This window comes from Carassius auratus, unplaced genomic scaffold (genome assembly GCF_003368295.1).
Source record: "Carassius auratus strain Wakin unplaced genomic scaffold, ASM336829v1 scaf_tig00214546, whole genome shotgun sequence".
NCBI classification, from domain to species: domain Eukaryota; kingdom Metazoa; phylum Chordata; class Actinopteri; order Cypriniformes; family Cyprinidae; genus Carassius; species Carassius auratus.
Window position 1 is genome coordinate 1 of NW_020527701.1, and position 105390 is coordinate 105390.

The 105390-nt window shown below is 37.5% G+C and overlaps 3 protein-coding genes across 10 annotated transcripts; 1 reads left to right on the plus strand and 2 right to left on the minus strand.

Annotated features, from left to right (window-relative positions):
- Positions 1-37049: 37049 nt before the first annotated feature.
- On the minus strand, positions 37050-40022 carry LOC113092286 (lathosterol oxidase-like). 2 transcript variants are annotated; one of them, XM_026257860.1, is made up of 5 exons: positions 39958-40022; positions 39469-39686; positions 39232-39364; positions 38893-38993; positions 37050-38029 (listed from the first exon to the last, which is right to left on the minus strand). In XM_026257860.1, exons 2-5 carry the CDS (start codon positions 39676-39678, stop codon positions 37577-37579), a joined length of 897 nt encoding a protein of 298 aa, XP_026113645.1. In that variant the 5' UTR covers positions 39679-39686; positions 39958-40022; the 3' UTR covers positions 37050-37576. The 2 variants fall into 2 exon arrangements, with proteins under 2 accessions (XP_026113645.1, XP_026113646.1); XM_026257861.1 differs by having other exon boundaries at positions 39984-40006.
- A 595-nt stretch (positions 40023-40617) lies between these two features.
- LOC113092285 (anaphase-promoting complex subunit 13-like) lies at positions 40618-41505 on the plus strand. The gene is made up of 3 exons (XM_026257858.1): positions 40618-40766; positions 40895-41005; positions 41222-41505. Exons 1-3 carry the CDS (start codon positions 40707-40709, stop codon positions 41345-41347), a joined length of 297 nt encoding a protein of 98 aa, XP_026113643.1. The 5' UTR covers positions 40618-40706; the 3' UTR covers positions 41348-41505.
- Positions 41506-42816: 1311 nt separating this feature from the next.
- On the minus strand, positions 42817-103154 carry LOC113092287 (rho GTPase-activating protein 32-like). Of its 7 annotated transcripts, XM_026257864.1 has the most exons (23): positions 103041-103154; positions 100415-100506; positions 100184-100268; positions 77735-77821; positions 74479-74616; positions 71776-71868; positions 71521-71643; positions 71337-71414; positions 69645-69726; positions 67136-67186; positions 66492-66566; positions 54380-54529; positions 51849-51951; positions 51184-51328; positions 50547-50629; positions 50157-50264; positions 49883-50028; positions 49592-49793; positions 49341-49486; positions 48887-48961; positions 48033-48803; positions 46893-47494; positions 42817-46593 (listed from the first exon to the last, which is right to left on the minus strand). In XM_026257864.1, exons 1-23 carry the CDS (start codon positions 103041-103043, stop codon positions 44368-44370), a joined length of 5664 nt encoding a protein of 1887 aa, XP_026113649.1. In that variant the 5' UTR covers positions 103044-103154; the 3' UTR covers positions 42817-44367. The 7 variants fall into 7 exon arrangements, with proteins under 7 accessions (XP_026113649.1, XP_026113647.1, XP_026113648.1 ...); XM_026257862.1 differs by lacking the exon at positions 67136-67186 and having other exon boundaries at positions 103041-103146; XM_026257863.1 differs by lacking the exons at positions 66492-66566; positions 67136-67186 and having other exon boundaries at positions 103041-103146.
- Between the last annotated feature and the right edge of the window lie 2236 nt (positions 103155-105390).

Below are 105390 nucleotides of genomic sequence, written 5' to 3' on the forward strand. Positions count from 1 at the left end.
GAACGTGCACACTGTTAGCAAAGTACAGCAGACTTGTGTTAAAGTCTAAAGCAGAGTTTGTGTGCGGTGTCCATTATTTCTATTTCATAAAAACAAACAAATCCCAGCTGGTGTCTAAACTAAAACATCTCGCTAGATGTGTGTCACAATGAGTAATAAGGCTGCTAACAGCATGTAAGTCACTGTGAGCCTTATTTATGTCTTTGAAGTCTTTTTGGCTCGACTTTCTTCTCATCTCTCGTTAGCGGATGCAGAGATTTCTGCCATGGCGACAGTCTCTCGGGGGGTCGGAGGAACAACAGCTCTTTTCTACGACATTCATAATGATCTAGGATCTGTGAAACAAACCCCATATTCCTCTTATTAGTTCTGTTGTGCTGTGCTCTAACTGCACCAACCTGCTCACAAACTGCACTTTCCCAGATGGCAAGCATTTGCTTTGATTTTAGACGAAGCGAGAGAACGTTAATTAGACTTTGATGAAGGTAACGGTGTTTGTTATATAATACACCTATAGTACACCTACAGCAGAATAGCAGCAGGTGTAATACTGTTCACTAAACATCCATTCAAGCTGAAATATGATAAAGCATTTGCACTGCAGACAATAAAGTCAGCTCCACCTACTTTCCTTGTGCATACTTATCTGGGTTCAATATTTGTATGAAACTGTGTAACTACATTTTCTCCCCAAATAGCATTCCGTAATATCCAACTTTTGAACTCTTTCTATAACAAGACATGTTTTTTTTTTTTTTTTTTTTTTTTTTAGTGCATTCGAAAAAGCTCATTAAACCCATAAACAAACATGTTTCTATAATTAATGGGATATTTGTCTTCATCATTGTACATTTGCTAGCTGCTATCGGATGACAGCTTGAGTTTGACTCGATTTGCATTGAAATGGATATTTTCTAAACACCTTTCATTGACCATTTAGTGTAAAAAGAAAAAGAAAGCACAACTGCAGTTTCAGAGCCTATTTCCATTCATGGCCTGTGCTTGTCACTGACTGTTTATTTTCAAAAAGATTCATTTTAGGTTTTGCTAAATCAGAAATTTCTAATTGGAAAGGTCTCACTGGAAAAAGAGACTGCGTATTGTATATATCTATTTAAAATGGGCACAATATTGATGCTTAAAAATGCTGTGGTGATTCAGTTTATTTTGTCCTAGTAAACAGGTCAGCTATGAGGCCAGTACTGTACATTTATGTGAAAATGGAAGAGCTCTACCTCTTATCCAGTCATCCTGCAAGGGTTTATGTTATGCAACTCTGCATTTTGCGCAAATATAGCTTTTAAGTTTGCAAATAATTCAGCTCGTGCTGAGTTTTCGTTTGCCCTGCCAGTTTCAATAGAGCAGCATTATTAGGAGATTCCACTATACAGCATCTCAGTGATGATTGGAATTGGCGTTCTCCAATGCCGCGGGGACGGAGGAAGCTATCTGGCTGGATCCTGTTATAAACAACTCAAATTGCATGAACCGCAATGAGTTGACTGGAGCAGAATTGATTATTTGTCGAGGTGCTTTGAAGAATTACGCTCTCACTTTGTTATACAGCGTTTTATTAAGTAGCATGCTGAGTAAATATTGTTGTCTTTTATTTGTCAGTATTACACAGGATGATGGTGTCGTTGATGTGTTTTCATGCTGGTTACTGGCCAGAAAGTAACTGCATATGACTGGCCATTGATAGCAGACCTAAGCCATTGAGAGCTCATAATTGGCTGAGCCTCAGCACTGGAGCATTTGCAATCATACAGGTCCCTCTCTGTGTCTTTGTCCACACATACACACACAGTCCATTTATGGATCTTCTCATTGGAGCTTTGGGATTTCAGTAATTGTGGTGTATAATAGCAGATGCCCCTCTGTCAACCCTGAGTACATATCGCTTTCACAACAACCACAACTAATTTTTTTGCCTTTTCTCCCAGGGTTTTATAAGGTCAGATTGCACTCATGTATTCTGTTGCTTGTATAAATGTCACCCAGTGAAAAGGTTTTGGTGAAGGGAAATGGTACGGAATCAATTAATCTGTTCACCTGGTGGTGGAACATTAATCTCTGCTTGTGAGAGAAAATCTGATGCAAATGGACTGCCATGATTTATACTGTTGGAGTTCTTTAAGGCCGCATTGCTTTTATTATGTTTTGTCAGGAAATCTAGTTTAATTTACATCAGTTGTGCTCAAAATAGCCTCACCCGGGATTGTGTGTGCACGTTTATATCTTTAATTGCCTGTCTTCACAGCGGTCACAACTCACAGTGGTCAAGTCACACTGCCACAAATAGCAGAAATTATATTTTATGGTCAAATTAGATAAAAAAAAAAAAACCTTCCACTTTATCTCTTAAGTTATCCACTGAATGTTTTATTATACTTTTTTTCAAGAATAGTTTAATTTGAAAAAAAACATTTGATTTGTTCTCCATGGAGACACAACTTTCCCAATTATTCTGCGAGTGAAAAGTTTGTTTCTCTGTGGGTGAGCAGGGATTGATTCGGCTCAATCTGATGCACTGCATTTTATTCCAAGAGCAGCATCGAACAGCAGTATCTAAAAAATAAATAATTGTCTTCATTTTATTCAGACTTTGTACTCTACTAATGGTTATATGCAAAAAGTAGGGGAGACTGGGGGTAAGATGTGTCACCTCCTTTATAGCAAGCAAACTGTGCACGACTGACCATGAGAGATTCACACACACATATACATATATATAGACTTTTATTGCAGTGTTCATGTGCATAATGAGCAATCAGTCTGTTAAATGCTATTAGCTATGGCTTTGGTCGAAACCATTTTCTGCTCAAAAGGGTGAAATATTGATTTTCTATTTTATATATTTCTAATTTGACAGACACAGGGGGCATGTAACAAAACAGGTGTCAAATATTTGACAAATTTCCTGCACGTATTTCATTTGAGCTCACTTTAAGAAAGAACTGACGTGCATCTCTGTTTTGTCACTTTTGATTTCATTCTGATGAAAATTCCCTTTAAATACAACTAAATTCGATTTTAGTTATCTTGGAACTGAGTTTCCTCTTCATTCCCTTGGAATATTTCAGCTCTACATATTACAGATTCAATTTCAATATGCCAGTTTTTGCTGGTTAATATTCAAGCCGTGCTTCATGTAAGCAGTTCATTCAGAGATAGACTCTTCTCCCTACAGCAAGACACTGTGTGCTTTCTAAAACATAATTATAAAGCAGAGGGCATTCTCAAACCATTCTGATGCCTCATCCATGCAGTCTGTAATACATTCAGCTGCTAATTTACTCAAAGCAGACTCCATAAACCACATGGAGGATCTGGTGTAAACTGCATTCTCCTTATACAGAAGTCCACAGACCACCTGTGGTTGTCCTTTGCCCATCATTGAAACTACTTTCAAACAGAAGCTTGTTTTTAAAATGTAGTTTAAGATTATATGTTAATGGCTTGCACATATACATTGTATAAAATGATAAATCATGATAAAATGATAAATCAGTCTTTTAAGTCAATAATATAATTTAAGTTGAAATGGGATATGCAGCCAATTTGATTATACTTCAAATTTAAGGCAGCAACATAGATTAAGTTGTAAGTTGTAGTAGGTGAAATTATTTTTAGTGTAACTGACACCATAATTTATACAATGTGAGTTGAAAACACTATGATGAACAGCAGCATAACGAAACATTTTTACAAACAAGAGCTCACATACAACTTCATTGTAGTGGTAAATCTCATAAATATCATAATTATTATTATTTATTTTTTAAACCACTTGATTTGCATGAACAGTCCTAACGAATCAATTCTCTAACATGAATCGGAGCACAGTTAAGGAGAGAGAGCATGTTCAGTCCTTTTTTTCAGCTTGTTTGGCTTCAAAGTCAAAATAAGTACTTAAAAAACATACTTTTGTCACTGCTGTACTTAGAAAAAAGTTTCTAGTTACTGTGACACAGCTGAAAACTCTAGTCACGTTAGTAGCTTTCTACTTTTAGTTGGTTACTACCCAGCATTACCATTATTACCGAGTCAAAGCACATCCAAGGTCACCCAGCACGTCTTCTTATCTAATCAGAATGGCAAATCGGCATTTCTCAATCTTCTGGCCGTGGATGATAAGTGGAAAACGCCGGAGGAATTAGCAGCCCAGGCATTTAATGCCTCCATGAATCCTGCGCTGCTCACCGCCACAGGAGCTGAGAGAAGGATTTTTCTGAGCACTCAGAGGCCTGATAAAGGTAATGAGCTGAAATGCAGGAATGACGAGTGCGGCGGGGAAGAATGCATGTGTGCCACTGGCTTGAAACTTATCTTTGGTGCCTCACAAAGCAGAGTGTCTCCACGCACCGCCCCATGGCCTAGCAGCAGATGCCTGTGAAGTGTCAGGAGAATGCTGAGCACAGCCAGACCGTATGCAGTTGCTCCGTGCAGCCATGAGAGACAGACTCATTGTGGATGGTGCTGCTTCATTTCATATGCTGCACTTTACTGCACTAAAGCTGCTGCAGAAGTAGTTTGCCCATCCAATCTGCATGTGCAGCCTCAGATTAGTGAGGCAAGAAGATTTTTTATGAAACATTGAAAAATGCATATATAAACACACAGGGGTGAAACTATAAAGCTACAATAAATATGTTGTGTTCTTTATCTTTGAGTGAAAATGCTCATTCCTGGATTGCATGACCTCAGTGCAGACTGTACAATATAAAAACACATTTTGCCATGATTAGGGCTTAAATGTCCTTCTGTGCAGTAACCTTTTAGAACAGCAAACGGTTGATCATGCAAACATTCATGTCCTTATAATGGCATTACTAGGTCGGTGGCATTAACAGTTAGTTGCAAAGCATTCAGATAGATTTGTGACGTCTAGTGTATTCATACTTTTGCTCTATTGTCACCTTTATTGGTCATATTGTCAGAATGTCAGCATGCAACAGAGTGTAATTAGCAATCAAACAATATGCAGGAAAGAGATCTGTGCAGGAACAGCAGACACAAACAAATAGAGTTGTGCTCTTCTCCTAATCTCTGAGGGACTGACTCATTCATTTAGCGCAGATGTATTTGAAGGTTTGTTATGTGGTTGTCACTCAGTGCGTCTTTTCTCCCTCCTCCCTGCAAGATGGCTTGTGTGCTACAGGAACTGAAAATCACACAAGCGTTGGAGCAGCTCCTAGTGGAGGCCCTGAATACAAACACATTTTACCCTCAGTATCTGCAGTACTTGAATTACACACGCTGCCTTAATGCCTACGCTATCTTAATTACCCATGCTGAACAAACTAAAGCATAGAGAATGGCTTGACACTATAAAATTCCAAATAAGGGTTTCAGTGGTGCTTTTCTTCATGCTAAATACTAGGAAGAGGGGTTTAGGAAAAGGTACATAAATGAGTAGATGATGAAAAATCAATAAAAGTACATTTCTTTTTCCTTCTTTTCTCTCTTACTTTCCTTCTCTGACTCTTTTTCTCAAACTTCAAAAGACACAACACCTAGCTTTGATCCCGAGATGAAAGAGCATTCATTTTCGTAAAAGACCAGACCAGATATGGCGTTGCATGATGTTTTGCTATATGCATTACTGTAAATTGAATAAATAGATCTATAACTAGTTTACTTCAAACCATTTGTCCTGCTCAAAGATGTTTGGATCATTAGTTTTCAGACATACTGTATGATGGTTCAGCTACAGTAAACGTGCAGTTATTACTTTCAGTCTGTGGTTTTGGTGGCGTCTGTATGTTGACAGTCAGCCCAACTTGGACCTATAGAGCAACTTGACAGATATCGCAATTAAGCACGTCCTCAGGAATGAAATTCATTTGAGTTGACTGGCTTCTCTCTTTCGCTTCAGCCCGCATGAGGCTGCTGACACTCTTTTTTGTGCTTTGATTAATGTCGAGCCCGGCACCCAGCACAACAACACTGGACTAAGAAAAATAGTCCCATAGATAAAGAAGGGCATGATTCATCCATCCCAATTTAGCTCCTTCTCTTTAAAGCCCCACAGTGGTGCAATTAGCATGTGGTATTTATCATTTCTTTATTGAATATGCCAGCAGTGTCCCTTCACAAAGCAGAGGATGATGGGATTTACAAGACTTTTTCTAACCTTTCACTGATCTAGTTGGGAGACTGAAAAGTACTGATGGATTCTGAAATAAAAGCACCTTTTTCCAGCTCTGCTGGGGTTAGGGGCGTGTCTGCATTGCGGAGAGAGGTGTTGATTCTCGGTGTAACCGCTCCACTTCATCTATCACCTCCCGGTCCCTCTGGCTCCTGCAGTGTTCATATACTCACAGGGAACAAACCGCTAAGCGAGATGAGCTCAATTTTTCAATTATTCCAGCAGGCATGGGCAAGCTCCACAAAGGCATCAGGCAAAAGGCAGCATGTTGTTGGACATCTGGTTAAGTGGCTTTCATCGAGATGAAAAAGAGGAAGTGTTGAATTGCATCCAGGTTCTGACTTAACTCTCCAAATTCTCTGCATCTTTTGCATTCAAAATGACTTAAAATGGGTAATTTGGGCCCTCCTTTGTTTTGACAATGACCCCATCGCCCAGGCCATGGCAGCCTGGTTAGCTTCAAACCCCTTGATCCACATGGCCTTCATATCCACGCAGACAGCCCTGGCACCTGAAGAGCATCTGAGAGCCGTTATTCATCTGGAATTCAAGCAATGTGATAATATGACAATGTTATAACCTTGAACTCTTTAAACCACATCTTGACATTTTCTAAGCGTAAGAGACGATGCAGAGTTCTGATGGTCAGTGCACTGAAATGCTAAATCTGCACTTAACATTTCCAACTTAAATTAATAGAGTCCTTGCCTGGGCTCCTGCAGATTGCTGAAATCTGAATGATCCTGTATTGCACCCATGTTTCTTATGTTAGGTATTAGTTGTCTGCAACTAATTTAATTTGTTCTCTGGTTTTCTTTTCAGATTTGTTGAAATTGTAAACATTAATTAGTATTTCAAACACGGCTTGTCTGTTTTCCCTCTGCCAGTAAAATAGTCCCAAACAATGTTACTATTACTAATATTATTTAAATACTATTATAGTTTTGGTTACACTTTATTTTACAGTGTCCTTGTTACATTGTAATTATACATTTAAGCACTGAGTAATATTAATTAACTAGCCTACTTGTACTTGCTTTATGTTTGGGGTTAATATAGGGGTTTGTGGTTGCACTTTAATTTAAGGTGTCCTTGTTACATGTGTTACGTGTACTTACTATTATAATAACAATTTATTATGCTTAATTACATGCAAGTAACCCTAAGCCCAAATCCTAACCCGAACCATATAGTAAGTACATGTAAATAATGAATATTACTCAGTACTTCTATGTATAATTTCACTGTAACAAGGACACCTTAAAATAAAGTGCAACCCCAAACCATAAATGAAAGTGTTCCCAGTTGTTCCCACAACTGTCCATCACCCCTCTTGGGGCAACACATACACTCTAGTGGTGTTTCAGTCCTTGAAGAATCTGTGTTTTGAACAAATCAGTTCATTAAATGATTCAGTGACTAACTCATGAAGATGGCCACTAGTTTCCTTCCTGAATGAATCAGTGTTTTTAACAAATTAGCTGGATTAATTATAGACTCATTAGAACAGTCCCTGGTCGCCACCTACTGCTGTGTCCATCTAACCTTTTAAAAGAATCTCCCCATTAATCCACACACTGACAGACTGTCTGGAAAGCACAAACAGAGACAAGCAGAGTTTTTCAACAGTGAAAGGTCCCAGAGCTGGTGGACTGTTACATCAGCCCTCATTTGTTTCAGAACTTGATCATTTGAAGACTGAAACTCTTTTTCAAATGTGTAATAATGAAGAAGTTGTGCTCAACCAGTCAAGAGACATTTCTGAGTATGGATAATTGAGTCAGAGCTCTTCAGATGCTCAGACTTTGAGAGCATGAATAACAGCATTTACTTGCTTCCTTAATGCACCGAAATGACCAAGCAGGGGATGTTTTAATAAACTACAAGATAGATTTACTCTTGAAATGTACTTAGGGTAATTAGAAGACCCATTTTGTAAAACTGTCTAGCGAGAGTCGACAGTTTTCTGGGAAGGATTCCAAAAATGTACTTTCTTTTGCAAGCGTAGAAGACATATTGTTATATTTCCTTCAGTTTAAGCTTAGCAAAGGTTTGATCCAAGACCTTGTCAGATTGAAGGCTTGACAAGTTTCAAAGCAACAGGCCTGCATACCAAGGACGTGGATACTGGGAAAGAGAGAAAGAAAGAAAGAAAGAAAGAAAGAAAGAAAGAAAGAAAGAAAGAAAGAAAGAAAGAAAGAAAGAAAGAAAGAAAGAAGGTGGGGTTTCAGCAGAAAAGATGCACTGAACACATTGGTTGTTTGAAACCACTTCCCACTGGTACCCTTAATGTCTGTATCATCAAGAAAATAGGTTTCTTAATTGCCTTCATTAGTCAAGCTGGTGCGACAGTTAAAAAAAACAACAAAAAAAAACAATAATTGTTAAGAATTACTCCAATTGCACCTGTTAAAAAGACGTGGGTATTCATATGGCAGATAAGCGAAGGCATCAATTGTGTGTACACACAGGGTGCCATCATAATTGTAGGTTGGCGTGCAGAGTTTTCTACACCCGCATGGGCAGATACAATATTTTAATTGAGTTTTGGTGAACAGTGATTCACTCTTTCCACAAGGTTACTTTATCTAAGGATTTACCTGGCCTGCCTCCTACACCCACAGATAAGCTTTGTCACTATCTGTGCTTCATTCTCCTCCTTAAATGCCAACAAGCACCAACTACTATTTATGTGTCACTGCTTCCCCACAAACCCCTTTCCCCTTTGAATGCCCAAGGAGTGGGGAGCAATTGCATGCACCAAAAACCCTGTATTTATTGGAAACCTTCAGAAGTGGCACAAGGGGAATTATTTTTACCAAGCATTAACACAGGCTGTGACAAGAGCACTTTCACAAAATGGGGAGCTGTCAGTACCCGCGTCACCAATCACCACAAACAGCAAGGTCCTCCAGACGAGCTGGACAGCCAGACAGTCACTGGACCTCAGCTGGGAAAAGGACAGGAAGGCAGAGGTGGTAATTTGTAATCTTCCTCTGAGAATACTACCTCTATCTCTTTGTCTGAAGACCCTTTTAGTCTGCCTTCAATTCCAATTTTATGATCCCAATGTCCTTGATACAAATTAATGTCACACTGTTTCCTTTCTGTGGTTTTGCTTTTCATGAAGAAAAAAAAGTCTATGCAAATACAAAATTATCATGGAAAGGTGTATTGTAATGTATTACTGTGTAGAAAAAAAAGACATATTTGTATACCATAGCATCTTAAGGCTTCACAGGCACTCTACTGATGTGAATGCTCTTCTAAAATGAAAGCAAGCAAATTGTAAGGCAATGTGAAAGTGATGCGACATAAAGGAAAGTATGGTAACCCATACTCAGAATTCGTGCTCTGCATTTAACCCATCCAAAGTGCACACACACAGAGCAGTGAACACACACACACTGTGAACACACCTGGAGCAGTGGGCAGCCATTTATGCTGCGGCGCCCGGGGAGCAGTTGGGGGTTCAGTGCCTTGCTCAAGGGCACCTAAGTTGTGGTATTGCCAGTCCGAGACTCGAACCCACAAACTTAGGGTTAGAAGTCATCCTTTCTAAACACTAGGCCACAACTTCCCCACATGTCACATGTGTATTTCACATAGAGTTAAACCCAGAATGCAATGCAGTGACCTCAGTGTAAAACAAAAGTAACAATAATAACAATAATGCAAGATGGTAGACAAGGTCATAGAAATTTCCTTTTCAATTAAAACATAAACATTTAAGATTTAAAAGTGATATTTTTTATTTTCATTTGCGTTTAATTGTTTTACTTAATAGAAAAATTGAACCCTTTCACCCAGCATATGTGCACTCAGTTTAGTCATATTAATCTTGCTATTAGCTTAGCAAAATGCAAGCTAAATGCAAAAGTATTGATTATAATTTGATTCAAAATGTTAGCTCTGCAAATGCTAACAGCAAACTGAATACAAAATGGTATTGATTAACAATTGGTAAAATATAAGCTATTTCATCCAGTATTTGTGTACTGTGAATTTTAGGCATGCTAATGCTGCTAGCATCTAAAGAAAGAAAGAAAGAAAGAAAAGAATAGAGAAAAACTGCCATTCTAATAAAAGTGATAGTTCACCCCAAAAAGAAAATTCTGTTATCAATCACTCACGATGATCCTCATGTTGTTTCCAACTTGTATGAGTTTTTTTTTTTTTTCTGTGAGCTCAAAAGATGATATTTTGAATATTGGTAACCAAACAGTTGACGGTAGCCATTGACTTCCATAGCATGGAGAGAAAAATACTATGGAAGTTAAACTGTTTGGTTAAAAACATTCTTTACAGTATCTTAATTAGTTTTCAACAGATTCCTGCAGGTTAGGAACCAGTGGAGGGGGAGTGAATGGTGACAGAATTTTCATTTTGGGGTGATATATACCTTTAAGGGTTTATGTAGTGAGATAATACAACAGTCAAGGTTCTTTTTGCTGCTCATATTTGAGATGGTAATTCAGTCTTTAGAGAACAGAAAGTCTTGGACAGTTCCAGAGCAGAGTATGTCTTTCCAATATAATATTATACATGTTTCCCTGCCAACAGAATACACTGCAACCAGCATGCAGTTTAACTTCTGCAGTTAATTACATGCAAGCACTTTCATCTGATGGATATTGTTTAATTTATGTCTTTTTAATTAATCATGTCACTTCTAATAACCAGCTCTTTTCCTTTAACAACCAAGACTGGTGCAGGTTTATTTGTGGTGAATGTAGTATTGTACCTCAATCGCAACAAAACACTTCCACAATCACTAAACACTCAATGAACTGCTCTTAATATGTTAGTTATCAAATTAACGTGGATGCTTGCTATTATTCCTGTGTTCAGAAACCAAGAAAAAGCAGAAATGTCGCTGTATTTCAACGTTGCCTTTCCAGACTGAAAAGACATTACCGTTTCTTGTGATTCAACAGCTTTTTTTGTAGCAAGCAAGGTGAAATCAGAGGAAAATAACAGCCCTGGCCACGCAGGTGAAGTATTTGCTCCGCTGTCCACTCTGAAGTGCCTATTTCATATGCATGCTCAACAACAATACCTCAGCACCTTGGCTACAATGCCCAACTTATCAGCTAAGACTTCAGACCTCTTGCTTTGAATTACCTAGTAACAGGAGGGTGTTTGAGGATCCTCAAACTAATGATCCCTGGCATCTTGGGAAGTTCAAAGTAAATTGGCAAGGGTTATAAAGCACACCGTCTCTTGATTCCCACTGATCAAAATAGAGAAATCAGCCAACTATGTTAAATAGAATTTTCATCACTGCTCAACCAGTGCCACATATAGGTTATCTTGGATAATTACAGTGAGGCTTCATTACCTCCTTATCAAATTAGATTTCGTATTCTCTTCAAGCTAGATTTGAGGCTGATTACGAATTTCACCATAAGCTCCTCAAAACTCACTAAAATGGAAAGCTCTTTTTTAAGCACAGTGGTTATTACCTTTATTTCTTGCTTCATTTGGCTTCAACTTTGCATGAGACTCAGGCCTGCTCGAGATGAAGAACACAAAGCCGAATCAATCCTCAGCTTAAGGCGAGGCAGGCTTGTTTCCCTCCAATTTCAGAAAATTTCCATAACCTTATAAGGCTGTTTTTCTTTGCTCCACCGAGCAGAGAGTGTCTAAAATTGTTGAATTTTAACAGGGCACGACTTTCTCCAATGGTTCCCTGTTGTGCATTCATTCAATTGTGTTTCAAAGATGCCAATTTTCAGCATTCTATACACCTCGACAGTGACAGACAGTGCCAGAGTTTGCCGTCCCATATCATATTTAGGTTTATTTATTTATTGCATGGTTGTCTTGGTGACAGCACATTGCGGCTAAATGATCAGCGGCTGCCTCTGGTTGGCTGGTGTCTCGCACTGATTCGAGGTTAGACTGACAGGCATGTCACAGATGGAGCCACTGAGGGTTGCCCAGGTCCACTGCAGCAGAGCTGGCTGATGAAACAAGAGGTAAGAAGGGACCACTGATGCTCAGAGAGGGAAATGGCCTAAACTAGCTCTGCGTCGTGTTATCTTCTTTGTGAGATAGTCACAAGTTGGTAACCTCAGAGCATGGAAAGCACTCATCCAATTATGTTGTGAGAGCAGGTTGTGAGAGCCGTGCTCTCTTTATTGAATTAAATCTGGCGAGTGATAAACACTTCACTGCCAACCAGTTGCTTAAGCTTCGGCTGCTAATACTCACTGTGGCGTAGTGAGTTTAATCTCTATGCACCCTAGATGCTCAGTCAATGAAGATTTACAGCAACAACAGAGAAAGAAAAGAAAAAACCTGTGCTGGGAGCTTTTGCTAATCACAAAGTTTTTGTTCTGCCTGAGCTAACCATGTTTTATCATATTGCCCCAAGCTGGAAAATTTGTGTTTCTTTTTATTTAAGAGTATTTAGCTTGACATACAAAGTTGCAATGACTCTTACGCCATCAACATGTTTCCATCGCAAACACTTATTTTTGTATTGCTAGGCTTGTGTGTCTAATAAACTCTTTTGTATCCATACAGTGTCTTTCACTTTAGTTAAGGTAAAAATCTATGGTTAATGTGTGAGCACCCTTAAAAATCTGTCATTACGTGATCTCTTTTTACATTTTGTTGAAAACTGGAGATGATGTAAGCTATCTGAAATTAATTCCCTTTGAATCCTCTGTTTACTAGTTGCTAAAAATGTTAATGATTTATATTATCTTTCCCTCTAATCTGTACAGATACAGGTATTCTTAAAAAAATATTGATATTTGTAGTGTATGGTCCCTATTTAACTCCCTATTTAACCTTAAAAACTCAGCAGCTGCCGGCATACAGCCTAGCAACACAACATGAACGCAGCAAGTGTTTGATAATTAGCTGTTAAGCTAAAGAGTACATGCACAAATATTAAACATAATTGGACCATAGTCAGCATGATCACAGCCAATTAAAATTAATACAGCCTGCTTTAAGTGCTTTGTTTAACTTTGAACCAAATATATAATGTCAAATCTATCGCACTTACTATCAGTTCAAACTTTTGATAAGTGATTGCTCCACAAAGCCACATACTGTTCCACCATTAGAAAAGAAAATGTGTAATTGGCTTTACAAACTCCTACTGCTTTTGACAGAGATCTTTAAACACTCACTATTCTGCCTGTGCACATTGTGAAGCCAGTGAAATGTGAGCACAAACACATACACACACACACACACACACACACACATGTTCGTTTTTGTGAAAAGTGGGGACATCCCATAGGCGTAATGGTTTTTATACTGTAGAAATTTTATACTGTGATACATTCTATCACCCTTCACCAACCCTACACCTAACCCTAACCCTAACCCTCAGGAAACTTTGTGCATTTTTACTTTCTCAAAGAAACTCATTCTGTATGATTTATAAGCTTTTTGAAAAATGGGGACATGGGTTATGTCCTCATAAGTCACCCTCTCCTTGTAATACCTGTGTCATACCCATGTCATTATACAGAGTTGAGTCCTGATATGTCACAAAAACAAGAACACACACACACACACACAAATTGGGCACAGACCTTGTTTCTCTTTTCTGAGGCTGAAGATGAACAACAGATGAATGTCTTTATTATACTTTCCTAAAGCCCTTTAACATATGCATATTTGTTTTTCTAGCCAATGTGGACAAAATCTATCTCAGACACACTTATGGACATTGCTTTGAAAATCATTTTAAGTAAGTCTATAAACTTATTTCAATTGTTATTAATATTTTTTTTGTTATTTAATCAACCAACTGGAGTTTTTTCCCATAAATAGTCTCCCCCACCGATTATCATTTCAAGTTCATTTTGATTCAGACATGAAGACTGAAAGTGATAATGTCTGAGCGGGTGAGTTGCTTGTAAGTAGCTCTTCTATTTCAGTCTGACTCATTCAGGCCTGTTTGCAGAGAGGCTTCAAACATGACAGGCGGGCATTTTCACATCTGTTTCTTGGAGTATTTCACTATTCCCCACTAATACTTTTATTATCAATATGCCTAAAACACACAGTGCACAAATACTAGGTGAAATAGCTCTTTTTTTTTTTACATTTAATTTAGATCAGTATACTTTCTTGGCTTTTTCACTTTTTTCACTTTTTCACTTTTAAAGTCTACCTGTGCATGGCATTTTCACAGTAATACATTGCTAAACACCTTTTCATTATTATTTTCATTATATTTAGTGCAATATCATGATAGTGACGGTGTGTGTAAAAACAACAAAAAAAGAAAAGTCTGTAAAAAAAAATAGGGCATGACTGCATTTATATAAAGGATTTTTCCCCCCGTAGTGTTTTATTCATATTTTGAATTACACATTGCATTGTGTTGTGTTTTAGTATTAAAGGACATTTCTGTAAACTAAATGAATAATGTGCTGATAGAAAATTACAAGCACTTTTCAGTTTTTTGTAAGGATTTTTTTTCTTACAGTGTCAATATTCCATTCATGTTCTTCAAGTGCAGTTTAGTGGAGTGCTTTTATTTTCGTTCCTCACTATTGACATTCAAGTCACATTCAACACTTCCGTGGTGGACATGTCATCAAACGAAACGGCTTTGACCCAAAAACGAGTTCCACAATGCTTCCTGACCTTGCGCTGAACCACCCCATCAGGAGGAACGCCCCCTGTTCACCCGTCTCATCAGAAACGGTCGCCATCATTTGCAGGGGAAACAAAGCAATTGACAGTTGTATTACGCATCTCAATCTAGAGATTAAACTTTGGCCTGTGAAAGGGAATCACTCTGTCCAGATACCTCAGTCGCAGTTTGAGTATGATGCAGTGTCCATTTGGCTGAGAAGCTAAAAGATTGAAGTCATTGTGTGGGCTAAATACTGTCCCCCCGTAGACACAACGCAATTTCTCCTCGCTCCCCTCACTGTTTCATGTGTTCCCTCATACATCAAAGTAATAACTTCTTCAAAAGGCAAGCCTGGGCAAATCTCTCTGCAGGACTGCATTATGGATCAGCTTTGGGAGCCTCTGTCAAGACATATTATGAAGGTGAATTAATAAGGGGAAAATACTTTGCCTTGCACAAGCAACCATTGCACTGGTCTGTCCTTAATCATCAGCCCTCTCCTCACTCAGACCAGTGTGACATCACATGGCGCCACAGGACGCAACATCATTTAAAGTTCTTTGTATTTATAATAGATGTGTAATGGATACATATTTAAGCAACAAAATGTCAACTACAGAAACATCGTTAAAAAATGCAAATGATTTGAGTATCACTGCCTGTGCATCTTAACCATCATGGAATAGTTTGCAGTCAGCATGTTGCTGAGTATAAAAATACACAACACACATATTTTAGGTTAAATATGTAAGTAATTTATATCAAATACTTTTGGTTTACAGTTAGGAGGCTAGAATATAAAATTGTTTGAATTATTAATCCTCATCATTGGAGAATTAGTTTAGTTGTAAAGTAAAGAGCTTCTTTACCACTAAACTGGAATTCATTGTTCAACAGTTTCGGAATGTTCTGAATGGCTTTTAGTTTAAAACCTTGCATTCGGTTTCAACAGATTCCTTCTCGTTTACCTGCCCAAGTTGTTTTTATTTCATCCCCAGAACAAATGTATTCACTACTGAGGCCATTTAAATTCTATAAAGCACCAAATATCCTTCAGTTTTCTCAGACATGCCAGGCTGGGGAAGATATTTTGCAGAGCTACATGCCAGTCATTATTTAATGTACTCTATAAAAAAAAAAGTAGCTAATGAAAATATGTAAATACATTGATTCAAGTGGGCATTACCTCTTAAATATATGTCAGTCAGATTGAATACACACATATACACCGCTGTTCAAAAGTTTGAGGTCAGAAAGTGTATGAAAGAAAGAAATCATTTTGCCCATCAATGACAAATTAATCAAAAAGTGATAGGAAAGACTTTTACATTTTTAATATATGCTGCTCTTTTGAACTTCTATTTGTCAAGGAATACTTTAAAATAAAAAAAAAAAGAATCATGGTTACCACAAAAATACATTTTCATTTAAAATGTAAACACTCATAGTAGTTAGAATTTTTTCTTGGAACATGTGATTCTGAAGACTGGGGAAATGGCTTTGACAACACAGTAATAAATTACATATGAAATGTATATTAAAATAGAAAAGTGTTATTTTAAATTGCAATAATATTTTACTGTTTTTACTGTATTTTTAATCAAATAAATCGGCCCTCGATGAGGCTTTCAGAAACATCAAGAAAATTTGACCAGCCACATATTTTTATTATTATCATTTCTTTAGCCCACATTTGCAATATAATATTTAAATAAGGAAAATAATGTTGTTGACAAAAGTAGTTACTGTACAGCCAACACTATTTTTAAAGCATCTGAGATACTGTCAGCACTATTAACAACTAGTTTAGTTGCATTGCTACTTTTTGATATTTATTCTCCAACACTGAAGATACCCTTATCTACTTTCCACCATATGAAACACATAATTAAACCCAAATAACTCATATTTTACTTTCTAGGTGTTCAAATGTAAAAGCATGTCCTGTTTCAACAGAGTATATTAGAGAATGTCCATAAAGGAAGCAGCTTTACCCCCAACCGCCTCCCAAAGGATTTTCATTTGAATCCATTTCTCTTTTGTAAATGGACTGATGAAGTGGAGTCCCTCCACCTGCCAGTGTGTCATGACTGACTGGTCATGTGTCACAGTTAGAGCCAGCTCAAACACACTCACCCAGCAGCATATCTCTAATAGCAACCAGCTGTCTGCTCTGTGCAAAGAGAAATATTGACAGAAGTGTCTGCTGGAAAAGTATGCCCCGTCTTATTATCTGCCCGTTGGCAGGAGCTGAAGAGTCTTGTGGCTTGAGGAAAGCTTCATTGCCCATATTTGTTGAGCTAACAAATCTGGAAGCTCAGTTAGTGCAGGATTCAGTGGAGCCACTATTGTCTGTCATATTTCTGTGGCTAGCCCTGATAGCATACAGCTAGGCTGGCGAGGGAGCAGAGAAGAGATTGGATCACAACAGAAAGCCAAGTCGCTTCACAAACCTGGATCCCCCTGGCATAAAACGCCAGACGAATAGTCCAGTTTGTGTTTATTTGTTTGCATTTAATCATTTGAATGAAAGCTCCATAGGCAACGTGAAGGAAATACCAAGAATGACTTTCAAAGTAGACACGCTTTAGCTTTGCCGAATGCCTTCATACCTTTCGATTTGGATTTGAGGCTGTTAGCGCTTGCCAAATTTAGCCCGGCCGGGTTGTTTGGTTGCTAAATGAATGCACAAACATGTGCCGCCTTCGCCGCGGTAGGAGCGTGATGTGGTGTGTGCTGTTCTGACACCGAGCAGGAGTCTACCTGTTATTTTCACTATATTAATATGCAGCGCAGCTTGTTGCTGTAGTGCAGGCAGCCAGTCAGAATGACAATGTAATTGGGGAAATAGGGGGATTTTGGAAAGCGGCTGGAACAAAATAATTCCAAACTGACAACTTTGAGGAAGATCAAGGTGTGTTTCCCTGTTTTGGTGGGGTTCAAAAAACAATTGCGCATTTAGAGTTTCCATTTTATATCAGTTTAGTGAGAATTACAGAGCTTGCCTGACTAAACATCTTAGACAAGGGGTTGTTTTGTCACAGCTGTTTGAGAAACTGATCTGAACCTCTTGACAAGACAAACACATATCAAAACAGGGTTTTGTGCCATGCATAAAAGACACGTTTGCGCGAGACAACAAATGACAAGCGCACTCGTTCTAGGCATCTCAAAGCGAGACTGTGATTGTGCATAACAATGTGCGAAAAAGGAATCGTGATAAAGAGGTGAGTTAATGCTGGAGAAGGTGAAAGAGAGAGACTGTTCGTTTAATGTCAGCTGAAGGAGAGGCAGACGTATGGATGATTGAATTCTGCCATTACTGCATCTGGTCATGCTTGATTTCAAATAATGACAGCAGGGGCTTGGATATCAGCAGGATATATCTGCTGTATGCAGTCTGTCAGTAGACGGAGGTGGAAGACAGTGACGAGAGCCAAACCTGGACGACAGGCTGCTGTCTATGGTCAAGCCATTTACATGTGACTGTCAGGGCAATGACATGTGGGAGAATACGTTCAAATGGCCAATAGACCAAAAAAAAAAAAAAAAAAACTTTCTTTTCATACATGGAAACTGTGTAGGAATCTATCGGATTATATGCATGCATATAATATAAAATGCAATGATCCCCTTCCTTGAATTTAATAATTTGCTATTTTGTGTACACACACACACACACACACACACACACACACACACACACACACATATATATATATATATATATATATATATAGCTGCTGTACACTATATTCTATAAAGACCTATTATAAAGTCAACATGTTTCCAAAATATTTTAATTTTAATTTGATAATAATATCATGTGTTTTAAACTATTAAAACTTATTTATTAAATATGAACTGTAAAAAAATGTACCTCTAGTGAGCTTTATAATGCAGTTATCTTGTTAAAGCAGTGCAAATCTGTAAAAAGTGTGGCTCTTTATAGTTGTATATGTCACTTTCAGAAACTTTTCAGAAAGAGGTTTACCCTAAAAACTGACATATTTCCTATATGTCAAATGTAGTCGATATAAATCATTTCATAAAAAGATAGATCTAATTGGGTTTGCTGGTAATACAAGCGGAAAGTCGATGATATTGGATTGTTTCCCCTCTTTGTGATTTGAGTCGCTCAGGGGACTGTTTATCTGGGAAGCATTTGAGACAGCTGACAGTGTCCTGTTCATAACACACTAATCACATTCCCTCAAATCACAACTTCATTGTCAACAAACACCAAAACAACCCACAGAACCGCTCACAGATGTAAGACACTAGAAGTACGAAAAGTGCTTCTAATACTAAACGTATACCAAGTTTCTTGTGCATACTTACTGTATGCTCATAATTACAAAGAATATATTTAGGACTCTACAACTGTGGTATCTTTGTTTACTAATATAGATGGTGTTTTATACAGCTTTGATTGTCATTCCAAGTGTTCTTACTTACAAAACGTAATTATCAGAGACGCCTGCTAGTTCATTCAACTATTGAAACTATTTTCGTTTAGCAAAAATGATGGATTACTTGTGGATGATGTTTTTATCAGCTGTTTATACTCATTCTGACGGCACCCATTCACTGCAGGTGATACATTAGTGATGTAAAGCTACATTTCTCCAAATCTGCTATGATGAAGAAACAAATTCATCTGCATCTTGTATGGCCTGAGGGTGAGTACATTTTCAGCAAATATATATATATTTTTTGATGAAATATTCCTTTAACTAGTTAACGCAATATCAACAGTCACCCAATGACACTCTTGCTTGTGTGGTATTGCTTAAATATGATGTACAAACCTGTTAATTTAGTACATTTATGCGCTATTCACGTATTCCTCAACCTTGAAGATATTTTAAGAATTCGGTCTCAATCCAGGTCCACTTAGGTTATCATTTTTTGTGCACTTCACTGACAGCACTCAGGTATATAACCACTGACACTCTGGTCAGTTTAGATAAACCAAAATGAAGTCCATTGAGAAATATTATCAAACTTCAGCAGCTGCGCTCTCTAAAAGAGATACCCACACATATCACTCCATTTAATTGTCGGTGTAAGAGAGACCATGCCACCCTCCATCATTTCCAATGTGGCAGTGCCAGTGTAATCTGATAACCCCCAAACCAGATATTGCGTAATGTATAGTAATCTGTAGAGTGATTCTTGAGGTGTGATTGACAACATTTGAGCTCCGGCATTCATTCAAAGCTGCTGTGACTTGTAAAGGCACTCAATGCAAGTTTCTCACTGCTAATGATTTACAGAGGACAGCATGTATTCATTCGGCTATGAAAGAGGCATTAGGATATATGACATAACAGAGACTTAAGTATTCCTGCTTAATGAACACACTCCTTCTTCTTTCTGTCACGGTTTATCTTTTCATGAATAGTTCCATGTGAAGTCATGAAAATAATAACAGGGACTATATTTCCCCCCCATTGCGTCATCCCAAAATATCTGGGAGAATTTCCATTTGAAAGATATTTTTCTCAGGAAAGGTGCCACTGAGTGTTTTTTAAGTGACAAATAGATGAGACAAAACATGTAGACGATCTCATCCCATCACAAATCTAGATATCTCTGTCAGGGTTGAGAGAGGAGAACTACAGTATCAAGAAAACCAGACTTAAACCACTATAAAGTAAAGCTTTGCAATGATGACAAAAACAATTGTCAGTTATTTCCCTTGATGTTATAATCTGGATTGTTGATTTAAATTAAAACATTTACATTTTATTAATAGTTTCGCTTAATATTATTAAGAATTTGTTTTGTGCAGAAACTGCATTCTTATCATTGGCCACATAATCAAAAGCAAACAAAAACTTTTACAGAACGAATGTATTTCTGTTTTATACATTAAAAATAAATAAATAAATGAATGAATAAATAAATAAAAATCACCATGGTCCTCTGAGCATCATTAAAAACAAAACAGTTCATCAAAATGGTTCTCTTAGTTTTTTTGGTGTTGAGTGATATTTCTTCAGCACTCATTTTTATGTGCCACCAAACAAAAGTAAAACATAAAACGCAAATCTGTGGATTTGTTAAAACTCATTTCATCAGCTGTAGTTACAATTAAGCCTACTGACTAATTTGAATATGATGCTCCCATTCCGATGGAAAAAAGTGTAAATGTAATGCTGTAATCCATACTTTCTTTGATTAGTTAATTGCAGCACCAATATTTCAATTAATTGTGTATATCTATACCACAGAGGTTATGTTTTGTAATGCTTTGATTTAAAAGGATAAATGCATTTCACAGCATCATCAGTTTTCAGCTGGTCAGGTCTGACTCTGGCCAGGGGCACATTATGGCCTGAACTGGGGAGGGAACTACTGGCTACAGGTAAATTACATTTTTCAAATAATTATTTGTGTATATGGGAGTTTGCAGCAGTAAAGGCTTTTTGTAAACAAACTCACACGGTCATTTTCAGTGATGCCCTGATGGTAGTATATGTAGTGAATGGTTCAGTTTAGGTTTCCTTCACACAGTTTGTATAGTTGGTATGTTCCACCGATATACTGTGAGCACAATGCGCTAGTAAAGACGCCTAGAATGAAAGCTATTCTGCGTATGGCTTAATACTGTGATTTAATTAATTAAATGCGAGCATGACATGTTTAAAAATAAAAGCATGATAACAGAACAATCAATATTCTGTGTCAATTATGGTGTTTAAATCATATCTGTAGAGTCACATTTCATCCAGGGAAGTTTTTTGCTCCCACTTTATTAAGTGTCCCTAAAACCCATGTACTTACATAGTAACTAGATGTGTACATAGTATGTAACCAAAGTGTAAGTACACATCTACAGCTCTAATGCTTGTGTAACTATATGTAACAACCCACTGAATGGTATGTGTAATTAAAGATGTGTAACAGGACATTGGTAACAACACTTTTTGGTAATGAAAGGACAAATGTGTAACGAAAATGTGTTACACTTTATATTAGTTTTATCATGTAATTACTCTAATGTTACACAGCAGCGTCCAGTAAGTTAGGCTTTACATATAACTTGTGGTTGGTGTCCAGAATGTTACACTTTTTATTAAGTGGACAGTTCCTAAAGGGGTAACCATGTAAGTACACAAAGTCCAACTCGAGATCCAACTCCTCCCACTTTAAATATCCCTAAAACCCACCCATCTCCACCCCCTGGAGCAAATGGTTCCAATTACTCTTATACAGGTTGTTACAAAATGTAGTTAAATATGTCCTGTTACACATTGGTACTAACACAAACCATTCGGAGGGTTGTTACATGTGTGTAGTTACAGAAATATTACAGCTGTAGATATTATGTACCAATGTGTACTTACACTGTGGTTACATACTACATACACATTTAGTTATTAAGTACACCGGTATTAGGGACAATATAAAGTGGGACCTTTTTTACATATTACTTCCATATAATGCCTGTTTACTTTATTATATACAGTAAAAGCTATAATTCTGTTGCTCCAAAACACCATACAATCTGGCAAAGAGTGAATTTGCATATTCACTTATATCCATATATTAAGCAGAACAGTGTTATAAATGTTAACTGGCATGACAACAAGAAACATATTTAACATAAATAATCAATAATCAACAATAAAATAATTGTCAGGAAGCTAGATGTCTAGCGTAAGGGGGCGTACTGTAATGCTATAGCCCAGGAGCCTCTGGTTATCTTAAGGTGCCCCTGAGTCTGGCACTTCATTTTCATTTCATCTTCCATCGAGAGATGTTTGAGAGTCACTCCAGACCTTTCCTTGTTTCCTTTTAAAATGGAATATCACTCCTTCATAGAGCCGTCCTGGCATGTTCAACCATTAAAAAAATAAATAAATAAATGTTTCTGAGACCTAGAGAATATTTTGTTGGAGGCTGAGAAAAAAAAAATGCAGCAATGCTCGTCTCTCTGAAATTATCAGGGGTGCTGAAGACTTCTGCTCTTTGCTGTGATCTTACTCCTTTTTATATCGTTTAGCACAAGTCTGGTTGTGGGAAGTGTTTAGCACTGGCACAGAATTCAAGGCGACTGGATGTCCTGGAGCAAGACTTGCATCCACAGAGAAGCTGAATCATTTTCCATACAGAGCATGTGAGTTTCAGATGTGCAGGATCTAATTAGAATCACCTCCTCTGCCTTGTCAAGACTGGTTTGTGTTTGGGTGTTCAAAAGAGGTCTTTTCACAGTTTGCCAGGTATGAGAAGCCAGCAGTTCAGGAGCCAGTGGACTGTACACATGCATATTCAATCATCTCAAAAAAGGCAGTTGTTCATTTGGCGCAGGACTTCCGGAAGTGAATGGATTGAAATCTGCCATTTGGATGTTTGATCTGTAGCAAGTGAACCAATCAGACACACAATTGTTTGTTATATTCAACAAATAACCCCTAACACCCCTCACCCAACCAACAAGCCAACTATGACTACGTTTACATGCTGTTAAAATTCGGGTTATGGTCGGGTTAAGGTCACTATTTGGGTTTCTGAAACATTCGGGATAACCCGTTTACATGCGTGAGCAGAGAGAGTTACTCCTGTATACATGGAATGTGTAATCAGTCGCCAATATCCCGATGTTAACAGCGACGCACGGTTAGCGTCTGGACGTAATACGCAATATGCGTCATTTCTGATTCTTCTTCCTGTATCCAAAGACTCAAAAGACCAAGATTCCTTGCGAATAGAACATGCACAGAACACACATTTTGATGGGGATATGCCGAAACGCGTTTACAAGACCAAATATTCGGGTTAGAAAAGGGGTACCCCAGGTATAATATCCCGTTTTTTAAAAACCGGGATATGACCATATCCAGGTTTTTGCCGGTGTTTACATGGCCGTGCGCGACCGGGTTATTGCTAATATCCCGGTTTTGAACGGGTTATTGGCTGCATGTAAACGTAGTCTATGAGGGCCTACAGATCCTTCCCCGAAATGCAACTAACTCCTCAAAAAGGCAGATCAGGCCTCTGATTCCAAGGCAATCAAAGACAAATCATCTGATAACACTGGTTTTATTTCTCAAAAGAATGCGGGCAAAGTAACTCTCACTCATTTCTCTCATTGGAAAGACATATGATCCCAATAGAATGGGTCTCTGCTCTAATTAATTCATTGACTAACCTTTATTTGAAAGAACACACTTATCCTCAGGCCATTGTGTACATTATTACTATTTCTGTCATCACTTTACATCTGGGAGATAACTCCCCCGACCAACACAGAGTCAGAATAACATTATTTGGAGTTCATCACTCTTTAAACCCGGAAGAACGTGATCATGACTCCAACACCACCAAACCATCAACACTTTCAACGGAGACTGCGTCCAGACGCTTGTTCAACATCCAATGCAATGCAACTATTGGACATTTAACTAAACTAAACTGGTTTTTCTCAGATGGTTAACAGAATGATTTTCCATAACTGCATCCTCTGGTTTCTCTAAGGGCTTTCATTCATCCACTTCAACTTCCCCTATTTATGAGTGATTGTATGTTTGTTTCTTTAGATTAGTTATGTGTTTGTGTTAATAAAACATGTCCCTTTTACGATCCTATCTATAGCTACATTATTAGCTACAAGTTAGGCCACGAAGAGTTGATGTGAAATTTACATTTACATTTAATCATTTAGCAAACGCTTTTATCCAAAGTGACTTATAAATGAGAACAATTGAAGCAATCAGACCAACGAGTGAACAACAACAGTATACAAGTGCCATGACAAGTCTCAGTTAGTCTAGTGCATTAGACATACTGTAGCTATGAAATTATACTGAATGTTGCTGGACGAACAGATGATTGATTTTAATATTAATTCTGCTACAGTTACTAATGGCAATTAATTAATTAATTGTAATTTGAGCTAATTTGCTACAGGTCCTACCATCAGGTTGTTTGAGAGAAAATCAGCTGAGCTGTGACTAACGACTCTGATGACTCTACAGTCACAGGAAATGACATCATGACAATGCTGACTGAACTGTAATTACAATGCAGGGTTATTATAGTTTTTAATGTATTACTATTTTCTGTTAGTCTTTTCAGTTGAGAGTTCTAGTTAGATTCTAATTTTAGTATTTTAGGAATGGCGGAGTCAGACATGTTCCTGTTTAATGCAGACAGTTGTAAAGCTTTTAAGTTTTAGCTTAAGTAGCATTTTTTCTTAACTGGGGGCTTGAACAGCATTTTTTTTTTTAGGGGAAGTCGTGGCCTAATGCTTAGAGAGTCGGACTCCAAATTGAAAGGTTGTGAGTTCGAGTCCCGGGCTGGCAGGAATTGTGGGTGGGGAGAGTGCATGTACAGTTCTCTCTCCACCTTCAATACCACGACTTAGGTGCCCTTGAGCAATTTATCGAACCCCCAACTGCTCCCCGGGCGCCGCAGCATAAATGGCTGCCCACTGCGTCCGGGTGTGTGTTCACAGTGTGTATGTGTGTTCACTGCTCTGTGTGTGTGCACTTCGGATGGGTTAAATGCAGAGCACAAATTCTGAGTATGGGTCACCATACTTGGCTGAATGTCACGTTACTTCGTCAATAATAATCATTTGCCACATTCGACCACCGTCCCAGTTGGAACTTGATGTTGAGAGGACATCAGATTGACATCAAACACTGACGTCAAAACACCAAAACAAGGTCAAATATCCAAAACTGACTTCAGAAACTTGATGTCCATTTCACATTCACACAAATGTCCTTTGTAATGCCCAATGACAAAGGTTTCTCTGCTGTTCAACACTACACATGTAGATGACGCTATGCTAGTATTGATGGGGTAGCCAAAAAAACGAACGTCAATGTTTGATGTCAATTTTGTCTTTTCAACATCAAGGTGCCAAACGTTGTCGTTATGGTATCTACTAGTGGTGCCATCATAACCTAACAAACCTTGACCTCTTGACTGCTGCTCATAATGTAACTAATGTGTCATGGATCTATGCAAAAATAAAAGAGTTATTCATTTGCTTATGTACTGGTTTATTTCTAAGGCAATCATATGAGCTACGTATCAGCAGGGATTAGATTGCAAGACATGTCTTTCTCATTCCTTGAACAGGGACTCAAGGCCCTCTGATTATTGCATGTCCTTTATTCAGCCTTGAGCTTGCAGTCATGGTTGGACTTGTACATCAGTCTTTTCTGATTTTGTAATAGAGGCACCGAAACACTAAAGAATCCGTTTGATACACCATGGACAAGGCACATATGAGTAGCAAAAGCGAACAGAGACAGGGTGCATTTTAATGAGAACTGAGCAGTGTCTGAGCTAGGAATTCAGAGAGAGACAGGGCCTGTTTGGCTCACTCTCCTCAGCAGTGCATTGCTCTGACAAGCTCCCAGTTTTACTGAAGTGTGCACTTGTAATAACAAAGCCTCATTTCTATCCAGTCACATGGTGGCATGAGATCTGCCACACTTGATGTCTCGCTGCCTTCACCTTTTTTCATTTCTTTTCCCCTTTTTCTTATAGCTCTGTGTGCATGATGCGACGCCTGCCGGCATCTCTGGCTGTGCTTCATGTTTCTCCTATGTCTGTGCTGTCAAGTCGACGCTGACAAAACAAGATTTGATAAACAAGCGATACGTGAATGCTAAAATCTGTGAAAACTACTTCATGTGCCAATGAGCAGCACTCCAACTCAAAGCAATGGGGGGAAAGATGTCATTTGCTGCATGAGGTGATTAGAAACCCATATAAAGTAACAAAAAGGACAGCAATCGAGTGACAGATTGAATACCGTAAGTCATTATTTGGCAGAATATTACAGCACAGAGAGATGCAAAAATGTCTGTAATTTCAGATATTTATTCATTGGCGGGAGATGACTTCCTAAAGAGACCAGGAAATTGGAATTCTTCATGTCCTCACTTACATTAAATATGGATTGAGGAAGCGTATGATAGGGCCGCTATTTAAGTGGCTGGGGTTAAAGTAGGCAGTGATTGACCACCTCCTGTTCAGGCCTGACAAAACCCCATTTACATGCCACATCTAAAAGACACTAATTCTCCACTTTAGCACCAGCAAATGAGAATAAGGATATAAATGTAGTGACAAGCATCACGTGGTTGCATTTTGTGCACTATTTCGACTATGGATTAAGCCATTCAGACTCTCTTAACCATTTTTAGACTTATGCAACACTTGTAGGGGAAAACTAACTATTGCAGGTTGAACTAGGATGTACTAACAGCTGGGAATAAAAGCGATGGAGCGGATGGGTGAGGAAGACAGACAGCAAGAGATCAAATGAGACATCTGAAGATCCAAGCCCAGTAATCTCTGATTTCTACGTCCGAGCAACTGATCATTTGCCAAGTCAAAGCAAGCCTTCTCATCTGCGAGCTTAGTTAGCTTCCAACCCAAAACCTCATTTGGATGTCCTCAATCCTCCAAAAGAGCCTATGTCAGCCGCCATTAATGGGGGAAAAAAGAGAGATGGTTGCTGGTTGACACATAGTTCAAGACTTAGTTTTGCTCCTGCAAAAACAAGAGAAAACCCAGAGCATTTTCTAGAAGACTCTGTTGGTATGAATGAGAAAACAAGGTGAGTTCATGCCATTACAAGCAATTACGAGATTGCAGCTTGTAAAAAGCATTCACATTCTTGTAGAACTCGAAATTACAACTTGAAACCTTGTAATTTTTGGAGAGCTCTGAAGTAGTTATCTCTATTTAACAATTCCTATTATTGACTATTGTTAATGCAGTGTATTGTAAAACAGTTTAATGTAGCAAGCACAGTTAAATAACTATCTAATAATCTCATGCTAAATAAATTATAATCTGTTTGTATAATAACTATTACCTGTTGTATTGCAGTTTTGTTTACTGATTATTCAAATGACACAATCATTTTGGTGTTAATAGTTAATATGTTAATATGGATAATTCCGAGTTAAGGGACAAGAACTATTCCAAGTAGAACATCCAGGTTGTCGTCTAGTAATTACAGTAGTTACATTGTCACATGAATGCAACAATATGCCTTACTGTTGTTTGTTTGGAATAAAAAGATTTGGAACAATTTTACAGTAAGTAAATGATGACATGATTTTCATTTTTGGGTGAACTATCTCTTTAAATGTAAAAATAATTTAAAGTGCACCAAGTTGTACATTGTACATTTTTATGTTTAAAATGAGTTGTCGTAACAATGAACTAAAAAAAAAAGAAAAAGAAAAAAAAAAAGTGGTTTTATTTTACATAGGACAGGTAGCTCCCTCATGTTGGTGATCAGATGTATTTGGCATTTTAATAAACTTTATTTCTAAATAAACTTTATTTCAAACTGACAACTTGTTACAGAGTGCACCGCTTAACCTGACAGGGCAACACCATGCCATGGATGCTCCAAAACCGCTGGGGGCAGCAGAGAGGGTAATACTGATGAATAAGAGCCAGTAAGACATAAACATAAAAAATGACTTTTAAATATGAAATCTCTAACTATATTTGAAATTATACATGGACACGTCTTTAAGCTAACCACAAAAAAAGTACTAAAGATCACTTCAGCAGACATTGTTTATCAATATAGTGAGGCAGATCATTCCTTGCACTGCTCTTTCGCATTTTGCATCATTCAGAGCGATCCTGGCCGAACTTTTGGTCAGTCTGACAGTAATTTACACAGTGAATGTGTATGATGGCACAATTGAGCACTATGGTGTCATTCTCTGATATGGTGTCAATCCTATTACATGTCATAAACTTCAGGCTGCTCCAAATGATACAAAACAAATTCTCTGTATTTTAAAGCAGATTCTGTGTTGTGCTGGAGACCGAGAGAAGGAGGTTTTCAAACAGACGCGATCATTATCCTCATCACCACATTTCATTGTGTCAGTCACAGTAAATGTGAGCTTGCAGGCAAAGCTAGAGAATATTTTAGGCATGGTGCAATGCTGGGAAACCATTTTAAAAGAAGGATGCCTTTTTATGTGCTATTAAGTGTTATTGAATTCACACACTGGGCTTCAGAAATCAGTGATACTTTGGAAATGTGTGACTAAAAATGTAACCTCAAACTGAAAAGAGATTTTAGGATAAAAATGAAATAAATATTTATTTATTTTGATATTGTGGAATAAAGTAAACCAGAAATTTTAAAGATTCTCCTCCATGGTTATGAATACTATCAGTCCTAATTTAGAAAACGCATTCAATTATAATTAATGTAAAACAGTGATCTCAGGTGAACCCCTTTGTATGTTACATACCTGGTCATGTGATTGAGAAAACATACAATGTGACATTTAAATCACAAGCAAACACTGTCTTCTTAGTGTCAGATTCATAAGGGATGTCCTTCACCACTATAAAAACAAATAGTATCTGAAAATCTCCGGCATGCATAGGTCAGAGAGTCAGTCAAAGAAGCTCTAGCTGACATTTAGTTGCACTGATAAATACCATGACATTTTACAAGATGGCCTTGCCTTAAAAGAGGACCTCCAATAAGGGAGTGTATCAGTCAATCCATCACACTATGCTCAGCATGTAACTGATTTAAGTGTTTACACTCTATCCTGTTATTTACAAGCTCAGCAGAGTGTTCCCTCCAATTACGAACCAATCAGCCAACATGCATCACCTTGAAAGTGACGTTTTAACCCTAACTCATTTCCTACGATCAGAAAACAGCCCAGCTTTTATCCATTCTGGATTCACAAACAATATGCAAACTGCATTCACACATAAAAGCAGTGTGGCATCTTTGTTCTGTCACTTCTTAATGTCTTCCAAAAAGGCTCGGCTTATTCATTAAGAAGGTTGTCTCACCAGTAGAATTCCCTCAGATTGAGTCTGCCACCCCTGCTGTGAGGAAGTGCACAATCGATGGTCTGGAAAGATAAATCTCAAGTGAATATTAGAGAATGATGTGTGCCTCACAGGTTTCAGTGTTGACTGGAGGAAATACCCAGAATTCCCAGGAAGATTAAGCACACTTCTAAGGTAATTTACTTCAGTCATATCCTGCGCTAACTCAAAAAACTGTCAGAAAAAGCTCAGACTGGACACTGAATATGAAAGTAGGTATTAATTGAATTATTTTTATTGGTTCAAATGGGGAAATTGTCATAAATCTGTAATTTTGTCTCTCTGTTTGTTTAAAGAGACATCTGCATCCAAAAAGGAGTCATTTTGAAAGAGTCTCAACTGTACTAAAAAAATATTCAGGACTAACTTGCATATAAAATTGCTGTCTATTTGATTACACCATTTAACATTAACAAAATAATAAACTTTTTGTGATGCATTTGTCATTTATACATAAATGAAACAGGAATGAATGAATGAATTTACATAAGATTTCTACACTCAAAAAATCAATACATAGTTCATTATGAACTATTTCCAGTTATTTTATTTAAAGGTGCTGTAGGGAACTTTTGTAAAAAAATATTTTTTACATATTTGTTAAACCTGTCATTATGTCCTGACAGTAGAATATGAGACAGATAATCTGTGAAAAAAAATCAAGCTCCTCTGGCTCCTCCCAGTGGTCCTATTGCCATTTGCAGAGAGTCATCCGCTCCCGGTAAGAAACAACCAATCAGAGCTGCGGTCCGTAACTTTGTTTGTGTTCAAAATGTAGAAAAATGTATATAATTAGCGAGTACACCATGAATCCATTTTCCAAACCGTGTTTTTGGCTTGTCCTGAATCACTAGGGTGTACCTATAATAAGTGTTTATATTCTGACTATTTTAGATTGCTTCGAGGATGCCGCGGCGGAGTAACCCAGTACCTTTGTGATTCTTAATAGACATAAACAGAGAGAAGTAGTTACGGCTACGATGTTCTTCCGCAAGACGCAAGCAGTTCTGTTTATTAACCGCTAGAGCGTCAAAAGTTCCCTACCGCAGCTTTAAATGATCATTTTCAAAATGTATTTAAACTGCTTAGAATAAATAGAAATCTGTCAATTGTGAAAACGATTGCATTTATTCAGTTTAAAAAAATCAATGTTCAGTTAGTAATGTATGCAATAAATTAGATTTCTTCATGATAAATATATAAACCTTTATATGATATATTGTAAACATATTCTGTTTATTAGTACTGTTACATAAATGCTACCTGTTTCATTTAATTGTGACTGATCAATATTTGAGAGAAAAGCATATTCCAGGGCTCAGGTTTATACTGGGTCAAACCTCTTTCCAGAGACCATTGCACTGTTGTACATTATCAGTTTTTTAACTGACAGTATAAGATGTCATTTAATATTAAATAATTGCACTTTATAAGTTTCAGAGAAGCTACAGTTTATCTTTCCTTAAGATAACTTAACTCTGCTGTGGGAACACCCAATTTAATCACTGTTTTATACATTATGTCTGGTTAACTAAACCAGACCAAATATCCCTGGCCCATGAACATGACAAAGATAGGGATTTAACGTTTCAGGAACTCTATAAGTAAAGAGCTAAAATATGTAGATTGTCTGACAGTCAGGAGGAGGAGAAGCTGAAAAAGCTGAAAACTGACATGGTGCACCCTGCAATTTAGTTGACCAATTCCCATAATGACATGTTAGTACAGATGGAGAGGTTAAGTGCAGTAAGTATCAATCGAAATAAGACTAAAGCTGAGTTAAGGTCAACTTTGCAGGAAATTTCTTAGGAGAAAAAGAAATTGAACAGGATTTGCTTTCCAACCCAGATGACACCTAAATCCAGTTCAGGAAACAGTTGAATCGAGTACAAACTGAAGCTGCAGCTAGAACATCAGTGTTGGTAAACAAAGATGCTGTTGCAGAACAGAGATGTGAAGGAGAAGGAACAAGAATGAGTGAATTGGAGAAAGGCAGGCACCCACCCCATAAGCAACCTGAACTACAGGAACAACAGATATGACCACGTTCTGAGCTTCCAGTCTGTGAGAAAGAGACATTGACAGATACCCTATACTCATCTTTCTTACCCTAAGAGTTTTCGTCCAGCCAGATAACATGTGCAGCACATCCTGAGCCTCAATCCTAAATAAACAAAAGTGGATTGACCAAGTTTTGAGTCTCTAGTTCAGAAAGGCAGAAGACATACAGACATTTGTTACAAGGTTAAGCTGAGCAAACCTTCACTTCAAAGTACTTTCACCTGCATGTTCCAGATTAATGAACTTCTGCAACTACTTCAGGGCCTCACCTGCGTGTTCCAGACTTTAGGAAATGTTGGTGCTCCAGGAGGTCAGCATCTCACAGCGCTTCGAGTTCAGATCTGCGGACACGGATTCGACTCTTTTCCTCATTGCACTGTCACCCAGCACAACCAGTGGAAGTAATTACCACCACGTGACTGCTCAGTCGAAGATGGGGAACAGAAATATCACTTAACCAAACCTTAGCACTGCTGTATATTATTAGTGTATCCTTTTTTAATTTACATTAGATGTTGTATATCAGTTAATAACAAATAACCTTTCATTTATTTGTTTGTTGCATAAAAAGGTTCTTTGCCTTATTAGTTTAAGAGAAGCAATGGTTTATCTTACCTTAAGATAATGTAACTCTGCCATGGCAACACCCAACCTCATCACTTGCACTTTATGCATCTTTGGCACTTTATTCCTTCATTATTCTTAGTGTTCATTTAGTAGCTGTTGGTTACTCTTGTTTATCTTCAATAAGAGGTTCTACAATACAATATTTCACTATCCTTTAGATAAATCAGTTAACAAACTCCATTGAACAGCCCATTGGCAGTGTTCTCATGCCAAGGTAAAAGTCCTTGTCTCGTGTCCCGAACTAAGAAAGAGGGGAATTGATCATCTGATGTGCTCATAACCGCACCTTTAGTGACATGCTATCCAAAAATAAAAAATAATAAGTACCAGTCACTACAATATGAATCAAATTATGTATATTAGCTTATGTTAAAACTGTATAATGCAAACGGATGGACATTTTATATGCAATTAAAATACATACAACTTACATTTGGGGCTGACCATGTTTCTGAGTGCATGCATAATATTCTATTTCAGTTTTATTCAATGAACAAGCTTTATAATCTTCATTCGTTTTTTGATATTGGTGCGAATTCATTGCAATGGTTACTATTCACCGCAACAGACAGAAAACATCTGTGGCTTATTTAAAGATGTAGTTTATTTACTTATTCTTTTATGAGAAGCTAACACATACTGATTTTAAAACAACTGCTATTTTTGTAAGAATGTGTAAATGCTGTTCTTTCCTTCTAACTCTTTTATGTAGAAATCAATTATCAGTCTAGCAGCTCTGTTCTGTCTGGGCAGCACTGCACGGGCCACAGAATTGATTTTTATAGGGAGGGCAAGAATGAACTGAACTATAAACTGAATTATGGTTTAAACTGCAATAAAATAAAATGCAAATCTGCACTTTTAATTATGAATCCACAAGCAACATGCACCCTCAGGGATATCATGATAGTGAATGTTGCCCTCTTTATCAGTTGTGCTAGCAATAAACAAGCGTGGCAGATCATTTTTAGTATTATTAGCTGCTCACCGACTGAATCAGACACAAAGTCTACTACTGCGCACACAAACAAACAAACAAGCCCCCAAAAGAGGCCATTCCATTTCAGTTTGATGCTCATAATAAATTCAAAATGACATCTCCAATTTCTCCACATTAAAAGAGCGGTGCAAAAAAAAAAAGGAAGTGGAACTGATAGACAACCTCAGGTGTTTGCTTTAGGCCTTTCATTTTTGATGAAGCATGCAGAGCTAATAGAGCTTTTTATACAGTCCACTAGGGAATGAGGCAGTCTTTTACATACAGTAATAACACAAAAATTCCTAATCAGGAAATAATCGTAAAGAAGATCATAATCCTCAGGGATGAATGCCATCAGCACAGTAATCGTTATTTTAAAAGGCATCATTGTCTTTAGATTGCCTTTGAAGTGTTAAATTATTACCAGATTGCTTTTAGTTTAGTATTTGTATAAATGTTCGCCACAAATACAATTGCTTAACTTTTTTTTTTTTTATCATTCAAGTCAAGAACTTTTTGACAACAACAAAAATATTATTTTCTCTGTGTTGATGGCATTGACCAAACAGTGTAACTCAGACTTGTTTTATTATAAACAATAACAAGGAAAGGTAAAAGAATCTGCACCATGACGATAAGGTAATTAAACATACTGTTAATGAAAACATGGCAAGAAAAAAAGAAGAATAAAAAGCAAGATACTAATACTGCAATAACAACGTTTTCCAAATGGAAAAAAAAAAAAGGAGGAGCATGATTTTTTCCAATAATCTGATCATACTCAAAATGATTCCAATACACAATTAAATATGTGCTAGTAAGAATGTGTGAAGTCTTCTTGGGACGTTTCTATTTGCAAATGAGGAAGTTTTACTTACGACGTCGATTGCGTTCAAATCACTTTGGCTGAGGAAGTTGATGTACCTTTACAAAAAAAAAAAAACAAAAAAAAAAAAACTTGTAATAAAGAGTGCTGTTTGTTTCTGCATTTTTATGTTTTAATCAGTTTATGAAGCCACCATATTCTGAATCATTGTATCATCATAATTGTCCAGTACTGTCATATATATATATACATATATATGTATATTTTTTTTACATGCAATTTAGCTACAATAAAGCTTAGCTTAATAAAAAAGTCAAAGAAACTAATTTCACTCACATTGCAAATTAATGAATCAAATCTCGCTGACTCAGAAACTCAGAGCTCAAAGGAAATATGATCTTTCCAGCATGACTTGAATGCATTATAAATCATGTTATCAGGTGAAAGCATCCTTCACAGCGCACTAAAGCACGGATAGTAAATTCACAACACTGTTATGAAAACCACAGCTTGCGAATAACGCTATAATGAGTACGCAGTTTCAGTTTGAATTAATATATAATATGTTTGAATATTTGTTTTAATTTCTCACCAATGAAATTTCATATTCTTAAACTAAGATTAATGAATATTAATTAATATTTTCATTAAAAAAATAAATAAAAAAACTACGCAGGATTAAAAACTCTACACCAAACCACAAATAAATCAGCATCAAGCAACCACTATACTACATCTAAAAGGTGATTCCATACCTTTGAAATTACTTTAAGGTGTTACTTTGTCTTATTAATTTGTGTGGAAATACATTCTGTGGAAGGGGCATTTGTAAACAGCCTGAAGATGTCATTAGAAGCCCAACAGAATGAGCATTGGTCTGCGCTGTAATTGAAAGATAGTGGCTGCGCAGCTGCAGTACAGGAATCTCCGTTCAGCACGCATGACACCAGATTATTCTGGGTAGACAGAAATGCAATGATTAATTTCATCTTTGGGTCTCTCGCAATCACAATTATGGGTAAGAAAATGTGGCATTGATTTGCTCAAAGCAGCAGTGCTCCTGGTGGTTCCCACAGTGTGAACTTTGAAATGATGTGTTTCTTGTACCTCAGTTAGCTGCCAGGAAACAAATGAGTCACCCAGCATCCCACGCCTGCATGCACATCCAACATATGATAAAGCCATTTCACCCAGCATGAAAGAAAAGACCATTCTCAAGTTCAGTGATTGGGTTCATAAACTCGCTCACTGCCTAAAGCACACAGACACACACTCACACGAGCGGGTGCGTGCAACAGTTTGCATATGCACAAGAGCACGGAAGGCAACTTGCACAATGTGACATCAAGCCATGTAATTTTTTTGACATATACGATTGGAATGAGAAAACAAAAAAACAAAAAAAACACAACACTTAAATTAAGCAAACAAAAAATATAATTCCACATTATGATATAATGCTTCACTTAATATTAAAGGAATAGTTCACCCAAAAATAAACATGTGCTGAAAATTAATCCTCAGACCATCCAAGATGTAGATGAGTTTGTTTCTTCATCAGAACAGATTTGGAGACATTTAGCACTCCTTGCTCATCAATGGATCCTAGTGAATGGGTGCCGTCAGAATGAGAGCCCAAACTGCTGATAAAAACATCACAATAATCCACAAGTTTTCCACAAGACTCCAGTCCATCCATTAATGTCTTGCCAAGCTGCATGTTTGTTATAAACAAATCCATCAAGATGATCTCAACGGCTTTTAACGGCTTTGCTTTCAGCTAAAATACGTTCCATAATATTGCTCCATAAGATCCATGACATTGTTTTCTGCAGTGAAAACGCCTGGTTTGAATCAGGAGAGAAATAGGCCCTGATCCAAAACTGTTCAAATATGTATGTGGATTTTGATTTGAGAGAACAACAGGGGATACACTTTTTCATTTCAAAGCATTACTATGGATTATGGATTTTTGGGTGAACTGTTCCTTTCTTTAAAAGAATGAGAATTAAAAGCATAATGCCGTCTGATTTTTGCAGCATTTAACCTGAAGGAACCCTGCTAGCCCACCCACTTCAATACCCAATAAAGCTGACAACTTCAACTATTACCCTGATAATAATCTTATTTTTCTACTATAAAGCATTTTTTATAAAATATGACTGCAATGTCAAGTGCATCATATGATTTACCCGAATGATCTGGGCTGCAGAACAGATTACTGTTCTCCCTCCAACGCACGTCTTGATCAAAGTTGGCCTGCAGTTTTAAGTGATTCAAAGGCCGTTACATCTTAGTTTGAATGTTAAACCCTTGACATATCATTTGTGGTGATACATCAGTCCTAAAAATCATAAACTGTTGCCATAGACACCAATTAGCTTGCCAGGATGAATTAAATTGGACTAACAATGCATTGCTTAAAGGTTTCTCTCCTCATTTAAATAATGAAGAACAAACATGGCAAATTTGAGTTTGTTGGTTTGTTCTACATGAATAAAGTTGTACGATTGATTATTCCTTCCCACACTTTATTAAACAAAAAACTAAAATCTGTGTTTTTGTGATGTAAATGTGATGCAAATAAGAATTTTGGCAAAGCTGTCCTTTTCACTGATTTGGTTTGTCAATAAAACTACCTAGTATTTCATCTGCACCTTTTCTGTACTTTACTCACAAATACCTGAAGAATGTGTGATTCAACAGCACCCTCTAGTGTGGGCCATGATGCTGCACATGAACTGTTGCTATGCTACAAAGCACAATAAATGATCAGTTTACTCAAAGCTACAGTGTCTGCTATTAACAATGATGTCACTTGAGCAATCTGGCTTGCGTCTCCACAATCAAGGTGTCTGTCAAGCTAAAACACATAACCTGACTTGACCTCCGATTTCCATGTACAATATGATCACACCAAAGATATACACCAATCTTTTTTTTTATTTGGAAAGATTGTGCATTTCATATCAAAAGCGGACCACAGAAACTCTATTAAAACAAGGTGACTGTAGTTCAGCAAACACCTTCGACAGGTCTCTGAACTGTTTATCAGTTCATACACAAACAGAGCTATGGAGAAAGAGAGTCTGCTGATGGAAAGATGAACTGAGCTCATGTGAAGGGATAGTCCTGTCAATCTTCATACATTATTTGAATGTCTATGACAGCATAATTATAGACACTTACTTGGCAGAAGCCTGTTAATTTCAGTTATTCATATTACGTTACACAAAAGCAAGAATATCAACAGGGTAGCCATAGCGAATGTTACCATTTGGCAAAAATATACACATTTTGTACTTTGATTCCTTTTGTCCTTTCTACATTTTGTGCTTCCTTTTGGCAATTTTATGCATAACTGATTATTTTACTGAGAAGTATTTATGAAGAGCCTCTTATGAATAAGGACTTATCTTGAAACTCATTCATGATGCTTAATCTGCCTACCTACTCTTTCTTGACATGAACACTATTTTTATTAATAGTGTTGCCGTTTACGCTGTTTGAGTTCAGTTTCCCTTTTGCCATCAGTTTTTTAATGTGGTCATGCGGCCCATTCCCCATCAAGGCTGAAGGGTAGCGGTAGGAGCCTCCGATGCGGTCCCACAGGGTGAAGTACTGCCCGTAGTTGTAGTCAAAGAAAAGATGATGGTCTGTGTGGTGAGCTGAACCGTTGATGATTTGTTGCATCAGGCTGGGCACACGGTAGTCCCCATCATGGATGGAGATGGTCCATATGTTGACGAACACGTACAGGACTAAGTACAGAACCTTGTGTAGGGGGAAGAGGAAGGGGTAGATGTGGTACGGCAGGCCCTGGAGAAATCCGTCCACAGGGTGGAAAGCGTGGCTGGCAAACGGACTGGGGATCTTCCACACATGATGTGGTTTGTGGAAATTCTGTATATGAGGGAAAAGATAAAAAAAAAAAAAAAAAAGCAAGTTAGATGGAGCTGAGAGTGTTACAGTTTTGTTGGTAGCTTAAAGCATACTCAAAATTAGATCAAATATGTATTTTGACCCATGCAGGTGTGTTATTCTTACTATGTACCCATCATACGGATGGTGGATAAAATAGCAAATTCACATTTTTTTATAATAATTTATAGTGCTGAATTTAAAATCATTTCACTTGGTATTAAGCTTTTATTGTTATTTTTGCACCAGATACTGAGCAACTATTAAAACAGTGCTGTAATTGTTAACTAGTAATAATAATAATAATAATAATAATAATAATAATAATAATAATAATAATGCAACTAATGAAATGTTTAAGTTGAAGCACTAGAACAACAAAATAAAAACCAAAATAAAAGCACATAAAATCAACAAAACAAACTATAATGAAAACTGAAAATATAAACGCAAAAGCTAATTAAATAAAAAATTTAGACTTTTTCTTTATATCGTTTACTTTCTCATCATTTTAAAGCAAGTTTTTTTATTTTTTTATTGGTTATTAAGTTTTTCCTATGTCCTCAAATCTTTTGTAATATTACTCTTTATTCCCATCTTATTCAATTTCTTGCCCATTATTACAACAATTGAATTTAATGAATAAAATATAAGTGCCTAAGCTTGACCTGGGCATATTTAGTAAGTTTTCTACATGCTTTAATAGAAAAACTACCTTAAATTACAAGTCAAGCATTTTAATTTAGTTAAAAAACAAACAAAACATTACATTAACGGGAATTACTCGTCTTTACTCATATTTAACCATATGTCAATGCAAGGCAGTTCATATATATCTTTAATACCTTATATATCAACTTGTGGTGAAGGAATCTGTGAATCCAGTAAATGCACATGTCAGTGAAAAACAGGAAAGAGACCATGCTGAAAATCAGCCCTGACCATCCTGAAAAACAAGCAGAAATCGTATGAGATGGTTATGCCCATAGCAAAGCGATTATCTAAAGCACATCTGACAGGCTGTATTACTGGCACTTTCCAAAATTAGGGCTGTCAGTTTGTTGCATCCAGATTAAAGCACTTTTAATGTTTCTGCTCCACCCTTGCTTAAAATTCGAAAGCTAGTGATTTCCACACATCCAGCTTTTTCCACTTCTCATTTGATAAAGCAAAGGATCTCTTACCGAGGGGCGATTCATCGACCCGGTCGTACAGTTTGCTGTACCCTCTGACCTCAGCGAAAAACAATGCTACTGTTGGTACACTGATCCAGGGCAGAGACCACAAAGCATACTTAATTTCACGTTGCACCTGGTTCTGTGGACGAAAATATAACAAATAACATACAAATATATTACATACTGTACATGTATAAATATATTCCTTTTAAAGACTGTAGTTTGCTAGCAGGATAAACAAACCTCCAAAAACTGAGGGTGTTGCTTTAATTTGTGATCAAAAATGAAGAAGTAGCTCAAAGCACCCAGGCCTAGATATAAGACTGCGGCACCCAGGTTGGTGACCACCATCAAGCCGATGATCTGCCGCAGAGCCTCGTCCTCCGGCCAAGAGGAGGGATACACATATGGAGTGAAGAAGTAATAATCTGCAACGTTCAGCACAAGGTCCATCTTTGATCCTAAGAGTTGGGACAGAAGTGTAATTAAATGTCTAAAATGTGAAAGAAGTATTCAAATTGACTTGATCGTCATTGCCATATAGTAACAAACACTAACGATACAAGAAACACTCCAGTGCACTTTGCCCAATGTTGTAAATATTTACTTTGCACTTTCCTAAGACAACATGAATTAGAAATAGATTATACTGAATGAATGCAGTCTTATAGTTAATAATAAATGCGCATCTCTTAAACCAAATGCTGTAATTGTAGGAAACAATCAGCTCACCTGTAAAAGTGCTTTTGAAGACTCACCATAAGAGAATAATACGTGAGGTTAAAGCCTCAGAGAGGCCGTCCTTCTGCTCCCATTCTAGAAACACAAACGGACGCAGCCAATAGCGGCTCACTTTCACACAGCGCGAGCCAGTTTCTTGACATCTCATTGGACAGATGCGCGATCTGGTCATGGCGTTAGTGACAGGGAGTTCAATTCCATTTAGCGAATCGGTTCTTTTGAACGGGTCATCTCAGAATCAATGACTATTTGACGACGTTATGTTATTGCATTGTCACGAGGCAAACATCTTGTTCTTTGTGACTTTATTATTAATAGCGCGTATTGTATTTTTAATCTGTCCCAGTTCAGTTTGTTTTAGCCGTAAAATCAGCTCTTAAAAAGTCAATTTAAAAATAAATGTTACATTCTAATAAACAATGCTAAATTCATTTTCCTTTTTTTGTTGAAATATTTTGTAGTTTTAGTAAAAACAACTGTGCATAGAACTAATATACAACCGTAAACATATTTCAGTTACGGTTTGTTCGTGAACCAGATTTGTGAACAGGTTGAAAAGATCCAACGAATATCTCCTTTCACAAATTTTCCATCGCAATATGGCGCTACAGATTAATCAGGGTCTATTAAAAAAACTTTGTAATTACTCAATTTCATTAATCCAGGTACATCGGGCTGGCTATGCTGTATTCTGAATATATTTAGGAGTTTTATTGCAGAAAAGATTCAAAGAGTAGGAGATGTCGTCATCAAAGAGCGACATAACAACAAATTGGATCGCTGGGCAGAAGGCTGCAAGGGTCTGTATTATTACTTTCACTGAGATTATTTAAGAACTATCATGATAAGCGTACTTTTATGAAATCCACGCGCAACATAATTTACGATAGATACAGTGTTTTTCTTTCTTTTTCTTTTGATTGTGTAGCAAATTCTGATCATGGACAGTGAAGTTCAGAGAGATGGAAGAGTTCTCGATCTCACCGATGATGCCTGGAGAGAAGACAGACTGCCATACGAGGATGTCACAATCCCACTGGTAAAACTTCACATCTACAGTTCTGATTGTGCATTCCGAATTATGTACGTCATTATATTATGTTAAGTAACCTTCGAAATGATGGCGAGTACTGTTAATACTATTTATTAATATTCGAGCATTAATTATTTATATTTGTATTATATGACATGTTTGCCACAATTGCTTATTAGCCCATTGTATGATTTAACTTTATTTCATACCTTTTTCTGCCAGAGTGAACTTCCAGAATCAGAACAAGACAACGGCGGATCGACTGAGTCAGTCAAAGAGCAAGAGATGAAGTGGTCCGATCTCGCCCTGCAGAGTTTGCATGAAAACACCCCAAACGTTGGCACTTAGATGAAAAGATGCTCTGTCCTCTCCAGCTGATCCCCAGCCATGTATTCTGATGGAAATAACTCAAGACTCGTTTCAGATTCAAATAATTATGTGCCAATGTGATTTGCATTGTGTTTCGTTGTTTTGTTATAAAAATAAACAAATGTTTAAAATGTAAAGTGCATTATTCATTTAAACTAAGTTGTATGCTAGTTGTTTGTTACAAATAATTCTTACAACTCACACAATGGTTTCAAACTGGTTATCTAAAATACACAATACTTATTGTCTGCATACTGTATATTAGCTGCAACCTCTATGGGATCAGTTTTTTTTTTTTTTTTTATTAAGAAATGTATAGTTTTATTCAGAATGGATGCATTATTTTGATCAAAAGTGACAGTAAAGAAATTTTACTGTTACAAAAGTTTTATATTCCAAATAAACTCTTTGAACTTTACATTCATCAAAATATTTTTCATGTTTCTGGCCTACCCTTCCTTAAAGTTTAAAAGCCAGTGATTTCCACATGTCCAGCTTTTCTATATGTATAACCAAAACCCATTTGATTAAGCAAAGGATCTTACGGAGGGGCGATTCATCGACACTGAAGACTGTAGAGTAATGGCTGCTGAAAGTTCAGCTTTGCCTTCACATGAATAAATTCCATTTTAAAATATATTAAAATCTAACAATAATAATAGTAATAAAGTTATTCAAAATTGTATCAAATAAATGCAACCTTAGTGAACATGAGACTGCTTTAAAATAAAAAAGTTCAAAACCCCAAATTTCTGAACAGTAGTGTACATTAGCCATGTACTAAAGTTGTGCTAGAAACAACCCTCCCCCAATAATAAAAAAAAACTACTGTATCTTTATAGTTTCTGATATTTTGATTGTACTATGACAAAATGAAATGAATTAGTAACTAGAAATATTACTTAAGCGAGTGTAAATTAGCTAATCCAATTAAATGCACAAGCAGTGAAGAATGGAATCAGTGAATCATTCCTTCTTTCAGGCTAAACTGAATTTTATTTGGGTTCAAAGGTGACACTGAGATGCTCCATTTATCATCATAAATATGTTTGAAACATGTCTAACTGTGAGCATATTATGTTTTAGTAATAGCCAACATGTATGAGTATACTCTCTTGGTAATACAGAAAGACGTGTTCAGCTAGGTGGCTCCTTAGGCATATGTGCAGAGGTTTGGGGGAATTTAACCAAATAGCTATGAATTTATAGTATATTGCATGAGATTAACATATCAAATGCTATCTTAATGGAGGTCTTTATTACAACAATCCATTTTGCAGCCAAATAAAATCAAATAGTAGCTGTATTACATAGATCTAAAATGACTAAGTATTGGTATTGTTTAGCCTACTTTTTTTGTTTGCTATACTAAAATATCTTCCTCAAAAATGGGCATTAAAGGATTAAATGTTATTTGAGGCTAAAAGAAATCAGACTGCAGGTACATACAAGCTTGATCAAATTAGGCTCTGAGGCTTTAATGCTCAAGTTTTAGATCAAATCCTCATGAGAAGAGTGCAAATATGGAGGTGTAGCATTAAAATTTCAGTTTGGTCCCATAAATAGAGGTTACATATGAGTGTTTATTTATTTTTTCTCTCGCTAGCCACCCAACCAATTTTTTCACAGTCTTAAACAAATATAAACAGAAAAACAGCATATTAAATGTCAATCATAAAAATGCTGTCAAAATGAAAATGAACTGCATAAGACTTGGCAAAACACAAAAACAGATGTTATTAGGAGATCAACCAAAAACATACAAATTATGCCATTGTGAGCTTGGGCTCATCTGAACACTTACATTTTCAAGGCATCGTAATGCAATAATAATAATAATTACTGTCTACAGAACCGTAACATGCAATGACTTGCAAAACAACAAAATGGGTCCCCTAATCATAAATCTCTACTTTTAAATACCTCAAATATTGGTTTATCCCCACCTGACAGATTTGTTCTGAAGGCAATGTACATTGTACTAATTGCAACAGCACAAATTGCTCAGTGTTATTAAATGAATGGACTTTTTCAGGCAAATGTTTTTCTTTACTTTAAGTTTATGGATCTATGTGAAATTAAGTAAGTAAGGTGCTGTTCTAAAATAAGACAGAGACATACTTTAATCACTTAATGTATCAAAAAACTCCCTGTCAATAACACATTTCTTTGAAAGTGTCTAAGTCACTTCACATTGGCACTCTCACCTTCAGTCATTCTCCAGTATCATAATGAATACTTCTGCGATCACAATCTGCATTCATTGTTCAGCCCTCTAACAACCCATCCAAGCAGAATTCAGTCAAATCATGTCAAGTTTTAAAACGAAGAAAGAAATCCAGTTGCTTGTGATTAATCCCTATCATATATAATAGTAATGGCACAGTTTTGACAAAATGAAATATGCACATTTTGGGCCCCCAACCTGAAGGCAGAAAAATTAAGAATTCCATGTACCACCTAATTGTGTACACTGAGTGTATAATGAAGGAAGGATGACTTAAAAAGGGCTTCCCTTTCACTGTTACTGTAACATCCAGAAAGTACACAATATATATTTATATATATATATCAAGGTACACAGAACTGTTCTGTAAAATGTAGATTACATGCATTTCTAAAATGCAAACCTTTACACTTCATTTATATCCAGTCCCAGACATTTCAATGTAATAAAACAGAACAAAAAGAATCCCTTATATCCAGTAGTACTTCCAAGATATACATAACTCGTCTGGTTATGTACCATTTGTCAATATATCAGAATATCTACAGTATATAACAAGTTATATCTCCTTGTCAAAATGTTTAAACAACTGATGAAATTATGGTACATTCAGTTCTGTAAAAAGTCTTAAATTTCTTTGTACATAAAAAAAAAAAAGAAAACAGTCAGAAGGCAGTCCACTGTCCCGCAGAGGCTGTTTAACTTCAAATGAATGACTATTGACACCTTCAATAATGTTCCAAATGTATCTTGTTTGTCATTAAATGTCTGTTTACTCTGCATTAATCTCTGTCTCTGGCCTCTGCACTGACAGCTCAGCTTGTATGAAGGCGCCCTGTCCCAAGGCAGTGGAGTATGCACGATTACTATGTGGAGTTGAGAAACCAGGGAGGTGATAGGAGCTGGAGCCACCTCGATTTGATAGTGATGTTTGAGACTGAGGTACTGGATGGTAGACATCCAGATTGTCGTAGTGTGACTGTAAAGTAACGGCACAATGCCCCTGTGACTGATGAGAGTAGGATCCACTATGGTCTCTATCTGAATTGTCTGGTAGATGTGCAGGAAGACTGGACTGGTTGTAATGCTGCCGCTCTCTAATACTATGGGATCTCTCTGGCTTGGGTGGAGGAGCTGGCTTCACTGGAGCTGCTTGTTCATCTTCACTGGTGCTGCTAGTGGCTTTACCCCTGCATGTGTGGTGATCCAAATCTGACCTTTCGTAACGAGGATGGGGACTCCTGCTCTCTGAGTGTTCCTGCCAATGTTTACTGCTCAGTAGCTTTTCCCCTGGCTCAAACTTCGGGTCAAGATGGCCACCTTCAGGTAAGTGCTGCAGGCTTCGTGCTGGAAGTTGCGATTGATGTGAAGGGATGGATGAGTAGTTCCTGGAGCCACCTTGTTTGGTGGTTTTGTCCCCCATCCCATTTCCTTGGCAGTGCTTCTCCGTTTCCATATACATCAGGACATCTGGATCAGAGACCAAGTGCCTAGGAGCATGCTGAGACCCAGAAACGATGTTATATCTAGCCTCCTTGCTCTCGGCAGCCATCAATACAGTTTTGCCAGGATCTGATTTGCTCCGCAAGTGTAACATGTCTATATCCACTGGCATGTAGGGTCCTATGTTGTCATACTGAGACAAAACAGAACCCTTAACTTTTTGCCTTGCTCGGCTTTCCCTGCGGATAGAGTGTATGCGAAGCCTCTCTGCTTCTTCTGGATCCAACGCAAAGTAAACACTGGCTTTTGAACCACTGTAAGGTGGCATGTCTCTGCTTATGAAGCTATGCTCCTTTAAAGGAATTAAATGCCGTGAAAGGTAGTGGTAGCCTCCAGATTTGGCTCCAGTCCGAAGGAGAGGAGCACTGTCCCGACCGCTGAAGGAATGGACATGCCGTAAGCGGATCGTACCATAATGGTCCACATCGTAGAATGGGGCATCCAGAATGTGAGAGCCAGAGTAGGGACTGTAGCGGTACTGAACTCTTCCATTCTCAAAATAAGGCTGCAGTTGTGTGACGTGGTAGTCGGCTTGAGAGGGTGGTTGGTGAGACTTGCAGTGATAGACTGGGTGCTGGTAGTAAAACAACTCATCATCTGCTGGAACCTCGGTTCTGGTGACTGGCACTGAGCGGATGGCAGAGGGGGGCACATGTAGGGAGTGGACTCTACGGATTGTTGGGTACACGGTGGGTCCATCTACTTGGCTGTAGCCATGGGAGTGGTGCAGTGAGCTTGGAGAAATATACTCATTTCTCAGTGGGCCACGAGATTTGATAGAGTGGTGGTAGGACCTGGGTCCAATCGTATTGTACCGGCCATCACCGTGGCCTCTATAGGACATCTGTGGCTCTGATTTTGAGACATAAGAAACATGTGGTGGAACACTCTCTGGTCTGTAATGGTATGCCATCGTAGCCTGACCTGAAGGGGATACTCCCCGATGGTAATACACTTCTGTGGTGGGCTCCAGTAGGGCAGCATCCCCTTTTGAGTGGTAACTGTAACCTGTCTGATGCGTGGAAGCCCTGCGATGAGTTGGATGAGACTGTTGGGGAGTCTCCTCGACTGAGCCTCTCATGGATGTTTCTAATATGGCATGAAAGTTGGCAGGGTTTGCAACCTCAGTGTTGCAGAGAGCAGCCATTGCTAGTTTACTTTCAATGGAACGAACTGGGGGTGTTGGCGGCATCACTCCCTGAGTATGGTGTTGAGAAGCACTATCTGCTTTTGGATGGACAGGCTTAATGGCTTCCCATGGCTTTTCCAGAGGATCAAGAGGTACTGCCGGGGTTGGTGCAACTCTAGCATTGGGCTGCGATTTGGGTTGAAACTGAGGCTGTGCTTGTGACTGAGAATGAGGCTGAACTTGAGGTTGAGACCGAATCACTGCATGAGGTTGAGTCTGTATTTGTGGCTGAGGCTGGAGAATTGCAATGGGTTGATCTGGCGTCTTTGTGGGTTTTGGTGGCATAACCATTTCAGTCATATGGAACTAGGGATTAAGCCCAAACAAACATTGTTAGGTTTCTTACACATTTGCCTTTTTGTATTTACATGTGCTGTAATTTTAGCTATTTATATCAATACCAGATTAATGACTGAATCATTCCTGACATTAATTTTGTTGCAATATGACAAAACTGAAATATCAGACAACATTCAGCATTTTCTAATTCTGAATTCACAAATGGTGAAGGCCTGGCTCATAAATATTTATAACATTATCTAATTGTTCAGCCTTGGTACTGAAGAACTAGTGCTACTTATATCCCTGCATGTACCACTGCTTACCTCAGAACAAGGTTGTTGAATGACTGTATCCTTGCTGCTGATAGATGGTGTGGTGATTGTGGTAGTGGTTTTGTCTGTGCTCACAGGTGTCTGGCCCACAGCTGGCTGCTGCCTTTCTGGGCTTTTTTGTAATTGGGAAACTTGAGAAGGTTGACTAGAAGGCATTGCACTCTGACTTGGGGTCTCTTTTGAGACAACACACTGGCTATTGCAAGAAATGCTGGATAGCTTCCCACTATCACCTGTGTTGAGGTGCAGACTGACAGAGCGAGTTAACCTTTCAACTGGGGAGGAGGGCGGTGAAGACATAGGAGCAGACCTCTTTGATACTTCTACTGTAGCTTCCTCCAAGGATGTCTGTGATGGCAAGGAAGGAGGAGGAGGCCACTCCATGGTCTCCAGGAACTCTTGTGGCCTAATGGGGGACACTGGTGTAGGGGGTCCAGAGGATTGCCTCTGAGAAAGAATAGTGGCCTGCTGGGCAGATTCTGCTAGAGCTAGTGCAAGCATTCGGGCAGCATTCTTTGGTGGGGGAGGGGGAGGTATGAGGGACACAGAGCTGACAGGGACATTGCCCTTTGGTGAGTCCAGAGCTACGGCTCCTACAGATGGACAAAACAGAGGGAACTCAAACAAAGAGAAGGCAGGCTAATATTCATGTGAAGGTAAGAAAGGGAAATGTTAAATTTCTACAGACTGTGGACAGATTTCTCTACACTGAGGCTGTTCATGCAAAGCGCTACAGGTAAAAGCCTGGTGAACTAAACCTGAAAAATCAAATAATTATCTTATGAAACCCAGTATAACTTGTTAATGATAACTTATTGTTAATGATAGCATTTACAATAAAACCTAGTGTTTAGGTTCTTAATGTACCGGTACTCATTGTATTCATGTTGGTTTCAAATATTGTTGAAAAATTAATCATCATTATAAAATCTTTTATAAAATTATATCAGCTGTTTTACCCTAACATTCTGAAAATGTATTTCAATTCAGGAGTTTGAAAATGAAAATGTCAACAAAAGTTCTCATCCTAGAAGAGGTGTATTAAACTAATTCAGGATAAAAATGTCAATGACTCCTCAAAAAACATTATGGATTTAAGCTATCATATCCCTGTGTTTCAGTTCAGCTTACCTGGCTGCTCTTGAGAACAGGTGACCTGTGGTGGCTGAGAGCATTCAATGCTTGATATGTCTTTACTCTCTTTACTCTCAAAGGTAGTAGCTTTAGAAAGAAGCTCTTGTTGAATGGCTTCACTCAGGGGCATATCGGTGGTTCTTGACAGAAAGCTCAATTTTGCAGGGGAGTCCATTGGAGATTGAGGGGAAGAGGGCTGAAGCAAAGTGCTCTCTGGTGCTTTCCTTATCATGGAGGCAGCTGATTCAGAGATGCTTAGAGGAGTCACAACAGATGACTTCTCGCAGTTCTCAAGGGATTTAACTGGAGTTTTCTCTGAGAAAGAAGCAGGGGGCAGTTTATTTCTATCCTTTAAGGCTGGACTGTGGCCTGGAGACACAGAATGACTCGTAACTTTAGCTCTGACTGGCGAGACTGGCTCTGAGCCACTGGCACTGGCCGGGCTCCTCTTCAGACTGCTTTCATCTGTGTCCAGTGAGAAAATGGAAGTCTCTGCCAGAGGAAGGCTACACTGGAAAGACATGGGGTCAAAGTCTAAAGAGGCCATGCCAATGTCAGGAGGGCTCAAGTCCACATCATCAGCGGAACGTGGCGGTGAGATAAGAGCAGGCACACAGATTGGTCCATCATCCCCATCACTCTCCCCATGGCCCAGGTTGTCATATGAGTTACAGTGTTGTCTGCTATCCAGTAGATCACCGTTGAAGGAAGCAGAGAGAGCATCACTGCTGGAACGAGGTCTGCGTGGCCTGTACACCTTAGACTCTCCTGTGTTAACAGAAAAGCAAAAAAGTTATAATTTCATAATGGTTTGTCCCTTTTATTTTTTTAGAGCTTTCGGAGTGCTATACCTTCAACGTTATGTAAAGAGGTGAGAGACTCTTCACTTTTTGCAGACCGAAGAGTACCGGTGTCTCCTCTTCCTCCTGAGCAGGGAAAATAAAGCAGGAACAGAGAAAATACAACAAACTGTTTATACATAACCAAACACCAAGAGTTCTAGAATTCTTGACTCTGATTGGTCAATATGTGGTCATATATTGTTGTTGTCTCTCGTAAATGTCCTGCAGTCTCTCCGCTCTCATATAATAAAATCATTTAAACTCAAATCAATATTTCATGTCCATGTATTTATTTATTCAGTAAATAGCCGTGTAATTAGCAGGGTAATTTGATTTACAATCAGCTGGTCATTACTGCAAAATAAACATCTTCCAAAAGAGACAAGGCCTTATTAACCACTGGGTTTATCTTGTGGTAATGACTATCTGACATTTAAAGATGAATAAATGGCACGACACTAACCAGCCAATGCCATGGCCTTGAGTTCGTTTGGTTCACTGGGATTGCGCTGCAGCTTTCGTTTAGACATTGAGGAAGATTTGCCCAAGTTAAAAAAAGACCGCCAACTGCCAACTGGAGACTTTTTAGATTTTATGGGCTGTCTTTTCCTAGGGGAAAAAAAAAAAGATAAAATGTACAAAATGTTTCTCTTTGAGAATAACAGGCACATAATTGGTCTCTTTATAACAGCATTAAAATTTTTTAGAAAATACCTCTCAGTGGGGAACTCAATGACCGTGTGGAATTTTCCCTGTAAGGCAGCAGGACCCTCTCCCACCTCGATGTACTTGCTGTCTGCAGTGATGGGTGAGTTGATCTGTGCCTGGGTACGTGCCTGTGCCTCTTCTAATGTTAGCAGCTTTGTGGATGGAGAGGGTACCAGCAAAGATTTAGGCCGAGACAAAGAGTTGTGTCCTACAAAGACAAAGAAACGTGTGATGTATATATAGCAATATAAATAAATTTAAATATCTGTCCATATTGAATCTGTCCATATTGCATACCTGTTCCCTCTCGTATAAGCGAGCTCAGTTTGGGGCTGAAGAGAACATCCACATGGTTGAGGATGAACTCCACCACAACCGACTGTATTCGCACCTCCATGAAGGCTGCTGTGCCACTGAAGCAAGCCGATTCGATTTGCTTTGACCTTTGTAGTTGGGAATAAAAATCAGAGATTAGTTATGAATACTAGGTTTTAATATTCACAGTTATAAAATTGTATCCTTAAGTATCGGTTTTCACATACATTACAGTTGCATCATGCAGAGATCTTACCTCAGTAAGTTGGGGGCCCAAACAATGGCCAAATTCTTCGTATGCATGTTTGTCACATAGCTGAAGGTTGCTAAGTGTGAAAGATGTCTCATAAGAAACTCAAGTGTCCTACAAGAAAAGCATGAATATTTAATGTTAAACAACAGACACATTAAAATCAGACACCATGTAAAATGAGCATAATGGATTAGGTGCACACTCATTTGAGTGAACAATGTTGTAATAACAGCCCTCAGTCAGAAACGTACTTGAACTGCATTAGTAATATAATTGGTATGCTTAATGCAGTAGATTAATAAAAAGGCTGTAACATTTGAAAAATGTGGCTGTTGAAAAGAGGACTGCAAGTCCTATAGCAACCAACAGAGGGCACTGTGGTCATTTACAAACCTATAGTGCGGGGGCGGCAGCTGCTGAATGACATCATGTATTTTGATCAACCTCTCCTCATCTGTGGCTGCTGACACAGCCTCCTAAAAAAGGAGAAGTACGGCTGTAAATCAGGGTCACTGCATCTAGAACAGCTCTAACCAACGAAAATGCTCTCAAACCCGTGTTCACACATTACTGCTGAGTGGACAAAAGCACATGGTCAATCACATTTCCTGTGCGTTATAGTTTCCCTGTTTCCATTGTAACCTGAAAACACTGATGCACTCTTAACTCTGGCTGTTTTCATGTGCAGTGGCTTATCTCCAGATGCTGTAAATGTCAGTGCTTTGTTTGGCATGCAGATGAACTCTTTCTGAAGCTGGGCTCTAAGAGACATTTTGCATACTCATTAAAAGCAATCATGGCAACAGATAGCCTAAAGCCTTCAACGACTTCTCCACCGTTTTGCCAGTCTCAGATAAGAGACCCATGCATATTATCACACCAAGAACTAAAAAGGTTTTGATATCATAAGTATGGGCTGGTTGTTTTAGTATAATAGGTGCTCTCAGCTGGAGCTATTTGTATGACAAAGAGTGTGTGACTTTGAGAAAAGGCTCTTTTTAAGGCCTGTCGTTGTGGGATAAACGCTTACCGAGAATTTCTCATACAGTTGGTAGGTGAGAAGTGGGTTGGGAAGCTCTCGAAAGTAAAGCTTGCACAGGGAGCCCACGCAGTGTATGTCTTGAATGTAAACATCTTTTGTCAGATCTGGGATCTGTTCGGAGTCAAATTCATGCCTGAAGTGAGAGAGAAAGAAAGTGCTTGATGTATTCTCACAGTAGATAATCTTACAGTGATAACAATCTCACAGTAGGCTGTTTGCTGTGCTTAAAACCTAAATTGTAACTAATTGGGATGAAATGACATTTGCTTGTATTATCTTATAACATTTGAAGTAACTGACAAACAATTTTGTTTTTCAATGGTCAGTGCCGAGGAAGAAGTTAACTCTTTTATTCACCAAGGATGCATTCAATTGATCAGAAGAGACAGCAAAGACATTAATAAGGATACAAATTATTTCTATTGCAAATAAATGCTGCTCTTTTGAACTTTCTATTTCTATATTTCTTCACTAAAATATCTGTTTACTCTGATGTACTCATTTCCTCCTGTGTTCAAGAATACAAACATTCCCATTATAACATGTAATTATCAGCAGCTTAATATTCCGCCACTGCATTCAGAGTTTCTCGAGCAGTATGATGAATCCCTATCTCTGCTTCTAGCAATTAGGGGAGTGTGTTTATGTCTTACCGCAGCTTCTGAATGTTGGAGGCAATCCCAGAGAGACGGTACATTCCATCAACCACTCCGTGCTTCTCAATGAACTCAGTGCAGCTCTTGAGTACCTGGGGGACTAGAGGTTTAGACAAAATGTTACTGGAGCATCCTTTTTGGCACGTAAAGTGTGAGAGTTGTCAAAATGCCAATGGAATAGAATGCCAGATTCTTTGTGCAGTAAATTTCTGATTTTGTAAGCTATAAATAACAACTGCTGGAGACAGGCCTGATAGTCAGATAGCAATTCCAGGCTTTCCTGTATAAGCAGAGTTTTTAGCTTCACATTTGCTCCAGTGGCATCAGACAAACTCCAAACCTCCAATGTGACCTTGCAATGTTTCACCCAGAGGAATCATAGTCACAGACAACCCTGACTGGCCTCTAGTCTTGACAACCTTTATCCGATAGATGAGTGAGTCCAAGACTCTCAGAGGCAGCTGTTCATCTACATTCCTGACATAGCAGTCTGAAGCACAAAATCCTCAGAAATGCATCCTCACTCCTCAATCAGCACACACAGTACATTTGATTAAATAAAAGCAAAATTTGCTTTAAGTTGTCTGCTGTTTGTACTTATTGCTTTCCTTAAGTAGGGGGGAAAATAATCGGAAATCGAATTAAAAAAAATAAAAAAAATATATTTTTAGGCCATATCGCCCAGCCCTAGTTTCAGGCCAGTTAATGTAGCGGTCACTTGCCATATAAGGCCAGTAATAAATTCTTTATATCTTACAGTATGTTTACTGATCATCCACATAGGTTTTTATGCTTTATGTGGTTTTCTGTGATTCTGTGTTGTGAATTATCCTGATTTAAATACATGATCCAGCTAAAGCCATCTAGCTGGCAAACACAGATAAATTGACAAAACTGAGAATGATTTGTGATATTTTTAGAAGCATCAGTCTGAACGGTTTGAAAATGACAAAAAACAATACTTTTTTTCCTGCAAGGGTGTTTATGAATCATTGAGGTAAATTATAGTTGTAAAATTTCCAGTTTATGCAAATTATAAACCTAGTTATTTACTGTAAATATTATAATAAAACAGTAAGTTTTATGAAAAACTTATGAAAAAATATCTTGGGCCCACCAAGGTTGCAATTATTTTATTTAAAAAATAAAATAAAAAATTAAGTATAAATACTAATACTGTAAAACATTATTACAATTTAAAATAACGGTTTACTATTTTACTATATTTTAAAATCTAACATTTTCCTGAGATGGCAAAGCTGAATTTTCAGTAGATATTACTCCAGTCTTCAGTGTCATGTGAAATTATAATATACTGATTTGGCGAAACATATCTTATTACTGATTTTGAAAATAGTTGTATGTATCCTTGCTGACAAAAAAAGGATTAATTTCTTTAATTTAATCCTTAAAAAATTTTATTAACCCTCTTCATTTCAATGGTTGTATTTTTTTGGCCCACTCAAAACATAATAAATAAATAAATTAAAATGTAAATGTAAAATATATATATATATATATATATATATATATATATATATATATATATATATATATATATATATATATATATAAAAATGAATGGAAAAATCAGTGGAAAACTCAAGAGGGCAACAACAAAACTATTGCCTCGATTTGGCCAGCAGAATTTTTGGAACCCTTTAAATACTTTCAAAAATGCCGCCAAATACTTCAGACGGCAACATCCTTATGGCACCAAATGAGAAAGAGAAAATTTGGATTGATGTGTTTTGCTCCCTAGCGAAATACTGTCCCAGAGCATAATGAGTGCATATTAGGGAGGTCTGCAGAGCTTTACGTTAATATGACTGATCAATTCTAATGACTTGGACAAAGTGTTTAGCCATCATCGTCTCACGTTCCTTTGAGAGCGTCTGAGATGGAGAGTACATATTCTGCCATTACCCATTTTACAAACACATTAAAGCGGAGTGGGCTCATAGGTAAGAGAGGACAGTGAAGGGAGCAAAAGGTTCAGATCTTGGTAGTAAAACTAAACTTTTATCATCTACATGTATCTAACCAACTACAATGGACAAACTTTTGTAGGAACACATTTTTTAAAGAATACCAGGAATTTCTGTGTTGAGGACACTTGCTCCTGAAGGAAACAATGTCCATTCTTCTAAATGTAATGGTCGAGCAGTCGTACCAAGTTGCGTGGATCCCTTTTGAAAAGGACAAGGCTTAGATTTTAAGGGCTGGCAATGGCTCAGGGAAGATTTGAAGTCAAACAAATGGAGTAAATGCTGAAGGCTGCCAGGGAGCTTTGAATCAATGGAGAAGAAATCTCCAGACACGGCCCCCTAACCATTCCTCCTGACCTTTAGACCGCTTTAAGCCAATCAGATGTCATGGCAACCCATGCAGCCAGATCCAAGAGCTATTCTAGAGGAGGGGGGTTAGCTATGCTTTCCAGCCCACCCACATAGTCTCACATTAGTGTCAAGCAACGTCTGGATCATGAGCATGGAGTTTGAGAAGGAGAAGAAGGGGGCAAAGCTCACCGTCATGGCCGGAGTTGAGGAGATGTTCTCCAAGGTCACAGCCGAACACCCTCTCCCTGAGGATACCTCTTTGCTTCAGCTTCTGCTTGGTCGGCCTGGACTTCATGAATGTGCGTAGAAAAGTGATCAGTTTCCCGTGTTTCTTGGACACTGAAAGACAAAATGAAAATATGCATATTTAAATACATTTTCACGTCAAAGAAAAACTGCACTATGTATCTCAAGCAGCGCAACAATAAATGACCCCAAGAAAATCCTGTTTAACAACAGGCCAGTGCCAGCCACATCATGTCAGCGAGCCAAGATCTTATAAAATGAAGAAAGCAAATGCACTTGGTTGTGTAAGAATAATGGTTTATGCATTAACCCTGTTCGTTTACTGAAGGAATTTCCCAAATCCTACATTGTAAGCTGTTTTGTCAACCGAGCCGAATTATTAATTCACTCAAATTCCTCTGAGGGACCTACATCCTCCATCTCTGGGTGTGTGTTCTACATTTGGTAGAGCAAATTCAAACCACTTCATTCTCAATGGATCAATGCAACTGTTATAGAGGCACAAGTACAGTAGCATATAATCAACTATACACATTGCAAGTTTAATCTAAAAGCTCAGCACTGGAAGAAAAAGCCTTTTGATGAGTGTCTGACCATACAACACCTGTGAAAGTCATCTTATGAAAGAAAGAAATGTTTCCTTTCATTTCATTTTTTAATGAGGCCAAGCAGGAAGGACGACTCAAGCTGTTTGGTCTTCGGAGCAGCTTGCGTTGTCTGTCATCACACTCTGACACTAACCGTCATGCCCCAAAAAATGATTTTAGCAGCCTGACTTAGAATTTGCATGAGAATATCTTGGACGATACAGAGGAAAAGTATCAAGAGAGAAATGCTAAGGATTTGACAGGGTGAAGGAGTGGATGCTGAGTTGCCATATCCTTCATACTGATATTATATTATTACATGATTTCTTGTTTGACTATTAATCAATTTATGGCAAGAGTGAAATGTGTAACCTTATGTGCGCTGTATTTCTTTTCCTCAAGATTAATGTCCACATATTATGTGTGTGTATCCAACCGTAATGATAAGACACTCGCCAGTGCTAGAAAGCCTTGAAATTTAGATAAGTTCTCTGTGTATGTGTGTTAGTATCTGTCTGTACAGGGTGAAGCTCAGACAGTCCCAGGACAAACGATCAACTGCCAGTGTCCAGCGTATCAGATATACGTCTTTGGAGAGTTTATCTAGGTTTTGGAACCAATCAGAATTTTGTTGACTTATGTATTGACGCAATTAGTATCCTCTGTCAGGGTATAACTGTGGTTGATTATGAGTTGTACGGGGGGCGGCCTGCGAACTCCTTCGAGAGTGTTGAAGCTGACTTCTGCTGATTAAATTGCAAACTATTTTCTTCAAGTAAAATTATTATTTTTAATTGAACTCATCTCTGACTCCTGGTCTTCATTGCGACATATCTGGTCCTTGGGTTTTAACTGTAAATTCCCCTACAGTTAATGGTGGAGGATTGGCGGGCAATAGTTCTTTGGTGACATCCCTGATCAATCATCAAACCAAGGTAGGAAAGATTTTAGATTTAATATTATTGGTTAGGGACTATCTGTAAGTGGAGGGGGTCGAGAGAAGGAGGAACGATAGACTCACTCAGACGTGAGGGGGTAGACACCAGCTCCAGGGTGGAGTAGGTAAATTGGTGTCACAATATACCTGTAAATAAGTAACCTTGTGAGTATAAGGGGTACAAGTACACATCGGTAGGTCTTGATATAAGATATTTAGAGATGTGTACAGTTACAGAGGGAACAGGTGCACACCTATAGGTCTTAGAGAGAGACGTAAAAATTTGTTTCTAGGTGTGCACAGTCCAGGGGGGGACAAAAACGCATTCTTAACAGGCATGTGAACCCGTAAAGGGCAGTGCTGGGTCAAAGCACAGAGAGCCGAAAAGCACGAGAGGCCATAAAGGGCAGTGCATTTACGGCCGGGTAAGCCAAAGTAGGGGTATGGGAAATCCCGAGAAGAATGTAAGACGCTAGACGGGGGTTCTAGTCGTATCTCGCTCTTCCAACTCTCGATCACCCACCATTACAGACAGGGGCGCCCCGAGCTTAGAAATAGGCCAGGTCAGTGGTTAGGGAACAGAGTATCCAAAATTAGTGTTTAAAAATAAATAGTGATAATTCATATGTGCACCTATAAAAATATAGGGATATATGCAAGGGAAAGTATTGATTGATCTGGGATGCCTCAGGAACAACCCCAAAAGAGCTAAAATGTAGTTTTCATGACCCTGATTGGATTGGTCCAGTATATGGAAATTCTGGAATATACTTTGCAATTTCATCACGCAGAAGTCAAGTGCTGTTGGTAAGATCGCCGCCTCAATATGTTTTTGTTTTATGATAGAAATATGACTGACAAATTAGGTAACCTGGTCAGCCCTGATAGAAATAATGAAACAGAAGAGAGCAAATGCTGTAAACAGTTTGGCTCTGAAGCTCTGACTTTAAAAATATTCTCTGAATTAATTGAAAGAATGGTCAGTCTGAGCTTTGATTCTGATTGTAATGTTAAAACAAAAACTTGATTGACTTTAAACTTTAAAGAACCAGAGAGAAATAAAAATGTATAAATGTATGTGCCGATTTGTTAAAAATAATCCCAGAAGTAACTGAGTGATGATTTAATCTGATTCTCTGTGCATAGAAAGTTTAAATGACAATGAATGATATCATAAGATCTGTTCTAGTTCCTATATAATTGTTGAAAGTCCTGACAAGGCATACTGAACAGAATTCTGGGTTAGTGAAAAAAAATAAATAAAAAAAATAAACTGTAGGCACACAAATTGGCAGTGGCATTTTGGAAAAACTTAGAAGTTTATGTTTTGCTTTAAAAGATAAGATTGCTTTGACTGCAATGAAGCAGTTGTTTTTATCTCATACTGGCCCCTACCATGACTCTGGCTTAAGCAGTAAATATACCAGAGACATGTTCTGAGTGAAAAAAAATTGTAATTCCTATATTTACTAATGTTTGGCCAAAAGAGTAATTTTATTGTTGGATTGCAAAATTGTAGCCACGCAGCATCATAGAAAAATAAAATAAAAATTGAAGAGAAAAGAAAATTATTTTTTGTTTATGAGATGATAAAGTTGTAAACAAGTAACATAAACGGGGGTTTCAAAGTAACTTTGAAGACAGCATGCTAGCAAGACCCGAAGTTATATACCTGGGTCAGATAATCTCTGACAGATTTAAAACCCATGTTGAAATTCAGAAGCCATGGCCAGAATTAAGTGAATGAATAAATACAAGTTGATGTAAAAGTAATGACAATGACTTCAAAGAACTTTGAGAAACATTTGAGTTGCGAAAATAAAGTAAAAATACAAATATAAAGATGTTTTTTTTAAATGCATATAATTTCTGACAAGTTTTGTAAAATGATAGTATGATGAAATTATGTTAAAAATGAATGATAATGCATTGTTACGAGTCCTGAATCCCTCAGAGTTCTCTCTCTCTCTCATTCAAAGTAAGCTAAAATGCCGTTATCTGAGCCTGTGTTTAAGTGATAAGATATTTATAGTACAGCACAGTGTTTAAGTCAAATCATAGGCACTGAGATGCTAAAGGACATGATAAAAAGAGTTCAGATTTAATGCATTAAGAGGGCAATCGGTAGTTAAATGTTCAACTGCCCAATGCATGTAAGAAATAAGAGATTATAAAAATAATGAATAACAATTTAGGAGCAATTGTTGATGAAACATGAGGTCTTTAAAATCATAATACAGACCCTGAGCTATAGATGTAATAATTTTGAATAGTTAAACAGTTGTATTGCTATTTGTTCTATGACCAGTAACTTATCTGTCTTATTTTTAGTCTCCACCATCATACAGGGCCTGATGGCTGCAGCTACAGAAGCAACAGAAAATTACAATGAATGGACGGGTGTGAAAAATTAATTCACTGAGTAATCTCAGCATGATAGTTTGGAGGTATCCAATTGATTTTAGTGATTAAATATTAGTTGATTAACCTTTTCCAATGTTTTAACACTAGTAGGTGCTGTCAATGGCTCTCATGGTTCTTGAGTGCACCTTTCCTTAAGCTGCAGGAAATACTGGATTCTGGAAGAAGACTGTCGAGGATGTTGCAACGGGAAAGAGTGGTTACCAGTGTGCATGAGGTGATTTCTCAATGACGGGTAAGATCCTCTTCTGGCCAATAGGGGACAACCTAAGGCAGGGGGTCACCGCCACTGGGCACCTGCCCTGAAGGGAGGTGTTATATGTGAGATGGTAGTGGAGTTGAGCGGATGCTTGATAGGCCTAGAGCATCATTAAGAGGGGAACTGTATGAAGTACAGCAATCTGCCTCAAAATGTGAGCTACTCCAGACCTGATCACCAGCAACCGCATTCCTTAATTGATTGTTGTGACAAGCGTCCACAACTTGATGCAACTATGCCAGGGGATCACACCCTGAGGACAAGGAGCTTATTTATAAAAAGTTAATGGCAATGGGCTTTCAAGAACCATCTGAGACCATGTGATGACAGACATTATTTTGAGACAAAATTTCTTATGAGGCTAAAATTATATTGAACTAATATGTCTATATCATAGTCTTTACTCATGCAGGTCATTAGGCATGACACAAGATGATTACAAGATATGGTGGTGGCTAAAATGAAGACTGCTTCTGCTTAATCAAGAGATGATTTAGATAACAAAGGTTAAAGGAATTAAGCATGTAAGGTAAAAAAAAATAATTTGAAGATATAGAAACTTTGACATTTTTAACCTATTTGAATGATTTAGGGTTATATGTTGTAATGAATTTGATATTATAGTCTAAGTTAAAGTTTGGCAAAAATTGTCAAAATAAATAAATAAATAATATTTTGCACAGTAAGAGAGAGAGAGAGTGCTTGAGTGGAGGCAGGGATGGTGCTCTGCTTGTCTTATCGGCCTGCTAAGTAAGAGTAACCAAAACAGAGCAATGATTTTAAGACCAAAACAACCCAGCTGATTTTTCTCAAAATAAAAATCATTAATGAACAGGCAAACTTTGCGATTAGATAAGAGACTAGGTACAAACTAGGTAACGCACAGACAATGTTTAAGTTTAAATCCTTACGATTTAATACCAAAAGCAAACCTTAAATATGAGCTGTTAAAATATTAATGTGTTAAGTATGTGCATGCATGAGGATGACTATTGTATATTTTGGAGGACAATTATGTTCCTGTTTTGTTTCAATTGTGTCACTAACCTCTGGAATGAGGGTTTTATCATTACAGATGTGTTAAGTGAAATTACTTTACAGAAGAGTGAAACTAATGAAAAGACAATGCCGAACATGCGACGAGCTTTAAGTGGATTGGTTATCCAGCTCTGTCTGCTACTGGTAATAATGACTTGTTTTGTCTTTTATAATGCTGATTTAAATCACTATGTGGATTAATATGTTTAAGAGTGTTTATATGATTGGATTTGTGAAATTAAAGTTTGCCGTCCAAAATGGGTTTAAAATCCATGCCTAAATTTAAATGAGGGTCTAAATTTTAACAAGTTAACACTTTGTTGTTTGAATGGTAAAGGTAAATATTTTAGACTTGACGGCAGAAAAACAGTGACAGATTGGCTAAGTCACTAACCAAATTATCCAGAGAGCACCCTCACATAAAGAAGCCTGGTGGGAAAACAAAGGAGTGAATCCTGCTTGTGTAATATAGTGCAAAAGCAAAAGCAGCCGTAAGGCTTTGTGGCTCCTCAAGGTCTGAATGACGCAATAGTTTGGTTTATGTAGAACAGAGATAAGTTGAGCAAAAAGGTGTGGATCTCCTGGGATAGCCCCTTAATGGAGGAATACCATAACAAGAGGTTTGAATTAATTGAAATAGCACAGCGAAAAAGAAAAAAAAATGTTGTTTAAACAAAACAATTGTAATAGGCTCTATGGAGCTGCTTATGAACACCTGTCAAGTCAAATCAAATTAATATTGTGAACACTGACAGGGCTTTTTGATAATGTATACTGTTTCAATACAAATTTACAGAAACTGAGAATGTCTCTTTAATATTTGGCCGTTTAGAACTAAGTAATAGTATTGTTCATTAAGTAATAGTATTGGGAAATCTGTCTCCTCTTTTTCAGTTTATAATAATTTTGACTAAATAAATATCACTGCCAAATGACAAACATGAACGAGGGTTTTTAATACATTGGTCACGTAGCTGACCTGTAAGCATTTATCACTGACAAAACAGTGAGAACTAAATTAACTTTATACAAATTATTGAGGATTTACTTCTGAATGTGTCGTTAATATAGTCTGAGTACAGTAATATGGTGTGATAATTGACAAGATTTGCATAAAAAAAAGTAATAATAAGGCAATAAGTATGATTAACAGTAATGTCATGGTATAAAATACATGCATGACAATAAGTGGACAGGTTAGTTGTATTTTAAAAGTTAGACACTTCGATACTTAAAATGTAATTTTGATCAAATATTGTTAACAAAGACAAATTTAGGTTTATGGTTCATGTATGTTTAAACAGCATGTGAACTATGATGACTGCAAATAGATTTGTGGTGAAAGTAAAACTTAATAAAAGGGCTATTAAGTAATAAACTAGGAACTGCTCTAGGTTTTCGAGGAAATAATGATTATGATTTCATATTTATTTTTAAATATGGCTAAATATTGATCTTACTTATTTTTGGTTTATTTTTTTTTAACACCAAGTTTGGAGTGAAAGGGTAAAATGAATATTCAATCACTCTAATTGCACCATTGATCGGGAAAATTATAGATTTTCATAAAATAAGGGTATCTTTACTGGGATTTAGGTTATAAGCAATGTCTGTATTTGGTATCTGTGAGGTGACTGAGGGTCTGACATATGTCAGGAATGCAATAACAATGGTTATTCATTTAGCCCGGCTTCCACAGAATAATATATATATATACACACGTTTATAGTAATGAGTTTATTTTAAGATATGACCAAATTAACTAAAATTTATCATAGTTGTATAAGACATGTTAAAAGAAAACAAATAAGGCAAAAATCCTTCTTGAAAAAAATGAAGCGGTTTTCTTTAATGATTTGTTAAATCTGGTTAATGAATATGCAAATTTAGTCTTAAGGCTGTTGGATAAATGTTTTGTTTTAAAGGGGAAGTGTGAAGTGTCTGTAGTAGGAAGAGAGGTATTTACAAAGATATGTTGATGAAAGTATATATGGATGGAGGACACTTTTCCAGGTAGAGGGACACACAGAATGATTCACTGGAAAAGACATTATGTGAAGAAAGACTAGTGCAAGTGGCGATATTGTGGGATTAAGTAAGTAGATGAATGTATATGGGAAGTAAGAATGATTATGGGAAGTATATTTAACAAAATAATGTGTTTATTATTAGAAATGTCAGACAGTACCAGAGATGTTAAGTATATGCACCTGCTTAAGTTGACCAACAGCCTGCATTATTAGCATGCATTACAACGACACCTGACCTTATTTATTAGACCAGATGTGGGGTATTGGACCCCACATTGATCTAAAACGGGGGACTGAAGGAGTGGATGCTGAGTTGCCATATCCTTCATACTGATATTATATTATTACATGATTTCTTGTTTGACTATTAATCAATTTATGGCAAGAGTGAAATGTGTAACCTTATGTGCGCTGTATTTCTTTTCCTCAAGATTAATGTCCACATATTATGTGTGTGTATCCAACCGTAATGATAAGACACTCGCCAGTGCTAGAAAGCCTTGAAATTTAGATAAGTTCTCTGTGTATGTGTGTTAGTATCTGTCTGTACAGGGTGAAGCTCAGACAGTCCCAGGACAAACGATCAACTGCCAGTGTCCAGCGTATCAGATATACGTCTTTGGAGAGTTTATCTAGGTTTTGGAACCAATCAGAATTTTGTTGACTTATGTATTGACGCAATTAGTATCCTCTGTCAGGGTATAACTGTGGTTGATTATGAGTTGTACGGGGGGCGGCCTGCGAACTCCTTCGAGAGTGTTGAAGCTGACTTCTGCTGATTAAATTGCAAACTATTTTCTTCAAGTAAAATTATTATTTTTAATTGAACTCATCTCTGACTCCTGGTCTTCATTGCGACATATCTGGTCCTTGGGTTTTAACTGTAAATTCCCCTACAAGGGACACACAAACACACCAAAATAATTACACTGGACTTGCTATAAAACCCTGAGTCCTGTATTGCAATTGCTCATTTAACTTGGATTGTTTTCAATGATCCTCATAAAATATTAACAAGCTTAAATATTCCGAACCAAATAACTGTTTGCATAATGAAGCTGTATGAATCAGCAAACAATCTGTTGCCGGAAACAACTTCAGAGCTGTTACAAATGCAGCTGGGAATCCTGAAAACCACAAACTGGTCCATCTGTGTTTGTTTGTGGGCACATTTGGTGGATTTAGCAGGAGACGGAGTAAAAATGATTACAAATATTACACTTGTTTATTTTAACAGTTTAACTCCCTGGTGATTTTAAGGACGTGTGATTCTTTGCACGCTGAAACCACAGTGAACGTGGCAAGGGGACATCTGCCAGCTGTGATGTCATCTGTTCCTTTGTGAGTCTTTACCTATTAAAAAGGCACATTACTCACAAATGTAATCTTTTTACTCATAAAAAGAGTTGTCGTAGGAATTTCCTGTTCTACTTTTCAAGAGCCAATAAAAGTAACTACCACACATTTCACAGATCCTCTTATTTCAGACACAGGGCAAGTGCTTCAGTGCAGAGCAGCAGTAAGAAGACTCTGCTACACTGAAGAATGAGTGTTTCTTCCAGGCTGCACTTTACCTCCGCTGAGGAGACACTGATGACGTTACAGAGCAACGTGACTGACACATAACACGTTTTTCTTTTTTTTCCTCCAAATCAACTCTCACAACATGAGTTCCAATGGCTTGCCAAAATTTTTGTCATAAAATTACTTAATAAAAACACACAAATATAACTTTGCTACACAAATCAGAATACACAAAATCTACTGAGAAAGGCAATCAGAAAACATAAGTCTTAAAATAATGTTAAAATCAACAAAATGCATTCACCACAAATCAACACTATTGAGCAAATATTTTAAATTATATTTTTTTCAACAGTGCAAATGATTAAACCCTAATTCACACAAACTTGGCAACAGAAAGCACTTCAGTCGCATCCAGAAGTCTGAGATAGTTTAGCAACTTTATTGGCACTAAAACTGCAACTTCGTAACTTACCTCAATATAAAATATCCATGAAAAAAAAGCAAAGAAATGGTGTATTCTTAGGTTTGCCAGGCAGCAGCTGCTGTGGAGCGCTCCAGACACAACAGTGAAGGATCATCACGCTCTCCCTGCCAGCCGGTAAAAGCTAATAGTCAGCATGCATTCTTTCCGCTTTCCTTTTTCCCTCCTCTCTTTCCTTTCGGACTTTGTCCAGCCCCTAATATCAACTTTCAACAGCCCTGGCTTCTAACTGCAGAGATCGGGGTGTGAGCAGCCACGCAACCCAGAGAACGAGAGGCTGTTGCATTTACCAGATATCCACTATCGAGTGATGAATGTGTTTTGAAAGACACTGGTAGTACAACACAGCAGTCTCCTGTGATGTTCCATTTAGGCTAAAGTTAACAACAAAGCAAGAAGTCAGACAAACATAACTATAACTCATTTGACTATACCAATAGCACAAAAACAATGCACTCTTTCTAAAGAAACTCACTGATAGCCAAGCCCATGTACCATTCAGCTTTTACAACCCAGACACGGTACAGCCATAAGGAAATGACAAAGACAACCCTCTCTGCACTCTAAAGCAACACGTCTGTGGCAAAACTGTCAAACAACACAAATATATGTGCTTTGCAAAGTAATGCTGACCCACTGATGTTAATTGGACAGATCTGTGATATAAGTTGCAATGAAAAAGTCAAAAATGTAAACGTGTGGGGCATTTATAGACATTTTTTATATCTTTATTATCACTTTTGAACAGATTAATGCCTTGTTGATAAATTACAGCATTAATCTCCTTAAAAACAACATATAGTCCCCAAACTTTTTAAAGGTAGTGTGCATACACAATACTACTACTACTACTAATAAAACAAAAACACTTAAACCATTATGAGAGTTAACAAAATGTGCATGATTAAAAACAAACAACACGAAACCAGTCTCCCAACCCAACAGCTAACAGGAGTTTGTATGAAAGTCTCTGTTTTCAGAACAGATCAGTAAGGAAGTACACAATCCCCTGTAGGACAAACGGACACATTTTGCTATGTTAACCTTATTAAGTTTGTCTCTCATTCTCTCACAGTTCCTTCCAGCTGTCTTGGCTTGTTCACAGAGGCAGCTGCCCTTTACTCCACTGAGAGGAAGACACTTGCCCCACAAGGAAGTTAGGAAGTGAGAGGGAGCTATGGGAGCTACATCTGGAGCAGCACCTGCTACAGCTCAGAATAAGGGAATGAAATAAATACAGCTTAGTCTGTGAATGTGAAAGAACAAGAAATTACTGTACTTCAGGCATTGTCAGAACGTACAATATGCCCTATTCCTGCTTGAAACCTTGGTAAATAAAACATTACAGCAACCTTTATCACCGTTACACCACCTGCATGATAGGACATTATGTGGTTAACCATTTACATGAGGAATTTTGCTTAATGAGGTGAATGATTCATAAAGCATTTAGTGTTGTTTGATAGGTGCTCGCTGCTCGGCTAAAGCTCTGCAGGGGAGCAGAGAGGTATGCTGAATTTGAGCATGTACAAAGGCAGTACACAAGAATATGTTTGAGTCACTATGGAGAGACTGTAGTTCATGTTGCCATTGGACAAAAATGTGATTATTTTATAACCTTTCCTATCCAGGGTCATGTAAATCAGCTCAGGAGTGTGTTGCGAAATAACTTCACAATGAGGCTTTCTGGAAAATACAATGAGGTGCACTTGAAAGAGCAATGGAGCAGTGCCATAAACTGATCTCACAAGCTTCATTTCAAATACAGGCACATTACTGTAAGTGTAGACATAGTCAAATAAGTAGAGATGCAATGATATTAAAAAAATTATCAGTATCGGCTAGAATTTTAATGTTATGGATGACAAGCAAAAATAACAGACATTTAAATAATATTCTATATAGTCCACATAAATTCAAAATAAAACACTAAAATCAATCAAAACTTATATGATTCATGATTTCAGACATTACAACATTACAGTACACAGTAAGAACATTTTACATTTTGTTTAATAATATTAATTTTTAGATTAATTTAAAGTGCTTGTTTATTGGCGGCAAAGATCATCTGAGTGTAACAATATGGATGAGTATGTGTTTGTACAATGAAAATACAATACTGGCCAATATTTCCATACTATGACTGATAAATAGCGGACTCTACAATTCTATACTATATTTAAATATATAAAAAAATCTTCTTAATAATGTATCTTAATTACATTAGCATGTTTAAAGATTAATTTTAAGTGAGCATTTAATTATGGCAAAGACAATCTAAACGTGAAAATCGAGGAAATGAGCATGTACAATTAAATATCTAAAACTGGCCAATACTGATGATCTCTAATATTGTTTGACAGCCGATATACTGTCTACACATCATGCATTTCTACAAAGAAAGACAAATCAGCAGTATTGCAGTAAAATAAAAACATTGCTAAACAGAAACATGCATTCAAATGCAGGTCAAAAGAGAGAGAGTGCTATCAGGATAAATATATAAGATAAGGGTCAAAGGGTCTCTCCACACTAGAGACACCAGAAGAGTGTTAAGTGGAAAAACAAGACTAAACGTTTTGTGCTTGCATTAAATCTTCATATAGTTAACACATGATGTTAGGAAAGACCAGTGAAACTACATTCTAAAGCTATGGAGTGCCAGTGGTGTTCAGAGCACTCGTGAGTGGCAGGCAACTGTGCAGACATGCACAGGAGAGTTTGGGGTTAGTCCGTGTTAGACGTAGTACGTGGATAAACAGTTTGGTCTACCTGAGCTCAGCCTGTAGGGGTTTAATGGGTCGAGGACCCATGCACTGTCCTGCTTTAAACTCTCCATCTCCAAATCTGCATGCCGGGAGGAGAGAAGGGGAGAGGGAGGGAGGGATGGACCCAGTTAGAGAACATGAGAACAACAGCTGCGCATGAGGCTCTATCAGCTTAGCAGTCTTTCAGGAGAGTTTTCCCATCACTCCACATTTCCTGTCCATTAGGAAAGTTTCACAACAGTTTTGAGGCTGCTATAAGTGATAAACAAGAAATGCAGTAAAATGTACATGAAGACACACTAGACTAAAATGGATAAGAGTGGTCAAAGATACAGTGCAAGAGAAATACTGTTTTATGATTCTGCCAAAGGACAACAATGCATGCAGTATAAAAAAAAACATAGTGATAAAATGTGTGTGTGTGCGTGAGAAAAAGAGAGCAGGAGATGGAGGATGTGTGACTAAACAAAACAAACAAACAAAACAAAATGTAAAAAAAAAAATGCCTTTGCCGCTCCATGAAGAAAAAAGTCATATGAGTTTGGAACGACATGAAGATGAGCACATTGACAGATTGTTTATTTTTGGTTGAACTAGCCCTATAAAGTTAAAAAAGGGAGATATTGGGGAGAGTATACCGGCACGCACAGGGTGGGAACAGACTCCAGGAGGCCGGCCGCAGACCAGAGCAGGGAGACGCTGAGGAAGCAGTGGAGGAAGCATGGTCAAATAACACATCACACATGCATGCATGAAGTGCAAAGCAATGCAACATACATTCCAAACAGTGTCACCCCAGAGTCGGTAGATTAAAAACCAGCGCTTAGCCCCAGCAAAAACCTTCTGAATAGTAAAAGCTTATAATATAAACTTTGTTAAAGTATAAAAGCACAAAGCAGAGCAGCGCTGCTTGTTTACAGCCACCTGCTGTCAGAGAGTGAATTTGCATGTCATTCAGCCTGCTGCTGAATCTGTTGTTTTATATAGCATAATTCCACAAAGCCAAAGTCAGACCATTCTGTTTTTGAAATTATAAAGTTGAATTTAAATCAGAAACTGCTCAATCTATATCTTTGTTTGGATAATGGTTAAAAAGCAGTGGTTGCCTCTAGTTTTCAATGGCTACAGTTCTAGCTGTAATACAGCAAAACATCTTTTTGTACTCATATTGTAATTCTTTCTTAATTCTTTTGCTTAAAGCTGCAGTAGGTAACTTTTGTAACCTGTCATTATGTCCTGACAGTAGAATATGAGACAGATAATCTGTGAAAAAAATCAAGCTCCTCTGGCTCCTCCCAGTGGTCCTATTGCCATTTGCAGAAAGCCATCCGCTCCCGGTAAAATACAACCAATCAGAGCTGCGGTCCGTAACTTTGTTTGTGTTCAAAATGTAGAAAAATGTTTATAATAAGTGAGTACACCATGAATCCGTTTTCCGAACCGTGTTTTTAGCTTGTACTGAATCACTAGGGTGCACCTATAATAAGTGTTTATATTCGGATTATTTTAGATTGCTTCGGGGGTACCGCGGCGGAGTAACCCAGTACCTTTGTGATTCTTCATAGACATAAACAGAGAGAAGTAGTTCTGGCTACAATGTTCTTCCACAAGACGCAAGCAGTTCTGTTTATTAACCGCTAGAGCGTCAAAAGTTACCGACTGCAACTTTAAATATTTGTAAAGAAAAACAAGAAAGAAAAAAAAAATAATAGGATTCAGAATCGTCCATCAATAATCAAGATCAGTGCATCTCTACTGGACATTTCCTTTGTCCCACAACAACAAAAAAATAAAATAATAATAATTAATGTTTGTGAACAATCCCTTTAACTCCAACATATCTATATAATATATTCCCAGACTCTCAGTTAGGTCGCCATTGATACAATCAGCTGTGTCATTATCTAACAAATTTATATTCTTAAGTACTTTTCATATCAGTTACTTTAAAACTTTTACTTAATTGTTTTTCTAATAAACAACTTCTACTTTCACTTGAGTCAATTTCCATAAAGGTATCTGTACTTTTACTGAAGTATGACAATTGGATACTTTATACAACACTTTCTGCAATGATATAACTCTCAAAAGACGATGTGTACCACAGAGCCCTAGCACCCACCCACTTAAAGCCAGCATTCTGATTGGTCCGGTGAGTCATGATGATGATGATTCACCCATCTGTGGATGCCAATAAGCATTGATTGATACACAATACGGCTAAAACCAAACAGAAACGGCTGCAGGAGATGGATACGTCTTCAGACAGCTTGGCAGGCCAGTTAGTCCAAGTTATGATGTAAACTGACCTCTCATAAAGCAGTCCACATGGTCCACAGCCACTCCAAATATGACTAAATGTATTGTGCTTGTTAGGATTGTGAAAGCTAGCAACAGTCCATTTGAGATTCTATTAATCATGTTGTTTCTTTTGACGTTTCAGTGCTTGGCCAGTGAGATATTCTGTAAATATAAGGAATAAATCGTACCATTCTGGACCACAGTGTGTGATGTACATTACAGGCACATACACACTCCCCAACAAACCATTAGGAATGAAAAGAGGCAAAGCGAACAACAGCGCAGATTCAACTACGAATGTAATAAATGAAGAGGGTCAAAGGGTTCCTTCATGAGGAGGGAGAAGAAAAAAAAGAATGCATACTGGGTGTGAACCACAAATTTTCCCATGCAGCGTGTTGGCGATGTGCTATGAAATCTGAAAACCTTGCATGTCTCATAACCAGTTTGTTGAAATCTAAAGTGACACTTTCTTAAAAAGCAGCTGTGCCCTTCCCAAAAAGGAGCTTGTAAGTTTTCTCTTCATGAAGGTCTGAAGATCTGTGATTCATGCAACAGGACCCAGAGGCTCCACTCTGCACCTGGTCCAGTTCACTCAAGTACACACACCAAACAGATTCGATCCATGACTGATTCAACACATCACTTCTTGTACACTTTGTTCCAATCCACTCTCTCTCTCTCGCTCTCCAAACACGATTAACATCTCATTACAAGACATGAGTAACAAGCTAGCCTTCAAAAACCTGCATCTTTTCATGCCTCAGGAGGAATCGCAATGTATATGAACATCAAGTGTGACCTTGCACTAGGTTTCCTGATGATGTTGTTTGTGTATGTGTGTGTTTTGTGGTACCTGGTTTTGGCACGGAGTTGGTAACAGACTGCGGAACCTTGTCATTTATCAGCTCCACACACTCGCTGGGAAAGAAGCCAACCTGTGAAGAGCAGAGAAGGTTTGAGAAAGCTCCTTCTCTTTTTGGAGACAGACATGCCAAGGCTTCATCATATCACTCTACGTTCTGCTCTGCTTCTGGTCATAATCAGAAAATGGCATGTTACTGTGTAACACAACATGTAACTCTGCTAATACACTGTAATAATTCTTCAAGGGAAAAACTACTAAGCTAAAGAAAAAAGTAACTTTTGAAAATTCGGTGATACTTACAGATAGATTATAATACAGTTTTTTTTTATCAAAACTAAATGCAGCCCTATATCATTTAATTAATGCTAATATTTTTTGCCCCTTGAGTGTTCGAGAAATGTGCAGCACAGTAAAAACAGGCATCTATTAGTTGGAATATTCTTTTATGCAGCTTCAGCACATCTAGAATGATTTGTAACTCATCTAAAAGAGCTGAGAAAATAATTATATACACTAGTGTTCCAAATTTTAGGGGAATTAAAAAAAAAAAAAAATGACTCAATCTCACTCATTCTATTCTGATGCATTAAAATATGTATTTTAATTCTGTGACAGCAAAGTTACATTTTTTTGCAGCTATTATGCCAGTCTTCAGAGATCAATCGAATTTGCTGATTTGGTATCATCAATGTTGAAAACAGTTGTTTTCCTTAATATTTCTGTGGAAATCATGATACATTATTTTAGGATTCTTTGATGTAAGTTCCAAATAATAACACTTATTTGAAGTATATCTATCTTATTGACTCCAACTTGAATTGTGCTGTATGTAAACTTAAGTTTGGGTCAGTGCTATGTTGCCTCTGAAAATATTACATTAACTGATCTATTTGCATGATTGCAATTTTCTGTGATACATTCTACATTGCACTTGCTAATTATGATGATTTGATAACAGGACAATAAGGGATGCCAGGAGAAAGTTTAAGCATTTTTTTATATGAATATTTGGCTTTCATATCAATGAAAAAATCTCTGAAAACAAGGCTTATATATTTCAAGGCCATCTGACTTGTAAACGGCAGATAAAAGGACCTGAAAGAAGATTCAAAGTTCATCAGTCTCTCTTTCACCAACATGAACAAACTAAAAGGACACAGTGAGCCAAATGTACATGCTTGCCATGTTTTACGACCTAAAATTGTATTTTATCATTCTATCACCTACTAAACAGCTACAGATTTATGAATCTATGACATGAATTAAGTTCATGACAAAAAGACAAGGTTTTCTGTAGCATGAGCTTATCTTGCAGAAAACATTAACCATGCCTATTAGTATAACATTGAGATTGTGACCAATCACAGACCTCTTCTACACTAGAGTTCGATTATGACTCTGACGTCCCCTGAGACCCTGCTGACATCAGTGTGTGCTGCTTCTCGTGGTGACAGCTGACATTGCCGTCCACTGTTTTTCCATGCAGACAGATGCTGGCTACCCGACCCAGCTATAGCCTGCCAGAGCTCAGTGTCAGACTGCCCCCCGATGGATCCAGCACACATCTGCCACCATGAACCGCTCTCCCTACAAAGGCCCTAGCTGTGACTCACTGGAGAAGCCCTGAATACCAACTGCCATGAACACTTCAAACAGAGGGCTAAATCACACGGAACAAACCTGGAAACCATGTTTTCCTCTCCACCAGGTGGTGTCCTCTTTGGGTGGCATATCTATTACGGAAACAATATCCCCCACCTGAGAGACCGAGAAAGAGTGAGAAAGAAATCAACAAGACTTCACAAAATAATCAAAATTAGCATGGCAGTCATCATTAATCTCTCTTAATTTTTATCTCAGTCACCTCAAATGATAGCTCATCAGCTGCCTGTGCAATATAGCGCTTGATCACGTGGGCTGCTGCGATAGCTGGAACATTTATGGATGACTCTTCATGCACCAGCAAGTGATTCCCTTTGTTGTCAACCTGAAGAAAGACATAAATGACACCCCAGCTAATGGCAACATTGAATATATGTTCAGTGAACATCCCTCATCCTCACTGATTATTCAAGTGAATTAATCAGCTATCTCTTCTCAAATGGTATCAAATCAGTACCTCCATCCATGTGAGGGCCGGCCCACAGTTGATCTTATTATCAGCAATCGCTGAGAGACGGGAGAGGTAAGCCATCAGCATCTGGGAAACTGCCTGTAGGGAGAAAGAGCGAGAGAGGGAGGGTTAAGCTAGAGTGACAACTTCCAAAGGGGTAATTCTATAAATACAGAGTACTTTTACTGGGAGGGAAAAATCTCACATAAAACTGAGAACAAATTGTTTGAGATTGCATACTTTTTCATTAGAGAATGGTAGGGTAGGTGTAAGGAATGCAGCTTTCGTGTAGAAAGGGTGTAGAGTTTTAAACTTAAAAGATAAAGAAATAAAACGTAACTCAGCTGCATTTGCATTTTTATACTCTGAGAAACAATGTTAGTCTCTTCAGTGAAATACGCTGAAAATGGGTTTGGTATAAATTTATTTGCGGCATTACAGTTATTGTTTTTTGGAGTGCATGTTTGGTGACTGTGGCTACTTTAAAGGGCTGCAGTTGCACTCTGAGATATAAAATGATCTGGATTATACTTCCTCATGGCTTGCATAAAAGCTAATATAGCAGGAGGTGAGGTGGAGCTGTCTTATATTTATACAGCTCAAAAGATCAGTCTAATAAAAGATTTCAACCACACATCAGTTTCTAAAACTTAACATTCTATTTAAACCACATTACACACAGATCAGTCTTAAAAAAACAGTAGTATAATAATGTTCCTAGTGGAAAATAGAAACAGGAGGGTGTCAGATCATCAGCAAAGAGCTGAATGTTAAAACCTGCAAAAGTCATTTCACTGTGGTATCAAGCCTACAGAAGCTCTAAAGAAAGTGTTTTTGTGTGTGTGTGTGTGTGTGTGCTATACACAGGATTTTTTAGGCAGAGATAATTAGAGAGAGAATTTCTTAAATCTCAGCCTGTAAAACTAATTGAAGGTAAATTTGTTCCATAAAAATTCAGCGTGTAGGTTTTCTCTCTGTTTGTGATGCTCCACATCCGAGTTTGGTCTGTGGCATTTGCTTTAAATGTTATAATGCATCCCTGCGTGTATTAAGCTATACTCCAGTAAATACAGATATGGAAGGTCAAAACAAAACAACTCAAACAACCTGATTAACAGTAATCAGGTTTTCTATGGCTGTCTTTCAGAAAAGCTCAAATGAGCTGAAAACCACAATCAGATATGTTGATGCACTTTTCTACAGAATGGTAAAAATTCGAATATTTCTCCTCAGTCACAGCATATTTGCATTTGACACAAATATTGGGAGGATAATTTGGCCAAATATAAACAATAACAATGCACACAACATTGCTAAAGGTACACTATTATAAAAAATGTGAATTAGTCCGTTATTTCTTCTTTCTTTTTTTAAGGAATTAATACTTTTATTCAGAACACAAGCATTAAATTGATCAAATGTGACAGCATATATATTTAAAATTTTACACAAGGTTTCTATTTCATATAATTTTCAAATAATTTCTGTTTTTTTTTTTTTTTACTAAGCATTATAGTCACCCTCTTTTAATTAAGGGGTCTGATGCTACATAGTATAGATAGTATATTATATAATATGAAAGACAAGTATTTTGGTGACCGATGGACAGCCAGTCAACAAGAAAAAATAAGAGCTAGAGATTAAAATAAGCCAATGAAAGCCCATAAGAGTTTATTCAGGATCCACAGAGCACTGATGGGATCTGATCCAGCTGAACGTATCCCAAGATCCACCCTCCTGTCAATTCCTTTCCCAGACGTTTGCTGGCAGACCCACCAAAATGTAAAACGAAGGCCAAAAGGGGCTCCAAAGGAAGCATAATTAGGTCAAAGAAGACCGAACAGCCAGCTGTGAGAACTCTCATGCTCTATTAAACTTCATGTATCTCTAAAATCCAAGGCAACTCTGATGGGTTCAGTATACTCGAAAACAACATGAAGAATGCAGGTACCGGTAAACAGAAAATGAACAGTGTTATTTAATGATACGGTCACTTGCTTCAGTTATTTGCCATGTTTTGTTCATGTGCTAATGAGGCTCATTTAATGCATAGGAAAAGCCTCATAATTAGTCTGTCCTTTGAGGTGTTGGTTCCTATAAATCAGAGCTAGTTCACCTTTTAAGATCATCTCAGGGCTTGTAATACAGAGTTCTCCTTACGAGATTCAGATGCATCTTTACCAAGATCTCTAAATTGCCTTTCTACAAATAAAACAGCACAATCCAACAGATGAAATATGACCTTGGAACTGTTTTCTTGCACTGGGAAGCTCAAAACACCTGATTACACACAAAACCTTTGTGGGAGCTTCCACTTAGCAGCTCAGAGAGACTTCCATTACTGCAAAACATAATGAGTGGCATTATCAGCCCCTCTAATTTCAAATCAGGTCATTTTAGCTGTGAAAATATGGCACAGTTCAAGTATACAACTCTGTAAACAAATGCTATGTATGCCCACTACAGCAGGAAGAAGAGGTTTTTTCGAACACTACAAGGATATCCATCTGACGGTCTCTCATGGGATGCCTCACTGAGCACTCACTCATCACAGATAACTAAAGCTGTTCTGAGAGGGGCATCTTGCAGGATAAGGACTGTTTATACTGGGTATGAAAGGTTTGACCATTCTGCGTTTACAGGCAAGAGCCTAAAATGTGTCATTGGCCACAGGTAAGTGATAAAAGAGAATCCTTTTGGGGGTCTTACCTCTGCTCTTTCCCTCAGGCTGTCGAAACGGGGCAGCTCGGGGAGCTGGGAAAAGCGGCGGTCATAGATGCAGAGATGGAGATGCTTATCCAGGACTCGGAAATCTTCATAGCTTCGCCTCACGATCCAGCTTCGTCCCTGCGGGCGGGTAAAAGAGGGCTGTAACTTACAAGGTAAACAAACAAGTGCTTGAATGTGTGTTGATGTTTGGTCTGCAGGGTAAACATGAGGGCTCAGTTCTTGGATAAACGTCATCTGGCCAGTGCAGCAACATGATGACCACACACAACAGCCACTTCAGAGCAGCCACGTTACAGCTGTGTGTGTTCAATCCTGGACAAAGCAGCATTCAAAGCACCGAGGAGAGGGACAAGTGACCACACAAGTTTTTTTTTTTTTACAGTTTTGAATTACAGAATTGCATTTCCTGAAGGAAATACTGATACTTCTAGATACAGAAAAGAATCCAGTTTTCAGGAAAAGTAATATATGGAACCACGTAACCCAGATTTTTGATAAATGCAAATTCCAATTCACTATGCATTCGGTGGGAGATTTCAAAACTGTTTTATATAACTTCCAGAAAATTAGCGAGAAAACATATTGCATCAGGAGAAAGATATGTTAAGTATTGAGAAAACAACACTGGCTGAGTTTAAGCAGACGAGCTCTGGATTTTATCAGCTAAGATGAAATAAATTATAAAGGAAAGTTACATTAAAAGGAAGCGGTAACATCATAACAGTTTGAGGTCAGAAAAATTGTTTTTTGTTTGTTTGTTTTTTTGAAATTAATTAATACTTTTATTTAGCAAGTATGACTTAAACTGATTAAAAAAGTTACATTACAGTAATTTATAATGTTACAAAAGATTTCCATTACAAATAAATGTTGTTCTTTTATACTTTCTATTCATGAAAGAAGCGTTAAAAATGCATCACAGTTTCCACAAAAATATTAAGCAGCTGAAAACAAACCATTTCCAAATATTGATAATAATCAGAAATGTTTCTTGAGCAGAAAATGAGAATACAAATATGATTTCTGAAGGATCAGGTGACACAGAAGACTGGAATAATGGCTGCTGAAAACTCACTATCACAGGAATAAATTACATATTAAAATACATTGCAATGAAAACATTATATTTCACAAAAGTACAGTTTTTACTGTATTTTAAATAAATGCAGCCTTGTTGAGCATAAGAGACTTCTTTCGAAAACATTTAAAAATTATACCATGCTCAAAACTGATATGATATACACCGAACATCAACTCAACCTGTACAAGAATGTCTCTGAAAAGGGCCAAATCTACAGAATTTGACTACATTACTGTCTTCTGTGGCTGCCGTGTAAAGCATCCGTCATTCTGACAGTCCTGTGCAGTTTGACTAGGACACTTTGTGCACTGCTGCAGACCCACTGTTGACCACATTCGGCCAATGAGATCTCTTAATTAAACAGCATATGTATGTTATGTTACAAAAAAATGTATTATATTCTATATACAGCAGAGACTGACAAAAATAACTGATTGCATTTCAAATAAATTTGTAAAATGTATTTTGTTTACTACTACATCTAACAAACATACGGTTTAGTAAAAATTCACCTGCCACTGGTGTGAAAATTAGGCTCAAAAATGTATTTTGGACCAGTGATAAGACTATAATGAACTGCATTCTCACTAAATTTAAATTTTATAGATCTAGTGTCTGTTCTAATGAGCCTCAAATCTATATGGATGCAAAGATGCACCCCGAGCCATTTGAAAATCGATAAAAATATGTAATGATGCAAGTCAGTTGAAATGTTAAACGTATCAGGTTCAATTAGTGTAGATGTTTTATGTGGTATAGTTTCACAAAGCTTAACTCGGACCAATCCGTTTCTGCTTCAAATTTTGAAACTATACAATTTTAATGCCTACAAAAATGGTTTGTTAGTGACTACAATGAGCTACTTCCCAGAAATTTACATAAACCCCTTTCTGTGTTTGATCTTTCTACAGACATTGTACTACTTGAACAATGGTTAAAAACCTTACTTTCCATTCAGAAATGTCTTTTAAGAGCTGTGCTTGCAGAGGTTCTACTCGATCCTCTTCATTACTGCTATCTGGGTCTGATTCTGGCTCAAATTGATATGGTAATATTGACAATTATTTAGATTCCAGTGGAGCACATGCAACTATTGCCCATAATAGTAATGGGTGTATTGTATTGTGAAATCAGTATTGTGAATCAATTTATGACAACACCCTTTTTAAAAAAATTAACCTTTTCTCTCTCTTTTGGAATATCTGCACTTTCCCCTTAATTTCTTGAGTCTCCGAGCCACAGATCCCATATTCACAGTAAATGGAAAACCTCAGTGTCTTTATTTTGACCTAAACACATCTCTCTGAATCAGAGCTAGGGAAAAAAAGACATTTAAAAAAATGCTAGTGTACTAGTGCGCACAAAGTGAAAACAAACAGTTTTTCAGCCTTCCTACTTCCAATGCATTTCATAGGGTACCGAGTAGTACATTTGTTAGGAAAAACTGCCTAGTAGAGAGTAGAACTAAAGTGCTTTTCCCGTGTGTCTGATCTCTGTCCATTCAGATGGCTCCTGGCCAAATCTGAACCCTCAGTCATTAACATTTTTATTTTCTCCTTTATAAACACACAAGAGCAGTGCTGTGGGTTTGGACATCTTCTCACACACCAGGATGGAATGAGGTTTCAACACACAAACCAAGACTTCAGATATTTTTCCACTGACTTTTCAACCAGAGCTGCCAGTGCTCAAATCAAGTGCACAAGCAGCCAGCTGCTTGAATTCTGCACTAAATTTAAAGGGACAGTTCACTTAATGAAAACAATCAATTTTCATTTTTCTTTGCTTTAAGAAGCTTTTTTTGCCTATTTTTCTTGCTTTTGTAAAACAAGGACAGCTAACATTTTGTAGGAACCAACTAAAGCCAAAAAGTAGGTCTACATTACAAATTTATAAGCAACAGCTCATAGTTGGGCTTAATTTACAGCTTTACAGGGGTGTCTCAAACAGATGATTTCATCTCTCCCTTTACTGTGAGAACCACTCTCTTACATTTGCAGATTGTTACTAGATTCTGCTAGACTTTTAAATTTGGTAATCTAAAAAGCAGTGCTCAATGGGCAAGACATTGAAAAAATCCTGCAAGATGGAATGAAACGCACAAAAATGCTAATGTGTGCACAGACAAAAAATATACAAGATATTCTATCTTACCTGACAGTAGATCTGAACCAAATACACAGGCTCTTTTGACTCCAGGCCATTCCGTGTCAATTCAGTCTGTTCATCTGCGAGGGTTAACTGTAGAGAAAGAGATGATGAAAGAAGGGATGAACAGAAAGTACAGTGCACTTTCTTTTTTTAATGTGATCTGTAGGCTGCTGATGCTGAAAACACATAAGTCATCCATCATATCCTGTTGCTATTATGAGAAGCGTTGGTGCTATCAGTGGATAAATGACTAGCAGCGAAGCGCCTCTCTGTATTCAGGTGCAAAAGATGATTCCTCGGGTTAGAAGAGGTGTTAAATGATTTGTCACCAGATGGAGCATATTGCCCACATATTGTGAATGATAAATACTGAAGCACAGAAAGTGAATCCAATGACAGACGACGCACAGACTGAACCATGCATGAAAATCAGTCACTGATATTCTGATTAAATTTCTTCAGTCCATCCTAGCTTTTAGAGGATAATAATTTCTAAGGCTTCATATTAATTGAAACATCACATGGAATATTCATCAATATTTAATATTATAGTATATTGCATTATACTGTATATACAAATAATAACAACTCTTATTAATATTACCATCATCAACATCAATAAAGTACTATGACTAACTTATATCATTCATATAAAACATCCTCTTACCATGCTCAGGATATATTAACTCAGATATTACCCATTACATCATCTCAGGCTGTTCACACAATGACTCTGTGTAAGCACGCGTGCGTGTGTGTGTGTGTGTGTGAATGTCTCCACTGTTATGTGTTGTGTGAGTGACAAATTTCTGTTACTCATTTGAGTTTGTTCATACTGTGAGATGGGTGATGACCTCAGCGAGAGACACACAAACATAAAAAAAAAAAAAAAAACTTTGCCTTGCCAAAGACAAACGTTGACTACATCTCGGTCAAGCGCAGCTAGTAACCCACAATAAAACACACATTATCATGCAGAAATCTTCTATACTAGACTTACATTGAAAACTGCATTAAAAGAGTAACAGAACAGTCAATATTTCCGTTTTTTTTTTTTTTTTTATAAGAGCAGCAGCTACTTGGACTCGAGTCGGTAGAAAAAGCACTGAGCTGTAAATCTTGATAGAGCGTATAAAAGTTTGCATCCAGGTGGATCCACTGAAATAATTTAATCATTTACACAAAATTTCCCTCAAGATCAATAGAGTGTTTCTCTATCTCCATCCATCCAGTTAAACAGCTTGAGAGAATGAGGTTTACACAGGCAGCAATAAATATGAGAGTGGAAGAACAAAAAGTGACAACTCTCTCTAACCACATTGTATTTGTTTACAACTGATATTATCATCCATTTCAGGTGATCTAATCACAAGTTTTCAGGCAAGGCAGCGTCAGTGAAAAGGTTGAGATATTAAACCCTTGGTTTTGTGGAATGATTGCATGTTATGTTCTATGCTGTTGTTCAGGACTCATTTACATTACAAATGTGGTCACATACATTTCTGATTAAATTACAAAATGATTTGCACTCATCTTACACCTGTATACTTGCAGTATGTTAGCGCCATCGTTTTTATTGGTTAAATGCAACACTATACAGTCATTTTGACCAGAAAAGTTGTCTATGAACAGTCTCCATTTAATGCCTAAATGATCCAATCCATGTAAATAGTACTAAATGTTTCTTCAAATAAGAAAAGATTATGTGAATACTGAAATCTGCAGTCCCATCTCACTAATATAACTGTGCGGCAGTGTTAATTATACTTGAGTTCAGAAAGCAGCCGCTAGGTTGTATTCCTGTTACGATGAGTGAAAGCTTAGTGGCACTTCACTCTTTAGAGCGAGAGGATTATGCCCTTAAATAAGGCAGGGTTACAGAGAGCTGTGAAGTATTAAATATCTGTCTCAGTGAGTGTGCGAGTGAAACTTTAGATGTCTTAACAATACCACATGAAGGCCCGGCTGAGCCATGGTCGAAGATTTCTGTTCATTCCACATCCCTACAAGTGAAAAGTGAAATCTAACACTGACACTCTGACGCGAGCAAAGAAACAGAACTCTCACCAGCGAGGTCTATTTGAGAAGAGTGGGAAGAGGTTAGAGAGAAGCACAACCAGGTGTACGTGAAGTTTGAAAGCTGTGGGCTTCAGTAAGGTCCGGTGAGCCAATGCAGCTCATTGGAAAACACTGGGTAACGTGAGAAATAATGACCCAGTTAAAAGCAATAACAACAGCCTGCCAGTGCTGAGAGAAAGAGAGGTATCCCCGCCAGCAGTGCCAGGAAAATCAACTCAGATGGGCTTCCAGACCAAAATAGTTAGGGAAACTTACTTTAGCAGTGACCACAAAGGGTTTTAAAAATGAAGTCCAATGGGACGTAGACAAAATCATTTGCAGCAGTTATCAGTGATCCTTGGCGGTACAGAACGTTCAAACTCCATTGTTTGGTGGAGCCCTTATGGAAAGCATCTAGATTTAGCGGGATTCTTCAGCTAATCATTTTCAAGCACTGACAGGCATGGAAGATATTAAAGCACTCTGGGTGCTCAGGAGGCATGGAGCTCATTGCAAGAGCTGTTACAGAAATCCATTAGGGGTGTAAATCTCCATAGTGCATGGTTACGCAGCACTGATCTGAAGAACAAAGCATGAAGTCAACGGCCCTAGTAATACTTGAAAACATTAGGTATCTCCTAACAGCATATCTGCAGCCTTTAATAATTCCTTACATTTATATAGCGCTTTTCTAGGCACTCAAAGCGCTTTAAGTGTAAACAAAGAGAGATTAAAGTGAAGGTATGATCAAAAGGAAAAAGAAAATGGTGGGAAATTAAAACAAGCAGTCAGCAAGAGGGGCAAAGACAACTTACAGAGGTACAACATCCCGTCTGATTAACGCAGCATCTTTTGTTCACCCCGAGATTCCGGCTGCACACTCGAAGCTTAATTCAGAAGCCTAAACATTCAAGGATTCCCACCTTCAATGTCCATCAGTCAAGCATGTGTGAGAGAAACACCCGTTGTTTTGTCCGGCACAAATCCACTCAGCAGAACACAGATGTCAGTTGAGTTTCCCACCCCCTCTGGTGCGCCGTCCCTTCTGAGTTGTTGTGAAGCACGAGGACTGAGGTTTCTCCTTTGGTGCATTCCTGCAAACTCTTACACAGAGTGGAGCACTGGCTGGACGGCTTTTTGCAAAATTACAGTTTCCCGAGATTTCATTGTAGTTTGGTTTTTAAAAGTTTTGATGAGATGTTTTGGTCCTTCTCACTCCGTGTTATTTGCAATTCCTCAATATCCGAGCACACTCATTGCATGCTTAGTTTGCTGGCCAAGAGTGGTTTGGAAAACACATAGAAGAAAAAAGGATGATGAAAAAAGCACTTCTCCCTTTGCATCTGTTGTGGTGTGCTTTTACTACAGTCTCTCGTTTTCTCCAGACTCTATTGGTCTCCCACCGTTCCCAACCCCCAGCACCTCCCCCCTTAACTAGCTTTCAATGGTACAGTCCCTGGGACAAAGCACAGGGCTGGCGAGCCAAAAAAAAAAAACAGTAGGGAGAGCTGTGAAGAGGGGATTGTCCTTGTAGGAACACAGAGCGGTTCTCCAGCATGTGCCCTTCACTCTTCATCCCGATCCTCTGGGGACCAGTGCAGTCCAGAGCGATAGGAACAGAAGTGACAGAGAAAAATGTTAGTGCAGCAGTGAGAAGGTCTGGAGAATTCTTAATGAACGACAAAGGGTGCTCAAGGCAGCAGGGCTGTATTGTCTAATAATCACACTATTGAAGTAGCACAAAAGACAAAGAGATGAAACAAAGAGACTCCATATGCCTCATACTTTGGCAGGGGGTGTGTTCTGTTCAGAGCCATTTATAATGACCTAATTATCATGTTCATTGATGAAGACAATAAGGTCAGGTCAGGATGGTCAACCGGTTCAACAACTGACTATTCAGTTAGTGGGGCTGATCAGTTTAATGCAGCTTTTTTAAAGGGATAGTTCATCAAAAAAAGAAAATTTACTCACACTCATGTCATTCTAAACCTATAAGACTTTCTTCTGCGCAACACAAAAAATGATAATATTTAATGTTTCCAGTGCTTTTGTACATAAAATGAAAGCAGATGGGGTCCAAAACTTTGGAACCAACTGACATTCATTGCATGAACAAAAATGACAGCAGGTTTAGACACGAGTGGTAGTTAACTTTCATTATCGGGTGAACTATGCCTTTAATATTTTAATAGTGGTTAAAGAGAATGAATTTAAAATTGCAACTTCTTGGATGAGATTTCAGTATGTTGGAATTTGTATTTCTAAATACGTTCCATTTTCATTCCATTGATTTTGCCACAACTTGCAAAAATTTACCACATAAATACATTAAACAATTATTGTCAGACTCCTGTGAGCAATGTTCATGTTATCATGCATTATTTAAATGCTTGTTTGTGAGAATGATGGTAATTTTGAAAAACAAAAAGTTGTTATATATGCTGAATGTATCAGCTGACTGATTGTAAGGCTGCACTTCATGTTCATATCCATAACAAATGTGCCCGCTCTGTTTCTGTTGGACATGCCTTATTATATAGCGTTTACTTACCACCAACCACTCACCTGGTATGTCAGACAAACGATTCAATGTGTCTAAATGTTCATTTATAATCAAGCTAGAGTGGGCCAGTTGTTTCATGATTACAATGTATACATGCTGGTCGAAGCCAACCTATATTGAACTAAAGTGTTCACAATTTTTTTTTCTTTTTTAAAGAGCTATAGTCTGACCGAAATCAAATAGTTTATGTAAATGTATTTACTGATTAGTCAGTTCTGAAGGTTTAAACTGACTTCTGATTCAAGGTCTAATAGTGGCAGATAGTGCCCAAATCTCTGCCCCATGTGATCTCATGGGTACTGAAGATAAGACATGGCCTAAGGCAGTGACTGTGACAGAAGTACAAGAAAACACAAACAAATACATAGATACATGTAACATTTTTAGCTGTAAATCAGTCCAGGGGACAGAGGAAAGCAATGGGCCACTCCAAATGACATCACTTGTGCCATCACAGCACATCTGAGGGTGATTAAAAAGATTTTCCAGGAGTGTTGTGAAATGCGGCAGCCAACCACAAAGAACACAAGAGGAATCCAAAAGTCCTGCTATTTGTCCTGCAGAAATGAGAAATCCTTCCCTGGAGTCCTACTCGCTCAGAAACACATGGCTCCCTCAGTTTGTTTGACGAGTTTGGGGAGGGAGGCTGGCTGGTATCAATTGTGTTTAGATGATTTCATGGAGGTGGAAGAGGTCACGCAGACCAAAACAAATACGAGACCTCCGGGACTTTAAAATGCCTTGGCTTAAATCTATGATACATTACGTGCCATTTGCTAGGATAACAAAGTGTGTTCCAGCAAGATTACAAACACATATGATGTAAGTCAACAAATGAATCACTCTCCTGAGAAAAATCGGCAAAGTTACACAACAATGACCTTTAAAAGGAACAGAACTGTGTTCCAACTGAATAAAGAAACGCCAAGTCATATAATTATTCAGTTACTCATTTATGTGTCTGGATTAGCTGCAATAGAGCATTCTTAAGGGTGGACACATTCCAGGAGAAAGATTTAACACCCTCAAGCATCCAGTTCAATAACAAATCCAGAGTGAATTTGGAAAATACACATTCCTAAAACCGTGAGGAATGAATTACGGATGGGACAGGATTAGTCAGTAAAGGAGGCATCGGTTTGATGTATTCTACAGTATTTATTTTAACATCAACATCTACAACAGCATATAATAGTTAAGAATTATTATTATTATAATCAACATTCAATCATTATTAATCTAATATAATATCCAGAATTCTGCTATTTCATGGTAAAAGCCTCTCTGACGGGGCCACAAAAACAGGTTCTGCATCTTTTAATTTCAGCAAAGCTCAAAAGAACCTTGTACAGTACAACATTTTCAGGATTACAAAGATACACACTGTGTTCCTAACATCTCTCAATTCATCCCCTTGAAAGAGTCATCAGCCATTATCAAAGCACCATTTTTGTAACTAATTTTCCACCCTCAATACATTTCAAATTCGTATTAGACCTCAAAATTGCCTTCTGTTATTATGCATAAGTGTTCGTTTTGTGCAATAAAAGCTTTTATTAATTTTACAGATGTATTTGCAGAATCTGAATATATCAGTTATTCTACAAGGTCTTTTGTTAGGCATTCACTTGATGCTAAGAAACACATCTGATTCACAAACAGATTCTGGAGGCCAAAGGGGCAACATGAACCTTGGAGCAGGACACTGCATCATCCACTGGATACATTAAAAACAAGACTCTCTCTCTGAACAGCTATGCACATATAAAATTCTAATCCAATAGTGACCTAGTTCATTCAGATTTGCCTGAACAGTGGCTGGGCTTTGTGCCAGCTTTGCCAGGGCAAATACTTTATATCATTCTACAAATCACGCTTTGAGAGGACACTCAAGGAAAAGGGAGGTGACTGAGGTGAATGAGTCTTTGAAACTGGTCAGGAAACTGTACCATATTCTGTAGCCAGATAAGAACACTTCACATTATAGAATAATGATACAAACAAAACATTACCATGTTGGAAAAAATCTCTTTGCTGTGGATGTGGAGGTAAGAATAAAATGGTCTTCCCACACGCTCTCCAATCCAGGGGGTGTGAAATGAGTGGTATTTTTAATGGGCTACAGTGTTTGTGTTTCTAAGTGCAGGTGCCAACAGAGCAATTGTGGAGTGTGCCATTGTTTCATTGCAGAGGAGGGACCCAGATACAGCAATGCCTCAGAGGCTGACATAACTGAGTAAGGTAGATCTGACAGGATTTAAAGTGGACAGGAAATTGAAGTGGATAACATTCAAGCACATGGAAGAGGGTAAAAAACTAGAACTATAAAATCTCCTTATAAAATTACTACAAACATTAAATCTAATAGAAAATCCAGTCAAACCTCATTCATGTGCATGCGGCACACTAATCTAAAGGATCTAGTCAGATGTTGGATGACCTGACATGGTAAAGCTTAATTTTTCAGCTGCATTACTCCAGTCTTCAGTGTCACATGACTCTTCAGAAATCATTCTAATATGCCGATTTGTCTTTTTTCGCTGCTTAAGATTTTCAGTGGAGACCATGATAAAAAAAATAAAAAAAATTCTGACATCAAACCTTTAAAGTAGAATCAAGGTTTTGATAGTTTGAGCATTGAAGCTTTAATTAATAAGCTGTGCTTTTGCTGTTAAGCATTTTCAACAATAAAACTATCAGTGACTTTAAATTCATCCCATTTAAGGTATTAGATGGAGTTCAGTGTAGCCTTATTTGTGTTTCGGACATACCTAAATGAACTCCATCGCTAACTTTTAAAACATACAAGTGAAGCATCAAATAAAAGCTATTTTCCAAAGAACACCTGGAACTAAAAAACTTAATGTCTATTAAAAAGCATTAAAATCTTTCTGGAACAGTCCTGCAGCATTTATGATTTAGGCTAGTTTGTCAGCTCAGCCCTCAGACATAAAAAAAGTGCTTGCACACCAAAAATGCATTATACTTCACAGATCTATAACAGAGCCAACTCAGCAGCTAATAAGCTCTTACAGCATGGTTTCTGTAAATGAGGTCCACAGCGGTACAAGAGCAGAAGCTGTCAGAACAGTGCATGGTGGGACACAGGTACAGCAGCGTGAGGCTTTGCCAAACATGTATACTGTTTGTATGCAGTAGGGATGCATCAATCCGATACTCAGTATCGGTATCAGCTCCGATACTACCATTTTCTGTCAGATCGGGTATCAGTCAGATGAGACCGATCCAAATCCAATATAGTGTGTATACTATTCTGTGTTATTGTTAAAGGGGGGGGGGGGTGAAATGCTCGTTTTCACTCAATATCCTGTTAATCTTGAGTACCTATAGAGTAGTACTGCATCCTTCATAACTCCAAAAAGTCTTTGGTTTTTTTATATTCATAAGAGAAAGATAGTCTGTACTGATTTTTCCCGGAAAAACACGACCGGCTGGAGGCGTGACGTGTGGGCGGAGCTAAAGAATCACGAGCGCCAGTAGGCTTTTGCGTTGAGAGCATATGGAAGCTGTGACATTATCGTGAGGGAAAAACCATCATCCAAAACAAACCATGGCTTACAGTCAGATTCAGCCGTTTATTTATGATCCAGAATCAGATCCAGAGGCTGAAACTGAACGAGAGCAGCAGCAACGACTCGCTCCGAGCGGGGCTCGAACCGGTGTCTCCGGGCATGGGAGGCGGACGCACTAACAAGGAGGCAGAGATATTTTAAGCACTATTCCAGCCGTTCATGCCAGACTGGGTTGAGAGGTTTTGTAATCATGTAAAAATGTGAAAATGTAAGTGTTTTTCAAAAAACCTAGTATGAGAGCCTGTTCTAGTACACCCCCAAAACAAAATCAAGACTCTGTAATAGAGCATAATAGGACCCCTTTAAGCAATGCTGAAATGAAGGTTAAGAGACTGCAGCGAGTGAATGGGGTAGCCTGATGCTCAACAGAGAAGTTCTTCAGTAAATGGCCAGTTTCTAAGAGTGCGGTCATTTGTAAGAGCGTTTTGATTCCTGAATTACCATTGTTTATTTGTAGAGGGCATGGGGCGGGGACAGAGGGAGACTGGCAGGGCAGTCAAGTTCCCCTCCTCCAAGGTCTATTTCACATGTCATTTCCTCCTGATATCTCTACCCCACAATACCAGCTGAGACATTTTGTCATTAACAAGAATACTTGGGTCAACTGACAGACATGATTTATGTGGCCACGCATGAACACACCGATAGATACACATGCACACTGTGGTCTGAGATGTTCTGATGGGGGGGGGGGGGGAGACCACATAGGACATCATGTCTCGGCTGTGCGCGACTCTGGGATTTATGCATCCAAATCGCTGACTTGGCAACTGTCCTGCAAAAAAGTTACAAATATAAATAAAAAGCACAGCTTACATCAAAATGTAATGCAAGTTCTCATAGCCAAGAGCTTGCCAAACATTAAATGTCACAATCTGCTTTCAGCTTCACAGGGTCTTTATACAGTATTTACTGCTCCCTACACAATAAGCAATGGATCTGTTCACTTCACTCCAAACTGTTTAACTCCATAAGTTCACCTCAATTTAAACAATTATTGTTAATTTAAGCTTTCCATTCATCAAAGAAGCCTGAAAAAAATGCATCACCTTCCAACAAAAATATTAAGCTGCACAACTGTTATCAACATGTCTAATAATAAATGTTACTTAATCACCAAATTAACATATTTTTTTTTATTATTTCTGAAGGGTCATGTGACATTAAAGACTGCAGTGATGTTGAAAATTGAGCTTTGCCAAAACACAAATAAAATATGTTCAAATATATTAATATAAAGTGGTTATTTCAAATAGTAACATTTCACTATATTACTGTTTTTACTGTATTTTTGATCAAATAAATGTAACCTTGATTAATAAAAGGGCCTTCAAAAACAGTAGTGTATGTATTGCAGTCTTTAATTTGATACACTTAAAATTTTTTAAAAATTATTATTTGGGTAACTTACAATACTGTACAGAGATGATGTGCAATGAATGGTTGGTAAATTTCCATTTGCATCTCATGGGTAGTGATATACTGATGCACAGATGCCTGTGTTTTCAACATATATGCTCCTAGAGCTTTAGTTTCTCACTTAAAATGGTTGATTAACCTGTGGATTACATTTCACAGGGCACTAATGAAAGATCTGTATGCACTCACAATCTGGCAACTAATCAATTTACCATTAAACAGGGTATTCTAAGATGTGCCAACATGCATAAATGTCTGTTCAAAGAAGTAAAACAAGAAATTATTTTGTAAGAGAGAGCCTGCAAATATCAGACACCAAAGGAATTGGAAAGACAGCCGTGCATTAAACAACGAAGAAACTGAACTGGTGGAGTGTTCATGTGTGGAAATGAACTCCTGGAAAAGATTAGTTTTATGCTGCAATACAAAATTTAGATACTTCATCATCTAGGAGGCAGAATTAAACCAAATTACTTCCTCTGCCTCATAAATCAGAATAGCAATGTTAACAAAGCAGATGCTATTTCCTATAACTTTCCCATCAAGCATCAGATGGTGCTGATCAACACATCAATATTGCCCTAAAAATAAACAGCTGACCAGCCCAAAGCAGGAAGAGGATCCAAGCTTTCATGGTCTGTGGTGGGAATGGGAATCAAGCAGAGACAGTGTGAGACAGAGAAATTAATAAAGGGGCAAGGAAGGGCAGGAGAAAGTGGCTTTATTTTATTTCAGTTCATTCCAGAGATCTTAGTTGCAAAAACAACTATCACCCACTCTTTATTAAACTAGCTGATTTGATAAAGTGTGTCATGTTCTAGACTTGCTGTTATGCTGCATGACTCCACTTCAGATTTACATCGAGGGCACGAGCATGCATTCATGTGAATGTGATGGCTGAACTGTGACAGCAGCCATACTGGCCTGTATGACCTGTGGGTCAGAGGCTGTATCTCTGCTGTCGTGTCGTGTGTCGTGCACCAGCTGAGGGGTAAAAGCATTTGACTTTCTCCACAGGCAATATAAATGATATATAAAAATAAATTAAGAGATGTGAAGATAGATTGCTAGATAGAAACAGAGGGTAAAAAATAATAGCCAGGCTGTAGAAAGTAATTCATACAGCCTGAGACAGAGCTGCAAATAGTATAGGACTGAGAAGCACACAAGACTGATTTATCATATCTTGGTAAAAAAAATGTAAGAGGATGAGAGTGAAAAAGAAAAAAAAAAAATGTTTTGCATTTGCAGAAAAAAACAGCTTCTGATGGTAGCTGGTTTGACATATGGTCTAGCTAGTCAAAACTGGCCTTTACCAGGTCTTAGCAGGTTCACTTGCTGGAAGACCTGTAATAGGCTGAGCTAGTTAACTAGTTAGTTGGATTTCTTGAAAAGGTAGTATGACCAGGTTTCTTTCAGCAGAAGATAATTTTAGCCCTAAGTAGGGATGCACAATATTAAAATCTGGACCGATAATGTATTTTACTTAGAGATGCAACGATTGTAATTTTCTTGGCTGATTCTGATTTCCAATTTTTTGTACGTGTGACCAACCGATACCGATGTTTGAGGAAAAGATTATATTTGCATAATAAAATAAATTATTAACCAATACAATTCCCCCAATCTGGACTCAGTTACAGATGAAATCTCACTTAAATAACTTTCGAAATAAAGTGCTCTGTGACTGGAAAGAGGTAGAAATGGGTTACTTTTATAACAAAATGGATGTCATTTTCAACTATGCTTATAAATCGTCTTTTTTATCAATGTGTCATTTTTCACATCAAATTTTTACATTGTTTCAATTCATTTAGAATAGAATAATAAGAAACAGTTAAGTTGTTACCATTCAAATTAAATCAGTATCATAATTTTTCATTGAAGGAAAAATAAGCTAGTTTTTTTTTTTTTTTAAGGACCAAGTGGTGAGCGGCAGACAGTGAGCCTTTGTTTGATCAATTTAGCCTTAAATCATCACGCCTTGCCTAAAATACAATCTATAGATTTAAAAGAGTCTTAACATTGAATACAGCATCATTTTTGCTCATAAAGGTAAGATTAATACATAATTTCTAACTGTAAAGGGTCTACTTTTATTTGTGTGCACTCACAATATCAACAAAACATTGTGCTTTTATAAAATAAAAAACAGGAGCGCTTCACAAAAATGAACTGATACTCAGCGAATAAAAAAAAAAAAACTTAAACTCTTTCATTACAATCATAATCCGTACAATCAATTATTTTAAATGCTAGAAGAGAATTAAGGCAGTACAGCATATAAAAAAAACTGTTCGTTTGAAAATTTGGTAATTTAGCACATATTAAATTAATATTTAGTTAGTTATTTTAAACAACAATATTAAGTGACCAAGTAAGTAAAAGGATTTCCAAATCCATGCAGCATACAAAATACTTCTTGGTTAGAGTCTAACCAAGACTATTTTATATTCTAAAAATGCAGCAGGTTTAGCTCTTTTGAGACAACCAAGCATACATTATAAAGAAAGGCATGATGGACCACGGTGAATGCTGGGCATTGAGCACATTCTCTGGCAGAGGACCGACCCAATGAAAGCTCTGGGTTGGGGGGTCATATATCCAGAGAGTATACCGAGTAGCTATATGAGCCTGGAGCAGAAAATGGGGGAAGGGACAGTGGCACACTAAAACCACGACCACTGCCTTTACTCATTCACCAGCAGGGACTGTTTACTATGGAAAGTATTTCCTCTGGTACCAGTCTCAGAACAGCAACAGGTGAATTTAAGACATATCTGTATTGGAATCTAAGTAGTGCTTTTGTCTTCAACTGGCTGTGGTAAGGGCATGGTGCCAGTTACCACACAATGCGGTACAGTGCTGAGCAATGGCAACGAAAGGAACCAGAAGACAAACCTTCCATTGTGTGATAACATAAACCAACAGACAATTGGCCACCGTATCCAACAACACAATTAAGATGTCAAATGCAAAGTCACGTCCAGGGCTTTAAACCACATCCGTATAATGTCAAGCAACATAAGCAGTAAGAGGCAATGTACAGCAATGAAACAGTAATAAAATCAATGAGTGATGCTACAGACAAAATGCCATGTGGGCAATGCAGCAATTATTGCTTAACCTTTAGCAGTGGGGCACAGCACAACATCGTAACATGAAAAAAAGGATATTCGTTTTGATATTTGCTAAAGATTACATTTTAAAATGTCTAAAGATCAACTTAAAGTGATCAGTTATATGAGGGCAAAGGTCAATGCAAAAATTGGGGAAATGAGCATGTAATTACATATGGGATATTAACCCTCTGGAGTCTAAGGGTATTTATGGGGCCTGGAGAAGTTTTGTCATGCCCTGAAATTTGGACTGGGCTATAATAATATGTGAGCATCATGTATGTACATGATTGTAATTTAGAGAATTTTTTTTTTTTTTATGTGTGGTTAGTGAAAAACTAAAAATGTTAAAATCACTTGAATAAGGCCATAAAACACATACAGAATATTGGGTCCCAGGACGTTTGAGAACTGGAGCTTACAGCTTAGAATTTTATCTTACTAAATTACGTGAAAATCATCTTGTTTACTTACTCACAGAAAACAATATATTGATTAAAATTTATTTAGTCTCTCATTAGACACTTTTGTTGGTAAAAGTCATATGCGAGTAGGCATCAACTATCATGAATATCATTGTGATTTACACCTGAGAAGACAAATGCCTGCATAATGAGCTGCATAATAAGCCTTTCAGTCAGATGTGTGTCACTGAGAGGGAAGAGTTACAGGAAAGAATGTGAAGACAAAATAAATCTATATTATTTTATGTCCGTAAATATGAATATATTTAATTATCCCACAACATAATTTAATATCCACTTGGGGGAGCAGTTAAACAGTTTATTAGGAACAATCAAAGCTAACTTTCAAACAGCTTGAACTTTTTGCATCATTACTCCAGTCACACAATCCTTCAGAAATCCTTTTAACAATCAGATTTTCTACAAAAAAAAAAAAAACATTTATTGTTATTATTATTATCATTATTATTATTATTAATATTGAAAAGAGCTGAGAATATTTTTCAGTGTTTTTAGGGGGGATAAATTGAAAGAACAGCATTGTTTGTTACATTTGTTAGAGTTATCTTTATTTGTTACATTTATATTATTTACAACAAGCTTTTGAATGGTATAGTATAGGCCTATTTCACACCGTGACGTAGGCAAACCGGAAGTAGGGTAACTTATTTTCCGGTGAAAGCGCTAGCGTTCATTCGCTTGCCGAAAAATGGCGGAGACCAGAAGTAATCAGATGTGTAGTGTGCCTTTGTGTTCAAATTCAAATAAAATACAGCCTTATTTATCATTTCATAGTTTTCCCACAGACGAAAATTTAAAAAAAGCGTTGAAATTGGGCTATACGGAGAGAGGAGGGGGCGATCTTTACTGTGAGGAAAGGTAGGACTTTAGTACACGGAGGATGAGGTCTGTGTCTAACCGGAGTCCGGTCGTAAAGATCCTTTTACTGTCTATGTAAAGATCTCGCACCACGAGCTGTGACTTCCAGGTTTGCGTGGAAAAGTTGCAGAGACGTTAAATCACGCGTCAAAACGGGATGTTTGTGTTGCAGAGCAGTAAATGTCAAGATGGTACAGGAGGTAGATTACGACAGCCGTCCTGTTCCAGGTGAGTGTAATGTGTTAACTAAAACAATAACTTATATTAAAAGCTTATCAGCAACTATAGACATTAATAAAATATAGTATGTTTTATTTGTATTGTTAGATGTAACGTTATACATTTAATGTAGCACATGGTAGCAGTTATGCTAACAGTCGAGCAGGTTAGTGAAGCAGTGTTTTTATACTTTTGCCATCACCCTTTTATACTGCTCTCTTTCTGCCTTAAGTTTCACAAAATTAACAAAGACAATTCAAGTCATCAATAAAATCCACACCAATGTAGGAAATACGAGCAGTTGAACTAAAACCTGTTGTACAAGCAGAATTCAAATTATTTTATAATGGTTTGTAGGTTATTTAACTTTGAATTGATGTTCTAAGCAACTGGTATATTGCATAAATGTGATAGTAACTTTTCAAATTAATAAGTTGTTTTTTATTAAAATGTTAAGTGTTTAACACAAAATAATACATGTATTGTTGTTTGCTTTACTTAATTAGGTGCTTTTGCTGAGGCATGGGGGAAAAAAGAGCTGGAAAAAACACCTGCTAATGACATCAGCAGCATCTACACACCTGCTAATAACATCACTCTCCTCCTCACCTGCTAGTGACACCATGCTTCTCTTCACCTGCTAGTAACTTGCCTGGTTTGTGATAAGAATTTTGCTATCTTCTAGTAAGTTTAAGCTTTTGTTACCTTCTCAGCCAGGGTTTTAACCAACATTATACATATAATATTTCACATACTTCTTAGTGTGCTTTTTTTTCCTGAATTTAATGCTTAGGTTTTAGTGGAAAAATTAAAGTCATAAAATTTGAATAAAAATCTAACTATACTTATGATCTGCAATATCGTTTCAGATTCTGAACACATCAGAAAACACAAACTCCTGACATATCTTTCCAGTTTGGGGTAGGTATGTTGCAACAATATGACATTAATAACAATAAAATGTAATTAACTGAAGCATGAATTATTGGGGTAACTGCTTTTTCTTGTAATAGAACACTATAGAACTACATTTACTATAAAACAGGAACATCATTTGTTGGTACATTTTTCTTGCCTATTTTCTTCCTAGCAAAAAATATGTATGTGCCAAAGTAGAATTCATCAACGTTAGCCGTGATCTCTCTCCACACCCTCTCCACATGGAAGTCACCTCTTGTACTTGTCACAAGATCACACCAGGTTAGCTAAGCCAGTAACCATCAGCTGACCAGGGAATGCCAATTGTGTGTTTCTTTCTCAGTTTTGCATGGCCCCCAACGAACACAATGTGGGATGCCTCTCTGCTTTCTTTCACATCAGGGCACTTAACCTCTACCAGGCCACAGAGAGGTTCTTCATTTGGGTCCACCACTTTGCCATCTGCACCAAGGTGTGGAGCATCAGGGTGAATGATGAGACCAGATGGAAGAACGTTAACGTCAGGTCTCCTCATAGCGGTGAAGAACCTCTGGCTCAAGTTTCAATCCTCTACACATCGCTCTCTAGAGACCCCGACAGATGTTTACACACACTTTTTAATTTAAGAAATAAATGCATTTAACCTGCAATTACAAATGCATAATGTTTTGATGTTTTAATCCCAAAATGTTGAATACTGATATTTGAAATGATAAAAAAATGTGCTTTAAGATGTGAAATTAAAAACACCGATATCTAGACAATCATGAATTGTAACATCACTTCTTTTAATGTTTTTACTATACAGGTGATATGGAATTTGTTTAAATTGTGTTAAATTTTTGTGAAAAGTATTACATGTTTATATGAAATGCTTATACAAAATAAATATATAGTTAATTTTAAAGTATATCTACATTTCTTGCTTTCATACATGAAAAATCTGCCTGGTAGATTTCTGCCATTTACTGGAAAACATTTAGAATTACAATTTTAAACAAAAGCACTATATGAACATTGAGTGATTTTATTACACTAATATACAATCAGACATCCCAATTTCTGTTTTGGTAAAGTCATTAAGTGTCATGTCATTTAGAAGAAGGGAACACTTTGTTTTTTTTGTGTGTTTTTTATTTTATTTTATTTGGGGTCCTGAAATACCCTGAACACTGCACAGAGGTTAAGATGACCATTGCTACATAAATAAAATAAAAACTGAAACTCATCCTATTTTGTTTTAATTCTTCCTTACTAAATTACACAGTTACTGATGCTATGGACTGTGGGATTACTAACAGGCTACATTGGAAACCATTTTGTGATAAAAAAAAATAAAAATGAATAATTAAACTAAATCCTGTTTGTATTTACCTCAAGCTCATGTGGTTCTTCACACTTTCTTAACTTATGGCCCTAATTACCACTTTCCCTGCAATAATATTTGAGTCTGAAGTGTGTCCAAACACACACACATAGTTAACAAGAAGTAAGATTTTATTAAACCGCTTTGAAAATAATCCATAAAAGTAAATTAATTCTAAAATCATTATCATTGCAGCTGGCTTATTATACATAACGTTACCTTGATAATCAAACGTAAATTGTTCCAAAAATAATTTGTAGCCTTCGTCCAACATGGATCTAGTCACATCTCCCTGAAAATCATCAAAAAAAATGAACAACATATGCAATTCGGCGTTTTGGCAGTTAATTTGACAGCTGGGAGAAAACAAGCTGTTCGCAATCCATTATCCTAATGAGTAGCGATCGTAGCACTGGCGCGACCGGAAAAACCGCTACCCTACTTCCGGTCTCGGACACCCTCTTGTGAAATAGGCCTATTGTATATTGTTATTGAAACTTCATAATATTTCACTTGATTATAAATTTAGTCAGGAATTATAGTTTGGAAAAAGTCTAACTAGTAAAATGTTTACACATTATGTGTAATCTAGTACAAGTATATAAATAACTAAAAAGAGTCTTACTCATGTTTATGATCTCTACTGAATAAAGTGCTTCATTCTTTTTTTTCTGAGGAAATCCATTTCTCAAATCCTCAACCACATCACAACTTTTTGGGGTGAATTATGTCTTATTCCTCTCATCGGGAAGCAAACAGTAAAATATAAAAACTTGAAGAACAGTCTCGTTGCGTTGTGTTCTGTTGTATGGGCGTATTCAAGCCACACGCTTCAGTGAAACATTAGAATCTAAATAGAGCGTTCTGCACGGGGGCGTGGTCTCATTAGAAGATAATGAAGAGAGACGTGAAAAACAGACATCGCGTTGTTTTCATATGGATTACTTTATCACAGAATATTTGTTTTCGGCAGCACTTGTTTAGTTTAAAAGGTCAGCGCAGACAAAGGCTGCAGACAGCACAGCTTGTTTGTTATATTTTATAAGCATTAGAGAGTTCTTTTGCAAACATTCAAACAAAAAACAAAAAATTACAATCCCTATACTTTTGAACGGTAGAGTATTTTGTGCAAGTGAATTTGTCAAAATGTAAAAATATGGAAAATGAGCATGCACAGTTATCTGATATAAACCAATGCATTATATATATATATATAGCTCTCATCACCGCTGCTGCTGTGGGAATCTGACAAATCACAACACTACGGAGACCCGAGGTCTGTTTCATGAAAGACACTAAGAAAAGCGGGGTTTGAAACAACCTACCAAAAACTGCATTATAAAGCGGCTCCATAAACGAAAATTTTATTCACGCAATCTCACTAATTTGTGCAAGCTTATTCTTAAGTAGCCCTTCATAATTGATCCACCATTTCAAATAAATAATTTCATAGCAAATAAATTTGTGCTGTTTAATGCATTTGAGATGTGTTTTCTTCAGTGCATAACTGAATTTCATATGTATATCATATATTCATCTGTAAATGATAAAAAGTAATGCAAATATATCCATTTTGCTGTCAGGAGTGGGCGAGGATTACCTGAGTTAATGAGCACTGCTGCGCACATGGAGACGGAGTGCAATGGAATAGCAGCACAATAGTTCTGAGTAAAATATAAATTTTGCTAAAATATTTTTTCTTGGACATTAAATGTGTCTTTTGTAGAATTCTAAACCTACATATAAATGTATTTTATGATAGCAGTAACTGTAAAGGGACTATTGTAATGGGTAAATCAAATATAAGCTATTTCCATCGCATCATATTGCACTGAATCGCATTTGTGTTGAATTGAATCTAATCGTAATGGGGTGACTCATGGCATCGGTAGCTGCATCATATGTATCTTTAATGCATCGTATTGTTGGCTATGCATCAAGATGTGCATCTCATAGGCCTCATTATGGAGATGCACGTCCCTAAAATACATATAAAAATCACTGATAACTGGTATGGACAACATGCAGAGAAACTCAGTCATTCTGCTGCTCTTTTGGGAGTATCAGTCAAGTGATCTGCCTGTAATTACAAATCATTCATAAATCACCAGCAGAAGGATGACATCTAGGGTTCTAGTAGGAAAACACCAAACATGGCTGATGTTCCCGTGCCAGCTGTTGTTGTACAACCACAAGCTCATTCATTCAGGGCTGCAGGACTTCTCTGGGTTTAGATGTTTTGTGCATAAACCATGATTATGTAGCAGAGAAAAAAGAATTATTGATGTTCTTCATCGTCGCCATGGTACCCTGCTGATGGGCTGCAAACAGGTAAAAGCAGTAAGCTGCCGCCCTCTACTGGACACCAGCACAGGCTACAATCTGAGGTATCTATTTGATGGTTTACGCATGTTATACCTACAATAATCCATAAACAGTAATACAGAAATATAGATGCTGCAGCATCTGAATGTGAAATAGCTGTCTCATATTTTGGCTTTCCCAGGGCGATTCCTCCAAAAGCAGGATTACTATTCAGTGTAAAGGCCCCCGAAGAAACCACTGCTTCACTCCCTCCCAATTGTCTTGCCCTCAACACCATGCCAATCTATTTTCTCATTCTGTGAGCGCTCCATTATACCCTTAATCCCAATCACAGAGGCACAGAGATTTCCCGACATTGTCGCAGCACCCCACCTCCTGTCCCTACACAACAAGGCACTATTCAGCATTCCCACCAATCCTTTTAGGCTTTCACTGAGCTTTGATACAGTTTATAATGAGAAATGTAAAATATGTGAAAGGGAACAGCAATTCTGAAAAGACACTGAAGAAGCTGAACCTATTCACCTAGTCTGAAATACAGATAAGTAAAGGGTTTTTTTACCACTTCAAAAGATGAATGTCGAAAGTACGATTGGGTACAGTGGCCATTATGTACAATTGTGTCATTGCATCAGGTCTAGCACTGTCATGTTTTAGTTAAACACAGTTATTCTGGTTCCGTCTGCACCCTGTCTAGGGCTGCACGATGTGATGTTTAAGCATCGATATCGCAATGTATGAATCCACGATAGTCACATCGCAGGATGCACAATGTAGGTTGTCGTAGTTGATCCGTTATTCATTAACTGTACAGGCCAGCTGCTCCCCGGCCCTTGACGAATGTGATTCGCGGATTAATTGCACAGCTTAACCATCATAGAGTGAAAGTTTTGACAGGGCAGAGAGAGAGAGAGCGTGCGAGAGAGAGAGAGAGAGAGAGAGAGAGAGAGAGAGCAAGAGCGCTGTCTTGCTCTCTCTCCCTCATGCATATTAATAAAATTAATAAATTGACACGATGGTGTTGATGTTTAAATCATTTAAAATGAGAATGTAAGTGTGCTCACCCCATTTTTGTTTGTAAGAAAAATTTTGATTAGATTTCATATCGCAATATATATCGCAGAAAAATAAAATATCGCAAAGTCATTTTTTCTCAATATCGTGCAGCTCTAACCCTGCCTACCTGTTTTTGAAAGGGATAACATCCTGTAAATGCCCTCTTATCCTTTCCAGAGCGTTGAGCTCTGTTACTGCCTCAGAACCGAAGTCACCATGTACAGCGCTGACCTAAGCTGTCACACTCCTCGAACCTAGTGATTCCCACCCTGTTTCTCAGGGGACACAAGTCATATGCTTCATGAGTCATGTGTTTCACAAAAAGTAATATGCTTCACAACACAACCCCCACTTTAAAGCAAACTTCTGCAGATAGGCCTTTTACAGATGCATTTGCAGAAAATTTACTTATCGAATTAACTTGCAAGTTCATCTTTACCGAGAGCCACATGCCGGCATTGTTTCACTGTTGAATAAAAAGTGATTTTACCCATTTCTATATGAATAACATTGCAGACTGTGAATCATTTGTTTTCAACACAACTGAATACTAAGAATTTTTATATTTAGTCATGATTTTTGCAGCTAGATGGATCTCAACATAATGGAAAAGAATGCAGTAGATTTTAGAAGTTTAAATACTTTTGAATTGAAACATCTTTAAAAAAAAGGGACCTGAGGACCCGGTCAACCCGGTTCTTGACGCATACAGCTCTGTGATTTCAGCGAAGCAGAAAACGCGGACGGAAACTCAAAATCCAGTCATGAAAATGAAACTTACATTTTAATATGGACAGTCACAGAATTTGTCAAAGTTAGCATAAATTAATCAAATCAAATCTCCATATGGACCAGTATCTGTAAATGTTAAGCCACAAAAGTTGGTTGAAATATGAATACTACATGTTCAGAGAAGTGCGGGTTTGTTTACAACTACGTGTGACGGTTGCAGTAATTTCAGTCACTTCACAAGCATTTTAACGTTTCATTTGAGTAAAACCAGTGTCAAAATAAAAGTTAATTTTTACATAAAGGCATTGTGATAGAAATATTACTATTATTTAGTAGAATGTATGTGTATGTAAAACTTTTTTTTTAAAGAAATCACACAATATTTCTTCCATGTTTTAATTTTAATAGCAAATCCCCTTTTACCAATAAATACATTTAAATTTAATTAATTAAAAGACAAATTCAATTTTGGTGAAACTTGTTTACTGTTTTTCATAATTATATTACTATTAGAAAAACTTTAAACACAATTGTTAAGTAAGTATAAGTATAAAGTATAAGTATAAATAAGTATAAAGAATGGCATTGGTTTTATTTTGAGTGATTTTTTTTTTTTTTTGTTAATTAGCATATTTTTTTGCTTTGCTATGGTACCGAAATTGGTACAGAGAACCGTGGATTTTCACTGGTATCGGTACCGGATACTGAAATTTTGATTCCGTGACAACAATACTAGAGATATTGGGAGAATTAAAAAATCAAGACACGTCCAAGAATCTACCTTTTCGTCATCAATGAAAGACATCTGTTTATTAAAATGGATTATTCAAACAAGTTTTACAAGGATAATCATTAGTTCCACTAAAATCTAATACATCTAATAATTTTTCACCCCAAAAGAGCCCTGAATGGGGTAACAAAGACCAGGTCATAAAAACCCTTCTCTAACCAAGCAGACCACAACGTTTATTGCAATATAACAAAATTAATAATGAGGCCACATTTTGGTGTATTTGTATTAGTTGTTATTCAAAGTGAGAATTTTTTTTATGCTAATGAAACTTAATTTATATATGATACTTTAAATATATTTAATTTAATACAAGTATAATAAATGGTGCTTCATGTCATGAATGCATATGTATATATATACATAAGTATATACACGCACACACACACACACACACACACACACACACAAAATTACCAACATTGAGAGAATCTAAAACTGGTATTTCGCAGCATTCAAAAGTGAAGAGATACTGAAACTGCAGGTTCACACTCTCTCGTAGACACGTTGAGTTTTTTTCTTACGCTTTTGATGCAGTTTCAATTAAGATCCAATTATAATATAGTGATGCATCCATGATTGAATTGTGACATATGTATTGAGATGTGTACTGTATTGTGAAGTAGTTGGTGATACCCAGCTCCAGCAGAGGAAATAGTCATCTGCAAGAGTGCTACTGCTGCTATAGCGATATTAAATCATGTTGATCCTCATTTTTCAATCCCCCAAAGCCTTGCATTAGAGACGCCCTACTGTCCCTGTCAGCTTGTGGCACTTTGGCGTTATCTGCAGACCCCTGACATTTAATTGCACAAACACGCATCCACATCAGAATTTAATCTCTCATGTGCCTCATTTTCAATGCTGTCCTTTTCAAGTCTGGTCACTGAGGTCACCTCTGTAGTTAAAGCACTGAAGTCCACTGTTATTTAGGGCTTAAGATCTTACCTGTATTGTCCCAAAGTCAACGTTTTCATAGTGGAAATGGGCACATTCGGCTAACTTTGGAAAATGTCCCTTGGTGAATGAGAGCCTGAAAAGATCACAAGACAATATCCAATATTCAGTTCAATATTAAACTATTATAAACATGAGGGCTAGTCAGTGAATGACTTTTTGCTAATATGAAAAAAAAGCATAAGCCTTTGTGACTTTGGCTGTTTTGTTTTTCACACTTACTTTTTGACGTTCTTCACCTTCATACTGGCGGAGCTGCTGCAAGAGCGCATGAGAGGCTCAGAGCTCAGCTCTGGAATTTCAGCACTCCGTGCCTGAAAGAAAAATGCACATGCTTCTTTTCAATGCATGATTGGGACATGACAGTCTGTGGATAACCCATCCTCACCAAACAGTTATGGCCTGTTCACACCAGGGCCATCGTGACAAAACAACATAAAAGTACTGCATTAAAAATGTAAAATATATTTTTGCTAATTATTACCAGTTGTGATGCTGAGTTTTCGTCAAACACTATAAAAAATAGGTAATCGTAGATTATACAATGTTATGTTTTAAATATTTTGTGAATAATGAATTTTGTGTAAAAAACTTTCATTTTGATTTCGTGTGCACTCATTTGCTACAACTGAACTGTCCATCAACTACTGTGCTTGTTAGATATCAGTATTGCCACTGAAAAAATTGTGTTCAACCATATTTATTTCAGACTTTATGTGAATAGCCTTTTACAATACCATCAATAACATGTATCCATTACATTAATGTGATAAAGCACTTGAAAATCAGTTTTTAACGACATGAACAGTCTTGTTCCATCTCTACACAAATCTTTGTGCAAATAAAAGCTAAAAAGACAAACCTCTCGAGTTAACAGCACAGTATAATGAGAATATCCTTTAATATCAGTGACTACCTGTACGCACCATAAAACAAGTCTGCTGAGTAATGGAAGGAGAGAGAAATCTACAACAGGGTCAAAGACAGGTTAAATGGATATGGCAAAAAGCTGAGAGCCCCTGAACTCTGGTTTTAGAAAGGCTAAGCTTGTGCCCTGCCTCTAAATCATTTGACAGCTGGTATGCTTTATAAAACTCTGTTGCCACTTTCTCCAATGCTTAGACAAACGAGAGACATGCAGTCATCTGGCAAGGCCAAATAAAACATGCCAGTGATTTGAAAGCTCCATGAAATATGAATAATGCTTTGAAAGTGTGACTCTTAGCTCCGAGACAAGGGCTTATTTAAAGTCTCTTGACCATGCAGCCTTCAAATGAGCGTGCGGCTGAACAGACCAGCTTCTGCTGGTGTAAAACATGGTGTGAAAACTCAACTGGGTCTGATCCAAATCTGGTTCCATTTCGTTATTCGTAACAGCCAGTCTAATAATCATCACAGTCTCATTTCACTAAAAGTGACACTGAAACTAGGTCACAACCGTGAAAAGACGACTAGAGCTTGATGACCTTGACTGTACAATTAACAAGTTCAATTAATATCCTAGTACACAATATTATAAAACAGAGCAAAAGAGAGTTACATTAATTTGTCATACGAGTGAGCTGATACACGGTGATTCCCTTGATATGTCCTCACTAATCTGTTTGTGCTCAAAACAACATCAGCCAACAGTCAGGTTGCCATGGAGACAGATTTTTTTGTTGCATTTTTTTTTTTTATCAACACCACTGAATGCAAGTATGTCAGTGCTGGTGAAATAATCATGAATTGAAACTAATGCAGTATTGAACAAAGACTGGGGAAATAGTGTTATAGATGCTGTAGATATTCAGAGCAGCTTAATAAAATCATCCATTACTGCACGGCTCTCTGGATAACTCCGTTTTGATAGGTCAGTCAGGGGACTTCTACAATCAAATCAAATGTGTCACCACTCATTATTGCACAACAATGAAAAGTCATATTATAGTCAGCTGCTTCATGTCGGGGTATATTTTGCAGTAATGAACAACTGACTGCATTACATCTTACCTATTTGATAGCAAAACAGCATGGCTGAACACTAAATCAAGAACCAATATGTGGTATAAAAAGATGACTACCTAGCAAATAAGTACAAAATTGTACCGTTAAATACTACCGTAAAATACTACCGTTCAAAAGTTTGGGGGTTTCTTTCTTTAAAAAAACTATTTTATTTAGCATTTAATTGTATTAATGCATCAAACTGATCATTTCTTAAGTGAATATTGTTCTTTTGGACTTTCTAATCATCAAGTATCATAGTTTTCACAAAAATATTAACCAACACAACTGTTTGCAAACATAATGACAGTGAAATGCTTCTTGAACATCGATCCATCACATTGGAATGAGTTCTGAAGGACCATGTGACACTGAACAATAAAGTAATGGCTGCTGACAAATTCAGCTTTGCCATCACAGAAATAAATAATACATTTAGAAATACATTTCAAAATAAATTCATATAGAAATTATTTAAATTGTAGTAATATTTCACAATATTAGTGAATTTTAGATGAAACCGATGCAGCCTTGGTGAGCATAAAAGGTAGTGTATTTTTGATTGTTTTTCTGCATAATATTTTTGATTTAATGCTTTAACTGGACTGGTTGTAATGGCTGAGAGTCTACAGCAGCAATATGGCTCTTACGTAAAAGAATCAAGGACCCACAAAAAAAGAACAGAATTATCCTTCAGAAACAACAGATGTGATATTGTCCCTATCGAACACCAAGCAGTCGATCTTTAATTTGTACAATTTGAGGGTGTGCTATCTCCTGTCTTTACGACTGGCTTTGTAAAGGTTGGGCATGGGAGGGAGTCACTAAATTTGTGCGAGACCGCGAGAACTTGGCTCCTCACCATTGCGCTGATGGTTTCCTCCCAGTCAGGTCGCTCTCGGGGGTGGATGCTCCTGGGAAGCTCTGGAACGATATCGTCTTCTTCCGGGTGCCGTCCAGGCCTCAGGATCCTGATGGGAGAGGATGGGATGGAGAGAGAGAGAGAGAGAAGGGAGGCAGGTTCATTCTGATAGCCTGTGAAATATACAGATATAGCCTGCTTTGCAGCTGCCTTTGAGAATTACGACAGTGGAGCTGAGTGGAATAGGCAGTGTGACAGTAAAAATGACACGTCCTCAATGTAAGAGTGAATTAGAACGTCCCATCCTTCACAAAAGTGTTAATGGCAGCATCATTTCAATTAGGCAAGATGTCGAAACTAATCACAGTGACATAAAAGGGAAAGAATGTTATCCAGCATGCACAGCAGGCAATCAAAGTGAGATCCCTACAACAGCATGTAGGGATGTCTGCCAATATAAAGGGGGGGGGGGGGGGTCTGCAGTTTTCTTTGGAAAAGCCAGTAGTCTAGAAAAGTTGATCTTAATCATATGGTCTTTAATGGGTGATATGAAAGAAAGCGCAGATACTATTTCCTTCGCAACCTTGCTGAGAGGGTGGGAAAGACAAAGTGGCAGTCTGGCTCGCCTCACATGGGCAAAATGACAAAACCACCACTGATCAGAGATGAAAAGTGCAGTGCGGTCTGTGGTACCGTTACACTTTCAAAATGAGGGATGCTTGGACAGAACGTGTAATTGCTTCCATAAAAAAAATGGAAACGAATAACATAAGTTACAAGATATGGATTAAATCAATCTAGATGACCTGGAAAATGGCTTTGAACGCTTATTTGAATGTTTGAGCATGTGTGATTGGGCATTCTTAAAACACAATGGTACGCCCAGCAAATGTCACTAACTGTGAAGAGTATGTCTGTATTTTATTTTATATGTTGCCATTTTGCAATAAACAAGAACTTGACACCACCACACAAATCTGAAGCTAAATTAATGACACGGTTTGGGTCAATGTAAGACCTTTAATTATGCCAGATGATTTATGGAGCTCAGTAAAAAATGGTTCTCGCCATAAGGATGTTGCCAGGGAGAGTGCTCTTAAGATGATTTGATGAGCAACAGCAATATATAGACATTTAGGTTATTTAAAATTATTCTTGTTAATCTGATATTGTTTCAAAAATCTGACAAAATGACCTTGAAGACGGACATAAAATGAACAACAAAGAACAGTCCTAGCACAAAGGACACCGGACTACAAAGCAAAATAAAAACTTTAACACCACGATCAATTCACTTGAGAAGCAAAACTACAAGACTAATATTCTACACCAAGAATCTACATTAAATTAAGTTTACTTTTCTTACACCAATGGCCAACAGTTTTTTCTTAAGCATAAACACTAAATTCTGACAGATTCCAGTTTAAAAAGAGGAAAATAACTGCCAATGGGGTGAGAAAAATGAACTTAATTCAAGACATATCTCTGAACAAAAATCTTAATACTATACACAATTTCACTGTGCAATTGATCCTGCTTGGAGGCTGTTTAGATACAATATTGTTACTGAAAATAAAGATTAAGTGATTTTGCGCGGGTATGCTAGAAAAACGGGATTTATCCAGGTCTCTGTAGTGCACCTACATCTCCTCCCCCTCTGCTGGTCAGTTTCAGGCTCACATGCACACTGAACCAACATTTTCAAAGCAGAATAGAAGAGGCTGGGTTATCCATATGTTGCTGACACCAAACTGTCATCTCCTCCACGAAGTTCTGATACAGCAGAGTTTGCATCCATAATTACCAGGATGGAGGATGTACAGAAAGCAACAGCATGCTGCATTATGACACTATGCCAGGACTTTTCGTTGATCCAGGTGCAACCAACTGCAGTGCTTAATCAATAACACGATTGATCACATTTACCAGAGCTACAAAACTCAGCAGCCATGGGCCCGTGTGTATTTTGGTTAGTGAATCATTCACAGAACAAGAGTGCTCAATGAGGCATGGCGTGATGGACCATGGGTTCCATAGAGTACATGTGAAGATTAGCAGGTTTTTTGGGTGAGGTTAGCGAGATATGCTAAAACACTAATAACAGCCCAACGGAATCTGCACCCACAGAACTTCACAGTAAGGTCTGAAGTTTCTGGTCATTCATCATTACCAAACCACTACCCATGCTTTTTACCTGCAGATACGAGCACTCTAGTGTCTGTAATTGGGACCTCTAGACTAAAAAAATAAGTAGGGCTGCACGATTATGACAACAAAAAAATCATAATTGTTGATTATTCCCTTGAAATTGTAAATTGGATTGTTAAATACGATTATGGAAGTTAATTTA

Bases quoted from the DNA above. Each gene is read 5' to 3' on its own strand.
- LOC113092286 (XM_026257860.1), bottom strand. From the start codon at position 39,678: ATGGACCTTGTGCTGAACGTTGCAGATTATTACTTCTTCACTCCATAT. The intron at 39,365-39,468 runs GTTTGTTTATCC...TTTCGTCCACAG, and splicing joins AACACCCTCAGTTTTTGGAG to AACCAGGTGCAACGTGAAAT. The intron at 38,030-38,892 runs GTATTAAAGATA...CCTCATATACAG, and splicing joins ACCACAAGTTGATATATAAG to AATTTCCACAAACCACATCA.
- LOC113092285 (XM_026257858.1), top strand. From the start codon at position 40,707: ATGTCGTCATCAAAGAGCGACATAACAACAAATTGGATCGCTGGGCAG. The intron at 40,767-40,894 runs GTCTGTATTATT...TTGATTGTGTAG, and splicing joins CTGGGCAGAAGGCTGCAAGG to CAAATTCTGATCATGGACAG. The intron at 41,006-41,221 runs GTAAAACTTCAC...TTTTTCTGCCAG, and splicing joins AGGATGTCACAATCCCACTG to AGTGAACTTCCAGAATCAGA.
- LOC113092287 (XM_026257864.1), bottom strand. The intron at 50,630-51,183 runs GTAAGCGTTTAT...CTCCTTTTTTAG, and splicing joins AACTGTATGAGAAATTCTCG to GAGGCTGTGTCAGCAGCCAC. The intron at 46,594-46,892 runs GTAAGCAGTGGT...CTTAATCCCTAG, and splicing joins TTCAACAACCTTGTTCTGAG to TTCCATATGACTGAAATGGT.